Source organism: Perna viridis, chromosome 3 (genome assembly GCF_037379345.1).
Source record: "Perna viridis isolate PV_CMFRI_1.1 ecotype Kerala chromosome 3, ASM3737934v1, whole genome shotgun sequence".
Taxonomy (NCBI): Eukaryota; Metazoa; Mollusca; class Bivalvia; order Mytilida; family Mytilidae; genus Perna; species Perna viridis.
Window position 1 is genome coordinate 54,408,584 of NC_142447.1, and position 144,179 is coordinate 54,552,762.

Below are 144,179 nucleotides of genomic sequence, written 5' to 3' on the forward strand. Positions count from 1 at the left end.
CATATAAGTCAAGCATTTATAAACCTTTTACTTTCGATAATAAACTTCTGAACTTAAAGAAAAACTTCTACATTTTGTTCGGCATTTAGAACATTTACATTTTAGCTATACAACAATACGTTTACTGTTACAGGTACATCAAGTGCCACAGGAATACGATTTCATTTTGTAATAGAGTATACTTGGGACAAAAGAGCAAAAAATTGGGAAGTTAATTCAACATGACCACAGGTGCAATTAGGGGACTTTACAAGGTTACGCCTGAACAGATGTTCGTTGCGTGAAACACACATTCATTTGCAATCTGGCAGATGATATTTGCTCTAGTCGTGAACCCATAAAGTAAAGATTCGGGCATTTAATCAAATGTTCCTGAATCATATTTCTAAAAATGTTAGTGGAGCTAGAACTCCTGGTATTCTGAGGAAGTATGTTCCACAATTTAACCGTTGCTGGCAAAAAGTATTCAGGGTAGAAGTTACATATAAATATAGCATAAATTGTGGTAACTATAAAAATATGAATATGAATTATAACATGTTCACGCGAAGAGACACGATCATGCAACCATAATAGTTGTATGTATATACATGACTGTGTATCGCCTTTTGACCAATTTTCTGTCCATATTCCATTTCTCTCCATGCAGTCGTAATTCTTTTGTTTCTTTTTCACGGTCAAATATTTGTATTGACATTTTGATATTCTATTTCTTCTTTCTATTTTGAAGATAGAAAAGAAGTCCCGTCGCTGACTATGACGTAACGTCATCCAACATATACATGCAATCGGTACATCCTCGACCTATCCCGAGTTTGGCCTAGAAGTTGCGATTGATATATATGTACCATTTGGAAAAGGAAAGAGTAATCAAGGAAACCAAGGTTAAAGGGTAATCAAAAGAATGCAATCCAGGGACAAAGACCAGACATGGAAAACAGACATACACAACAAAGAACATAAAGTAACTAAAATCATATATACAAAGTAACAAAAGCAAATGAGCAACTCAGACTCCACTAAAAACTGGGAGCCTGGACCAGGTGCACCGGTAGGGTAAGCGTCCTCTGCTTTTCTAAAAACACCAACCAAATTGCTCATAAAAAAGTCAAGTCCGGGGTGGACAAACGAGAAAAGGAAAATTATGACTCGTTGAATAAATCAGTTTCATGGTGCAGATGGATACACCATAACGATCCACGAGTTCATGATGACGACCATAAAACTACTGTAGTGATGACTTCAATCTTGTAGCAACACAACCCTGTTCCAGAAGCCTATTTGTTAGAGTTCTAGCGCAACGTCCAATAACCAAATAAAATTATGCAGATGCTACACAGAGAGCGTGTTACATCTGAAATTAAATTATATGGATATAATTTAAAATCTCCATGTCGTTATTGTAACAATCCTGATTATTTAAGGGTCGATAACAAAACCAAGACATCTAGGGTTCGTAACTTTATTCAACAAAATATAAATGTCGATAACAAAGTCCTGTAAAAAAAATACATACATTGGTTGGAAAATACTGAGTATTTCTAAAAGTAAAATATATGATACCTAAGTAATCTACAGTGTAAGTAAATCCCTCTTATTAAAGTACAAATGACACGAACTCTTGTCGAGCCGTAATGTTGACCTGGCCTATTCATTTTTTTTCATTCAACTCAATTTCAGACATTACACCATCATTTATCGACATGAAATACACAAAATCATATATATGTTTCATACAAGAGCATTCCGCGAGGTGTTTTGCACAATAAATGACTAATTTCTGCTTGCAAATAACTTTCATTGGCTAAGCACTAAATTATTGAACGGATAATTTAAACGTATCTAATCATACTTACAGTAATGGCAAAAGAGTTAAATTCAAAATGTCCCTACATAAGTAACAATATGCACATCACTATTTTTACATATGATCCTAACTAAAGGGAGATAATCACAAGTAGAAACTGCAAAATAACTGAAATGTCTGTCACAGTTACTCAAGCTTATCGTAAATGATATCAATACAATCAACTCACCAATTTGTGGATTTGAGCCCATTTAAATATAAACATCACAACAGATACATTGTACTCAACAACTAGTAGTACAAGTCTTACAGAGACACTAGAGTAATAAGCACCGGCAAAACAATCGCACAATAAATACATGATTCAATAGATCATACAAACCTTTCAAAAACGTACAACATAAAGTGTTTCGATATACGTACTGGTTATCGGGTAAACGATAAAGCTAGTTTAATGAAAGTTCAATTTATGTAACGCTGATTCCGGAGTTGTGTCCGGTTTTCGACAAGCCTTTATAATGCTTACGTCAATAACCTGTTACGTCATTGTCAGCGTTCATGAATGGCGAACGGTTCCCAAAAAACTTCCTCCACCCCTTCAACATCCACAGATACTTTTCTGCTGTTGTTTCTTATATTTTTCAGCTATGAATTCAGATATTGCTGCACAGATTTAGTCGCCAGAGGGATTGATGTCTACGAGCATTATCCAATATGAAATTCGGCGGAATCTGGGAAGATTAGAGGGGACAGGATCCTGTAATTCTGCGTTGGACCATATTATTTTATACCTTTCTGTAGTACCATGGGAAGGTGGGTTTTGATAGGCTTTATCTGTTACCAGAGCGGCCGGTTCACGACTGGTACCAGTCGGAATTTCCCGTCCTCTGTAACCACGGTGACTTATTTACATGTGGCCTAACGTATGTAAGGATCGGACTCCCTGTTCACTCAGTAATGCACAGAGGAACTCCCGTTATCTCTGTTACCAGCGAAACGCCTACATTAGCCAAGTTACTTCTCGGCGGTTTGTACCGTCTTGCCAGATCTAGTCTTTCCGCTCTCTGTAGCCGTTTTGCCGACACAACATTTCAATTTATTGAATCTTTTATTAACGAAGTCAAAATAAGAATATATATCTTGAGTTCAATCCATTACTCTGTATGACCCAATACACAAGACAAAAAGATCAAAGGTCACTGTCGAATAATCGAACACTCGGGCAATACACGTTCACACTAGGCTCATACAACGGAAGCATACATCTCAGTCATATTCGGGACATAGGAAAACTTACTATACGACTGACGCTGTGAATAGTAATTCATACTTCAATCAGCTGTCAGGACAAAGAGGAATAGGACTTACCATGATTTCTGGTATATGTGTCTATAATTCTGCTCCTGCAACTACACTGAGCAATACGCTAAAGGTTCATGTAAATGTTGCATGTGAAACGAAAGTATTAAATAACTAGATAACTTTAAATCTGAAAATTACAAAATAATGACCAGCCATCATTACTAAATTTCCCTATAAAATTAACACCTGACTAGAATAACTAATTAAAAAGTAGAACACCAATACCAGGTAACTCTTGATAGACATCAGTCAGGTAAATATGTCATCTGCATATAGACTAGAGCAGAACATGTATGTTTGAATTAAATGAAAAATGTGAAATACAACAGGACACGCCTATAACCAGTGGAATTAGCCAACATCCTCCCCATGATTCCAAAAATGACATCCACGTAAACACTGCTACAATGCATACAACTATTCATAAAACAAGTGTGGAGGACACAGAGTAGTATTGCTCGGAGGGCGAGTATGGACGCAGACTGGTATTGCCCAAAGTGCAGATTTGAACATGCATACCTTTAGTCTTCAATAATTGAATCATACACATGCTGGTAAATATCCATTAACAAATGTTACTAAATATCTACTGATATCAATAAATGGGGAATAAACTCCACAAAGGTTTACCATAACCGTAAGACTTCGCTGTCAGCACAATACCAAAATACATGTACGATCGCAATTTTTACGGTGACACTATTATATTAAATATATACATATATATCGGCAGCAGATTCCGGGTTTGGACATGCTCCATTTCCAAATCCGTAAAAAGCCTGTCAATTACTCTTCCTTAGGACCAAATTAGTAGTGTGTGATTTGCTAAGAATTTACATCTATAAGGTCTTTGTTTTTACATTCGTCCTAGTTAAAACAGTTTTCTAGCAAAAGAGAATAAAACTGCATAATGGAAAAATTTCTCAGTTACAGTGATGTACTCAACAGAAAACATTAGAAATTCTTATAAAACAAAATTTCATTACCGGTATACGAAGGACTTTAAGGCTAAATCCATCGGTACTTACTCACAATAACACTTCAAAATCAATATTTCAACTAAACCTTGTATCAAACAATTTTATCTAATTCTAAATAGTCACATACATTTGTAGCCTGAAAAATATTTCCTTTGACGAAAAACTGCATACTACAGTACTTGTTTTGCAGCTGTATACAATATATCCAGAGGCACTGCCAGTATTATTTGGTTTCAGAACCAAAACAACCTGTATGTACATACAGCACTTCACAACACAGTCATTAACTTTTCTTTAGAAACTCTATTTCATTAAATCCTGTAAATCTTTTTCACAATTTAACAAAACTTAGTTATTTTTACGTGTACAATATTGAAGTATGAAGGAGACTAAATTACATTTTTATGTACATGTACAAACTTAACTTTATTGACACGAAATGTACTTACATGTACACCGTACTTTTACGTGTACATAACCTCTATGTGTACAATGTAAGGTTCCCGAAACTTCATGCTACAGTAATGGGTAGCTAATGGAACTACCCCAACTTAACAGATTCCTCAATGCCATGTGTTTGCAACAAAACATCAAAAAGTTCATATGCATGATATACGCGTACGTGCGTGGAATAAGAACTCATAAAAGATATGTAAAAGAAAGGTCCTATTTAACCTTTTTTCTCTAGAAAAATGTCAAAAATATAGACCATATTCAACTTAATAAAATGCAATTTTGAAGAAGAAAATAAAGCCAAAAACTTTATTTCTATCCTAATCCTAATCACGAAAGGGATTAGGCCATGGACTGAGTCTATTACATATCTAATCTTTGCAGATTTGTTTTCAATGTATTATAATTTGGTGCCACTATGACTTATTTCGTTTCAAAATTTAAATAAAAATGAAAATAAATCCCTTCCTTCCGACTCTACAAAATTTTAGAGTGTTGATCGGAAACATAACATTATTTTCTGCACTGATTTTATTCAAAATAGTATTTCGCTGGGTCTGAGATTCAGCAAATATTGTGCAGCGTGCAGATCACAAATTGGATCACTTGGTCAGGGATCAATATTAAACGTGTGATGCTTTTAATGAATTTAATGAATGAAAGTGGTCACATGACAACTAATTTCCCCGAATACACCATGACCCACATTCAATGGTGAAAAACCTGTTGTTTCCTGTTTAGTATAATTATATGCATGCACAATTGGACCAAGGTATTGCTTCCAGTTACTCTTTTTAGAGTTATCTAAAGTACCCAACATATTTAACAGAGTCTGTTGAATCTTTCACACTGTCCATCGGATGGTAAGGGGTAGTTCTGGACTTCGCAATACCAGTCAGTTAACAAAGTTCCTTCATCAGTCGACCCTCGAAATTTCCTCCTTGAATGAATTATCTGGGGAAGACCGTAGTGGATCACACAATTGTTGAAAAACGCTTCTGCTGTTGTTTTTGCTGACATGTTCTTAGTTGGTACAGCTTGAGCATAGCGTGTGAAATAATCCTCCCTTTGATGGCTCAAGCGTCAAGAAGTCCATGCATACAATCTCCTATGGTTGTGATGTGGTAATACTCTTCAATGGTAACCTGTTGTATTCATAGAATCAAACAAGTCCAACGGTGAAAGATATTCTTGTTTATGCTCCAATACTTCTATTTGGTGATAACCACTCTTCATGTCCAAAACTGTGAAGAATCTGTTGCCGTCAAGGGAGTCAAGAATCTCTTCTATACGTGGTAACGCATTGGAATCATTGATGATTCTCTGGTTTAACTGCCGGTAGTCTACACACATTCTAAGGCTTCCGTCCTTCTTGTTCACCAACACCACATTCAACGACCATAGTGAGTGGGATCGTCTTATGATTCCTGCAGAAAACAGCTGATGTAAGTGGTTCCTTACTTCTTCAATCATGGATGGTGGAATTCTCCGATGTTTTTGTTTGAATGGTCTCTCGTCGGTAAGGTCAATCAGGTGTTTCACTGCTGATGTATGGCCGATGTCGGTATCTCCGGTAGATAAAATGTCTATGTAGTTTTCAATAAGTTGTTTCCTGTCATCTACTTCATTATCTTCTAACAAATCTGTTGGTATCTTCACAAGTTGTGATGTTTCTTTCGGAGGTAAATCTTCTATGTTGACTGGTGCTGTTCACACAATACTTCCCTCGGAGAAATGGTTACTGTCCTAGTGGTAACATTGGAAACGCGTACAGCCAAACGCTCTTTTACGATCATGCTGGTAGGTAACAACTGTAGGTACTATGTCCAAGTCGGTTGGTAACGCTGAGTTTCTAGCTGACAGTATTAGGGCGCATACTGCTGGAAACTGTAACTGTTTGTATAAAAATTCTTTTATTTTAACTTCTTAGTTTGATGATATGGTAATTAGCCTTCTTTTCTGCTGATTTAACTATGGCAAGTCTGTTGCGTTGTTTCTGAAGATCCTTATTACGTAGATGTTAACACCTAAAAGCCGAATGCCATGGTACCTGCCATGGTGTAAAAAGGTTAGTTTCTTGCAAATACCTTGGCCCAACAGCAGATCTGGTGTCATTCATGATGATACTCAATACATTAGAGCCCAAAAGTAAAGGTACTATGGTGTTGTATTCACTATCAGGAACAACAAGGAACAATGCTGGATACGAAGCCTCTCATTGGGTCTTTATACCCATCAGTTGTAGTTCAGCTTCGATGTAACCAATGTATGGTAGTGGTTGTTTATCGGCACATTCAATCTTTAAGTTTGAGAGTTGTTGTAAAGGAATGGCTGAACAGTTCTTCTTGTAGCTTCACTGATGGTTGAAACAGTTGAACCGGTATCAAGCAATGCTCTGGTCTTGATTTCATTCAGGGAAGCAATTACTTCATTTGGTGACCCAGTACTGTACATCCTACAGCGATGTGACCTGGTTGATTACATCTCCAGCATACTGCTTGTCATTTGTCTTTTCTCCTTTGTCTTATGGTAGGTCGATGTATGATGGTCTCATCTGATATAAACTGTCTATTTCTGTTTCTTTGATGATGTTGAAATGATGCGTGTTGAAGTTGCTTAATCTCTGTAGTAAGTCTTTGTACCAAAGCTTTCAATTGTTCAACTTCATCATGTTGACTGGGATTAGGATTTAAAGTGGCTACACTGTTCTCTATGTCGTCCTGGTGTCGCTCTTCTTCTATCCCTCTAATGGACACGAACAATTTGGTGTAATCCTTTATTTTGGTCAAATCTATGACTGGAAACTCTCCGTAAATCTGGTTTAAGTCCAATCCAAAACTTACTTCGTAGCACGTCCTTGGTGTCATATTCATGAATCCTTCTATGATGGGAGGCTCTATTTAGTTTCTCCTCTAACCTGCAACCCCATGACGTTACATCCTCATCATTACCTTGGCATGCGGTGAAGAATTGTGCCAAAAGGGATTCTTTTGGATCTACTGAACCAACTACACTGTCCATCTTTTCTACTATATCATCCACTGTTGCATCTACACCATGTCTCATCACATCTCTGCTTGCTTGTCCTCTCAGTAACCGTCTCATAGCTTGAACGACGATCTCGTGCCTGTAGTTTTCATTTATCAAGCAGGCTATCTGGTATCTCCATAGGTCATATGGTATCTCATTCTTGGTGTCATCACCACCAAACTTTGGTAGTTTCGGAATAAAGGGTAAATATAAGACATCATCCATCTTCGGTGTTGAAAACTCTTTTATTCAGTTGTTAGAAGCATCTGTAGTATCTGCTTTTGGCTTTACTTTCAAGTTTTAAAGGTTCGGACTATGTTCTGAATATGTCCTGTTCTGTTAACTCCTCTGACAAAGTGGTACGGTATGTATAATGATATGCTGATGTGAACGGAATTGGTAATAATTCGAAGTAAACACAGATAAATTCAGAAAAAGTTACTTACCAAAATATCTGTAATGAGGTACTTATCAAATGTAAACACATTAATGAAATATCTAAGGAACTACTAACAGGAAAGTCTGAAAGTAAGTAGTATAAATCAATATCAAAGGCAGAACTACCAAATGGTATATCGACGAATGTGTAGAACTAGACTATGAAAAAAATGCAGAGTTCACTTACACCACCAGTGCATTAAAGGATTTCGCTCATCCTACAAAGCATCTGATAATATCACTACGTCCTTAGTACAGGTACGTGTTATACCAAATATCAATCTGAATGAAGAGTATAACATTAGATTATTTAATATTTTTTTCAACGAAAGGGAGTTTCTCATGCTTATCTCGTCGAGCGGTTTCCCGCGAGTTGAAAAATATTTAGTAATCTGTTTATCGCTTTCTTTTGCTGAATTGTAAGGTATTAGTCTTCTTTTTTTCAGTTTTCTTGACCTAAATATGTAAGTTTTATAAGCACTGCAAAATTTCCTTTCGGGACTATTTTTCAGCGACGTGCTGTGTGACGTCACGTATGTTATGCAGCTGTGATGCACATTTTTTTATATAAAAATGGTGAACTATGACGATCGCGTTTAAAATTTGTTAAATAATTTTGGGATTTACTCATTCTAATCAGGTAAGTTACAGTACTGTACTTAATCATTTTCCATTGTAGACTAGAAAACATTGCCACAAATTAGCCTTTGGTCTTGTTATACGATAATCTTCGATCTTACGCCAGTCGAGTGAGAATGAAAATTATCGCTAGTTTCTATGTCCTCGCGTGACAAACAAGCAACAGCGTAGAAATATTTGACGACCCAAATAACCGTATGTTTGTTTACTGCGTATGAAATAATGGCCGATTTGTGGCAATATTTTCTAGTCGGTCTATAATGGAAAATGATTAAATATAGTAACTTACCCGATTAGAATGAATAATTTCCAAAATTATTCCACAAATTTTAAATGCGACCGTCATAGTTAACCGATTTTTTTCAAATGATGTGAATCACAGCTGCACAACATACGTGACGTCACGTAGCACGTCGCCGAAAAATAGCACAGAAAGGAAATTTTGCAGCGCTTATTAAACTTACATATTGAGGTCAGGAAAACTGAAAATAAAAGAAAAACTATTACCTTACAAGTCAGTGACGTCACGTATGTTGTGCAGCTGTGATACACATTTTTTTTTAATCGGTTAACTAAGACTGAAATCAGGCCCTCAATTCTTCCCAGCTATGACTTATATTCGCTTTAAATTACGAAGACTTCGTCCTCCATTACTGATTAAGTAAAATGTTGCTTCTGGATCTGCATCTCTTAATACAATGTTCTAATAACTTGATTTTACTAAATAAAAGTCAATGAAACAACCCATTTCTACTCATGAAGAAAAAGAAGAAGAAGTATTAAGAAAAAGAAGAAAATAACTTTAAGTCCAAGCTTGCCTCTCTATCAAATTTGCGGTGCTAACTAGTATATGCTCCCGGTATCACGTATACAGCACGACATATTTGATAGTGGAGGCAAAACATTGTGGTTCAACAAAAGGAAAAAAAACGCAAATAAACTGTTTTGACTTTATTCCAAAATTACAAATCGCATGTTTAAGGTTGATCACACCCAAGAAAATCAATTCTTAAAGATGGCGCTGACCCTTTCCAGGCTTGTGGATAGACTCTTATTGACTTACTGACGATTGGTTTGGAAAAAAATACAGTCATTGGTTTATTCTTGTGAACTATGTCATCTGTCGAGTATACCTTGAAAGGAAATTAAAAGACTATAAAATGTGTTATATCGACCAAGAAAGAGTTTGTGTTCAATATGTCCCTTTTATGTTCACATCTGTGATAAAAATGATCTAGAATCATGTAAAGTGAATTTACCCATGCATATCAAGTCTACGCCTTTGATTGGATACAGTAGTTGTTCACATCAAGTCAAATAATTCACCGTTAAATAAGGTAACCCTAAATACATAGGAAGCTGACATTTTGTTGAAAAGAACATACACTTGCTTCAAATGGACGATGTGATATGAACTAGTGATATGAAAAATTCGCCTTTGCGATTGGTTGAATTGTGAGTGTGTATCTATGTTTTCTCTATGATATAGTCGTTTATATACTTCTTGGACGACTAGATATTTTACGATATCACATCATTGGACTGTGTGTTTGTGTATCATTTTCTAGAAAACCTGATTGGTCAATAGCGACGTTGTGATATTCCTTACATTAATTCAAGCCCATAACAGCGTCTGCCTTTTTAATTCAATCTGGACGCTACAACAAGCCCTCTCAGAAAATGCAAGAAACTTGCAAAGTCGGGAAAATTTGAATCATTTTACGTGACGTTATCCGAGTCAAACGACGTTTGACTTGAATAATATCAGAGAACTTCGGAAAGCCTGTCTGTTGCGGTTAGTAGAAAGGAAACGAACGGCTGACGCTGCGTGGAGCTTGATATTGATCACTCGATGCAGCTATTGATGTCCAGAGGAATTATAGACAAAAAGGTTTTATAACTCGTGAAATTTGAAAGTTGCAAAATATAAACTCGTGTATCATGTTAACTAGCCAAAGCTCGTTTGTTGTGATGCAGAAATTAAACAACTATAATTGATGTTTTGCGATATTCAACTTTCACTCGTCATGTAACCTATAACTATACAACTTAATTGGCCGAAAGCGACGTTGTGACGTTTCTAACGTTGTTCTTCCGACATCATTGGTAAGATCATAGACGTACTGCCGAATGTCAAACGGTCAAAATATTCAAGGTTATACGTTTCATATATAATGAGTGAAAGTTGAATATTGCAAACTATCAACTCGAGTTCTTTAATATAACACGAGTTGATATTTCAAATATTCAAATTTCACGAGTGGTGAATTTTTTCCCCTTTGATACCTCTGGAATATTTGGCCGCTTGACATTCAGCATCTGCCATCACGGCAGAAATTTTAGCGATCGTCTGTCTATAACGTCACCAGTTGTTAACAGTTGTTAAGGAACGTCACAACGTCGCTCTCGACCAATCAGGTTTTGTAGAAAATGATACAAAACCACATAACAACCAATTTTATATCATTCCGTTCCATAATGTGATATTACAAATTAAAATATCTATAAAGTATCTCGTCGTCCAATAGGTACATGAAGATAAAACGATCAAATCAAAATATTCACCCTGCCTCATTATGGCATCCATAATTATCATGTTATTGAAATAGCTCCCATTTCGCCTATACTATAAAAAGCATTGTTTTCTGTACGTTATCTACCCCCAGAGCAATAACGTTTCAGGGGGGTAAGCGACATATCAGCCCTCGTATGAGACACTGACGTCATTTCCGCACAACTAATAAAAATTGACGACGTCACAGTTGACATGACGTAAGTTTCATTCAGAATTGTCAACTTTCCTTTCATCTGTGGCAACATCCCTTCGGCTCCTGCGTATGGAGTGTTCATATCACAACTCATACGTTTTGCCAGAGCTTGCCGAAACTACGCAGACTTTTTGTATCGCGCTAGAACTCTAACAAATAGGCTTCTGGAACAGGGTTATGTTGCTACAAGATTAAAGTCATCACTACAGAAGTTTTATTGTCGTCATCATGAACTCGTGGATCGTTATGATGTATCCATCAGCACCATGAAAACTGATTTATTCAACGGGTCATAGTTTGCCTTTCTTCGTTTGTCTACCCCGGACTTGACTTTTTATGAGCAACTTGGCGGGTGTTTCTAGAAAAGCAGAGGACGCTTATCCTACCGGTGCACCATGTCCATGCTCCCAGTTTTTAGTGGAGTCCAAGTTGCTCATTCTCTTTTGTTACTTTGTATGTAGGATTTTAGTTGCTTTGTGTTCTCTTTGGTTGATTATAGTATTCAGCCGTTCATAAAATACTAATGTTGAATTCAGAGAGTTGCATTGCTTTCACTTTCGGTACCAAAATAAGGCGGGAATTCCAATGGGCCTATTAATACCTGACATAATCGCATCCCATTGGTTATTTGTGAATGAATTGGCCAATGACGTAATCTTTGGACATTTCCGTTTCGAATGATACCTAATTTTATAAAAATAGGCATTTGTTTTGACCCTAGTCCAGGACGCCATTACCGGCTGATTATGAGGCAGAGGAGATACTTGTGTAGTTAAGTTAAAAGAATTTTTCGTTTATAAAGTAAATTATTATGCTTTCTTTTAATTTGTTTCCATTATATCATATATTCCGAATGTGCGTAGACAAAATTTTGAAATTTGCCGGATTCATGGATTCACTCGTCACACAGGGCGACAGGTTTTCAGAGCTAAGTAAACTTGTACTGACATACAGATGATGGCCATGCATGTTGAAGTCATTTAAAATTAATAGTAAATGTTCCTTGTGTGTTAGCATATACATGTATAGGTCTGGGGGTACAAGGAAAGGCGTGCCAGACGTATGCTTCCCTCCAAAAATAATAAATTTCGGGACTTTTTTTTAATTTTTTGCATGAAATATTGCTTTTTCACAAAATGTACCCCCCAAAAATTTCTTCCCTCACTATGATGTAAGCACAATTATGATTTTCACACACACACTCATACAAACACACACAAAAATATCAATTAACTAGATTCGAATGGAAAATATCAGGCTGAAAGAAAAATGGGAAAACGGTTAGTCATCTACTGTCATATCGGAGAGTGGTACTGCTGAAAAGTCAAATACAACAAACATAAAGAACCAAAAGAATAAACCATACATTGTATCCACTAGTCGATAAATAATCTATTATAGAAAAAAATAACCGTGTTTCCGCTAATATAGTATTACTCTAAAAAAAAACTTAGGAAGGCAAAACTTTTTTTTGACAGTTTTGTGTTTAGAATTAGAGACACATAAAGACTTTTATAGCGCTTGTCAAAAAATGGCAAAAAATAGGGTAGGTAAGCGGAAACCCATGATTTATGTTTAGGCCTTACAGGTGAAAAAAATGTGAGGTTAATATATTTCCCCTATACCTGAAGTTCACGGGTCCGATATCAAGTTCTCGACCTGATAACAAAGGCAATAATAAAAGGCAATGAAATATGAGTTTAGGCTATGCCCTCTGGGAACGGGGCTGTTTTACTCAAATTACATTTAAAAAAAACACCTTATAATTGATAATGCGCCAATATGTTGTAATATTGCTGATGTCTCGGCCAACGGGAATACTACAAGTAGCATGGGAGACTTCCTACATAACAAAAGTGCGTCTGCGTTAAAAGTTCAAACAATCCTACCCTAACTTAATACAGAATAATTCTGTAAAGATTCAAATATAAGATAAAAGAATTACGATATTGCAATGTTCCAAACCGTCGATTTAAATAGTCGTTCAGCCTATTTCCTTTGTGATTCCCGAAGAGAAGTTATGAAACTACTGTACAGCAATAAACTTACAACTATTTCACCATCTTTGTCGTTTACAGAGTGAGGTTTGCCTTCTTCGTCATGGTATTGGAGAACAAACTTAGCGACTGTATTACCAATAGGACCTGGCTGGAACCTTACAGCTTTCACTCTTGTCAGTTTATCTTTAGAGTTGAGCTGCACAGATATGAAATAAGCAGTGTTCCTTTGCTGAAGATTACTGTCCATTTCACCATACTGAATCCTCTGTAGTTTTCCACCGGCGAGTAACGACTTAACACATGTAATTCCTATTAAAATACAAATACATTAGTATAATTTCGATTATAATTAACATTCTACGTTATTGCATACCAGAGATGAACGAAATTTGAGCTTATACATGTATGTCAAAAGGGCATTTCTATATGATAATGCCTACTTCAGATTCTTCAATGAAATAAATATTATACCATGGTCAGTCATTTTGTCATGACAATGACCTACACATGAACAACTATTGTATAATTAATAATTATTTATATCAATAAAGATTCTACAAAATTCTATAAAAAAAGTGATAAATAGCTTGATAAACTTCCCATGTATCTGAAGTCATCGAAAAAAATAAACGTTTGCGTCATTTGAAAAACCAAAAGCTGTAAAGAGCTTGTGGTGAATGGCTCACCTGGGCTTGATAAGAAACATTCTATTTTTGTAAAAGCGGCTATGGTTTTTCTTTGATAAAACTTCCGAACGCTCATATCTAAGGAACAATTGATAAAACTTCCGAACGCTCATATCTAAGGAACAATCAAATTAATTCTGTCCAGTAGAGTGGTATCTGAGGAGAAGTACTAACATGAAAAAAATGGCTTAAAGTAGATCAAACCTAATATTTCTAGCAAATTAATTTCCCTAGTTTTTCTCAAAGATGTCCTTGAATGAACATACTTTAGAATTTTAATGTAGTAGAAAATAAGTCACCGAACTCGTAAAAATTTGGCAAAACCTAATGGTTTTGCAGATATGTGCGAAAAACTTCTGTCTGACTCCTATGTTCTATTTTAGCAACAGTAAGCATGTGTTTCGACGGATCAAAAATCCCTACGTCAGTTCTATGCAGAAAACCCTGAAATACATTCATACTAAGTTTGGTTCTAATTGGTCATGTAGTATTAGAGGAGAAGAGTTTTTGAAAATGTTTTAACGACGACAAACAATGACGGACGATAAGTGATGGCAATAGCAATGATTACTTTTTCATGCACGGATAGCTACAACACTCAGAATTCCATTTGTACTACAATTAAATACACTATGTTAAGCCGAATGACTAGAAAGAATAAAAACTTCGTTGACATTTGTAGTTTCGATTAATTTTTCAAAGTTAAAACATCAAAACAAAAAAACAAAAAAATACAAAATAAAAATTCCAAAGAATAAAAATAAAGTATGCGTTCATCATTAAGAATATGCTCATTTACAATGTCTAATCAAACTACAAATTATCGTGACTGACAATTGTGTCCATCCATTGTTACATCAATGCAGCTTCATTTTCCATAAACATTAAAAAGTGCATTTTCAAGAAAACACGCATAATATTTGTTAAAACGTCCAACCACAATGTCATACATTTATTAGCAACGGGAAAGGGACTAAATATTCGTGTTAAGACCACGAACAGCACATTCAGAGCATTGCAAAAATATGAGTTTCACAAACAGTGGTTATTTTTCCCGAAGAAGAATAGCTAAATAACAAATCTTGCACGCATAACTTTCTTTCAGATAGATTTTATTACAAAGTTCAAAATTTGGTGCATTTTATTGATATTTTTCTTAAATATATATGTGATTAAGAGTTAAACGCTGAACATTCTAAAGAGTACGCAAAACGTCCAAAATATACAGTCATGCAGTCGTTCAATCGGAACTACTAAAGCTTAATTTCTGCTTACACAGAGGAAAACCCTCGAACCTTTAAATTCTTGAATTACAGTTGAAATTGTTGATTTTTTATTACGATAACTTTGTTTTTGACATGTAGTTCTCAGTTTGCAGTTTGTTTCTAGTAATTTAGAACAGGCTGCATTGGTCCGCAGATCAATGCATTTCGGTGAATTATTCAATGCTTTCTCGGCACCAATGTTATTTTAATGTAGCAGACTAACAACCATTCATTATATGTATGGCAAGCCGTTGTGGAATTTATTACCGATTTATTTATATTAACAAATCATTCATTGATATCAATAAATGAATTATAGATATCAAGGATAAATTATTGATATTGATAAATTGTCATTTATTGATATCACATATTTTTATGTAAATAAATAAATATTGATATCTATAAATGATTTATCAACACGTTAATAAATATTTATCAACATGTTAATAATCATTTATCAACATGTTAATAATCATTTATCAACATGTTAATGATTATTTATTGATATCAATAAATTAAACGATTTATTAACACGTTAATAAATAATTATTAATATGTTATTAATTTATTGATATCAATAAATAGATGAATTGTTAACGTGTTAATAAAGAGGGTGTCATTATATGTGTTTAATTGTGGTCAGAAAAGTGTTTCTAATTGCATATTTTATTGAATATTGCCCGGCATGCATAACCCGGAATAAGATTGAATAACACGTGAATTAATACTTATTAACATGTTAATAATTCGTTCAATTTATTGATATCGACAAAGGATTTATCAACATGTTAATAAATGTTTATTAATTTGTTACTGAATATTTATTATCATGTTATTAAATATTCATTAACATTAAAAAATATTTATTGACAAGTTGTTAAATATCTATTAATATCAATAAATGGGGAATAAAGTCCACAACGGCTTGCAATATATATGTAATGCATATATGTAACCCATTCATATATATGCACGGCATTTACCAGTATCTACATATCACTGAAGGATGCTGATCAGAACATATGACATTGTATCTAAAGACATCATTATCATGTCAGAGCTAATTGGACCACTTCCTGCTTATCAGTCAAGTGTCAATCTTTACTTACTTTTGATGATTTTAATGATGATTTAATTGATGTCAAATCAATAATCATGTGTAAATGTATAGCCTATTTGTAAATGTTAACATCAATCACATTCATTGCAACTAAAATGCCTACCCTTTTTATATATCAATAACCATAAAAAGTAGACCGATATGAGCCGCTCATATGTACCTACCCACGGAACTTAAATTATCACCTCCACCCGTGTTGTTGGACGTTATTTTTCATTAAATTTGTCGCAAAAATCTAAAGAATTCTTCGAAGTTTCATTGAATTCATTCACGACCTTAAACAGAATGTATTAGACGAGGAATGAACGTCCAAATAAACTTACCTTCTAAAGTGCATGTAAAGAAGTTGATACGTATAAATGGTTTACCAGACCATTTCTGTGGATATATGCGAATATCAGATGTTATAATTGGATCAGGAAGCGTAAATGTTTGCTCGATGCCACATGATGTTTTTGACTTCTTACCCATATCAAAAACCTAAAATACACAAAATACAAATTGTGATATGAAGCGTTTTTTTATTGCTTCTGGGGAAAAATCCATGGAAACCACTAAAGTACTGCGCTTACGGAAATCAATGGTCAGGATAAGATTCCCCATATACTGAGCACGTTTTCATTCATAGATGTATTGATTTCGTATCTTAAAAAAAACGCCGTTGCAGTGCAAAATTCGATTTTTAACTTTTGAGGAGAAAAAATCCACAAAACATGAATATAATAAAAACTAGAACTCATTGAGATGGAACCCATCTCTGTGGGCCCCGCCGTGGAAATTGAGTCATATAGACGAAATGGATTTAGGTGATCTACCCATATGCCAATTTGAAATATCAAAAGAGCATATTGCAAGACAAAATAATTACAACCTGGGCAAGAGCTTGTCACCAAATAAATAGGAATTTGACCTGGAGGTTAAAGTTCAAGCTCATAAGCCACTATCAATGGTACATAACACATAATCTTTAGGTGATCTACCCACATGCCATATACAAAGGTCCTCATCGACAGACAAAATTATTTCAGCCCGGACACGAGTTTGTCACCGAATAAATAGGAATTCGACCTGGAGGTCAAAGTTCAAGCTCATAGGCCACTATCCATGGTATGCAACACATCGTCTTTAATTGATCTATCAAATTGCCAAATATCAAAACCCCACATCGGGAGACAAAATAAGATTCAGCCTGGTTACGAGTTTGCCACCGAAAAACAGGAAATTGACCTTGAGGTCAAAGTTCAAGATCATAGGCCACTATCCATGTGATGTACCCACTTGTAAAACATCAAACGTCTACATTGAAAGACAAAAAAGTAACTGCACGAACATGAGTTTGTAACGGACAGATGGACGGACTGATAGACGGACAGACAAAACGATTATTATAGGGCGAAAACCACTTTTCGTGGCGGGGTCTTAATTAGCTTTGATTATAATACTCTTTCTGTCTAATAAAAAGCTTTTGTGTAAAAGGGCCTTAATGACTTTTTTCGTTTTTCCGAAGGATGGTACTTTACTAAAACATAAATTGTTTAATATGAATTCGACTTGGCAGTAGAATAGGTTCTATTCAAGCCCTCTCCGAAGAACAAAGTACTAATGAAGTCACTTTATCGTCGTATTTCACAGGCGTAAAGGATCGATGTACGGGGCGCCGAATGGGACTCTTGTGGTTTCGTACTCAAAATTCAATTTTGTACAGACAAAAGTGAGTTTTTTTCAACAAAAATGATTTCAGATTAACAAAATTTATAACATACTACGAATTTAAATTTTGTCATACAAATTAATTTTTCAGTGGACAAGTTATTTTTGTCATGACAAAATTCATTTTTGTATCACAGACGTAACTTTTGTTAGCTAACTTGAATATTTGGGCAACAAAAGTCAATTTTGTATGCAAATTAGTTTAATTTGGATTCTTTGAACTAATTTGCATACAAAGCTGAGAAATATTATGACAAAAATTAAAATTTGTCACAAAATACAATTTCGTGTTTACAAAATTGAACTCTGTTATAACAAAATCACTTTTGAATGTAATTTAACTCAAAATTCAATTTTATATGCAAACTAGTTTACTGAGTCCTTTGGATATGCAATTGAATTCTCTAATCACGATTTTGTAAGAAAGTCTCTCATTGGATATTGTAACCGCGGGTCTCGCAGACGCAGGTTTCCGATTACTTCGAGCTATTCTGCAAAAGTAATACCTAATAAAGTAGAACTTACTTTTGCAGAATAGTGTATCAACCATATGATATGCACTTGCTCGAAGTAATCGGAAACCTGAAAGATCCGCGGTTACTATATCCAATGAGAGGACTTCTTACAAAATCGTAATGAGAGAAATCATTTGCATATCCAAAGGATTCTGTAAACTAATTTGCATACAAAATTGGCTTTTGTCTCACTAAATTGAATTTTGTCTTACAAAATTTACTGTTGTTATTTAATTTCCATATCAGGTAACAAAAGTCAATTTTCTATGCAAATTAGTTAATATTTGCATACCTATTTGACAAAATTAAATTTCATTACAAAATAGAGGTGATCATAAAACAAGACTGTATAATATAGTTTTGTATGACAAAAATGATTGTGTTATGACAAAATTCAATTTTGTGTTCAAAAATTGATTTTGAGTACAAAAAGATCGAGTCCCATTCGGCGCCCCGTACGATGGTATAAACAGACAGTAGCATATTAGATAAAGAATGTTAGGAATTTGACAAATAAGACTGTTTCATATGAACAAAAATTTTTTTTTTTATAAACGCAAATTACGAATTTTTTTTTGGACAACTGTATCACATCTCAATATAAGCATATACCTGTATCATGACTCGCCGAAAACACACCGTTTCACACACTGTCTCGACGTGATACGCGAAGTTTGAATGGTATGTGTATTTACCTTGGCAGCACCATATTCATCTCTGTAGTATACCCAGTCCATATAACTTTCCATTTTATATAATATAGCAAATTTGGTGATGCAGCCCCAGTGTGGAGAAAGTCCTTTGCCACCAACTTTGATCTTGAAAACTTTGTTTAGTTTCTTAAATGATACTTGTAGAAAAATGTTTTTGATAGTTTTCTTGTGCTTATTTTTTGCGTTGAGATTAAATAGGAAAGGTTCCATTTGCAATCCTCCCATTGCGCGCCAAGCCTGATGCACATCGCCGACGGCAGAGAAAATGTCTTTTGGTGGTGTGTTGGTCCTTGAATACCTCCAATGTCGACTATCTTTGCATGCATGCTCTGAAATCAAATAATACCTTTTATCCTGCAATGAGGTTATTTGTTAAACGAATAAAGGTATACGGTTATTTTTTTGCTGTATCCGTACATTAGCAGGTTATCGACTTTCTGGCTCCTCCCACTCGCGTGATCGGCGGAACTGCTTTTTTCTGGTATGCGTAAATTGATCATGGCCGCCAACATAGAAACGATATAAACAAATTGCGATTGCGTATCCGGTTAATCTTTTTTTTTTACTGTTTTGTTTCGTTTTCACCTGAATGAAATAAAAGGTTTTATGTAAACCAAATAATGATTTTTTTTTTGTATTTTTTTAACCGTCATATATATGGGAAATCCCAAATCTCGTTCAGATTTGATTCATTATCAGTTTGCAGACGACTTCCCCTGTCATTTCAGTCATGTCGGACTCGGAGCCAGAGTGTCCGTCACAATTTAACATAAACTGGTCCCCACTTAAAGAAATTGAAACATTACAATATGATAAAACTCTTGAAGAGACAAATGACCAGGAAACTGTTATGGTCTTGGATTTATTACTGCCTAAACCCCAAGATAATCAGAGGAACACTACATTAGAGATCTGCCCATACAACTGCCTCCTCTTCTTCAAAAATCTCAAACAAATATTCCAAATCCAAAAGAAACTAGTGCACAAATTTCACCAATGAACTCTGCTGCCATATACCAAACAAAAACAAGTCAGCTTCCAGCATCCTCGCGAAATTCAAAACGATGTTCTTAAAATCGACTTTACAACATTCAAAATATTTGTATTTATTGTTCATTTTACTTATTTGTCTCTTGGAATTAAATAAGTTTTGATACATTGCTTATTTTCTTCGAACAGCTTTGACGGATTATATGGTGCGGATTGAATTTCAAAGTTTACTGAGTCATGCGCCATGCGTATTAATTTTTTTCTTCGGGTTTAACGATCGGGGCTCCTCAGGGGATATGCATTTTAAAATTTTATTTTAAAAATGTACACACACACAAAACTATTAATATAACAGGATAAAAACAATATAGGTACATTGTCGAAAATTATTGAAGATATGTGTATTCGGCTTGGAACGGGGAAAATAGCTCGGCGGAGCCTCGCATTCCCTACCCGTTCCGTCGCCTCATCACATATCTTCAATAATTTTCGACAATGTACCTATATTGTATATATATTTTTATTAGATCTGTTGGATGTAGTTCCTGTTTAAGTAAAAAAACCAGATAGATTCTTAATATGGTCAACACTGAGACACAATAACGTATCCCCGTACCAACTTTCCCGTGTACCCAAACAGTATATTGCCAAAATAATCATTACTTCAGAGTGATTTATGCAAAAGTCCGTTTCAATATATTCCAATCCATGAAAATTCAGGATATTTTTCTTATGTTGGTTGTTTAACCGATTTTCTGTTTTCAGAAGGTACAAAATGTGTCCGGAAAATATCGTACAGAACTAATAATTGACTGTATCTCAATTTTCCTATCCCAATTTTACGGTTTTTTTTGTCTAAAAACATCCACAGGTTCACCACTTTAATTTTTTTTGTTAAGTTATGACATATTTGAAGTTGTTTTACAGAAGTGTCGAAAGTTTTAATTCCGCACAGTACTTAGCGTCAATCCGCGTACCAAACACAAAATGATATTATGCAAACATGAAAATAACAAGAAAGTCCCATAAATAGAATCTTAGGCGTTTTTGATGTATCGTCTGTACATGTTTGATGATATTGTGGTGTTATAATGTAAAATACAAAATGTAGATATAGTACACAAGTAAATGCACATAATTAAAAAATATGGTACTTTGATTGTGGATAAGGGGTTTTGGATTACACGTTTTGTACCTTTCGAAAACAGAAATAAATTTCGAGAGATATTCGAACATCATTAGCTGGAAATGTCACGTAAAAATGAAGAAATCGGCAAAATAGTACTTGGGTATCAGAAAAAGTTGGTACGGGTTACACATTTTGTAATATTAATTTGGTGATCTATCGTACCAATTCAATCCCATTATGTTTGTACAAATGGAATGGAAAAATTATTATCATGTCCGAACGAACACATATTTGTTTCTGTATCGAAATTGAAAGACTCAGAATGAATGTTTAAAGTTCCCTAACAAATCGCTTAATTATTATTATTAAACAGATCAAAGATTTATTTCCAAGTTTCTAGTGCTTCCTATATGTAATTTATCTAATTCTTACCATTTCAATAAAGTACAAACCTACATTTATTTCTTAGAAAACCTGAATTGGTGATTTCAAACAGATGATTAAAAAAACGACAAAACAAAATTTGGCATATGCCACTACCCATTGTCTGGGCCTTCCATGAACACCTTGGTAATTTTTTCTTCGTTTTCATAAGTTCTTCTTTCTATTTATATTTAAAATCAAAGCTAATCCCACAATAAATTATATTTCCTTTAAAATATTCGTAAGCTTAAAATTTATATTTGACTGTTAACACTTTGTATCACAAATATTTCTATACACGTACGAATGTTTGTTTTCTGTTACTGGTTGTTGGCCGATGAAAAGGAAAAAAATCAGCATTTGCAAGTTTAAACATTCATATGTCATGGCTTCAACCAATGAATATAAGTCTTGAATAGTAGTTATCAAAGACTGGCAATAAAAGACATAATCATAGGAAATTTTGTGTACAAATACAGTTTTTGTTGATACCGACTGTACTGATAATTGATGTTCAGCAAAAATCAAGCTTAATTCAACACATTTTACCGAAAACTAGGCTAAATGATAAGCCATTTCCTAGATTTTCGTGAGAAGAAGGGAAACAGAATTTTATAAAGCGAGTAATCATATATAGTGTAATATTTTACATGCAAAATGTTTAAATTTTGCTTCACCCACGGATTTTACAGCTTGTTCGCGTATATGACGTCATTGGATTTTAATTTTAATTTATCCAGCAGTTTAACTATATTCTATAAAATCGAATAATAGATCATTTATTGAGAATTATGCGTTAATACGAAAATTTTTACAAGTTTTCTTCCTTCTTCAAGGTCATTGCATTAAATACAGTAACACGGTATTCATCGTGTAATAAACTCTTAGCAATCTTACTTTTAATCCCTTTTTCACAATTTATAAACCTTAAAAGGTGATATCATTTTCCAGGTTGCAAAAGCACCCTAATACAAATTCTAATTAATTACCTTTCTGTGTTAATTTTTTTTCGGTTGATCCAATTGTAACTATAGGAGCTAATGTTGTTGTTCTACTATTGACACTACCGGCTGGTTCGGGTTTAATTGCAGATTCGTTTTTTTCCTCGTTCTGTCGTTTCGTTGTCTTGTTCGATTCAAGGTATTTATGTTTCTCGTCAATTACTGCTTCGCGATGATTCTTTTTGTGGTCTCCATCTTTCAGGTCTATTGTTTTGTGATTCAACGCACCAAGTTTTTGCATCATCTTTGTGACAACTTCTCGATTGTACTTTTTATCGTTTACTACCTCACGATCATGTGTTTTATGGTCAACCTCCACATCTTCATGTTTTGCTGCCTCGCGGGCTTGTGTTTTATGGACCAACATTCTGTTTCCATGTTTTTCGTGTATTAATGTCTCACGATCATTCTTTTTGTGTCCAACAGTATCTAAATTTTGCGTTTTGTAGTTTATGTCTAGATTATTGTTTCCTTTATCGTTTTTTACTTCACGGTCATTCTTTTTGTGTTCCACGGCTTTTGAGTTTTGTGGTTTTTGATCTGTCGCTGAGCGATCGTGCTTTTCATCAACTTGAGGAGTTTGTTTTTGATTAGTTACTCGGTTGTTTAATTTTTGGTTCGCGGCACCGCGGTTTTGTTTTCCATGTATTACTGCTTCAAAATCATTTTTTGTAGTTTCTTTAACGGTGTTTTCTGTTGATTTACGTTCTTTTTTACCAATCTCACTTTCACGGTTATTCTGTCTGTGTTCTACTGCTTCACGATCTTGCTTACTGTGTTTAACATCTTTATTTGTATTTTTATCTGTATCCGCTATTTTATGGTTATCATCATTACTTTCTCGCTTAGAATTATTCACTTCGATGTTGTCGGATGATTTACGTTTCTTTTCTGTCTTCTTTTCTTCGTGGTCCGGTTTCCTACTTTCAGCTTTTTTAAGTTCTTTTTTAGCTTTTTTGCCTACTTGAAGAACTTCCTTCTTTAGTCTTTTTAAATCCTGATTGTTTTCTTGTTGATCTGTTGATTGACGTTCTTGTATATCGTGGTCTGTTGGTGTGGAGTTATCCGCCGTGTTCAGTTGACTGTCGTCAGATGGATTTGGTTCTGTCTGCTCTGATTTCTCTAGTTCGTTTGTTTGTTCTGAATCCAGGGATTCATCTGGTTGAGAGTTTGCTTTGTTATGTTTTTTATGATGGTAGTGTATCTTCTTATGATCATGATCGTGGTATTCCGAGGAAGATTTATGGTGGTAGTGATGCTTTTTTTCATCATCATTTCTGTCATCATGGGCATTGTGATGATGATGATTTTGTTTCTGATTAGTGGCCATAAATTCTGGGTAACACAGATTCAACGAAAGCGTATAGTATGGTATTCCATCCCACAACTGAGGATAAACACGCAAACTGCTGGTAGTTATTGGATTTGCAAGGTCAACTTTAGTGATAGCATCCGGTCTTGCTAGGTTTCCTAATGACTTAAATATCTGCAGAAAAAAAATTAAAAAGCATACATGTATACCTTAACAGTTCACTAAATTCACTAATTAACTTCAGTAACTTATAACGAAAATTGAATATAAAAACGTAGTTCAGGAATAACGAAGTATTTATAAGTTAGCATCACAAGAAGAAAACTCTAGTCACATATACTGTCCATGTAAATTATCGAGGCAAGGAAATTAAGATAAGTATCTGTTTGATTTCTATGATACAAAATTTCTTTCCTCTGCATCGTCTGATTTCACTGCATCGTCTGATTCCTCTGCATCGTCTGATTTCAATATTGAATCAAGTTCTAATGTAACTAATTATCCGTCGTCTAAGTCATCTAAAATACACTTTCCTTTCTTTTGACAGATAAATTCCGATGTGACAGACATTTTGGGACTCTTTTGAATCCACGGAAACTATTCACTATGCACTATGCAGTTACATATAGGCGCACTGTTTCGTACAGCAAACTAACCCGGTCTTGTTTTGTAACCTCAAAATTAGAAATGAAAATTTGGTAGATATAATGATCGAATGTAGTTAAACATTATGTAGACGATTGTGAATTAAACGGAGAAAGGTATCCAGCATTAAGTTTCAGTCCCTTGTCGTATTAGGTCTTTTCAAAGTACCCAATTTCGCATAAACTTTAAGGACTAAAATTGCAAGAAAGTGAATCGGAAAGGGTGTTATTATTTTTACTTATTTACCAACTCTTCCATACATGTTTTCCTCCTGTAAAAATTTCTACGCGCCTGATATTTCATAAAACATAGTAACTGGATGTTAGTTTTGGAAAGACACCCCTGATTTGTAATAAAACTCAATGATATTTATTCATTATGTTGCCATGGCTACTGGTTTTCATGACAAGGTTCACTAATACATTTATCAATTACTTGAACCTCTACACATCAAGGATTCAAATAATAAATACACTTTTACCTTTTTTATGAAAAAAAAACACTTGAAATTTATGTTTTGACTGCCTCAAAACAGCTTTATTTCAATCAAATCAAACCAGTTTAAACCTACAAAAAGGTATGTCCTCATCGTATGTAATATCAATCTCAATTCCTCCCATGCGGGGTTGAGGACCACGGTACATCAACAATACGGACAGGGTGTGCATAAAGTCACTGGATAGAATTCCAAATTACACAAAGTATGAACCTATGAAAGCATAGGTAAAAAAGATATTTTTAAAACATTCATTAATGTCCAAAAAAGAAGTTGTAAAAATTCAATATCTATACATGCTTTTGAATGAGAGATTACACGCAGTAAGTACCCCTAAGCTTGGGATAGACGGAATTGACCGGCTACCTTACCTGGCTCCAAGTGTTGCTTTTCGATTTATCTTTAAATATACTCCAGCCTGGTGCAAGTCAGATTATTTATTTTCATCATAACCTTGGATAGATTATTTATTTTCCATACTCATAAATGAGTAATTTTTTCTATGAAAATTTAAATGTGCATATCCCGGTTACCAACATACATGGTTTGGGTTCTATATCAGGGCATATGTTACTTTTTATGTTTGTTATTAACGACATTGTTAAATGAAGTTTATTCTCTATAATACAAGGCATAGTCTCTACGATATCCGACACGTGGCATTCCTGGACCTGAAATATGTCCCAAATTTAGCGGGAAATGTTGCCAGGGACTTCTTAGGAGACAGATTCGCATATTTAAGTATATGAATGAAATCCATTACTGCAATACTAAACTACACATTACCCCAGTAAGGTAATTTATGTACAGTGGATTCCTCTTAATCGCATACCAAATTTGTAAGAAAAAAAATATGCAATTTACAGGAATATGCTATTATCAGGGATGTTGAATTTGGTATGGTATAGCGGTCTTATTCTCCTATACATCTTCCTGTTCCTATACAAACAACTCTTGTGAATTGATTAAACCAACTCAATGTAATTACAAACAAAGAAATAGAGCTATATGGCTTTTTGACTAAGTTTACTATAAAATTATAATATCAAACAGTTGAATTAGCTACACCTTTAAATTGAGTAATTGTTAAAAATACAACGTTAAGGCCAGAAAGTGTCAATTTTTGTAAAAAAAAATTATGCAATAAAAAGGAATGTCTGTTTAGACCTATGCAATTAAGAGGAATTTTTAACATGGAAGAGATGGTAAATTTACAATATATAAAACTGGTATTTTTTTTTTGTGTTTAAAAAATATAGAAATAATAGAGTGGTATATATATATAGACACGTTTTTCAATTAAAGCGGCAGTTACACTACTGCAACTTTGCGTCTAATAGATCAAGCCCAAAAAGCTCTTTCTGCTCTCTATAGGAAACTAAGAAACATGCTACAGCCAATGGATTTATAGTTGAAGTTAATTGATACTTTAATACCACCAAAACTGTTATATTCCTCTGAGGTCTGGGGTTTTGAAAACACGCAAAACGTTGAAAAGGTGCATCTTAAGTTTGGTAAAAATATCCTTAAGCTGCGAAGCAGTACTCTGAATTTAATGGTTTATGGAGAGTTCCACTTGAAATATTTGTTAAAGTAAGAATGGTTAGCTTTAGGACAAGAACTATCAAGAACTATGCAAAAAGAATAAAAACTGTCAAATCTAATGCTTCGGCTTTTGATTAAATTGCATTACAATAATCCAACCAAATTTAGGTGGGTAAACTATGTTAAATCTATCTTATATGATACTGGTCTTATGGAAAGAACGCGTTAAAAAAATATTAACTAGCTCAAGGGCGCAGTCAAACAGACATTATGTGATAAATTCTGTCAATCTTGGTTTTCCCAAATGAACACCACATCTATTATATTCTACTTTTAAACATGAATTCAAAATTGAACCATATCTTTTCAGATTGTCTCCAGCAGAACGTATTCGTTTGAGTAAAATTAGATGTTTCAACTTAAAACTACCCACCAATATCATATGAAAGTGAATGTGTTAAAATATAAATGTGAATTTGTATGTATTCATATATCTTATATTTACTGTTCTGTGTATTTGTCTCATTTATGTACATGTTTGTGTTTTTGTTAGTCCTCTAGTACACCTACTGTGTCTAAGGCTATCAATAAAATCTTGAAATCCTGAATTGAAAAGGCTGTGCAATTAACAGAAATATACAATAATCAGGTATGTAATTAAGTGGAATTCTCTGTACTTATTATTGCCACTGGAGACTACTAGGATGTTGTATAAAACTTGTTGAGTATTTAAACCTGTATACTTTTCTAATTTTATTAAACTGGAGAGCGTAGCAAGCCAATTTTTTAAAAATGTTTTGCGGAGGTCAGAATATTTATTTACAATTTACTAGCCAAGATCGTAACATTAATTTTCATTTCACAAGCCAAGGTCAGAATATTTATTTTCATTTCACTAGCCAAGGTCAGAATATTTATTTTCAATTCACAAGCCAAGGTCAGAATATTTATTTTCATTTCACTAGCCAAGGTCAGAATATTTATTTTCAATTCACAAGCCAAGGTCAGAATATTTATTTTAATTTCACTAGCCAAGGTCAGAATATTTATTTTAATTTCACTAGCCAAGGTCAGAATATTTATTTTAATTTCACTAGCCAAGGTCAGAATATTTATTTTCTAGTAATTTTCAATCTCAGATTATTTAATTTCTATAATGATTAGGCTAGATTATTTATTTCCTACATAATCAGTGACAGATTATTTATTTACAAATTCTGCCAGTCCCCTTAAGAATCTAATGGTCGTCCCCTAATAGCATACACACACGCGCGCGCGCGCGCGCAATTTGAGAACATTTGGAACTATTTAGCAAACAACAGGAATTAAATGAAATTTCTCGTTTGAACTTTTAATGTAGCGGGAAAGGCCGAGTATTTTCCTTTGAATTTTAAAATATAACAATATAAATATGCGTTGTATTTCTTTGCGCCTTGGTTCATATAAAAGGTAGTGAATATACCAAAATATAAAAGTAATTGAAAGGAGGACAATTGAACTTACCTCTTTACCAGTACGTGAATTATTTATACAAGCCCAGTCTCCTGACCGTGTTAGGAATTTTATTTTGTATTCTGTAACAAGACCTCTTCTTTCTCTTCCAGTGGCATTCAACATACCACCTTTGCCGGAGATCTGCCAACCAAGTAACACCTGAGGTTTCTCGAACTTGACAAGTTTATAAACATACTCGTTCTGTTCCTTCAGGTCGACCTTGCCCTTCTCTAATACTTCTTCGTAAACATTCTCCTTTTGTTGATGAGGACTTAGGCATGTTTTGTCTCCCGATGAAGAAGTTAGGTTTTTGAAACTGTGTTTTTGTCCTACAATATACTTCGAAAATTGATGTTCTTCATTTGAATTAATTGCGAAAGTATTTCAAAGACCGTTTGGTATAATTAAAAAAAAACTGCACAATTAGTACCGTTTTTTCTAGTTTAGCACATTTAAAACGGTATCCAAGGTCTGAACTTTAATACATTTAGTTAAAGAATATCAGTAAAATAATTTGTGAATAATATTTCATGTGGCAGTATCAAAATTGACTTGCAATAATTGTTATACGACAAAGTAAGTTACCTTCACGAACTGAAGTTTTTCTTCAATTTAGGCAGATGTCAGTTTTACACAGGTGAAATAAATTGAACGGGTATAATCGGTATTTATAGATTGTCTGCTTTAAAAGGTTTTCGGTTCATTGATGGTTCGGATTAAACAAGTTTCACTGGAATCACTTACAAATTAAAAACTCATAAGCATTTAACTTGAAACCTAGGATTTTGCATGCACTAAAACGCTTTATAACAATGCTCATTTTGTGCAGTTCGTAACCATGATAAAGACGCAAGCCTCTCGTCACAAAATTGTGTTTACACTGAATCATTATGGGAAGAATCCTTTTGCGCCAATATACTTATTTTTGGAGATATCATTTAGGCCACGTGCATTTTTTTATTTTATTTTTTTACGCCAGAATGAGAAACTTATTTGCGCCAGTGTACCTAAACACATATTAATATAATACCTAGAATATATGCAACTACGTATAAGAAGTAGTATTAAGTAATAGTTGATTCACTTGGTGGATACATTTGCTCCTTACCAAAACGGTAATATTAGTCGTCGAGAATGCGTGTGACAGTCCTTAATCAATACGAACAATGCATGTGTTTCTCTATATTGTTTGATTGGAACTATGTTTTACACTTTTGATATTGTCCTTAAAAAAGATATTAGATCATATGAAAGAAATATATTCATCTGATTTTCTCTTTTAATATTCGAGCATGCGTCTGCACTCAGGTGCCAAAAGTTTGTCAACATTCACATGTACGCTAGTCCGGCCACGCTCCCTTTTAATTTTTCCGATACCGATAGTGACAATGTCAATGCATGTCAACTCTGTAATTGTTGGTTTAAAAATAGTAAAATAAGTAACATTCACGGTGACTGGGTCAAAAATGACGTCATTTTCTTTGTTACGTCATTATTCGCGTGTTTGTAAACATGGGGAAGAGAGGTAAAGATCTTGATGTTCAAACCAAAGAAACCATTCTATCTATGGTTAGGAGTGGACTTAAGTCGTCTAAAATGGCAGAAATCTTGGAGATACATAAGTCTACAGTTTCCAAAGTTTTGAAGAGGTATAGAGAACGTGGAAACAACGAAAACGCACCAAGGAAAGGACATCCCAAACTTTTGACAGTTCGCGGAGTAAACGCATTGACAAGGATTGTAAAGAAAGGCCGCCGGAAAACTTTGAACGACATAACAGCGGAACTTAATAGTGATACACCTGTGAAACTGTCTCGTAGAACAGTTCAACGTGAATTGAAGAGGCTTGGGTATAATAGGAGGACAGTAGCGAAAAAACTTGGAGTACGCGAGGTTAACAGGAAGAAACGCCTACAATTCTGTCGTGGAAAACTACATTAGACAGCTAACCGTAACTGGAAGAGAGTTATTTTCGGTGATGAGATGACTACTGTTAAAAAACCGGATGGTAAAGTGAAGGTATGGAGAAAACAAAACGAAAAATGGCGTGGTTATTGTCTTGGATATCTGAATCAGGGCCCGACTCGTAGTCTGAAGCTTATGGTTTGGGGTACTATTACTTACTTCGGACGAGGACTGCTTGCATTCGTTGACGGAAATATGAATTCGGAGAAATATATCAAGACTTTAGATGACTTTTTATGGCCTGTTATCATTAAACACTTTCCGAATAATGACTTTCAGTTTATGGATGATAACTGTCCCGTGCACAGGTCCCGAGAAACCGAAGCTTGGAAGCAGCGAAATGGAAATCAACAGTTTTTCTGGCCACCACAGAGCCCGGACTTAAATCCGATTGAGAATGTTTGGCTGGTCTTGAAAAATCACATAAAAAGAAACATTTTTCACATTAAAGACACGGTGGACCTAAAACGCGAACTTCGGAAGGCCTGGAATAAGATCGGTGTAACATACCTGCAGAGCCTATATGGAACATTGCCGAAACGTTGCCGACAAGTGTTAATGTCTAAAGGATTTATTACAAAATATTGAAGTTTTATGTCAAAAATAAAGGTATGATTTTTAATTTTTATTGTGACGTTTGTTGTTTACAATAACGCCATCTTGAAAAAAAGTTAACAAACTTTTGGCACCTGAGTGTAAATTTGCGTGGTCTTAACTTCCATAGAAAAAAAGATGGTTGCAAGCCCGGATGAAGGAAAAGGGAAGTCATATCAATCAGTTTTCCTCCATAAATATGTTTAAAAATAAAAGTTTACTATATTTCATTTCATTTTCACAAGTTTATCCTATTTGATTTTATTTTTAAACAGTCGAATACTCATTGCGCAAATGAGTTCATGTTTGTAAAAACGGAACACAGGCGCATAAAAAAACTTGCAGTCCTAAACAGCGCAAAAGGATATCTCCCATCATTATCCCACATCTGCTCATATACAACCATCCACAATATAAATCGCCCGTAACCTGGAAATAGCTTAATACGGATATATTTGCGTGTACATGTAGTTTTGCAAAAATTTTACATGAAAACCAAAATTATAGATTTAGGGAGCACATATTCCACTACATTTCACCTCGACCATTTTTGTTTATCGAATAATGAACAAAATAAATATCAAATAAGTAAAATAATAAAATGGCAAAATTATAATGCTAACGAGCAAAAGTACTTACCATGTTTGTGTGAAAAACTATGTTCTGTTAAGACTGTCAATCTGAATAAGAGGTAGACAAATACGTAGTTCTTGTTGGTAATGATAAATACCTTTTTATCACTCTTCCCCTTGTGAATCTTGTTTTGTTTACATGTTCCATACACCAATATACAGTATATCAACACGCGTGACCTGGTCAAAAGTCGCCAGGACATATCATTATTTTTTTCAATAATGAATGTGATAACCAATGTACAGGAATTAAAGCACTTGAGAGCGTGCTGAATGATCCAAAAGATGGGACGAGCCCCGTCTTATTTTCCCAAACAAAGAAAAAAAAAACCCCAAAAAAAACAATTAAAAAAAAACAAACAAAAAGACGGGAGGGCGTGCGCCCGGCGCGTGTTCGTCTTCGATTCCCGTGAAACATCATTTAAATCTCGTTGGCTTGAAGAAAAACAAACGTATTCTAAATACCTATGGACTCTCTTACCTTTGGATTTATCAGAACACGTCAGTGAACATAAAAGAAATATTTCAACGCAGGCTAGAGGTCCAATTTAAAGACTGTGCAAGCTAAATCACCCAAAACTCCATCTATACAAGAAATCACGTTTTTGAACATATTGAAAGATAAATATAGTGTCACACTAACAAAATAACAAGCGACCGCTGACAAGAAATACCCAGAGACCTAAGAATATGTCCCTCAAGCAATAGATATCATTTTATTTCTATCATGGAATGCAGAAAGGGGAACTTTCTTTGATAGAAAGTATTTGATATACTGCAATATAATCAAATTCTAAAGAAAAATAAATTCTAGTTGATAAAAATTGTAAAAGGCATGATTATTTTTTAAAATATCAATATATTTTACTTCGTCCTCTTACAAGTTACACCTGCCCTCATATTACTCCCGGACTGCTCAATTTACCTCAACAATTGTACAGTTTAATGTTTAATTATATGTTTTATTTCGGTATATCTTGATATCATAATCGGATATACCAGAAAGGTGATGACGACGCACCAATGAGTCAACATAAAAGAAGTTGGTCCAATATTGTAGCATGTTTGATTTACTTGGGCAGAATTTATCAGTGCTGGATTTGGCTTCCTATTTCGATATTACTTATTACTTCTTGTATCCACTTTATATTTGGATCTTGGAATCTTCAAAGTATTTATTTCTAATGCTGTTAAATAGAAGTTACTCCTTGAAAAACGTGTACTGCATACCAAAATTTGCAATATTTATATTTTTGTATTTTAATTGTTATTTAACACAGTGAAGAAAAATTGCGAAATTAATAGCGAGCACCGCGAGGCGGTGTGAACTCTACGGTTATTACGTGTACTTTCTAAATTTCCCTTAAGGTTCCCAAATATACTAACGAAAAAAAGTAACAAAAGGTTACTGTCCTTTCGGAAAAAAATTCATCATTTCCTTCAATCAAACAAATAAAAAAATATAGGTTAAGATTACGTTTCAGTTAAAATAAATTCATCATTTCTGATAGTTTTCAAGTCTTTCTCTATTTTTTTTACTTATTTAAAGAAGTGAATGTGATTTTTTTAAAAACTTCGGGAAACACGTGAATATACGTACGTGTATCACCGCTGTTCCACTATCGCTGTTGCCAAGAACCTAACCCGTCTTGAAAAAAAAACATAACTCCGATTATATTATCAAAATCGAAGCATAGCTTTTCTAAGATGGGAAAGGCAATCACTTTCTTGTTTGGAATTTGCAGCTGTCGTTTGTATTTTGTTTACGTCACATGATATGTGTAAAATATTCCCACCATCCGTGGAGAACTTTAATATTTCCGGTAGTACAGATAGATCTGACCGGCCATACCTGAAATGGATTTTGCTAGGGATGCCCTTAAGGGATACAAAAAATGTAAATTATTGCGAAGTGCTATAAAGTTATTGAGCATTTTGAGAGCAAGGGGAAAGGGGGTATGGGGTTGGAATATTTTTTGGGGAAAATTTCAACTTATTTTCATTTATTGAAAAAAAATTCCCCCATTAATTAACAAGACATATTTTCAATTAGAAATATTGATTTCGCTTGCTTCTTAAATAAAAATAAAAATATTGCACTTGCGAATTAAAAATTTTCATCCGGATCGACCCCCCTCTTTGTAATGTCCTTTATTATTTTTACTAGTCTCGCACAGACGGTACATGTATGGTAAAGCTCACGGTGTTCGCTGATTTAGGCATTGCCTATTCCATATTATATATGCGCTTCGTGATATGACCTGTTTCTGATTACTGTGCTTGGAAATTGTTACTTATGATCAGACCGCAAAAAGTCCGCTCCTTAATATGAAGAGCTTCGTCATTCTTTTGACGAGAACAGTACAATTGTGTTCTTAATTACCGTTATATAAAGCGGGATTTTATGATTTTTCACATAACATGACAAGAAACTAAAGGTGCAATGTTCTTGTTACTCTAGCTCTGGCCTTCATCTTTACCAAACGTCGATAGGACACTGGTCAATGTATGATGATAAAAGGATTGGAAAAATATATATGTTCTACTTACATAAAAAGTATAATTATACATGTGCACGACGTCTCCTTCATTTCGAATGTATTGCGCCACCCTTCGTTATTTCGTACCAAGACGTCCGGGTCGATTGTTTGTGACGTTTCATATTGCGCGAAAATGTAAAATCCACACTTGCGTTACTTGGAAAGGCATAAAAATATTTTCCGCCTATCCGAAATAACGACCGAATAGTAGAATTGAGTCTATGAGATGATAGACGAAAACAGTTATTAAATCAGAAGATACATTGCATTTGAAATGAAATTACCATAATACAACAGAAACAGGAAAGGTCTTTTAAGAATAAATATTGTGTGAACATCAGATTCTTATAATACCTGCATGTCTGAGGAAGGTGTAACTCATAAGAGGCGACGTCGAATCAATTGATACATTTTACATTAAAATAAATAAATGAATATGTTCGTTTTTTTTAGTTTTGCATTAATTAAAACATATTTTTCTTCATATTTTAACAAAACTTACTCAAATCCGTTTTTTATCAAAGTCTTTTTTTTTGTTGTTGTATGGAACCTTGTAAATAAAGATCTTCAGTCTAATTTCCTCTCAGGAGGACGAGAATGTTCCTCTTCCTGATTTTGAAGAAAAGACAAATATTAATATTAACAGAACTTGAAATAAATGAATCTGAAATCGTAGACATAATAAAAATATTAGATCCCCATAAAGCATCTGGCCCTGACATGACAAGTCATAGAATGGTGAAAATATGCCCCGAAAAAGTAGCAATTCCTTTAAGAATTATATTTAAGAAATCCCTAGAACAATGTAAGTTTCCCACCAGCTGGAAAATTGCAAATGTAATTGCGATCTTTAAAAAAGGAGACAATTCTCTTCCATCTAATTATAGGCCAATATCCCCGATAAGTTGTGTTGGAAAAGTGATGGAACGCATTGCTTATAAAAATGTGTTTAACCATTTACAAAGAAATAAGCTCATTTATGAATATCAGTCTGGTTTTCTTCCACAATGTTCAACAGTTCATCAACTAATAGAAATTTATAATTGTATTCTAAATTCTTTAGAAAATAAGGAGGTAAGTTGTTTTGTGTTTTGCGATTTTTCAGAAGCTTTTGATAAAGTATGGCATCATGGGTTATTACACAAAATGAAGTCATATGATATATGTGGAAATTTATTGAATTGGTTTCAAAGTTATTTAGACAATAGAAAACAAAGGGTAGTAATCAAACAATCGTCTTCAAAACCTTGCAACGTTACAGCTGGTGTGCCTCAATGCTCAGTTTTAGTCCCTCTGTTATTCATAATATATATCAATGATATTGCTGAAAATCTTTTGTCCTTATGTAGACTATTTGCAGATGACACGTCTCTGAGCTACTCTGATCGTGACTTATCACACAAAGAGAAAGTTATTGGTCATGACCTCAGAGAGCTAAGTGGTAGGTCCAAAAAATGGCTCATGTCTTTTAATCCTGACAAAACGGAAATTATGTTGTTTTCTAATATTGAAACTCCCGAAATAAACTTTGTATTTAATGATAAAAATATACCAGTTACAGATATGCATAAACATTTAGGTGTAACATTTAGTAACGATGCAAAATGGAATAATCGTGTTGAATGTATAATCAAAAATGTATCGAAACATTTAAATGTATTACGGAAACTTAAGTATAGTTTAGGAAGAAAGAATCTTGAATCACTATATCTTACTTTTATTCGACCGTTATTTGAATATGCATGTGAAGTTTGGGACAATATGGGCGTGGGTTATTGCAATAAACTTGAACAATTGCAGCTAGAAGCTGCTCGAATAGTAACTGGACTTCCCATCTTTACTAGTGCACGAATCATTTATAGTGAAATCGGATGGGAAACTCTAGCAGAAAGACGTGAAAGAAGAAAACTACAGTTGTTCTATGGCATTCAACATAATAATGCTTCAGAATATTTATACAATTTGATCCCACCAACAATTCAGAGTACAACAGTTTACCCCTTACGTAATGGAAATGACTTGATACATCCTTTTTGTCGACTGTCTTTGACACAAGACTCGTTTTTACCATCAACTATACGGTTATGGAATAAACTAAAATTGTCTACTCGTAACATTGAATCTATTGGTAAATTTAAAAATGAATTAAAGAGAAGTAAATCAAATCCAACAGAGTTCCTAAATATTTCGAGTTTGGAAATCGTAAATTAAACATTATTTTAACTTAAATACGATGTTCGGCCTCCTTTTTAAATTATCATCTCTCGAGAGTTAAAATTATAACTGATCCACCCTGCCGATGTGGTGCTAGCATTGAAGATTCAAATCATTTTTTCTTTGAATGTCCTCACTATTCTGATATTAGAAACAGACTCCTTATTAATCTAAATTGGTTACCGGAAAATTGTCGAGTAAATTTAAGTACCTTAACGTGTGGTCACCCGGCTCTTACCGATGAGCAAAATACAATAATTTTTAGTCATGTATATAATTATATAAAAGGATCTAAGAGGTTCCATATTGTATAATCAGTATCACTGATACTGTAAGTATATTTAAAACGACTATATACATCATCACATCATCACAATATTTGCTAGTTATATCATGTCAATATTATGTTAATATATTTATTGTATTGTTTTTGCATGCTTTCAATATGTATTGTTACACACTGTATATGGGAGAAGACTTAATAAGTTTGTCTAACTTGTGTCTAATCCCTTTTGCATAATTACGCAGATAAAATATGTTTAAACTAAAGATTCACAAATATATACTGGAGTTCAGTTGCGGGTCCAGGGTTACCGCCCCTTCTTTTTGGGAATTTTTGCGTTAATTTCGTGAAGGAATTGGGCAAAAATAAGCAAATACAAGTAAAGATCCCCACTTTTTCTGGACCCACCTCTTCAAAGTCTCTGAACCCGCCTTGAAGTTGCGAACCATGAAACAAATAACGACAATGTCTAAAATCATGCAGGCAATCATACGACCGTGGTTTTATGGAGAAAAAAAACACACACACACTGAACAAAACAGTAGTAAACACAAAAACTGAGTATAAAAAAGTGTTGCATTGTCGTCTTTTATATATTTTAAGGATCTGTTATAAGGCGGAATTGAAGTTATTTTTACTAATTTAAATTTCCTTGACTCAGTGCTACAGTACTTTGATATTAAAGTCGATCATACTTAGTATGCAAAATCGTGCAGAATTATGTTTTTTTTTTTTCAGTTAGTAAAGTGTGTTTAAAATCATGAAAAACTATATTTCAATTATTTAAAAAGATTTTTTCACATAAAACTATGTATGTTAAAATAACAAACCTTTTACAAAAGATCGGACCAATTGTGTTTTGTAAATACCGTATAATGGTGACAAGGGGACGTCACCATCTAAAAATGGATAACTGACAATAGGGAAGGAAAATCATCCCTTTTTACAGAGACCTATAATTAAATTACAGGTCTATGCTTTTTACCTTTTTATTGTAAATTTTAGTATTAAGTTTACCATTAATGATATGAATATTAAGATCTTTAAAGGGACATTCTTTATTACCAATATCAGATTTATTTAATGACAGTTCTACAGGATATTTATCTTTAGTATAAATATTGAAGTCATCGTTGTTTAGAGCCAAAATATAATTCAAATATCTTAAGGTGTTATTAATTTTTTCTACCAAAGTTGTTTGGAAGGGTTTTTTTTTATCCTGGCCATAAATTGGGATTTGTTACAGTAAAGAGTGATAGTGTGTGTTTCTAAATATCAAGTAATTGTGACAAGTAATTGCAAAGAAAATTGCCATAGATTAAAGTGTGATGGAGAGAGGGACAAACAGATAGACATACAGATAGTAAGTAGGACAAAATAGTGTAAAACAGTATACCCACATTTTTTAAAGCTAGGGTATAATTAAGAGTTTTAAATACAGGTATGAACAAGGAAAATCTAATGGCATGAAATTTGGGTAGGTAAGTGAACTTCTGGTGATTGTAGACAGTAATGAAGATAAAACAGTCACAATATAGAAACTTATGTCATATTAAAATGCCTGCTTCATATGTCTCATAGAACATGGTTTGAGATATTACAAAATATATATACACAAATTTATTTGAAATTCAAAAATAAAGCTGAACAAAACCAAACTTAAATGTTGATAGCACAAAATCACCAAAATCCTTTTAATAGAAACCTAAGGACTAGTATAACAATCTTTAATGTAGCAGGACTAAAGTGGTCGGAATGTAAAAGATATCACAGACAACATTAACAGGAATCCATTAAAAATAAAAGAAAGTAATTTTCTAATGCACACATTTACATACAGAATAAATAACATCAGTTTATTACACAGATTAGATTCAGTTTGTTATAATAAAGTTTTATTTATGTAAAAATAGAAGAAAAATAATTTTGGAAAAAAAAGAATAATTCATGATTTTAAGATATAGACACAAGTTTTAGACAGACCATTTTCCCATAAGTACTTAGGGAGCATAGCTCTGTCTGAAACAGGTGCCTATGTTTAAGATCATTCTGTGAGAAGCATATGATGCTTAGTATGAACACTCAAAACTTCTTCTTCATTTAATTACAAAATAAATAAGTAGTCAATCCGTATAAATCAATTATTTTTGTTCAAAAAGTAACAACCACCAACCCCTAAAAAACAGAAACTTTGAATACAAGTATTACAGTTTCAATAGAAAAAAAAAGGTTATGGGATTTAAAAAAAAAAAAAAAACATACAACCTAAAACAGTATTAAATGATAAATCTGTGAACCAAAATGACTATATCATGTTACTTTGTGTATTCATAAATGGAAAAATATATTCTATAAGGAAAATTTCTAGAGAATAAAACATTGCCTTGTTAAGAAAATAAATGCAGAAGAATGACTTAAAGCATTCTTCATTTATGAAATGAGGCATAACAATAATCTTAGTTCTCTAGTACAGGGTCAGTGGCTCAGACAAAAAAAGTAACATGGTTTATCACAGTTAATCAGCAATTGTACTAACATATAATCTAAGATACATCAAATATCAGAAAGTTGTGTCACTGCTTACTTCATGGTCCAAAAAAGTCAGCATATTTTTTCTTTATTAATTATAACAAAAATTGTTTTAAAAATATCACAGTAAAAACTGCAGACCAAACAATATTCAAGTCACTCTGTAACTATTGGAATTGGGTGTAGCTGAGCTTGTCTTACTTTGTATGGTCTCATCATAGCTTCATATTTAATAGCACTCTGTTTCCGTTCTTCTTGTAACCAATACAACATCTCTATCCTATCCCACTTCATTTTCTCTTCATAAGGTCTTCCCTGAATAAAGTCAAAAAACTATTAATTAAGCTATGTACACTGGTGTGCTAATTTTCTGAATTCTAAATTTAGACTTGAAATGCAAAATTACCAATTCATAAAAAAATTCACACAATGCAAAGTTGACTTAATCATTTCAGTGAAAAGTTGATAGGATCAGTAAATATCTTAATTAAAATTGGCATTAAACTGATGTACGTAACTGCAGTTACGTACTTCCCAAAATGATGGATGAAGGAAAAGGTAATCTAGATTATCAATGTCCCTGTCTTTTGAATAGTAAAATTAGACAGAATCGACCAACAAACAAATTCCATTATGAGTAAAATAACCAATTGTAGCCAAAGTTTTGATGAAAATATACATCAATAATGTCACTTTTTGACCTGGAAAAAAAATTAACTGATGTATGTAACTCACACACATGATGTACGTTATGTCATTCATAAATTATGCACATCACCAACGTTTTTACAGAGGAGTTTCATTCAGCAATCTTTTAAGAAATGAATGATTTTTATCACTTAATATCTTATTTAAAAAAATAATACCTGATTTTTCTTCCACCATCTTGGGAGGTATGTAACTGCAGTTATGTACATCAGTTTAATACCAGTGAATGGTAGATGTGATTCAAGATACAGAAAAACCCATTGAACATATGATGCTTTTTCATCTTATATACACCACATTTTTATGTAACTGTTTTGGAAAAAATTATTAACTCACTACCCCTTAAATCCACCAAATTGTGTATGATAACTCATGTACCAATCTCATGTACAATATTAATAATTTTTATCTCAAGTGAAAAAGTGAATGAGAAACTAAGACTGGATACGTGGTCTTTAACTGTCTCTGAATAAGAAATAAAAGGGAATCTAGTGGGTTTTTGACATGCCTCCTGTCTACCTAAGGCACGGAAGTCAAATCCAGAAGACCTAAATGATCAACACCTACACCGACAAAAAATACTAACATCTTTAATGTAATGATAAACAATACATGCACCTCAAAGTATTGATCTAAATTTGGCTCAAGGCCATGTCATATATTTATTGAAATAGGGACCAAAACATTGCTTAGCTTACCTGCTCCCAATCTAATGGAAACATGTAACGGGAAGTAGAAACATACCTTATATGTGACATGATCTAGGAAATGCTTCTTCATGAAGTCCACCTGTATTTTTATCTCTTTATCAAAATGGTCTATTCTCTGTCAAAATTAAACAGAAATATTCATTGATTGAAAACTTGATGAGTCAAAAATTCAACTGATGTGTTTCATCTTACCAGGTGGAATAAAAACACTTTAATCAAAGAGTTTGGGTTGCTCATTCTTTTTAGCAGTTGTTCTTTACTCTTGTTTATTATTTCTGTTCCAGATGTACCTTGTTTTGTTTTTATAATCTTTCATGTTTAAGATATAAAATTACTCAAATATTACCTTATAGTAGAAACTTCTTTGTTTCGCCTCTTGTAATCTTTTGACTGAACTCCCTTTTGTACCAGCTGACACTGTCAATATAAATTACATCCTTGAACAAACTATATCATACGGAGTATAAACACTTATTATATAGATAGCAGTGTTTTATCAAATGTTCCCAGTATAATAAATTTTGATAATTCACACTGTGAAATAAATTTGGTAATATCATTCTCGGAATTTTTCCCACCAAAACATCAGAATTTTGATATCAATCTGCCAATCACAGAATTTAAAATTTATGTTGAAAATATCTATAAATTATGAAGAAAATCTATATAATAAATAGGACAATCAATTGGTTATCATGAATAAATAAAAGAACACTTGAGGATTTTAACTTGTGCGAGGAACAAGTACTGCACACTCGTTAAATCTAGGCGTTTTTTGGCATTCGTGATCATAGTTTGGTTATTCACTCTTTCCAATTAATTATCCTATTATTATTAGGTTCAATCCTCATTGTATATTTTTACATCATTTTGCATACATTCTGTGTAATAAGGCAAACTAATGTAACCAATACAGTCATCTCTAGTAAAGTCATTTAGAAACCATATGATTTAAGTACCTTTCTGTGTAAGAATCGGGCAATGTGTGGCACATCACTTATCTTAATTTGCTCTTTTCTGCCTCAGATATATTCAATACATCTAGAAAATAACTGAGAAGCTATTTAAATTCATCCTGAAACATCTGTGACATTGACTGAGATTTCTTTTTTAGCATCCCTTTCGGATCTGCCTCGCACGGATGGACTGGTGTGACTTAGATATTTTTTTACAGGCTATATAGGTAAAAAGTGCTAAAACATTTTCTCTTAGTTTTTCAATAGTGCATTTCAACTGAATTTGAACTATCAATATCTTAAAAAGGCAAACTTTCCAAACACTTTGATGCTTATTTCTGGAGGTTATAAGGTTTAATTATGGACTTGGATAATGCAATAAAATCACTTCATGTGCCACACTTAATGCACATTCTGCCTGATTCTTAAACAAAGAAGTACTTAATTTCTGATAGTTTTTAAAAAATGTTTTTTTTTTCTAATTTTTTCCTGAAAAAAATTAGGTAACTCAAATTACCTTTTTCTACTTTGTACACTTTATGTCCTTTAGTACACAACTATAAAATATGATTCCTAAGTAAGGTATAGAGAAGCTTGTAATGACCAAACCCTTTCGGAACAGAATATTTTTACTTCAGCTGTGTTTTCTTATTAAAAAAGAATTTTCACACCATGATGAAGTAAGACCTGCATCCACATTATATTATATGAATTATGATAAGATTAACTATACATAACTCCATACAAAATATCTAATGTAAACACCTCAGTGATCTACTACCTTTTTCAAAGAATCTGTTAGGGTCTGATGCATTTCGTTCAAATTTTTCAAGCTTCCCCAATAACTCCTCTCGTTTCTGTATCAGCTCAGTAACTAACTCCCATCTTTCAATAGCCTACAAATCATCATCAATAAATTACAACTGCTCCATCTCAAGATTCAAAGTACCATAATACTAAGTATCCCTATATAGCACAGTAAGTTATTTAACTAATGTAACAGTAAAGCTTAAAGGAAAAATGAAAATAAATAAATTACAATACCTGCAAAAAATTGAATCCAGTGACCCTTGTACTAAAAACCAACAAACTACTGAGCTAAAGGAATACTCCACTAGTTCCTAGGGTTTACCTGATGACCATAACAGATGGTCATTTTAAGATGGCAGAGGAAAATTCTGGTAAAAATATTTTTCTTTCTCAAAGTTGTTCATTCAAGATATTGAAAAAAATAAATATGATAAATTCTTCCTGTCTTGAATGTATGATTAAATTTAAAGGTAAAAATACGAAAGAGATGACTGTAACAAAGAATGTGTGATAACTGTAACTGATCATGAGACTAACAAACTGAACGATAGGTTTTGAATGACATTTGATATGAAATACCGGTACCACTAATGTACTCATACTGTATTTAATATTATTTAAGCTGTACTTTAAGCTTTATGAACAACGAACACCAATTCCACAATCTGAAATCTGGATAGATAACATGCTTGTTTAAATTCAGTTTTGTGTACTAATATAAATCTGCAAAAAGACTGTTAACCTTCTGATGAAAATAATAAACTATTGTAAAGTTATATATATATTTACATGGTAAAAAAAACATTTATTTATACCTCTATTTCTAAAAATGTCTGGAAGACAAAGAAATTCAAAATGCTTCAAGTTTTTGCCTTTTTCTCTAAACATTTCATCTCTTTTTCACAATTTCTGCACTTCTGCAGAAATTCTAAATGCCCAATTTTACTGTTTTTTTTTCTCAATGCTTAACTCAAATTATTGCTTACTTAAGCATTTTGACTTTTTTATTTTTTAGACCAGTACATGTGCTACTCTTACACCACCTGAAAGCTAACATCATGAAATGTATAAGTAGCATGTACAGCACGCTATATACAATCTTGTTCATCCACAAAATATCACCATTAGAAGGATACAGTTTTAAATGGAATCAGTACTGTGATCTCAGTATAGATATTAATTTAACTATCCATTGATTGTGACATAAGTTCCACCTACACTTCATACAAACCCCCTGTGGAAGTCACTGATTACAGTACAAGGGGAATAAACAAAACTTGCTACCAGCATTTTTAATTGTTTTTCAAGGTAAATTATTTTCTTGTGAAAAAAAAAACCAAACAAACATGTTTCAATGTTATGTCTAAATACACTTGTATCAATACCAACCTCAAACATTTTTACATAGTATTCATTAGAACTATATTTGATTGCCATATCAAGTCTGAGGTTGTCTGGCATTTCTAGAGCATTCCACACTTTTTCCAACCTCTCCTGTGGACTAAGGGGGCCATCTTCTGTCATCTAAAATAGCAAATCTTGATATATATCTAATTACTTTCATCAATGAAAGTATTTCATGCATTTTGAACAAGAAAGAATAATCAAGGGAACAGAGATTTCAGCAGAAATCAAAAGAATATATTATAACGATACAGACAGGGAAAACAGACACACTCAATAAAGAACATGAAATAACCAAAATAACACATACAAAGAAACAAAAGTAAACGAGCAAACGGACTCCAATTCAAACTTGAACAAGAACATATTATCAACCTGCTTTTTCACTAGAGCTACATGCTGAGCCGAAGTATATTGTGCTACCTTAGTTCACAAATGTAACAGTGTCCAGAAAAGTATGTTATCTCACCTAAACACATTACTCACAGCCAACTAGTAATCATTTTATCTTGAATATGTTGCATATTTGATTAAGAAGCAGTCAGTACTATTTTTGTTCCACTTATCTGGGTCCACAGTTAAAAATAATTAGATGCAAACTTTGAAACAGTGATAGTGCTATCCAACTATGGCTGAGCAAATAACATAACATTAGAGGGATACAATCATTTATTGTGGAAGAACAATAATCAGAGATGACAGTAGCATACCTGTCCTGATCTATCTGTATCCATTTTACTGACAGTACCAGTCATAGATGTAACTTTTGATGCTCTTGATTGGGCAACATCTCTGACAATGACACAGCATGTATTAGAACAATTTGCTTTGTATAAGGAATTATTTGAATTTAAATAGTTGAAAATTCATTATTATCCACAAAAAAAAACCTGTATCATTATCTCTATGAGTAAAAGACTGATGTTTTTAGCAATTAATATTTTTTTCTGAATCAATAACTTAATATCTCGATTAAGAACTGTACAACTATCCATTCTACCTGACTGGCTTTTCTGTTAATAGTTTAGCTGAATGACGAGCTGCTACCCTCTCCTGTAATGTTTTTGCTGATCTTGATGTATCAGCAGATTTACCTCCCTTATCTGAACTGTCTTCCTCTTCTACAAACACAAATAGATCACTCACAGGTTAAAATGATTTTGGTCAAATTTTCATAATGACAGAGTCAAAGTCACAAGCATTGTAGCACATCACTTTTAATTTTCTGCAACTTTTACCACTTCAAAGCATATAACAAGAGGCTCCCAGGAGCCTGAATCACTCACTTGGTTAAAATTTTGCCTTTTAAGGGCAATGACTTTAACTCCATTTGATTCATTGGACACATTTGTAAGCCTTATAATAAAGATCATTTCAGCAATTAAAAGCTATTGGCTAAACCTAACAGATTTGGAGATGTATGCATATATCTGCTGTCTGACACCATTGTTCTATTTTTAGAAACAGCAGCCATATTTTTTCAGCGATCAAAAATCTGTCATTTCGTTAAGGATACCCTATAAAACAAAAATGTCAACTTTCATTGAATTATGTAAAGCAGTTTCTGAGGAGCAGATTTTTTAAAGTAATAATATCATAAACAGAAAAAAACGTCCAAAAAGGGCAATAACTCCAACATGGATCAACAAATTTTCACCAATGCTGAATAATTTTACCCCATGTCAGATTTTGGTTAAACCTAACCGTTCCGGAGATGTATGCAAAAATCTGCTGTCTGACCCCAATGTTCAATTTTTAGTAACAGTGGCAATGCTTTATAACAGATCAAAAATCCAAAAAGTCATTTTGTTAAGGATACCCTTTAAAACAAAAATACCAACTTTCATTGAATTCTGTAAAGTGGTTTCTGAGGAAAAGATTTTTTAAAATAATAACATTAAAAACAGCAAAAAACGTCCAAAAAGGGCAATAACTCCAACATGGGTCAACAAATTTTCACCAAAATTTGACCACAGATAGACCTCTTCATGCTGAACAATTTTACCCCCATGTCAGAATTGGGCTAAACCTAACGGTTTTGGAGATAAATGCAAAAAACTACTGTCTGATCCCTATGTTCTAATTTTAGTAACGGTGGCCATGTTTTTCAACGGATCAAAAATCCTCACTTCAGTTCTATGCACGATACCCCAAGAAACATTCATACTAAGTTTGGTTCCAATTGGTCAGGTGGTGTCAGAGGAGAAGACTTTTGAAAGAAATAACATTCAAAATAGCAAAAAAACGTTGAAAAAGGGCAATAACTCCAACATGGCTTAACATATCAAAATGAAAATTTGACCACAGATAGATCTCATCATGCTGAACACTTTTACCCAAAATTTGGCTAAACCTAGCAGTTTAGGAGATACATGCAAAAAAATACTGTCTGACCCCTATGTTTTATTTTTAGTAACGGCAGCCATGTTTTTCAACGGATCAAAAAATTCCCACATCATTTCTATGCAAGATACCCCAAGAAACATTCATACCAAGTTTGGTTTCAATTACTCAAGTAGTGTCAGAGGAGAAGATTTTTGAAAGAAATAACATTAAAAATGGTAAAAATCTTTGAAAAAGGGCAATAACTCCAACATGGCTACAACAATTCAAACCCAAATTTGATTGTAGATAGATCTCATCATGTTGAACACTTTTACCCAATGTCAGAATTTGGCTAAACCTAACGGCTTTGGAGATATATGCGAAAACTACTGTCTGACCTCTACGTTCTTTTTTTAGTAACGGTGGCCATGTTTTTCAATGGATCAAAAATCCTCACTTCAGTTCTATGGAGGATACCCCAAGGAACATTCATATCAAGTTTGGTTCATATTGGTCGAGTAGTTTCAGAGGAGAAGAATTTTGAAAAATTGTTAATGATGACGGACGATGACGACGGACGACAATGGATGACAAGTGATGGCAATAGCTCACATGGCTTTCGGCCAGGTGAGCTGAAAAAGGAAGTAACACATGTCAACAATGTCATTTTTGTCTCAAAGTTTCACATTTCTATTACCTTCTAATTGTGGATCTCTTCCAAGACCACCCATAAATACTGTATTCACATTCCACATGCCTTCCTCATATTTGGTCTTTTCTTTTTTCAACTCCTGTAGTTTCTTTTGCCTTTCACTTAAATATTCAATTTTTTTTTAATAATACATAGCATACTTGTAGATGTATAAATACTTTGAAAACAATAAACATGAAATAAAATCTTCACAAAAAAAAAATTGAGGGCCTTTATCACATTGTCACTAAGAGGTTGAACAAATTTCATCACAGGACAGGAAACAAGAACATAAGAAAGCTGTTAAATGTAAACCAAACTACTCAGTACCTCTAAAAATCTATTCACAAATAAGACTAAGGAGCATAGACGGGTAAATTCAAGTAAAAGGCATATTTGAGACCCGATATGAGCATTTCCTACATTAGTAACCTAATTGAAGGAGTGTTTTACAAGTTTACTATACATAAAAAAAAATTTACAATCAAATAGCAATTTACAAATCTTTTCTTATAGTCATACTGATCATATTCCAAGGCTTGCAGCTGTTGAGAGACAAGGTAATAATGAAAAGCCTCTGTCTAGTCAGACATCTCTAATTATACCAGACCAACATGATTTAGTCAAACTAATTGTGATTCCAGCATCAAATATTAGTACCACAGACCATTGGAAACTTGTGGAAACAACAGGTAGATCAAAAATAAGTTTAAATCATATTCATTTCTCAGTGATTTTTATCAAGTTAATATCAATGAAATACAATGAACAGACGTAGTAAGATCTCATGTTGGTGGGTAAACATAAAAAAAAAAATACTGACAGAGATGAACAATCAACACACATTTAAAAACCTGAATCATTTCAGCTCCAACTTAAAGTTAAATCATTTCTGTATGAAATTACATAACATCAGCACACAGAAAGTGGATACTGGCCAACAGTCTCACATAATCTATGTACAACTAATCACAATGATACTTCATACCAAATCTTAAATCATTTTGATGAATAGCTCCCAAATTTTAGCACACTAAAAAATGAACAGAATGTCAGACAATAGTAAAATTAAATGTTCTACAACCAATGGGAAGGGAAATAAAAAATATTTTTAACAGCAGTTTCATTGAATAAGATATATTTTAATAGAAAATATAAAAACAACCACCAATCTACTAGCAATCACACTATTCCCTAATATCATCCTATAATGGAACAGATCTGGCCTAAACCTTATTATTCATCATTATAAGTCCAATGTAAATTCTTCTGATTAGATTTAAATTATATCTGGTGTTATCACAAAGCAATTCTTAAAGCTATTCATCTATGTTAGGATGATTAGACAACACTCACAGACCAATGGCTTTAGTCATTATCCAATCAAACTTTAATTGGAAACAGAATAGTCAAAACATACATATTTCATGACAAAGGAAATATAACAAATAATCGTGTAATTTCTAAAGCATGCTGTTACAAATTTAATTACCACAACATTTTTGTCACAAGACTCATGCAAACAACAAAAACATAACATGGAAACTGATGATGCATGAAATGTCAAAGTATTTTGATGGGTCGATAGTGCTTTATAAAATGAAACAGAGAGTATAAATACTGGGTAACTATCATCAATCAGGAACTACCTGTACTTTATTACCATGGAATCAAAATAGATTAAACGGTATCATTAAAATAATGTTGTAGAAAAATGGATTATTTGATTGTAATTCAATATCTTGCTTTTAATTTCTATAAAAAACTACATCCGAATCACTGACCTTCACTGAACCCTAACAAGACAAATGGAGTAAAATTAAAACCAGATCAAATCAAAGTAAAGAGAATTAACTTGGAATTTTGGTTAACATTCAGATGGTGTAAGTGAACTACACACACTATATTACTGATATGATCCTGTATAGATCAGTCAGTAACAGGTGGACATTTTAACCAGATAAGATCCTGTATATGTCAGTTGACATATCTTTAGAATATGGTCCTGTATAAGTCAGTCAGTGACATTTGGTCATGTCTACCTGGTAAGATCTTGAACTGGTCAATTAATGACAGTTGGACATGTCTACCTGATAAGATCTTGTACTGAACAGTCAGTGACAGTTGGACATGTCTACCTGGTAAGATCTTGAACTGGTCAGTCAGTAACATTTGGACATGTCTACCTGGTAAGATCTTGTACTGGTCAATCAGTGACATTTGGACATTTCTATCCGATAAGGTAATGTATAGGTCAATCAGTGACATTAGGACATTTCAACCTAAATAGAATTTTTTGGCTTACAGAGGTTTACACCAATATAATAATAAGAGTCATATAAAGAGGAAAGAAACAAATATGTTTATATTGTATTAAGAACTGATGATACATTGAATGTAGAGAATATCTATTGACTTCTAGTAATATTCTATCTATAAGTATGTAGGAGCCTACTTCAAATGCATTCTTAGTAAAAGCGATGTCAGAGTGGAAAAACAAGTTAGATGATAATCTTAGATTACCTGTAACAAGCTATTTCAAATATCTTAATTATATTCTTTTAAAATACTACAGTCAAACAGAAGACATTTATAATGGTATATAGAACAGAGAGAAAGGGATTAGCCCTACTTATATGATACACATATTGAAGTTATACTACATCTGTTTAAAGTCCCATATTGTGTTTGGGGTCAAGAGAAGCAGCAGGCAAACATCAGGGAGTGTGTTACTTACGCTTCAACTCTCTGCTTTCTCCTGTAATATTTTTTAGAACATTAATCAACTTTATTTTCCAATCAAAGAATACCTACACTGTGATAATATTAATAGGATAATTAATTGAAAGGAGTGAATAACCAAAATATTATCGGGAGTGCTGAAGAACGCATAGATTTAACGAGTGTGCGGAACTTGTACCATGCACAAGTTAAATCTTACTGCGTTCTTGGCATGAGTGAACATATTTTTGTTATTCAAGATAACAAATTGATTATCCTATTTATTATATAGATTTCCTCCATTATTTGTTGCTATTTTCAACATAAATTTCAAATTTTGTGAACAGCGGATTCATTTCAAAGTTGCGATGTTTTGGCGGGAGAAAGTCCGAGAGTGACATTACCGAATTTATTTCACAGTGTGAATTATCGAAATTTATTTCACTTGGAACATTCGATAAAACACTGCTATCTATATAATAATTGATTATAATAGACAAACTTCTGAGATCTGAGTAGTGAAAATCAAGATCTACAAACAAATTTAACTTTAAAAAAACAATAATGAAAGGGGCTTAAATACCTAATGCACTTTACATGCCTACATTATAAAAGTCAACAAATTCAAGAGCAAATAAAAAAAAAGTTTAATACAAAATTAAGTATACAACATATGTATTCACACTTGTAAATGTGATTTAGAAAAATAGTATATCATACTGAACTCTCCTTGAAAGATTAATGGATCATAATGTAAAGTTATTTTCCTCACATCAAAAGGTTATTCAGACCGAAATGTGTGTGAATTTATGTATATGACAGAACCAGCAGTTCCCTAACCAGAAGTTTATGCTTTGCCATGCTTGGTATACCCTCATTAAAACAGAAAGTTGATATCTGAAAGCAACCATAATCACTTCTGACATTTAAAATCAATCGGTCCTGTGGCTACTGAGATTTTTGTGACAAAACCTTTCTCTATCATTCCATACAGAGAAAAATGATTAAGTTCCACGAACAGATATTGATATCAAACAGCAAACAAAATTGCTTTCATTGCATGCCTCATTTATTTAAAGCTATATACCAAATGTGAAATCAATATAGTATCAATTGGGAGTCAAAATAATTGCAATGAAATTCTGACAGATGGACAGACAGACTGATGGACTACATAATTCCAATATCAGGCTGTCCAGCACCTTTTGGCAAAAAGTAAGGGCTAATTTAGGGCAAAAATGAGGAAATTTACAACATAAAAGTAGCTAACACTGAGAAAATTTTCAAACTTTCTTTCATGTCTTTTGTGAATTCCAGACAGAAGAGCACCTGATTACCTGTGATATAGATAATTAAGGTGCACTGTGAATTCCAGACAGAAGAGCGATTACCTGAGATGAAGACAATTAAGATGCACTGAGAATTCCAGACAGAAGAACATCTGATTACCTACGATGAAGACAATTAAGATGCACCGTGAATTCCAGACAGAAAAGCACCTGATTACCTACGATGAAGACAATTAAGATGTACTGTAAGCACTGTAACAAAAAATGCCAGGATAAATTTGAGTTGTGTAATAAAAACCCTATATAACAAATACACTTCCAGTATCAACAGGACCTTTAATAGTTCATCAGTTACATTAAAGAGATAAACCAAATCACAGGTGACCTGAAGGCACTACCAGTTAGCCTACAATGATCAACATAATATCTGTTTACCTAACAGCACTACCAGATATCTTACAATGATAAACAGAATTACTGTTTACCTTGAAGCTCACTACCAGTTATTTTTACAGTGATAAACAGGATCACTGATTACCTGAGAGCTCACTACCAGTTACCTTACAATGATAAACAGAATCATTGGTTACCTGAAAGCACTACCAGTTACCTTACAACGATAACAGAATCATTGGTTACCTGAAAGTACTACCAGTTACCTTACAACAATAACTGAATCACTGGTTACCTGAAACCCCTACCAGTTACCTCACAATGATAAACAGAATCACTGGTTACCTGAAAGCACTACCAGTTACCTTACAATGATAAACAGAATCACTGGTTACCTGAAAGCACTACCAGTTACCTTACAACGATAACAGAATCATTGGTTACCTGAAAGTACTACCAGTTACCTTACAACAATAACTGAATCACTGGTTACCTGAAACCCCTACCAGTTACCTCACAATGATAAACAGAATCACTGGTTACCTGAAAGCACTACCAGTTACCTTACAATGATAAACAGAATCACTGGTTACCTGAAAGCACTACCAGTTACCTTACAACGATAACAGAATCATTGGTTACCTGAAAGTACTACCAGTTACCTTACAACAATAACTGAATCACTGGTTACCTGAAAGCACTACCAGTTACCTTACAATGATAAACAGAATCACTGGTTACCTGAAAGTACTACCAGTTACCTTACAACAATAACTGAATCACTGGTTACCTGAAACCCCTACCAGTTACCTCACAATGATAAACAGAATCACTGGTTACCTGAAAGCACTACCAGTTACCTTACAATGATAAACAGAATCACTGGTTACCTGAAAGCACTACCAGTTACCTTACAATGATAAACAGAATCACTGGTTACCTGAAAGCACTACCAGTTACCTTACAAAGATAAACAGAATCACTGGTTACCTGAAAGCACTACCAGTTACCTTACAACAATAACTGAATTGCTGGTTACCTGAAACCCCTACCAGTTACCTTACAACATATTAACTAAACAGGTCTGAGACCCACAACATAAAAAAATCCTTCAGTCTGAGAATATTCTTACCTTCCTGGGTGACTTCAGTCTGAGAATATTCTTACCTTCCTGGGTGACTTCAATCAAAATCTTTGGAAATTGATGACATCACAAACAGTAACAAATATTTTCCGACAAATAATTGTTCAAGTTTTGTGGCCCTGGGGTTGGAATAACTGGTTACTTGACAAAACAACCCATTAACTGGTAACTACACTGAAAAGATCTACTTGGTACCTGATAGAATCTGACAGAGCCATATATTACCTGAAGGAGTAATCAAGGGAACCAAGGCCATAGCGACAATCAAAAGAATGTAATCAAGGGACAGACATACACAACAAAGAACATAAAATCACCCTTTACCTTATATAACCACTAATTACCTGACATAAATTATTACCACTAATCACCTGATATAAATAACTATAGTTAACTAATGAAAGACATTGTTAACTATTTCAAGGGGAGTATAACCTGAAGGATTTGATTAAAAACATAAGATGATATACTCAATGGCCTACATGTATGCTAAAATATTACTTCAGTTAAGAAAATCTAAAAAAAAATCCTTCTGAACCAAATAAATAGTTACCTAAGAAACAACCTGTGTAATACAACAGACAGCATGTATATACAATGAAAGCTTGATGCTATAACCTGCATCGTCTTTCTCAACTCAATATCAAAAATAAATCAAACATAATTATATTTATTGGCTTCTTTTCATATAAAATATATCATTATTTTATTATTTGCTCAAACACAAGTTTCAAGATAAATATAGAAAACTCTGGAATACTATTATTTCATTGTAAGAGTTTGTCTAGAATCATGTTATACATGTATATATTTCAAAGATTTAAGTACTTCTCTGTCTAAGAATTGGGCAAAATGTATATAAGGTGTGGCACATGAAGGAAAAAAAAGATTTTATTGCATTAACCAATTAATTATACCTGATAACCACCAGAAATAACCATCAAAGTGTTAGTAAAATTTGCCTTTTTAAGATATTGATAGGTCAAATATAGTTGAAATGCACTATGGAAAAATGGCTGGAAAATTTTCTCGAACTCTTTCCCTATATAAGCAGTCAAAAAATATCTATCAGAAGCTTCAGGATAAACTTAAATAGCTTTTTGGTTGTTTTCTAGATGTATTGAATATATTTTGGGCAATAATTACTAAATTGGGGAAATGATGTGCCACCCATTGCCTGATTCTTACAAAGAATGGTACTTAAACAAAAAAACCAGTTTCCTTAAAGGTTTCAGTGGCAACATCAGTATCTGCCCATAGAGTCATCCAAGAGTGACATATTCATTTAGCATTTGATAGAAAACATTGCTGTCAACAATCCAATGAAGTTATTAGCTAGAATATTTCATACAGAGGTAACTTTGACAATTATCCTAATAAGAAGTAGCATATTAAATATCCTATTCAATTAGAAGTAATTTAATTGTGAGGTTAGTTCACTTTCCTTCCTGTCAATTTGATTATAATATATTTAGATAAAGAGGCCATAATATAGAGACAGTCATAGAAAAAAGGGATTATTTAGTGCTGCCCTAGTTCTGATTAACAATGCCACAAACAGTGATGAACCTCAATCCGTCATGTGGAGACAAATATATAACAATAGAACTAATATACACAGTTCTACATTGGCCTTCATTTTATTGCTTTAATTGAATTAACATTTGCACCATTTATATCTTTGACAGTTTATAGGTCAACAAATGTAAATTAATATCAGATAAATCTTTATAGGGTTTGATTTTTTATGATATTCTCTTAAATATATCTACATATCCTTTTCATCAGATTACTTAGTCAAAATGACCAATACAAACAGAATTCATAAAGCCAATAACTTTGATGCTCATCATGTTATTTAGCCTATACTATGCTGCTGATGTTCCTTCAAACCAAATTTAAGTACTTATACATTGGACTAACATACTACATCATCACGACATTATCAAGTGTCAATTTTAAAAATAAATGCATGAGTTGACCTTAAACAGAACACATGAAAGAGAAGTTTTTGGTGCAAGTGCATATTTGTCTTCTCAAAATGAGTCCAAATATCTGACATTGACAATCTGAGAAGATACAAATTTCTGAAGTTAAAATTAATATGGATAATAAGATAAACCATATTTTTTGCTATACACACAAATGAGAATCTGTCAAAGTAGAATTGTACCTGTTTTCGGCCTGTTTAGCTGAATGAGCTGTCCTTGCTATAAACTGTTTCTGTTGCTGTGTTAGATTTGATGACTGACCAAGATTACCAATAAATCCTGTAGGCAGGGGCATTACTTCATCATCTCCATCTTCCTCATCGGAGTCATAGAAATGGAAGGCCACACCCATGTAATCTGATTCCTAAAATATTACATGATTGTCAGTTTCAATTCAATTTTACAAAACATGCACATTTTAAAAAAATATATAACCTACTAGTTAAAAGTTCACTAATGAAAGACCCAGAATTTTCAAAATTCTTGTCTTTTTAACACATATTTTATATTGTAACAGAATTAACATGATGTAATAATAATACTATGAGTTCTTATAAGATTTATTGTTCATCTTTCATAAACTAATATTAATCATAGTATGTAGTAAATCTAGAAGACGAAGAAGTACAGTGTATTTTAATACAAATGGAAGGAAAATTAAATATGTGGTAAAAAAGGTACAAAAACTGTTTCTATCATAAACTGAAAAATTAATAATGGCAAATACAAACTTATAAGTTGAGAGAGCGAGAGAAACATTAGTAACTACATCAATCTTGCAATAAAATTCATAATTTAGAGTAATAATATGACCAGTATGGTGTATTGTATATTATAGGAAACATACAGAGAAAATATATTTAAACTTGATTACCTGAATGAGATTATCAAACATATAAAATAAATTCAGAGACAAGCTCATGAATAAAGTAGTACAAAATATAGCAGCTGCTAGGCAAAGAACCTTCATAAGAACTTTAGTCATCAAACCAGAGTATGAGAAAGTACAGAGCTATCCCCAAACCTTATCAAATAAGACACAAGCAAGAAAGGGTCATTAAAAGCTAAAAAAAAAAACAAAGTATATGAATTTCACAGACGTAATTTACTAATTATCAAATCACATGTTGATAATATACACATATTTTGGTTTCAGATCCTCTTAAGATTATTATAAAAAATTGAAAGGAAAATATAACAATTATATAATACATTACTTTATCATAAAATAAATATGTAATTATTATTGTAAGGTAATAAAATATGTATAACATATAATTATTATTGTAAGGTAATAAAACCAAAGAGTAAAATAGTATTAAAAGAAGCACTGGAAGAAGACCACAGTTTATTTAAGACAAATTAGTCGAAAGACCAAAAGCAGGGATACTTAAGTTTCACCATTCACTTGTATACCTACTTTTATCTGAAAACAAAAGATACACACGTTATATTTAGTACAAAACATGTGGCATGCATTAACTACAAATCATTAGACCGTGCAAGGTTACAGTGTCTGATTAACCACAAATCACTAGACCATGCAAAGTTACAGTGTCTGATTAACTACAAATTAGCATATCATGCAGGTATACAGTGTCTATTTAGGTACCAATATTACTTTCCATGCAATTCAAACGTAAGATGTTCTAAGCATTCTAATTTCAATAGTTGGGATTTAATCTTTTTTTTTTGTAAAAATAAGGAAAAAGATTTTGCTGTGCACAAAGACTTGAAATATAATTGATATATCAATTAGAATTCTTCAGAAATCATTTCATTATCTATAACAAGACAGAAAACATGTCTGGACCTGTGTCACCATCATTATCTATATCAAGATAGATAACATGTCTGGACCAGTGTCACCGTCATTATTTATAACAAGACAGAAAACATGTCTGGAACTGCATCACCGTCATAATCTATAACAAGACAGAAAACAAGTCTGGAACTGTGTCACTGTCATTATCTATATCAAGACAGAAAACATGTCTGGAACTGTGTCACCGTCATTATCTGTAGCAAGACAGAAAACATGTCTGGACCTGCAATACTGTCATTTATTTGTCAGCACACTAATATCTTCACATATGCATAAACATTAAGCAAGTTAAAAATGATCATGTGGGTAAGAAATTAATACAGTATGTATTGAGACAGATGTAACCTGTAAGAAGTTGTCTTTTATGCCTTTTACACTTTTACATCATTATTACATTCATAACAAAGCTTTAAGATAGATGTGAGCTATAAACAAATACATATTTTGTTTCTGTTAAGTATACGAAACTTGTAAAGATTCTTATTGGGTATTACAGGTTAACTTCTTATCAGACTAATATTGGGGTCTCAGTGTTTCTAAGGTCAAAGGTTAAACTTGCATTGATTCACATTATAAGGACTTTGCCCTCTATAAAACAAAATGTTATGTTATAAATACCCAAACTAGCCATTATCATTTTATCTATTTGTATCAATTAGTCCAAAAGTCATTAAACAATTTTCTACATGTATACCCAAAGAACATTTTCAATGTTATTTTTCTGTAATCTGAGACACTATGCATAGTTATTAATTGTGAAAAGTGAGATTGTTGTTTTAACTCCATTTTTGTGTTCTAAAAATTTGTCTTTAAACAGAAATGAATCTGCTTTAGGTTAGAAGTTATCATACACCACTATGATGTATGAGTGCTGGAACATATAAAAAAGTGCTACAATTTATTTAATGAGCTATCAAGCTGACTACATGTTAGTAAGGGCACACAACACACATGTACCATTGTAGAGAGATATTTCATGTAGTCATCACTTGTCACCGTACTCTTCCACCACTGAAGCCAAGAGGCATATGTACGTTGGTTTTTCTCGGCCATGACCCGAGGCAGATTATCAGTGACTAGAAGTTGAGACATCTTGGATGGATTATGAAGGTGGTCATGTATTCGTTCAGCACTAGGTGTCTGTAATATTATAGTTGTAGGAATGTTATAAAATTAAAACAGAAACTAAATGTCATGGTCAATTGAGCATTTTGGGTACTTTTTAATTGTATCTGTTCCATCTGATAGTTGGAAAAGAATTATATGTTTTTATCCTGAATCAGAATAAAATTTAAGTGAGTACAAACAACAAATATATTCATTGTATATTGTTTAATAAAAATCTCAAGTGAATTGAAATCATGATAAACATCACTTAAAAAGTATTAGATAATTAATCATTAAAGTAGTTTTGTTTTGATGTCAAATGAAATCAATATACATTGCAAATTTAATTTTTAATTATTTCCTTTTAAGTTGAAAATAGTAAAATGAAAATAGCTTTAGCACTATAAAAGTTATCTACTAGTACAAGTGATCTCAGCAGTAAGAAAATATTTGAACAGACATATGTCTGCACTTGTCTAAAAAAAATCAGGATTGTAAACACTGTCTCTGAAACGATTCTCAAACAATACATAGCATCAAATTCAAAGTCACAGCACAGACTACACAAACTTACTTCTCCAGATATAATGGCAGAATGATCCACAGTATGCTTGGAAGACAAAAGAATCCATTTACCAATTTTCATAATCATTCACATAAATTTATTGGCGCCAAATGTTTATAGGCACTTTTACATATGTATGAGAACAATGTGGGTGTGTTGGTGATGGTCATAAGAAAAATAATCACAACTTAATTTGTTTATGGCATTGATATAAGTAATTTATCTTCAATAACTCAATATGCAAATTAGAATCACTTTCCTTTACAGGAAAACACATAGGTAATATTAAAAAATCTGGTATTGTATTCGTCAAAAGCTATATAGTGACAACTAAGTGGATGTGACAGTGGATGCCACATAGTCTCAACAGACCATTATAACCAACACTGATTGTTACTGATCGGTAGTGAAGCATTAATGAAGGACAAATAGGTATAATTAGAACAGATCATTTTATAACATCCTCAAAACAAACACTTGTGGAGGACAAATTAAGCTTAATAAACAACAAAAACAGTATGGCTTTTCAAATGTTAACCACAATAAAATATGCCAGAAAAATCATTTCCTATTCACAGTATACTGATTATTTTTTTCAATTTCACTGTAAAAATAATAAACTTCTTAAAATTTAACTTTAAATGATTTTCAATTAAAAAATCAACTAGAAAGGCACGAACTAAAAAATTTGATAAAGGAAAGGAGGAAAAGTGTATCATACCATAGGTGCAAATATATCATCACCAAGAAAGTTCTTTGGAGGGTTGGCTGGCCTGCAAAATAATCAATTTATTATATCAGTAAAAATTATCAATACTTTACAAACATATGACTGGTATTTGTCCTGGGAATAAATGGATGGGCTAAATTACCATCTACAAACATCAGTGTTCAACTTTGAAAGACAGAAAATATGACAAGTTTCAATAAAAAGCTTCACCAAGCACAGTATGATACAACTGCAGTTAGTTGAACTTTGTTCACTTAAAGCAAGTGTGGACACAGTATCAGTTTTTGACAAACTAAACATACAGAACTTACAGTTCATTATGGACACAATATTGCACAATATTTTGAAATTCAATTGAAGTATAGAGGTCTGCTTCAGGGTACATTCATTGAACACTTTGTACCTCATTATCTCCAACTCAATAAATGACAGGATTAATATAGTAAGCATACTACTTATTTATAGCTCTTGTATTTAGGCTGGGATTTTCATATGGAATCCAGTAAAAAAAAATTTCAAAATCATCACCGAGGAGCAATCAGCTAATCAAGGTCAACAATGTTGACTGGCAATTAGAAAATGGATCTTGATTGGATATATCACCATTCAATGGACAGCCATTCAGTTTGCAAAAATGTCTGTTCACACATTGTCTGTGGTGATTTTCAATAGTTGGCAGGTATAAATAGTGTAGTGAAGTGGTCGTGTGTGAGCAATCGTTTGATCATTTGAATTTCAGTTCCATTTTGTAACTGTTAAAGGCGCAATGACAGATTATAATTGTTATAAATTTGTGCTTTCATGTATATAAATACCACATGAATTACTCTTTGAAATAAGTGACAATATTCTAGTAGGACTGTAACTGTATGATTTAGCCAGACATAAGTATACAACTACAAAGATATGGTCTTGGTTTTAGAGAACCAATAAAGATACCCTTTTTTATCATGTCAACAATACTCAGACATCAACATTACATAAACTTGGGATCGTCAAGTCTCTGGCTTTCGGTGACTGTTTTTTATAGTATACTTGAGAAAAGCATTAATTGAAAATATCACAAATTTATTGTACAAAAATAACATGAATTAATGATTTCAAAATTAACAATGTCTTAGGGTGGTGCACCGTGTTGGGAAAGATGCCACGTTCCTCGCATGTTAAAGAACCCTGCAGTGGTATTTGATAGGAGTAGGAACCTTTGCGCTCCGCCACAGGAGGCTAAATTGTCCGACCTTACCCATCCCCCCTTTTTCTAGTGGCAATCAAAATTTGTCGACCCTATTATCCTTGTGACCCATCCTTTTTTTAATCATTTCATGTTCATTGTCTGAATATAGCTGAAATATTGCTGCTCGGACGTTAAACCCCAACAAACAAACAAACAATGTCTTAAAGATATCTGTTCCTAGTCTCTTTCCACTTTCTTAATAGATATGTTGTCTTGAAGATATACTTCATATGATCCTAATATAATCTGTTTCTTTATCATCTCTTAAGTTTTGTACAAGTGCATGTCTATCTTATACCAAATTATTATTATGTGTTCTAATGTAAAAATCTAAACTCATATGGAGTCTTATATCCCATTTGCTTGTGTAATTTTCTGTTCTAAAATACCCTAGTATCCCTTGCAAATTCCTGTTTTGTAATTTGCTTTCATAATAGATTATGCAACTTCTAGAGATTCTCAACTTCTCACTTATCGCCTAAATAAACTACCCTCGATTTCTATTGATAGCTATTTTTTGGTTTGGTACCCTTTCCCCTATCCACACTATCTTAACTTAAGCTTATATACCACCAGCTTCGTGTGCCGGCATTGTGATGTTCCAATTGGGTAACCTCACAGTCAAAACAATGTAAGTATGCAAAAACTTTTGTTTCTGGTTTTCATACTTCTTTTAATATTGAACCTCGTAATTAGTATGTATTATATTAACTACTTTTACTTTATTGCTCAGGAATCAAAACATATCTTTATTTCATTTTGAAACCTTCTTACTCTCAACATGTTCTATGAATAGATCTTAATATAGACCTAGAAATCCCCACTATTATTTTAACCAGACTTCTGAGAAATGAAACTTGCTATTTATCTGCAACAATGTTGTTTTTTTCTGTGTATTTTGTAAACAAACGCTTTTGTTTTGTTTAGGTTCTGTACTATAGGGGTTTATAATAGAATACACAATGAATTGTGCATTCTATTATTCAGTAAAATGATTTACTTGTTACACCAAAAAAAATTTTCATAAAATAAACTTAAGTTTTCAAATCAAATCTCCAATGGAAAAATGACAAATCTCCAGTTTTGAAGGAATCACTTTGTCACAAGTAAGACATCTGAAATTTGAGCAAGAAGTTTAATAAGGAATCTAATTAATATTTTAAAAAAAAATCCAACCAGAAATAAGCAAAGAAATCAGAAAAAAAAAATACTTGTTTCTGGCCCCTTGGCACAACCCCAAAAGCACCTTGTAATACAGTTTCAAAAAGATTCAATCACTAATAGTCAAGTTATTGTCTGGTCATCAGGAAAATGCATGTTTCTGGCCCAGTCAATGACCAACAAATTTTGCAAATGACCAACGACCATTTTCCAATATCAGACATAAAAAATTGTCAACCCTTAAAAATTACAGTCTGCATGGTTTTATTAGTGTATAAACATTCTGTCTACCTGTCTTCTACTTGTTTATTGGCAATTAATTGACAGGTGTGTGTCAATTTTAGCCGATGTGCAGCTACCTCTGACTGTGATTTACCTGTAACTGATTAGTTAATTGTATAATTGAATTAATGGTACACGTGCAGCTCCACTGTGTATACAAATTAATTGAAGTAACTTGGAGAATTTTCATACATTTATTAGTTGATTTATTAAGAAAAAGATTGATAAATCCATCATTTTCCCACTGATCTTTCAGAAGTAACAAAAGCACATGGTCCTAGAACTACGAATCAGTTGTAGTTTGTAATTATTAAATCATCGATTGAATCTTGTTAATACAGAAGTCAACAGACCATTTGAATCAATATACAATTCACAATTTTCTTTTATAAATAATCAACTTTTTTTTTTATCACTCGGAAGTTTTTAGCTGTATGCCTAAGTGATGAAAAAGTCCAAGAGATACGATGTTTTGTTTACATATTAGAACGTCCACGTGTGGTCGAAACCAAACTCGTTCACTCATTCTGATATTTTGTAAAAGACAGAGTATGTGATGAAATAACACAATTTCCAATATTTATCTTAAAATAACAACATAAAAAAGTTTTTTTGAAGTTTAGTTTCAATCTGAGCATGTAAAAGACTGACACAAACATCTGCTGAAGTTTGATAAAATGAGAGCATGGGCTGTCAAAATTTCCAGACCCTTAATATCAACCTCCCTTTTCTGGTTTGGAACCTTGTTATAAAATTTTATAAAAATCAACCAACTCATATTCAAATTATAGCACGAAAACCATCTGACTATGGACGAGGACATGGATGACAATGTTGTCAGTGCCATACAAATATACAACTGCAATTTTTTTGGGGTCGTATAAAAAAATCAGTTAACATTTTTTTTAAAACCATCAAAGCATATCAATACACTGTTTATCTTGTGGGAATACTTACGTTCTGACCCATTCTTTGGGATCAATTTCACCCCATGGTGGTTTCTTCTCTTTTCTGAGGTTAGGGTTAATAACTCGGTCTGCTCTGCGTTTAGACAGAGTTGATGATGCCATTGTCCCTGTAAGCTTTACATTATCAGCTGCTGGCATTATCAGTTCATCCTAAATTTAGAAGATTCATAGGGGTATTGTAACTTTGACACATGATATTATCAAAGATAACCACAGAAGGTAAACATTTCCAGAATGTCAAATGAATTTTTTGTCATTGGCAAAAATCTACTTAAATGATATTTAAAAACAGCATTGATATTTCGAAAAATATATCCATACAGAAAATTTGTGTTCTTATAATTACTGTAATATATTGTTTTTTTTTTCAATTTTGAATTTTATAAACAAAGTAATATCTATTGTTAGCCCCAGGTACTTAAGTACTTTAAATTCATAACAAACATATCATCCAAGGTCAGACATATACATTTTAGAATGTAAGACCCCTTGACAGATGTCACCTAACTTGTTAGACAATAGTGTGGCTTAATATTGAGTAATAATGAAAAGTCCCAATAGGGTAAGTACTGTGTATGAAGCTTTCCATTAATATATTGGAAACCATCAATAAATACTAATGAATCAATTGTCTTTTTAGTTTTTGTCTATTAAACATGTATTACAACCTACATCATCAAGTTTAAGATGATCTTTGTTGATAGTTTTCATGATCTCCTTGTAAACTTCCTTAATTTCATCACTGAGGAACAAGTTCTTGTCCAAGTTCTTCACTGTTGATGGTGAAATCTGAACATAGAAATATCTTACACTGTAAGATTGACTTTCTAAATTAAAATAATTTTACCCAAAACAAATATGAGAGATTTTACAGTTTAAAATGAAGTTTTTGGAGTAATTGATATGTAAAGTTCTTCCACCGTATCTCAGTTAAGAATTGAATTAATTTGTTATAGCCACAAAAATTAGCTTTTACAGTTTAAAAATTAAATTTGAGTCACAAGTATATAACATTGATTTCATAACAGATACACATATTTTTTGCCTTTTTCTGAGGAAGTGAATTAAACGGAAGATGAAATGCAAATCTTTTCAAAACATTAAATTTTACAGATTTAGAGTGTTAACATATGTTATATTCATCATTGAGAGTCATAATCCAACAGAGCCTCATCTTCCTTGTAAAAATAAAACATACCTCATCTCCTAGATCATTATAGACTGTAGAGTATTTATCTATAGTTATAGATGACATACAGACACGTTCTGATACCCTGATGTCAGATGTTCTCACATCCAGCTGAAAATTATAACAACAAATAAAAACAATAGAAATTGTATTTCAATTATTTCATCCATACATGTATCTTTTGTCTGTCTTTAATACACTATAAGAACATTTTCTATAGCTAATAAAATTTGATGCTGCAACTGGCCATGATCATCCTTAATAACAAAAACTGATTATTGCAATGAAAAGGAAAAATAAGTTAAAGGCTAATGAAAATGGATACTTGTATGAAATGATATTGAGCCATTATTAAAATAAGAAAATAAATCCATGCCATTCATATAATATATAAACTTACACCAGGAAGTTTAGCACTGATGGTATCTGGTTGTGGATGTTTAGGTTTCTTTAATGGTTTACTGTAAAACAAAATATATCAGTATTAAGTGCATCATTTATAAATCTAGTGTGATGTATAAACAGTTGATCTAAATGACAGAAAAGAAATCAAAATTACATTACAACACAGAAGTTAATACAGTCCTACTTTTCTTTTTCCTTTTCCTTCCTCTGTTCTTCCTCTAATTCTTTCATCTGTTTCTCCAGTCGCTCTGCCATTCCATCATACTTAGCATGTCTGGTTATAGCCTGAATATAAAACAAATAAAGATAATCAAATCACAGACCATATCTCAATATCTTGCTTGAATTGCAGTTGTAGAAAAAGTATGATGAAAAATGTTGCCATTTACCATGAAAGGCTGAAGAAAAAAAACCCACCAAGTCCTAAAATTTGATGCTTGGTATGAGACCCCTCATTTAAGTTGCATATCATGTGACTTAACAATCAAATGGCTGTCCATTGAACTTTAAAAGGATAAGGAAATATTTTGGCCCTTACAAAAATTGTTCAAAACAAAACAAAAAAAACAAAAAACAAAACAAAACATGAATTTGATGTGCCACAGATCTGAAATTAGTGTGTACAGTACAGGACCCCTAATTGAAGTTGAATACAAAGTCTTCAAAGTGTTTCAAACAATATTTGTTTTGGATGTAAAGACAGATAAACTGATTCAAACAGGAAAGTTAATCTAATTTGAGTGGCCAGAGATTTAGTACAATCATGAAATGCAATGCAGATTTTTCCTCCAGTCATTGTTTTTTAGTTGTAAGTGGATTATTTCTTCATTTTCTTTCACTCTGTCTGTTGTAATTTTTATCTTGGTGTCTTGTTTGAAAGACTTTTATAGATTTTAGGTGCTTTTAAGTGTTTGTCTTCCAAGTAAAAAAAACTACTTAAACCCAGTATATTTCCCTCCCTATAGAGATAGTACCATGTCGATATAGGCATATATAGGGAACAATATCTTAGTAAAGAAAACAAAACCTGGAGTAAGGGAGGTAAATCTTCCTCAACTTTGATATCCTCTTGGTCTCCCCTATCTATCAGTTTTCTCAGGTCTTCAGCTGCATATTCTCTGGTACCAGGTTGGGGACCTTTGGGTTTTACCTCTGTCACCTTAGATTTATCCTACAAATATCATTCCATGCAGTCAAAGACAGTGCAATACTTGTTGCAAAATGTAAGAATTATGTCTCTCTGACCAATTCTTAGTGTTAAAACTTGTCTATATTATAAAGAATAAGTCAAGATATTATCCTGATCAGATTGAACTGTCAACTGTTTGATTGATCTAGTAACATTTCATTAAATAAGGTACAAAAGGGATTAAACAGTCTGTACAGATTTAGCAGGTACTAGCTAGAACATGATAAGTATTTTGTCAATAGAGCTTATAGTATAAGACCAACAACATATTACCACATTATTGTAATAAGTAAGAAGCACTCATTCTTCCTAGATTAAATCTAGTTATTAATTGGAAACAAATAGAAATAAATATCTTTCTAAGATTTCTTAAATGAATGTTTTAATGTATCTTTAACCATGTTAACCAATAGATAAAACATCAGAGCTCATTGTAATCCAACCTGTTTTAGTTTTTTAGCCTGTCGCTTCAGCATCTGAATTTCTATATCTTCCAGCTTATCCATCTTGACAGAAGGATCAATGCCCAACTCTTCAAATAGGGTCTCTCCAACTTTTAGATGGGGTAAAGAATCTGATCTCTGTAAAAATTAATTAAACTAACTTTGTTTATAAAAGCAGTGGTACTTTTTACTTTGAATATAAATATGTACAAGCTTTTTCTCAAGAAAACATTATTGCCTAAGAAAAATGTAAGCAGGAATAACCTTTTCTGGATCTATGTGTTGTTAGCACACAGGAACAACAGCCAGCAGGTAGGCATGCCATCCAAAACACATTATTCTGACTCCAAGCTCACCGGTCAACACATTATTCTTTAAATTACTTGTGCTTTGCTAAAAAGTTTGCTTAAAATCCACTTTCTGCCATTTTTTTACATAATATCTAATACATTTTCTTATGATGTAACAAATGCTGTGTACATCTTCTAAGACAGGGGTAAAAAGGGAGATAACTCTATTTACAGAGTGAAAATTTTATGTTCCTGGATGATATCAAAAATTAACTTTTGTTTACTAAAGACAATGTTGGGTTCCTGTTACTACTCTTTGAAATACTTATACTGTAAAACCAACGAAAATACACAATTTTTTTAGGGTTTCAACAATCAATCTACATTTTAGCATTCTTAAATTTAAGTTTGTTTATCTAATTATATTAGAATGTTCTACAGAGAAGCTAATCATGACAATTTACAGATCCTACTCTGAAAATAGTGAGAAAAAAAAACTGCTGCAAAGATTTTAAAGTTTACATTATACTATTAACATCAACTGAAAAAAAATATGATCAAATACATGTATGTGCATTACAAAATTAATCTAACCTTCAGTATAACTTTTTGTCTTGATGCATCTTCTTTGGACACACTATGAAATAAAAAGAGTAATACTGGTAATACATTTTGAAAGTTGAAATAACAAAATGTGAATTAAAACAACACAGAATATATAACTATCTAAAAGAGAAATGTATCAGATTCAAAAAACATTTTTTTGTTTATTTCTATCAACTTATTGGTGAAAAAAGGTTTCATAAGCTATAATATAACTTTTATCTCAATGTCTTACTTCAGCAATTTATATAACAGTTACTCTACACTCATAATTTCTTTAAACTGGTGCCATATTTATCTTAAAATCAAAACTTATCAATAACAAGAGGCACTCAAAGAGCATGAATGGCTCACCTGGTAAACCATGCCTTATTAACCCAGTAAGTATCATGCTTTGTTACCTTGTTTGACCAAAAAATTGCAGAAAAAGAACATATTTTGATGAATGCTAGAAGTTCAACCGAGTACCTAAGGCACTGTAAAATGTTGGAAATTTTAGAATCTCTGGACAAAAAAATTAGACAGAGGTCCTCCTATGCCCTGTTATCCCATTGCATTAGGTTGGGGCATTAGACCACTATGCATTTGCTGCAAATGAACATAAAATGAAGTTAAATCATGGCTATACAACATTTTCATCATCACCTTTCAACTCAGGAGACCATACTAATTATATAAATAAAATATCATTGAAATCAAAGCAAGTATTAAAATTAGCAGGACAATGACAGCAAAATGGTCATCCAGATGAAATTTTCATCATTACCATTCAACTGAGAATGGCATGTTTTCTACAAATAAAAAGTTATTTGAATCTGAGCAACTGGTGTGAATGGCCACCTAAAAAAAATTTCAATACTGCCAGTCAACACAGAATATCATGTTTATCTTTTGAGTAGCTTTCATCTCTATTATTCTTCTATAGTTGAGGAAAGATAACAAAAAACCATTTTGACCAATATGTTCTATTTAGTAACAACAGCAATGTTTTTTAATCAATGAAACATTTTAAATGATCAACTTCTGTTGGATACCCTAAGGAATAATTATGCCAAAGTTCATTAGATTTTGTCACATAGTTTCAAAAAGAAGATTTTCAAAGTTGTACATGTGAAAAACAATAAAAAAAAATCTGTTTCAAGGGCCATAACTCATACTCCTACATCAGGTGACAAATCCTTTTGAAAATTTTGGCATAGGTCCGTCTTTTAATACCAACAGCCTTGTTTTTCAAACGATGAAAAATTTTAAATGATCAGTTTGTGCAGGATACCCTAATGAACAATTATGCCAACTTTCATTCAAATTGGTCCAGCAGTTTCTGAGGAGAACATGTTTGAAAAAACCTAACGACTAAAGAATACAATGGATGACGGACTCAAAGTGATGAAAATAGCTCACACCGCCATTAGGCCAGGTGAGCTAAAAACATCATCACTTAAAAGAAAAGTTATGGATATCAATAAGAAGCATTCTCAACAGGAAAAACAATTTTTTTTAAAATAACAACTTGAACACTTTTGCAATTCATTACTTCAGAAAACTTACCTGTGATATACCGGCATTTTCTCACTTATTAGTAAAAAATAAATGTTAAAAGCATAAATCTAAAATCTTAAATCCTTACATGACCAGGGCCCAGTTTAATAAAAAATCTCAAAACCAATATTTTCCTCAAATCCTTGAGTTTTCCAAAAATCACTGGGTGAAAGTGGAGTTGAGCAAAATCTAAATTTGAGATGTTTTATTAAACTGGCCCCTGTTCTTTTCAATATAAACTAGAAATACAGTGAGCAGGTTCACAAAGAGAATAACCCCACTTCTAATGAAGTTACATTTATAACCCAAAAGTTCAATTATCTACCTTTACGGTCCTCCTACAGTGACTATATTCCTTCATACACATCTACATGTGATGGCCAGCTTTCCTATAAAATTTCATTAAATTCCCTTGAGCCATTTAGGAGGAGTTGCACTTACAAGGTTTTAACACATAAAACCTGTAAGTTAGGTTATCTCCTATGGAGTCCTCTGACAGAAATGTTACTAAATTCATTCATGCAAGACCTTCTTATACAATTTCTTCAAAATTCCCTTGAGTGGTATAAGAGGGGTGCACTGACAAGGTTTAAAAAAAACCCTCAAGTCAGAATATCGCCCTTGGGAATAGCATGACAGTAATTACATCTACATTTGATGCCTAACCTTCCTATCAAATTTCATTGAAATCCTTAGAGCAGTTTAGGAGAAGATGCACTGACAAGAAATGTTGACAGATGAATGGATGGACAGACAGACAGACAGGATGATTCATATATGTTTGGGGGGAGGGAATAATGAGAAACTTAGCTAATTATTATAAGCATAATACTTGACATCTCATGGGAGAAGACTAAGTTCAATTTTTAGTTGACAAAAAAAAATGAATCATAGCTAATCAACAGGATAATTAGACAGTAAGACAGTAATGTGTAGTACTATCTTACCCAGAAGCTCTAGATTCTCCTTCAGCAGATCTGTGGGTTGATGTTGTTGATGCTGGAAAGGTAAAGACAAATACATGTACAGAGGTGATTAGAAAACCTTCGATAATCGTAACATTGGATAATGTACGCATAATGGACCATTCTGTTCAGAAAGAACATAATGACACTATTCTACCTTATAACCTATTCAAATGAAAAATGATCACAAAACCATATATATATTTCTGGCTTGTTTTACATAGGAATCATATTAACTAGCAAATAGTTAAAGATGCAATCTCCAAAAATTCAGTAGCATAAATGTTAAAAGAAGTAATTAGATATCTACATCTTAACACTGCTTCCATTTCTAGTTTAGCATCTTTACCTCTTTGATAGGAGAGTTATAATGTCCTTATGATATCTAAACTGAATGATTCATACACATACTAGAAAGATGTTACAAGGAGAGAATTTCAGGAATCACATCAAGTTAAAAAGTACAAATACATAGATCTGAAATATTTCTTATTTCCTTCAATTTAAAGGGTGCTGATATTTTACCTTGTGATGGTGTTTGTAATTCTCTGTCTGGTAATTCTGATATGACATTCATCAGTTTGGATGTATCTAAATCTGGCATGGCTTGTAAAATCTAAATTATAAACAACAGTCTTTGTTAGCTAGTTGTGCCACATATGATAATCATATGATATTGAACATGATTATCATATGTATACAGAAACATATGATTATCATATGGTGCTCGATTTATATGGTAATCATATGATGCAAACCATATGATTCTCATTTGTGGCACATTTGCCTGTGTAACCATATACATTCTACTCACATACTGTGTATTGCTAAAGAATTATCTTTAAATCCTGAATTCAATTTAAAAAATATGAATTTTGAACTAATAGTCATTTAGATGAGTTCATATGAAGACTAAAACATTATACTTACAAAAAAAATTACTACATCTAAATTATCAGATTTTACCCTTTTTAAAAAATAATTCATCAATCAACTACTGAGATAAGAAAATTCAATGATCCACTTGTTATAATGCAGGACATGATTTCTCTTAGTTTCAAAATGCTTTATTTCAGCATCAAGTTATTGTGGATGATTTCTGACTGTCATAATAAAGTTTTACCAATTACTATATGATAACATCATTAGAATTGAGACATTGAAAAGACTAGATTACTCACCTCTTTTGCTTCATCATTTGGTGTTCTATGATAAAATACAGTCTTGGACTTGGGTCTACTCTCTTCAAACTGGAAAACAAATAAGTTACATCAATCAGTTAAGTCAGAACAGTAATTAAACCTCAGATATAAGTTCACTTTATAAAACTAAGAATTTATAAACTTTATTTGATTCTAAAAACAGTGAAACTTTTGTACACCAAACCTCATTGGGACTGTTAGATTTGTTTGTTTAGTTTAGAGATGTGCTCAGTTTATCTAGGTTCAATATACATTTAAACAGATATGAAAAAAATGATTGGTAAAAAATGTCTTGCTAAGACTGGCTACTTGTTTATCTGGGGTAGAAAATGTCTTGCTAAGACTGGCTATTTGTTTATTCTGGGTATGATTAAGACAGGTATAATTGTATTTAACAAATTGTTTATAATTATAATGCACTACTTCCCCTGTAGCATCAATTTCATAATGTCAATGATAAAAAAAAAAAAAACATTTTATAGAAATTTTTAATCTCTGCTATACAAAAATTGCATGAATATTTGGAAATACTATCCCTGATGGTACAATTTGGGACAATATTCCCTAACATTAATTATAGTACTAACATTTACAATGCATATTTACAAAGAATTTTCATTTAAGTGTATTAATGGTTGATTAAAACTGTTTACACAAAATGTGAAGTAATTTTAACATCTTTAACAAATTTTATCATTGTGAAAGATGAAACTTTCCCCCCATTTTTTAATACGTTACAAAATAATTATATAATTAACAAAGAAGTCACCGCAAACTACACCCGTAAAGGCAGTTATATTTTGTAGTGTTTTAACTTACCATTTTCTTGAAGCTGAGTTTCTGAAATGCAGCAGTTGATGGTTTGGTTTTGTATAGAACATCATCTCCATCTGAGTGGGTTTTACCTCGAATATCTTCAACAATGTAACGTCTAATTGTCAAAATATTCAAACTGAAATAAATACACACAGGTTAAATAGAATTTTAAATCCATTTCTTTTAATAAATCATAAAACAAAACAACAACATTAACTATTACTGAAGTAGTACAGTTGTCTTCCAATATATGGATTACTTCCAATAATAGCTAAGGCATATGATATTGCCACTCTCCCTTTTTTCAGTGTTTAACGTCTGATCATTCTCAAAACAAATCATCAACCATAAACATGTGTTTCAGTTCTTGTGTGATTTGTGTACAGCAGTATACTATAATATGTTCATCAAAAAATGGGTGTGAAAAATCTTTATAATATACTTACAATTTATCTGCATCAAGTGATAGCTGAGCCTTTAATCGACTCATATTTGCAGGTCCACTAAATATTCCTCTTTCATTAAGCACTGAAAAATAGAATTTAAAAAAATGTACATGACCTACGTCTGCATGCAATACAACTATGAAATTTAACAGTACACATCTCCATGGAAATGTCATATTTATATTGTATTTTAATTTACCTGACAGATTTGTACCAATACTTATATCCATATATGTAGGAATTATCAGGTTGATGTATTGTTTCCTTACCTTGTGCCTTCTGTATATAATGATGAAATAACTTCTCACAAACAGTCACAATATGTACAGCTATTCTCCTGTTCAATTCACAGTTCTCTTCTTCAGACTATACAGAGTAATATAAAACATAACACAAAGTGTCACAACATGAATATCAATTTGCCATACAAACTTTTTTTAAAATTTATATTAAAAATAGGAACGAATAATGGAGGATATCTATATAATAAATAGGATAATCAATTGGTTATCTTGAATTACCAAAGTATGATCACTTGTGCTAAAAACACATTAAGATTTCACTCTTGCGTGAAGCAAGTTCTGCACACTCGTTAAATCTAGGCGTTCTTGGGCACTCATGATCATATTTTGGTTATTCACACTTTCCAATTAATTATCCTATTTTTATCAACCAACAGTAACTTTTTGTTTACATAAAATTTTTCTTTCCCTTTACCTTAGTAACAGTGTCATAATAAATATATTTTTTCAATGAGTATGATTAAAACGTCCAAGTGAGCACAATTTTTTAATTCACATTTCTTATACAGAAAGCAAGTATAGGTCAAAAATATTATTTTTATAAATATTAACCATACAGTCAATTGTCAATTTGAGACTCATTTTAAGTCTTGTGTAAAAACTGATTACATGGCTGGTCCTGTATCACAATCATGCATTTGTCAGGGCAAAAGAAAATTATCAAATACAATGTATGCCACATAAAAAAAGATGCACATCTTTAATTTATAAAAAAAAAAAAAACACAATGTAAATTTTGAAAAAAATTTCGTCAATACAGTCAAAAGTCAAAGTATATGTACATGTACTTGAACCTGTACTTTTCATAGCATATAAATAATGGTGTAGTTCAACTTTCAAAAATTCTTAGTATAACCAAAATAGTCAAATATGCTTCAATAGTCAGTGTACCTCTTCAATTTTCATATACATGTAAATAATATGCAGAATTGGAATAGAATTAGGGCTATAGTATAAGATTACATATAAACAAAACAAAACAAAAGTATTTAACCATAAGCATGACAGACTGAGTATATGAAGCTGTGAAAAGACATGTTTTCTCCATGTTATGCATTTATTCAATTTTATAATTTGGCAACAATTCAAATTCTAAAATGTTTTACAGTACAAATTTCATCAAGAATGATAGCAAGGATTAAATCACATTCTGTGCAGAAATAAAACGAGAATGGATATGGAGAATATGTCAAAAAGAACTCCACTGAAATTAAAAATATCGGCTCAAGGCCACCCATGGGTCTTTAATGAATGATGAGGAAACTCTAACACCACAAGGCAGGCTACAGCTGGTCCCACATCAAAATTATACACAGGTGCAGTGAAACAGTTGCCCCCACATACTCTAGCAACATAGGAGTAAACTGAAAGTGAAAACAAAACAATACATACAGAGGCCAGAAATACCTGACTTGGGACTGGCACAAATATATGGTGGGATAAAAGCACTTAGAAGTGATCACAACACTTACCCATTTAAATCTGGCAACAGTGGAAAAATTATTACACAAATAAAGACACCTAAACATAAACTAGTTCAAAAAGGTCTTAAGTATATATTTTATCAATCCTATTATTCATTTCTTTAAAATTCAAATCACAAACATAGCAACATGTACCAGAAAAGGGTCATCTATCTGTGTTTTAATCTCTGGCCAAAGCATGTTGACTTCTCCTATCAGAATACCAGCCTAAAAAAAATTTTAAATAATGTGTACTAAAAATATAAAATGATGGAAATAAAAAAAAATAATACAAATAAACCAAAAACAGGTAAACAACAAAAGATATGCAAATTGACTTCAGTTCCTTTCACAAAATAGAGAAATTATGTTCAGACAGATTTCCAAAAAAAACTTCAATAAAGAGCTGCGCTTAAGTGCATGATACCCCCGTTGCCCTTTTAACTTGTCCTTATGCTTTTAATGAATTTATATGATCAACTAGAAATACTGTGAGCCCTGTCAAATACTCCCCCCACCCCCACCCCACCCCCACCCAAAAAAGTAAATAAAAAATGCACAATAAATTTGGCACTATCAAGGCTACCTCAAATTTAACTAAGTTTGTTGTCTTGATTTTTCACCCATACATTTCTATCTTGTTTAAAACACACTTTTCTGACATGGTTACCAAGGTTACCAAGTACCTTTTATATTTATTAGTTGATCATCATAACAAATGATCTGTTTTAAACGATTATTCAACAAATAAAATTTCTTTGGCCGTTTCCGGCTTTTTTTAAAGAGTAAAACTTCATAACGCAGAAACGTATAATTTGACATTTACACAAATTGGAAGGGAGCTTACTTTAATAGATATGAACAATTCACCAAAGTTTCATAAAAGTGTTTTTGAGTAATTGTGCAAAAAATTGAAAATCTCCCTGTTTTTAAGTATAAAAATTCATAACACAGAAATGAAAAATCTGAAATTTATAAAAATTGAAAGGGAGAATTCATCAATAGATATGAACAATTCACCAAAGTTTCATAAAAGTTGAGGAAAGAGTTTTTTATTTATTTCCTGAAAATTGAAAATCTCCCTTGTTTTAAGTATTAAAATTAATAACACTGAAACAAAAAACCTGACATTTATAAAAATTGAAAGGGAGCTTATATCAATAGATATGAACAATTCACCAAAGTTTCATCAAAGTTGGTGAAAGCGTTTTTGAGTTGTTGTACGAAGTGTGGACGACGGACGGACGGACAACAGTATATCATAATATGTTCCGTCTTAGATGGGCATATCAAAATTGTAAGAAATAAATATCATGTCTTGTTTTATCACCTAAGAATGAATGTGATCCAGATTGTTTGATACACTTCAGTCATACAATGATACAGTAACCTATCAACTAACCAAGTTCCTTTGATCCTCCAATGAGAGGTATGGTACATCAGTTTTAGCAGCTATTCTCCGTCGTACATATTTGGCAAGAAGGTCAAGGGATTTAGGTTGCTGATTTATTTCCTCCTGAATAATTATAAGAAAAAGGACTATAATTATAGTAAGACTCAAGCAAAATGTATGTTTTATAGTACTTGTACATTTACTCAACCTAAAAATAAATGCTTTAGTACATTAGTAAGTTAAAATAGGATAAATACCTAATTAACAAGATATCATTAAATACTATCTACAACTTACATCAATTGGTGTTACTGGTCTTTCAAGTTCCATTTTCTGTTTTCCTTCTGGAACTTAAAATAGTAAAAACTCACCAATACATTACAAACTACACTTTACAAATATATAAACAAATGGCATTGAATTTTCCCTTGAAGACAGTTTAAGATTTACTTTAAGGACAAATACTGACTCTATCTACTTCTTAGTTTAATCTAGAAATTTTTTAAAGTGGATTGGTAAGGTCAAATATTTTGTCATTCTGTACAAACATGTATACATTTTAATAAATACAACATGCACCTAAATATTGATGTATAGAACTCTATACCTAACTTTTCATGTATCTTTCACTTACTAAAAAGTCAATTACTTAAAAAGTTACAAATGTAAAATTCATCCTAATTCATGACATCACAATTCTATTTTCTATTGTGATGTTATTACTTATAAGCAAGATCAACTTTACAACAAAGATGCTTGTGAAATTGACCCCAGATCCTATGATAGGGAAGCATACCCGAAAAAAACACATCTAGTAAGCATATTTAAAGGTTGGACAAGTTAGGGGGAGTAACTGGTCGTTAATGTGTGTCTGAGCAGATTTTATGAGTTTATGATAAATCTTACTTCACAGCTTTAAATAGCTTTAACATGCATCATTTTGGTGAATAAAACTCATTGATTGATGAAAATAGAAAAACATTTTTAAAGATATTTAAATTACCTCCCCTTTCTTCCTTGGATGGTGTAAACAAAGACAGAGGTTCAAGGATACTTGTAATCTTCTTCGTGACATCATTCTAGAAATCCAAATCACATTAATAAGGCAAATATTAATAGTTTGTAACAGAAGTGAATGAAGAAACATAGAGTTATGTTAAAAAACAAACCAATAAATTTTATGAAGGTTTCATGAATATTATCAAATGTTGTATACAAACCATTAAAGTATGGCATGTTTTAATGTAAAGACTAGATAACATGATGAACTTACATGAGAATAGGGTGGCCACTTAACAGTATACATTTGATCATCTTTCTCAGGTTTCTCCACTTTCCGATGCCTGTAAGTTGGAAGTCTCCATTTAGAGACATCCACAGAACTGGAATCAGAAGGCATCTTGATCTGCAATACGAAACTTATTTGTCAAGCATGTTCTACTATTAGAAACCATAAAAATTATAACACTGTGGACTGTTCTAGCTACAACATTTTCTCAGGGCATCTTGCCACTGCCCTTGCCCTTTTCTGGACCTGCTCTGCTTTGTTCTTGATGTATGCCCTTAAATTTGACCATGCCTTTGACTTTTTCTAGTTGATGTTGTCGTTATTATAATACTATAATGTTACTATTTACAAAATGTAGTATACATGTACTAAGACTACATGGTAGATGTTCATTTGTGTACATACCGTACATTATAGAGGACTAAGTCCTAGTAATGGTATTCAAAGTGGATGAAGATAGTGGTCACATGACTTTAATTCACTAAAACACAATAGGAAAAGCAAGAAATGTACATTTATAATAATGTTCCTAGAATTGTTGTTTTGATGTTTTTAAATTAACAAATAGTCTATGGATTCAAAAGTATTGCATTTTTTTCAAATGACATGTATCATTATAAAGGGAGATAATTTGGCTAAAAACCACAATTTTTTATTGAATTTTAGCTCTTTACTTATATACTGTTCAAAATCTATTCAGAAATCCCTTATTTTCTTACTTCCAGTTAGTGAAATATTATGTAGCTGTCTTTGTAAGAATCATGCAAAATCTGAAAAATGTGATAAACCCCAAATAACACTACCTATTTTTATTTTTGTAATTAAATTGTTTTATGGGTCTATATTATGAAATGTGTAATTATTCATTCAAATCTGCCTGCTCTTAGGAGACAACTAACATTGAAAATCCAATAGATTCTATTGTATTTCAGTGTCATTTACAGAGTTATCTCCCTTAATTTTGAATTCTACAGTGCATTCTATACACTTTTTTTATCTCCTATGAGCATGGGTTATACAAAAAAAAACAAATATTAATTTCTGTTTACTAAAGCATTTTAAACAAAATATCAAAAATAAAAATATGTAGGCTTTCCAACCATGTATCACATTTTGCATGATTCTTAGCTGGAGTGCTACTTTGATATTCATCAAATAAGAAAATTTGATTGACATTTTTTAAGTGAATTTTTTTGGGTGTTTACAAAGTACCTTCCTTAGCAATCCATTATACATATAAAATGGAAATAATAACATCAAAACATTTTTAGGGTCAGAAAGTCACATGTTTGAATATGGTTAATTGAAGAGTATTGTATAATTGACCAATCTACCAAATCTGAAAAAAATATTATTGACAAAAAAATTTGCATATAAATCCTGTTCCTCCTTAATAAAAAACAAAATCATAGCTTGGAAGCACTGAGAACCTAATTTCAGTCTGACAGGAAGTCAGTTTTCCGGAGCTTCCCATACAAAGTTTGGTATTTGCGGATCTTCTTCACTAAATTTAAATTAAAACTTGTTTTTACTTTTTCTTGAGATGGTCATGGAAGACATAAAAACAACATAGGAGAGTTATTGATGATGTCATCACTTACATGTACCTGTAATTTGGTTTTGATTGGCAAAAAAATCATTAAGTGGCATGGGGCATCAACTTTAAATATTCATAACATTTTTATTTTTAAAGATAATTGAAAAATTCTATTGCCTACCTAAACTGCAAATAAAATGCTTTTCATCAGTGAAAATTTCAGATAAATACTCAGTGATAAGGATATATAAAAACAAAATTTAAATAAAAAAGATAGAGGAAAACTGTGGATTATATATAAACATTGCTTCAAATTCATTTTTCAAGCAACAGAATAATTTGCAGACACAATATACAATTATGGCCCTCTGAGGAGATGAATATCCAAAATTGTCAACCCGAACTAGGGTTATTTCCCCCGAGGGCTTTATGGTTTGAATTATGAATTATTTCATCTACATAAAACATTTTACAGAACCAAAATTGGACATACACACGTAAAATAGTTATTTTAAGTTTTGAAAATAGAGATTCTTATCCTAAAATTTTAATTGTTTATTTATCTTTGAATGTATTTGAATGAAACATACATGTATTCAACTTATTGAGTTCAAAATCAAAGGTAAACAATCACAAAAGGTAAGGTGCATGTACATTTTGTGTTCCTTGATTAAATATTTAATTTGATGACATAATTAATTTATTTACTCAATGAGAGACTCTTACAGTGATTACAATGGTATTTAAGTACAGTTTGCATTCAACTTCATATCAGTGCAATAAAATATTCTAGCAGCAAATTATGGTTTCTCTCCATTCCAGACTCTAAAACTTCTCCCATTCACTGAATCCTAGATTATGCCCTGCTAGACTGCTTGGTGGCAAGCCAGCAACAAACGCAAAGTCAATAGGGTATGTAAGTCTTGTCATGCGACTCAGTAATTTCATGAGAATGGGTCCTCGTCAACCATTCAAATGCATGGAGATTCGTCATTAACACATCAATGGGTTCAATACTAAATGCAAAATATCTTTTTGTGTAATAATACTGATAAAATCATGACAAATATCTACCTCTCCAGGATAAAAATGTTAAGAAAAGCATAAAATAGAATATTTTGCATTGTGATACAGCGTTTCGATTTCCCGGAAGTAAACAATAAATTGCAGATAGGTCTTCAGATTTCAATACATTCTACATTGGAAATTCTGGAAGGAAACTGAAACTAGAATGAGACTTACAAGCCTACTTAATAGTATCAACTAGCTATTTAAATCTCACTATCTACATGTAGCCTTGTAGGCTACAATGCTGGAAGGCCGTCCTGCCACATAAAATTTTTTTTGCCAAATATGAAATATCCTTTTCCAGTCGTGTAGTCTTTAGACCAGACAGGGTGAAATCATATCAGTGGTATATGATTAAACCAATTTGTGCATGAGGGGATAGCTTTTTGACACATGTGCTTGTCTTAAACCCATTTATATACAAGTAGAAAGACTTTCCGCCATGTTGTTTACTCTCGCAACAGTTTAGAGTCAATTATATACTTTTCAAATCAACTAGAGTTTAATCAGCACTTTGTGAGAAAGGAAATTAAGTTTTTCATTTCTAACCTACCCAAAGGGAATTGTTTTCACTTCTTTTCTACATTTTTTACGATTTTGCAAGCACTGCCAAGTTTAAAGTGTTGCTATGCGTCTAAATGATCAAGATTAATAAAAAACCTTCATTCGATCCTCTTTTTTGTCGTCCCATATTTAGCTCAAAATTTAATATTTAAGTAAAATCTTAATGGATATATAAGAAGGGGGGGGGGTCGCTATACAAGAAGGGGGTCGCTCACTCATGTTGTCTCATCCACTGTCGTCCATTAAGATTTAATTTAATATACTATAACCTATCCTTATTTGCAAACGTTAGGATTTTTACTGTATTTTGTTCTACATTTAAGAACGAGTAATCCATATATAAATATAACAAGGAGAGTTCGCCGATCTCATCAGTGATGTCATATTCACTAATTTGCATACCATTAAGTGTCAAATTGTTTGGCAAATAAGCAACTAAATAAACAATTAACAATTTCATGATTAAAATCCCAATTTTCAAAACTTCATAGATTTGTTATTTTGTATCCAATTTTGGTTCTGTAAAATGTTTCATTTAGATAAAAGAATTCATATTTTATATGTGAATTTATAACTCTTTTAGTTGAAAAATAAATTTGAAATGAAATTTATAGGTAAACTTCTATTTCCGTAAAAAATCATTTTTAAATTTCATGCTCATGTAGTCTAATTACTGAATAGTTAAAAATTCCGTATAAAAAGAGTTTTATTGGCAATGTAGGGAACCAAAAGAACTTAATTTTCAATTATCTTAAAAATTGAAAAAAATATGATGATTTAATGTTGATGCCCCATGCCACTCAATGGATTTTTTGCCAACCAAAAAACCAAATCACAGGTAATTGATGACTTCACGAAGACCTCTACTATAGGTATGGCGTATATGTCAAAGAGACAACAACTACCATCGGGATGAAAATGTCACCTCAAGGCCACCCTTTGGTCTTCGATGAGTGCTGTTGAGACGGGAAGGTATAACCGACCCTTTGTATTTCCAGTGGACAAAAGATTTTGCAAATAGATATATAGTAAAAAAAAAATGATTGAAAGCGAAATTCATTTCGTTTTACACTGCACTGGGTAATCAGCTATTAGGGATAGGTGTACAAAGCTTTTGGGTAATAAAAATAAATTACCTACATAACACCTACACGAAGTCACAGTTAACTGTTTTACGTTTTCAACGCCGGATTCACGGTATTCTAACACAGATGCACGTGTAAACTTGTTAAGTTACGGTCGTTTCCTGAGAAAAAAGTGGGTATACAGCAGTACAAAACTTATAAACGTGACTGTCGGCCACATACTTTGTTATATGAGATTAATCATAATTCAAGGCAAGTCCTTATAATCTTAGATAATTACATAACATGAATTAAAACGAAAACTGCGGTTTTTTTTCAGATACAAAATTAAAAAAGTTATAAATCAAATGAAATCCTGAATGATCACGAAACCACATTTCTAACCAGTGTTGCCTATAAGACTTCTATATTTTATGTATTATATCAACTGCTACCGTTGCAACAGCAAAAGCGTCAATTATAAACCCGGCGTTAAATTAAAAATCCGTGATTTTGCAAATATGAGAGTATTGATGAACAATTTGAAAATGATGACTAAAGAAGTGTCTGGTATGCATCTTAAGAAGTTCCTGACAGACCGTTTTTTGGGGTGAAAGAGCTAACATTGAGACAAAAGTCACTTTGACTACAACTACACAAGCGGACGATCGCTACAGAACGTTTTCATTACAGATGCCGAATGTCAAGCGGCCAAATCATACAGATAAAGATTTCATAATCCGTTTAAGTTGCATGTAAATTAAATAACGTGAGTTGATATTTTGCGGTATTATTCAACTTTAACTCATTATAAAACTTATAATGATGGTTAATTAAATAAACTGTCATTCATATCAGAATAACTTACTTCCGCTAACCACATTTTTTTCTCAGGAAATAACCGTAAATTAACAAACACCGGCGTTAGAAATGTCGTGAATACAGTGTTGAAACCGTAGACAAGGAGAATATTTAAAATAAGTTTTCAAAACGGGACATTTTCTCCTAAGATTCTGAATACATTAAATATAAATTCGTACGGATTTCGTTGATAACGATTACCTCTTTATGTTTCTCTTTCACTGAATACGTATATTTATTATGCTCCTTATTTGGATTTCACAACAATGTTTATTTGCTATTGTCCAATAAAACTATATAATTTGATTTTATTTGATTGAGAAATTTTCTTAATTCCGTGCGTAGATGGGGTAAAAATCGATAATAATAGCCTGGAATGACATGCAGTATATATATAAGTAGAAGCCGGGGTTTAAATCTTTATTTGAAAATCAACTATTTTTAGGAAAAGGGGGATAGTTACGGAATCACAACTTCTTCCTATCCATGAGTGTGTGCTTTTGAACTTTTTGGGGCTAAAATTTGGGATATTAAAAAAAAAACACACCAACATCCGTCGCTAATAAAAATGGTTTGTACCTATAGTAAACAGTAACATACTGACGAAGTGGTGCATTAATGTATATACATGTTACATGTAAATTTCAATAACTAAACAAACCCATATTAAAGTCTGACAATTTATATACTAATATTCCGTGGTTAGTGTAACATATGAAAAACATGTGAAAGCATCTACAAATAACTGAGAACTAACTTAAATGTGGGAAGTCCCTAACTTTATATTTACTGATAGAATTACAATAACAAAAATATTTGCTGATTCTGCAGAATACATAGTTCTATCAGAACAGGGTTTGGTCTTCTATAATCAAAAGTTCAGTTTAAACATAATTCATAATTAGATCTGTCACTGTATCACCACTGGAGATCACAGTTCATCAACAGGCATATACTTCACTCTGTTTTCACAATTATCATCACTGATAAGAACGTATGTTATGACTATGAGAAAGTCCAGTTATCAATCTGTATATAAATCTAATGTCTGTTAATTAATAGGTCACTTCACTGTTCTGCAGTTCAACAAGCCCTCATCATTATTGAAAACAAAATAAACACTAGAGAATTAGTATTGTAAAATTTTCAGTCCTAACAATACACTATCAGTCGATAGGTTTGGTTGGTTGTATAAACTATCAGTTGATGTGTGTCTGGCTGTGTACACTATCAGTTGATAGATTTGGTTGGTTGTATAAACTATCAGTTGATTATGTCTGGTCGGTTGTATAAACCATCAGTTGATAGGTTTGGTTGGTTGTATAAACTATTAGTTGATATGTGTCTGGCTGTGTACACTATCAGTTGATAGGTTTGGTTGGTTGCATAAACTATCAGTTGATTATGTCTGGTCGGTTGTATATACTATCAGTTGATTATGTCTGGTCGGTTTTATAAACCATCAGTTGATGGGTTTGGTTGGTTGTATAAACTATCAGTTGATGGGTTTGGTTGGTTGTATAAACTATCAGTTGATAGGTATGGCTGTGTACACTATCAGTTGATAGGTTTGGTTGTGTACAAAATCATTTGTTAGGTTTGATTGCATTGTATCATGCAAAGAAATACCCCCAAAATTTCTGGTCTGCCCCCCTACAGGCATTAATTATCTTTGGTAACGCAATAGTACAGATGTGGTCATTAATGTATCTATTATCTCAGCAAGGTCTAAAGTTGCATTCTGGAGCGGTTTGTCTTGGCATGACAACGTCAGTTCATAAGTTAAAATTGGTTTTATACACTATCAGCATAGACCTATAATTATACACTATCAGTTGATAGGTTTGGTTGACTCCTTGTATAACAATGCAGTGCAAAATTGTATGGTTAATGGGAAGACTATATGATTCTGAGAGGGGGGCAAATTTTTCCAAGTCAAAAAAATTATTTCCACCCTGAAAAGTTATTAGGCATTTATTTTCAAGTTACCAGCAAGGGTACGAATATTTATTTTAAAGCATCTGTCAAAGTAAGAATATCATTTATTTCCTAGTATGATAAGGCCAGATTTTTTTTGTTCGAGAATAAAGAATGTATTTTCAAAATCTGCCAGCCCCAGCCCGTCGTACCCAAACGACTTGATCTACATTTGAACGCGTGTATAGATTCTACAGTCTAAAATAATACACTGAAAAAAAAATGATCATCTTGAATGTCCATCATTCAATGCTAGCGTATCATTGCAGGTCCTTTAAAATAATGAGCTGAGCGTCAGCCCGACAGGTTAAAAGAGATGACACAACATAAGGGACGAAATGGACACATCTTCATGATCTGCCAAGTGTTTGCATTGATCAATAATATCCCAAAACTGTAAGAGGACAGAAATTAAATATATAGGTATTCTTAAAAATGATAATGCCTTTGACAGTTTTACATCAACTATTATTTATTTGTCTTCATAATTTAGGAAAATTTTAACAGTTTAAGACACAAGCTTTTTTCATTTATTGTCATTACAATACATACCTGTTAACCTTTTGAATGCTCAAACTCAAAAAGGAAAATTATCTCCTTCTTTACAGCTTTTTAGCGTCACAACCTTTTTACAGGAAAAAAGGATAATTTTGCTAGAAATCCAAGTACAAAGATAAGACAAAGATATAAAATCTATGATAATCATGTTAATCTTCAATGTTTCTCAAATCAAAATTTGAGTAATTGTGTGTAGTATAAATAAAAGGATTAATTATTGGCAGTAGCTGCTCGTCCATGCATTCGTGGACGGGGAGCCTCCACAGGCTAATTGTTTCCCACATCCGTTTGAGTCAATAACACATGGAATCATGCTGGAAATGGTTCATTTACATTAGTAATGTGAAAATTGTGAGAAATTCTTTTTAACAAATATATACAAAATGATACAAATACAATTTAAATCATAACTAATGTAACAAATAACGGTTAAAATTTATTCAGAATGAATACAAAATACACATTTAACAAACTTGAGAGACTATTTTAAACAAAGTTTGCACATCGAGAAGGATTGTTTTGGCACATGATTCAGCCCGGCACATTTTCAGTCATATTGCTGCCATTCCAGACGGCGAATGTGAAACATATCCATTCAAACTGGTCCTTCTTTCTTCCGTGCATTTTTTAACACATGTGATATTTATATTTTAGGCCAAGATTTTATTAATTTTTTTAAACATATGCTAAGACATGGGAGACCTTCCCAAAAGGGAGATTGATCCAAATAGAGGGAGGCTTAACAGGTACATGTATATCATTTAAGATACATGTACAAAAAAAAGATCCTTGCAGGTATTACAAGATTTAACTCCCTGTCACACTGAAAACAGGCTCTCAGTTGTGAGATCAAAGGTTAAATTCAATTTTTGTATTTAATCCTCGAAGCTAGCGGATGTTTTCAAAGACTGGTGTAGTTCTCAAAAGTATTACAAAGAATACAAGAATGAAGCTCCCATGATGCTATAGTTAGCACTCATGATTTCATGATTTTACTGTACATGCACTCAACCAGATATTACTGTTTTTTTTTTTCTGGATATAAGTACAGTGTATACAGGACCCAGTTGATAATACAACCATATAACTTGTGGGGCTTCATTAGAGATATTAAAATCTTAATCAGAAATTTCTCTTCCTTGTACTCTAAGTTGTTTTAGATTATCTAGTATCTTAATGGAAAACCACAAAATTTTAGAAAGTGATTTCATTATCATGAACTCATATAGAACCTCCTGCAGGTTTTGGGGAGTGTGTTACAAATCCCAATTTTTAGGGTAATCTGTAGATTTGGGAGAGTTCTGATTATGGTTTGCATAGAGAAACAATTTGTTTTTTTTTGTGGTATATTCAGGATGAAAAACACATGAAAGTGGCAAGGCCTATTATTTTTAACATACACATGTACTGTTGTTTGTATTTCAACTGTTGATGGCACAATGCTTTATGAGTTTGCACAATATTTATTTAATTGAAATGAAAATCACCTTTTTTTTTATTTCAGCATGGCTACCAGTACATGTATTCCTATGAATCCTATAGGGTATATGAAATCTGTTTTTTCATACAAAAATGGAACTCCAAGACAGCCTTCTTTGTGTCCGTTTGCAAGAGGTACACTGACTTTGGACAAAAGTTTGTTTACAAACCCTGAACATTCACTGGAAGACTTGGAAGAATTTTCTCATGTGTGGTATGTCATTATAGTACATATACGAAAATATACAAATGTATTCAGTTAAATTACTGTGTGTTGATCTCACTGTTATAAATTAACTGTTTTTCTTCATTTTGAAAGTACATTTAAATTTTTTTCAATGAAAATGCTTGAAAAGAGGAGCATTAAACAGTTTTTGTTAAGAAATAAGTATGCAAGCTGATAAACATATATTCAAAAGACAATCAGTGTGGGTGTAATGACTTTCAAATACATAGATTCTCCTACAGTATTTAATGGTTAAATTATTTCTCCACCTGAGAAGGTAAAATTAAGATTCTCAACATGTGAGCTTTAGTGAGAATGTTAAATTCTTAATTCTACAAAGTCATTAGAGAGTGGGAAAATAGTTTAAATCAAGAATAGACTGTTGGAGAATGGTTTTTCTAAGAAAATCTGTAGAAAACTTCAGAAAAGGCTTTATACACTCTATTGGTCTACTGAAGAAAAAATATGGAAAGTATTTGTATGAGGCATGTTTTTTTCACAATGACCTAGTGTTATGAGTCCAATTGCAAAAATACATGTACATAGAAGAAGACAACATTTAATTGCGAAACAATCTGATTCACTAACTAAAATGTTTGATATAATCAGTTTCACTCTTTTCCTGAACCAATACACATATTTCTTTTAACCTGCCTGTACCTTTCATGTTCCATGGTGCGTTTATTCTGCTGATAATTTTGGATGTTGTAAGCAGTTAATTCCTCAGTTTCAGTCTTGCTGGATACATTCTTATTCAAAAAGAACAAAGTGAATTGAAAAAAAAAAGATTCAATATACTATTAGCTTTATTACAAGGACAGCTTATTTTATTTTGAAGGTACATATATTTATAAGAATTTCTTTCTTGTTTATACTTCGGCAGAGCTTAAATGTGATACTCATCTTCTATACAAATAATAGTACATATAATTTTGAAATATTCAACACCCTGTATTTGTATATAAAGTAGCCTATTTGCAGAATAAATTGAAAAAAATTTGATGAAGAATTTTTTTTATTTTCATTTAACAGGGTGATATTTGTATTCCACAAAAACAACAATAAGTTTACAAAAGCTAAAGTTAAACCTCCCAGACTGAATGGTAGACGTGTTGGTGTGTTTTCTACCAGATCTCCTTACAGACCTAACCCTATAGGACTAACACTGGCCAAACTGGACAAAATACATGGTACTCCTCCTCTTTTTACATGTATACTACCACAAAAAATTACGGAGCCATACCCTAAAAAATTGTCTTTTATTTTGGGTTCAAATCTTAAAATTATTTTTTTTATTGGATTCCATTATATAAATCTCATCTGCTTTAAGAATTATGCTTACCGAATTAACCCTATCATTTACTGTTTTTGAGATAATGAGGTACAAAGTGATCAATGAACACAACCTGATGCAGAAACTTTATACTTAAATTGAATTTCAAAATATTGTGCCATGTTTTGTCCAAAGGAGTTGTTGGATCCATAATGAACTGTAAGTCTGTATGTTTAGTGTGTCAAAAACTAATATTGTGTCGACACTTGCCTCAAGTAAACAGAGATTAATTGGCTGCTGTCGTATCATTCTGTGCTTGGCAATGATTTTTGTTACTGTTCATCAAACAATGTAAGAAAGAAAAGAATGAAGAAGTTAAATCTGATATACAAAAAACTTGAGTGAAATGAAATAAAATAATGCCATTAAATAATTAAATTGGATTAACTTAAAAGTGTTTAATGGAGAAAATTGACAAATTTTTGCTGGTGATACATGCTGAATTATGGGAAAATATATGTTATCAATTGTTCTGAAATTCATACAATGAAAATATTGATATAATGCTTAATATGAAAGAATGACTGTGGCTTGTATGTATTTTGTTTCAGATTCAACTGTTTACTTAAGTGGAATAGACTTGCTAGATGGTACACCAGTTATAGACATAAAGCCATATATTCCATCTTATGATGTTCCAAATAATAACCCCAAGCTAAGTGTTTGTGACAGTGACTTAAGTGACTGCTGTGAAACAAAGAAAGTGATAGATGAAAACCAGTCTGATAGATCCACAACTATTAATGATGAAGTAATTAAAACTGATTCCAGTCAGTATGAAGAAGATGCTAGAGTTAAAAATGACACAAATTTTGATAAAAGCTCTTCATCTAATGCTAATGAAAAGATAATAAAAGGCAATCAAACTGTTACTAAAGAAAGTTATTTTATGAAGGAAGTTAGTGAAGAGAAAATTTTAGTCAATAATGAACCAGAGTACAGCCAACCTGATTTACCCTCAGCAGTAACGACTAAAACTGCAGACTGGCTAATGTCACCTCCTGTTAATACATTAAATGTTCGATTTACACATTTTGCCATGGAACAGTTAAAACAGTATTCAAAATCATCTAATAGTGACAAATTTCACTTAAGATATCTGAAATCATGTGATGAAGTTTTGAAAGCTATAAGTGACATATTGTGTCAAGATCCACGATCAGTTTATCGTAGAAAACATTGTGTAGATAGTTTGTATTACTTTGTTGTAGATACTGTACATGTAACTGCTTGGTTTGACAGTCATGTTGCTGAAGTGGTCAGAATTCAACCTGTGTCTGATGTAGAATATTTACAAATTCACCAGTAATTAGTAAAATACTCTGAATTATCATGTTTTGAATGACTTTTTCCCTTACAAGTGAGCGTACCTTCATTCATGTTAGTTTGAAATACATACAGAACTTGTCACTTCTCAGATTTGGTCTCCACTTTCCAGAAGAAAGACTTAGGATTTATTAGTCCAAATTTCCTCTGACCCTGCAACCCTCCTTTTTTTCATTTGGATATCAATATCCAAATGAAAAAAAGGAGGAAATTCTGACTAAGGATTTGTGTAAGTGAATAGGGAATTGTCTTCCTTTGCATTTTTCTGGTATTAATATTGATTCAGGTAAATTGTACCTACATGTACTTATGTCTGTCACTAGATATTCCTAATTTTTCTAAAAGATGAAATTAAGGGAACAAACTTGAATATTAAAAAGAACATGCATGTAGGTCAACAAAATTTGATTTGGAGAAAATTGAGCCTTAATGGTGACATTTTTTTATACAACTTTGTATAGGTTATGTTGGAAATTATCTTTATTTCCCATGCTATTAAAATGCCTGTCTATGGAATTACTTAAAAATTTGTATGAACTATACTTATCCAACATTCTTTCATATTTCAAAAAGAAAATTAGTGGTCACCAAGGATTTTTTTGTAAGAATAAAAAAGAACTAAAATTCCTATTTAATTTTCCTGCCAAATAGTAATATGTCATAAATTTTTACACCATTTCAAACATTATTTACTCATTGAAAATATATGATTTTCTTTACAATTTTGCTAGATGAAAAGATATATCTTAAAGGGATATTATTAAAATCAACTGCAATTTGTAATTAGCATTTTGAATTGCTACAAATAAAAAAAATGTAACCAGAGGCTCCAAGGAGGCTTATTAGCTCACCTGTGCATTGAAATTCTAAACATTCTCTAAATGTAACAAGATAGGGAAAATGTTTGGTAAACTGTAATTTTCTATGAGAAGAAAGTCACTAGGCACTAATGAGAGTTCAAAAGTCAGACTGACCCTTGAAAAAACTCCTCAACTTTCTTTACATGTAATTCTCATTATTGTAGCTTATATGGCAATTGAAAATCTGATGTAATTTTCAGACTTGAAACTAAGAAGACCAATAAAAATCTTATTTCTGTAAAATAAATCTATTGCATAAATCCTTCCTACCTTAGTTAATAAGTACATTTTTGCCTCCCTTGGTAACACGGCATGTGGACATAGAGATGCTGGGTATCTGAGTTTTCAGATTTCTGCTTGTCTGTCTGTGACATGTCAGACAATATAAGTACTTTTACCCAGTTGTATTTTAAGGATTTTGATTAACCAGAAATGGATGATATTTTTGGATGTTGGCATTTAGACCAAGTGCTAATTTGTGTGCTTAACTGTCATTTTGGGCAAAGTTATAACCTTACATTAATGAGTGGCTAAGGACTTAGTGAACCTACACCAAATTTACATATGACAACTTAGGAACTTCTTGGCCATCAATCTTTTATAGCTCTCCAACACAAAATAAAACATAACCTTTTCAAAATTCTTTTTACACATCCCCTGCAAGTGGGAGGTATATAGATTAGTGATCAATATGTCCATCCATTTGCCCATCCTCAGTTCTAATCCACAACTCATTTGAAACTCCTGAATGGAATTTGATGAAAATTTCACAAATCCTTTATTACATGATGCCATTGTGACCTCCTTTTTTGTTTTTCCATCTGAATGACTTGAGGGTTTTCCTGATGCAAGCAATAGACTTTGTCATTTGTGGACCAAAAGGGGGTGGTGGGTTGCATCTTCTAATGTGGATGTCCTCATGTCCGCTGAAACTGCTAAGTAAAAAATTTAATGAAACTTTCACAGAATCTTTTCCACATGATGCCATGGTTCGAATCCTATGTTGTGTTTACGTCTGAATGCCTTAAATACCTATTTCTTGGTAGAGGAGTGGGGTTATCACTGAGTTTTGCTTACAGTTTTTTTTCTAGTTTTAAAGATATTGTTATAATTACATATGTACGACTGAACAAATTTCCTTGATAGTCAAGGAAAACTCCTACCCCTCAGACAACCCCCCTCCCATTCTTAAGTTATTTATAAATTAACACCACTACCAAAACGTTCTTACATGTATTTACTTCCTCTATTTATGGATGTACTATAATTGAAATGTTCAAAAATTTCAATGTACATATTAATTTAATACCTCAAATTTATTAATCGCACCCATTTGATACTGAAGTGTCATACATGTACTTTCTCCTGCACGTCGTCAATGATTGAAAAGAAGAGAAATTTCTTTTAGAGATAAATTGAATAGAGGAAATTGAAAGATATTGAAAGCTTCAGTTTGGTATTTAAAATATTAGTGTGGAGGTCGAAGTTCAGCGTGGATTCGCACGGTCTTCTTTTTAATATTTCATTTTGCGTTGTCTTACAGTTTATTACTTCAGTTCTATGTTAGTGATATAAAACAATTACGATTTCCAATTGCAAAAAAAGTGCAACTTAATATTTAATATAAAAAGATGATATTTTGTATGCAAAGAAAAAATATAGATGTACGCCATATTACAGATAAGTCTTTTAATTGCATTCTTATAGTGTTACTCTAGCATTTTAAGCTATTCGATTAGATTTGTCCCTGAATTAGTATCGCTGGGAGATATTTGAATGGTGCCATTCTAAGATGTTCTGAAATTGTGTAATCAGACTAGAAAATTAATCTGGTTATTGCTACATGTCTCACCTTGGTGTTAAATTAGGAAAATTCTATTAGATTCTCGTTCATTTTTGTTACAGATGCAGATTAAGTTAATGCCGTGAGGGATTTTTTTTTCTGATTGATGTGCTTGTATCTGATAGGATTGGAATTATTCTTCAGAATTGGTCAAGTATGGCAGAACTAAGAGCTGTTAATTATTACATATTTTTTAGTGTAGTCGTGTTGCTACATTTGTCAAGTTGTTCACAACTTCTTGTCGTCTATGGTAAAATGAAACAAATACCTGTATGTTTCCACGTATTGGGTTGATCAAAATCTTTTGACGCACACATCCGGGTATTTCTGTAAGTTATTCTTCTTCCTCGCAAAAATATAATGACCTTAAATAAACTATAATCCAGAGTATACTGGTATGTTGGTGTGTATACCGATGTATTGCACCTTACGGTTGTCTTGACCATATATACGTTTACAATTTTACACACCACACTCTTCCACATGAAAAGTTTAATATCTTATTCACAAATAAATAACAAATATTTCTGTAAAAAAAAAAACGGGAGTAGAAGATATGCATGTTTATATACTACTAGAAATGAGAATATTCATTTTGTTAAATATAACACAGCTTCAACAAGGAGTACTCGTTAAAATTTTGGAATTTGCGGTCATTTAAAACTGACATATCATTTAAACACTAACGGGAACAAAGTGCGCTACTCCAGGCCGATCTGTTTCTATATTGTATCCATAAAATTAAGTAAGAGTCTAGTTCGGGGTTGTCAATCCGATATGACGTAAAATCTTGGTGTCTTAAAAGCATATGTGAAATATCATCACTCTGTCAAGAAGGGTCGGTAAACAAATTTCATTCACCACAGTAACGATTTAAATTTGAAATTTGACTGTTTATCTATGTAGTGGTGCAAGTCATTTGTGGATTCTTACTACTTAATGGTCTTTTATGTTTTTTTCAAGAATAGCTATCCTCACAAATTTGTCATTTTAGGTAAACAAATTATAAAAAAGCTGCATGCTATACAGAGCAACAGGTGACCATTATGCTAGAATTTCTCATTGACAACATATTTGTCCTTTTGAAGGTTTATTTTTCAGAAAATTATCAGCATTCCAGTAAGCACTTACTGTGCTCCTCACTAAGCCTATCTGTTTCTTTAATTCATTCATATGAATTGGAGTGTCTTCAAAATCTTGTAAAATACAAGAAGTTTAAAAAAGCTAGATCCTTTTCACATATAGATATATTGACGATGCGCATTTCATCATCAATATACAATCCTAAATTTGGAGAATGGCCTTTTCCACCAGAACTAGAAATTAAGGAGACCACCGATACAGCTTCCTCCGTGCCAATTTTAGACCTTTACCTAATCTCGACGACAGTAGTAATCTCAGAACTAAAAGAAAAACAAACGAGACGATTTTGATTTTGAAATTATAAATTTCTTTTTCATGTGCAGTAACATACCAGCTTCCTAAGCATATGGTGATTGTTTTTTTCAATTGTTAAGGTATGTAGCCAATATTCTGAATTCTTCATGCGCCTTGCTGTATGAGAGGCAGGATTTTGGATCAAGGTTATGAAATAACTTCTCATATGGTGCCTGAAACAGTTTTATTTCTGATATTATGTTTCTGACAAGACAAAAAGATTATAGATGATGGATTTTCATAATTTCATCAATATTTTTGCACCGTTTGACTACTGGTTCTACCAACTTTGCATTTTTGCCACTATGAAAGGAAAGTTTACAATCGTAAAATCAAAATCATCACGTTTGTCATAAAGTGTAGATTTTAATATCGGTTAATAAGTTTGACATGTGAAAGTGTGATGTACAAGATTCCAAAATCAAAAGCGTCTACTACCTTTACCAGAAGAGTGTCATTGCCGTAGGTCTTTTTTTTTAAGAATCCACATTTGATTTACGTCACTTGTAGAGAAGGCTTTATCACAGTCACTCTAAATTCATCTTTCATTCCTTTGAATAAAGCAGTGAGGGGTTTGAAACTGGTACAGAAATTATTGTCCTTGAAGAACAATCATTTATAATTTTTCTTTGTACGGGGATTTAATTTTATTTTGAAAACCATGAAAGGAAGAAAGCCAGAAATTATTATGAATCATGAATGATTCTTATGACTAGACCATGACATATATTTCCAATAGGCATGTCCTTTCATTTGTGATTTTCTAGGAAAAAAATGGTTTGTTCTCTTTTTTTAAAACAGTAAAATAAAGAAACTTGTCTTGATAAAATACTTTACTTTAGACAAACGTATATCTTTACTTGACCTATCAAATAATAAAATTGATACAAATCGTCTTTGCTGTACTAGACAATTTCATTTACGATTGGTACACATTTAAGGTTATTAGAAAATATGAAACTACAATAAATGACTCTATTCTATTCGCAAGATGAAGAATTATATAACACAAGCCTAGGTCTGACTCTTAAAAATGAATCAAGCAGTCATTATAATTTATTTGTCTAGCGACCTTTTTTTTTATTTGATCATCATTCCACTTGGATTCAATTATTTTCTGTGTATACTTGACGGGACTGTTAATTTACTTGTGCTTCAGCATTGATCATTACACATTAATGTTTAGTAATATATGAGATATTTTATGAATAATTCGAATCACAATTTTATCTTGTAACAATCTGATAGTTAAATGTTTGACATGAATGGGTTCTAACTTTGATATGAAAGCGTTCTTACTTTTAATGCACGTTTGGAAACATAAAGAAGGGATTGGAGATGACATGGATTGCAATCATCCCTTCTCTCCAAAGTTTTATTACTGTATATATTACTCATGCGCCGAATCTCAAAAGGGATTAAGCTGTGGACTAAGTCTACTACATGTTTAGTCTTTGCATATTTGGTTTTCATTGTATCTTTATGACGTTTCATTTCAAAAATATCAAGTGAAAATAAAAATCCCTACCTACCGACCCTACAAAAATAGTGCTCGGAAACATAACATTATTTTTTTTCAGCCTTGGAAATTTCTGAACAATTAACTGGCATGCACTGAAAAGTATTGATTTTATCCCAAAAAGTATTGTGCTTGGTCAAAGACTAAGCAAATGCTGCTGTAGGCTATACAACGATGTATATAGCGTGCATATTACAAATTGAATCACTAGGTAACCAATCAACATTAAATCACGTGATAATGCATTAATTTTAATGAATTTAATGAATGAACGTGGTCACATGACGACTAATTTCCCCGAATACACAATGACCCACATTCACGGGTTTATCTGCTCGGCTTTGATTCTTTACACCGTCCGTGAGAGACCCCAAACGACAGCCAAAGACGTTCAGAAACACCTCAGTCCGTCATGATATTACACATATGAGTGCAAACCGGGTCTATCAGTATTAAGTATACATGTTGGCACGAAAACGAAAATTAAACCTAGTAGAGGAACAGTCAGCTTATTGTCGGTGTCACTCATATCGTGCAAATGATTTTAGTGGTTTGTATTCACAAAGACAGTCGAATTATGACGTCCTAGCTTTATAATGCACGAAATGAAGGATGTAACGAATATACGGAAAGTGCTTTCATTTTCAACTTTATTGTTACAGTGTTACTTAACAATAAGATTTGTGTATTATTTATTACTGAAAATAATTTTTATTGTACAATTCCATGTAATTTTGATTATTGAATTGTCTTACTTTCCTAATACAACAGTTTTCCTAAAGGTTTGAAAAGAAACGTCAGTGAAAGAAAACATTAAAGCACTTAAAACTGCAACCTACCTTATATTGAATAGTATCAGTCCATGATCTGAGTTGTGGTGCCGGTTTATGACATGTTGATGACGAAAACACTGTTCATAATAACAAGAATCAAATATTATTCAGAAAACATTTATAATTATCAACACTCATTACTACTCTATCCTTTATCACGAATCGGGTAGTTACACCAGTGTCCATGGAAAATCAGAATAAAATTCAACTGAACAGGAATGTATAAATATTATCTAATGCAGTTAGCAACCGGTCTTGGGATTTGTTCACTTGGGGCAAACCGGCAGTAGGACAACCGGAAGTGCAGGTTATTTTGTATCTGGGTAATATCCTCCTGCTATCTGGTTTGATACTATGAGGTCAATTATTTGAATCGTGGTCTTGGGACTACGCAAGTGATGTAAATTACCTGGTTTTAGACAGTTTACAAATTTTTATAAACTGCTTCGCGGTTAAAACGACATCTAACCTTGGTATTTCCTATGACTTGTTAAAACAGGAACATTCCTGCAGAATGTAATAGAAGGCTACTTGTATAAGATTGATACATGTACTTATAAATGTATATACACTAATCAATGTATGATGATATAAACAGAAAATATATATTTTTTACTCGGAAGGCATATGACCTTCGAGTCTTATAACCATTTGATAGCGATCAAAAGGACACCCGTTTGATAACTGCCTTACAAGTACTTTACCGCAAAAGAGATCTGGCGGATAGATAATAAAATATATCAAATTGATTGATTCATATAGAAACACTGCCCGTTTTGACAGTTTACTTTATTTTCCATAATTGATTGTCAAAGGAGTATTCAAATACATATAAAAGTTTGAACTTTATCAATGTCTTTAATATCTATATATGGATTCCACGTGATTAACTAAGTTTAAACCTAAAAATAGGTGGTCAAGATTACACAACCCCATCGAATAAAAGCCAGATTTGGTTTCGTCGACGTATACTTACAGATACAAAGAGAAACAAAATTAAAACGCAATGAAACGGAAACAAAAAACAAAAAAACAAAAAAACAAAAAATTAAATTAAGGGAATTTAAATGAAATTTTGAATAATTACGTATTGTGTGGATGTGTGGTTTTAGTTGTGGTGAAAGAGCTGATTCCGTAGTAACTGTTAATAATTAATCTTTTAAATTGGAAATACTGAAAGAACAAATTGCCATAAACATATTATGATAAGAGTTTTTAAAGTTATAAAAATAGTTACATATATCACAAGACGTCATAGGCACTTTGATTTTTTCATTTTATTGTTCTAAAAACACTGTTTGCATCCAAAGAATAATAGTAGCACCCAGCAAAGAATTGCGCATACATCCTGTATAATATGAAATAGAAAAAATGACAATTGGAATAAATCGTTCATCACGGAAATCCTGAAATCTCAAATATCATGCTGGAAAGACTGAAAAAAAAACCCAAAACAAAACAAAACAAAACAAAACCAAACCAAACAAACAAACAAACAGAAACGGCAGACAATGTCGTTTATTTTTAACACAACGATGACCATATCAGCAAAATTAATAGGAGTGGTACTTCTTCACTGTTTTTATGTGATTTCTAGACAAAGCACCGAATTTATACTTGTTTTGTATTATACTGATATAAAAAAATTCAACAAACAGCCTAAAATAGTTCAAAACAGTTTTATCTATTCCTCAGAACAATGCTCTTGCCGTTCGGAAAATAAAAGACCTTGTCAAAACAAGATAGAAGTCGTTTACAGTACATAACATATTTTGTCACAATATAATCCATAAATGGCATCTGACCAAGAGTATACATATATTAAACAGGATTCTTCAAGTGCAATGTTAACTATTTAAAATCAATCATTTTGTCTATAATCGGATGAAATCTCATCGGAGTATATTCACTTCAGAATTTGCAACCGAGTTGATGAATCTCTATAATTTAATCACATATTCATTATCTCAGCGTCTGGACGACCAGAGTTGACTTCAATTAAAAAGATAATTTTACGTTTATGAATTTTTAACATAAAGGTGACCATATCAGTAAAGCAATATTAATAGGAGTGCTACTCGACAAATTCGAAAGATCTTCTGGAGATCATCAGTTCAAGACCATTATCAGAATATAATAGCAGTAAAATCTATGATTTTTCAACACTGTATACTTCTATTCCCCACACTCAATTTAAATCCCGACTTGAAACATTATACATCGTTGTTTTTCCAAAAAGATGGTACACCTAGATACAAATGTATAGTCCTTGGTAGAGATTCCTCATACTTTGTAAGAAATAGTTCCAAATCATCTTCCAAATACACAGAAGATGATATTTACAAAATGCTGGAATCTTTAATCGACAACATATTTGTTAAAAAAATGTGCTCCTGTATTTGCTGACTTATCCCTTCACTCTTATGACGATGACTTGACAACTGATCTGATCCGAAAGAAAGTATATCGTTTAGCTAGATCCTTAAATCTCAGTTTCCGCTATATAGATGACGTGTTATCTTTAAACAATTCTAATTTTAGGAATTTGATACATTGCATCTACCCCAAAGACCTCGAGATAAAGGATACTACAGACACTATGAAGTCAGGCTCATATCTTGACCTACACTTAGAAATCGATGGTAATGGAAAACTATAGACCAAACTTTACGACAAACGAGATGACTTTTCATTCAGAATTGTCAACTTTCCTTTCATCTGTGGCAACATCCCTTCAGCACCTGTGTATGGAGTGTTCATATCACAACTCCTACGTTATGCCAGAGCTTGCCGAAACTACACAGACTTTTTATATCGCACCAGGCTTTTAACAAGTAGGCTTCTGGAACAGGGTTATGTTGCTACAAGATCATCTGATGTAGATGTTGCTACATCTGCGCCATGAAAACTGATTTGTTCAACGTGTCATAGTTTTCTTTTTCTCTTTCGTCTACCCACGACTTAACTTTTTATGAGCAAGTTGGCGGGTGTTTCTAGAAAAAGTAAAGGACGCTCACCCTACCGGTGCACCTAGTCCATGCTCCCAGTTTTTAGTGGAGTCCGTGTTGCTCTTTTGCATTTGTTGCTTTGAATGTATTCTTTTAGTTACTTTCGGTATATATGCCATATGTATTATTTCTTTAATTATTTCAGTATGTCATTTGTATTATTCATCCTTTTTTTCCATATTGGATTACATAACAATAAAAATAAGAAGATAAATCGTTATCTAATCCTGACGATGGATTCCACCAGAAAACATATCGTATTTTGGAGATATAAAAAGTGTAAGATGCACAGTAACCCTTTTTTCACAAACTACGTATAAAGATGTGATAAATTGTAGTATGGATTACAGCTTTATTGTACATTTATATGTCTTTTGATATGCCGGACTATGATTTATTTATTTTTGTTGGATTTTCAATTTAGTACACCTGACAAAAGACAAAAAAAAATCAATCTGTCATTCGGAGGAAATCGACGGGATGTGCTCTTTTTATCACAAACGTATTTTACCGGAAATAAGGAACCCGGTTTGGGACGGGATTCCTTATCCATGCACTTACTTCCAAATTTTGGTGTAAGCCTGGTTAATCCTGTAACTTTAGACACCTTTGTGTTTTCTACATGTGTGTATAATGTTGTTTTGTCTTTTCTTGTTTCGTCTCCATCCTTAGAATTACCATTCTTTGTATCGTTTTACACATCGCTCCTCGTGTTTTTTTGTGTGTGTATTTTAAAGAAAAAAACATGGAATAAGTGTTAAAAAAAAAAAGAATAAAATAGCCATTGGTTAGCTTATATAAGTCGTTGATTTCCCTTCTAGAGTTATTCACACTTTCACGCTGAAATAATAAACAGTTTGCATGTGTCGTGCTGTTTATGCGGAGAATATCCTTTGATGTCCAGTTTTTTTTATTTAATGTTGCGGGCAAAGGAAGATTTGGCATTTGTTCTCCTGTACGTTTTGTAGTAATAGACTACAGTGAGTAATCTTTTTTCTATTTGAAGAGTTTTGATCAAACAAACTTCCGTCTAAGTTATGGTTTTCATAAAAACTGAGAAACTTTCATCTTTAGGATGAAGGATATTAAAGCACGGTGTTGCGTTAAACTTTTTATTGCGATTCTATTGTGCAATCAAAAGATAACAAGTGCATTTTGAACTGAGACTAAGATTATTGTAAAGTTGATACCATTCTTAATCTTCCTCATATCTAAACAACAAATGTAAACTTTATATAAGAACTTTACCTCTAGAAAAAACGAATGATAATATTTTCCAATTTCCTGTAAACCCTGAGTAACAGTTATTAAGAAAACTAGGATTATCAATATACATAAGTAGCAATACTATAGGTACAGATGAGAGAAATATTTAGAGAGAATAATACCGAAAGAAAAAAAAATATTCAAAGGACAAAAATATAAAAGGAAAAAACAGAAAAAAACATGGATGGACTCAGGTGTTATGTAGGAGGAAGCGAAGTTTCTTCAAGTAGTATTTTGGGACACTTCCATTCTGCTGTGAAAGAATATCCATGACAGATGGAGGTCGATTTTCTGATTGAAATCGGAAAGCCAATTTTATTCAAACGACAGTCAAACTTTGGAGTGACGGTATTTCCTTGCCCAAATATCTTTTGCTGGAACCCTATGAAGAATGCTGGTAAAGGTGGGGTCCCAACTTTTAGCAAAGCGTATTGGTTGAAAAACAAGACCTGCGTACTCTGAAGCAGCTTGAATACTTCTACGTAAAAAAAGGTTAGTTGACTAAATATGTATGTAGGAAAAATAAAAGTCATTGTATATGTGGGAGAGTTAATATCACGTTGAAAGCTTTCCCCTTTGTCTTCGGTATATGTAGGAGAGTTAATATCCCCTTTGTATTAATTGATAAGATAGGAGGCACACTAGTGTGTCGGTAGTACGTGTCCTTAACTATTAAGCTATTGTATACTTTTCCGTGAAAAATACGACTCAAATTAAGACTGTTTTTGTATTTCGAATGGGAATCATTTTAAAATTAATATTCTGAGAGTTGTACACATGAAATTGTAATATTTTTTAAAGCCTTGCAAATGTATGTTTTTCTTTTCTCTTTGTACGTTGAATTCAAGTGAATATGGTAACACAATACATGCAGATCACGCGTTTTACAAATGTAATGGTTGATAAACCAGTGTGTTGTGTATCGATCTGAAACATGTATCACACAAACTGCTGATGTTCTTTACTGCTTATTGAGTCTTTTTCTTGAAACAAAAAGATGGATTATGTACTCATATAAATATAGATAGATGTAATCTATCAATTCCCAAGTTATCATTATAATTTTTAAATCGAATAAATTAAATAGTAATGACATGGATTTAAACGATTGTCCAAGCAATTATTATAAAGCTCGAAATAAACAAATTTACCATACTTCCGTTTAATGACATTGGATTTTAATAAAAAAAAAAGTCTGTACTTAATAGAATTTTGAAACAAACCATATTACGGTAATAATTTATTTTTAATGTTTTAAAAAAATCACTACAACGAGAAAAAGTATTGTCATGTAAGTTGAGGTTTAATAAACGGTTTTGATGGGTAAGTGTTCAGATATTCAAATTTATTTCATGCTTTTTGCGTTAAAACGTTTTAAAACATACTGTCAAAAGGTGCACAATAAAGCTACCAACCTATTGGCTATCTGGTTTTATAAACCATCATTAGGTTTACAATAAATCAACCAATCGGTTGGACATCTGGTTTTATAAGCCATCTCCATGTGCACAATAACGCCACCAATTCATTGGACATCTGATTCGATAAACCACCTCCAGGTGCGCAATAAAGCCACCAACCTATTGGCTATCTAGTTCTATAAACCATTACCAGGTGCACAACGAATCCACCAACCCCTTGGCCATCTGGTTCGATAAACCACCACCAGGTGCAAAATAAATCCACCAACCTATTGGCAATCTAGTTCTATAAACCATTACCTGGTCCACAATGAGGTCATCACCAATCCATTGGACATCTGGTTCAATAAACCACCATCAGGCTGGTGCACGATTAAGCCATCAATCTATTGGACATCTGGTTCTAAAAACTAATATCAGGTACATAGTAAAGCCACGATCTATTGGATGTTTCGTTCTATAAACCATCATCTGTTTCACAACAAGGGCACCAATCGATTGGCAATCTAGTTATATAAACCATCACCAGGTCACAATAAAGTTACCAATCTTTTGGATATCTGGTAATATAAACCATCATCAGGTTCAAAATAAAGCCAACAATGTTTATTGGCTATCTGGATGTATAAACTATCATAAGTTTCACAATAAGGCCACCAATCAATTTGAAATCAGGTTCTATAAATAATCATAGGATTCACAATAAGGCCACCAATCCAATCAATTGATTACCTGGCTCTATAAACCATTACAAGGTGTACAATAAGGGCACTAATATATATTGGATATCTGGTTCTATATACCATCAACAGTTGCACAATAAAGCCACCAGACAATTGGATATCAGGTTCTATAAACATCATTAGGTTCACAGTAAAGCCAACAACCTATTTGATATCAGGATATATAAATCTAAATTGAACTACTTGTGCACGTCGGCCTTGACATTAACAATAATGGTTCAACAGTGATTGGGTAAATGCATGTTACTTTACAAACACAGTGTATGGAGCAACTTCAACATGGAACTTTTAATTGTGACCACTTATGCTCCATCTTTGGAACTATAAACAAATATATACAAAACCCTGCTTAAAAATCTTTTCAAGTCTAAAGGAAGTTAGTTAAAGTGACCTAGAATACAATGCTTTACAAAGTTTGAGTATACAATCCAATAAGTAACAGTCAGAAGTTTGCCTGGTTATATATTACGTGAAACACAAGTTACTTTACTACTATTTACTAAAAAATATATGAATAAATAAAAAAAAAATAAATAAATAAAAGAAAATAAAATGAAATAAAAAAGATAAGCGAGACCGTAATATTTAAGTTATATTAATCCGATAAGAAGTAGATATATTTTATGGTATTGAACAAAACTAGGAGACTACTTTTTAATACTCTGAACAAGTTATCGCCACCAAAGCGTAATACAATCTCTTTATGTCTCATTGGAATACTTGCTCCAAGTTTTGCAACCTAATTTATAAAATTTCATAATTTGATAGATCATTCATTACTCGAATGTCTAGACGGGCATAGTCGACTGGCAGCTGGGAGAACACTGGCCAAATTACGTTCCAAGATAGTAAAAGATTTACTGATTGGTACTTTTTAAGATAAAATGTGGGTGAGATACACATAAGAGTTTTACATTTTATGTTTTTTTTGTTTAGTTAAGGTGATATCTTTCACAGCTTTATTTTCCATTCATTTACTGTAAAACTATCGCACAAAGCTACTGTAGGTTTGGTCTGCACTTATTTCAATTTAGGAGACTTCCAGACGAATGTCTACGCGCATATTCTTGTAATCAGAAAAGGTTAATCTGTAAAAAACTATTAGGGATATTTCATATCATTTGTACTACTTTTACCAAGAAGTACACTAGAACATCGCTATTCTCAGCGGGCCAGTAAAAGGCTAATCAAATTACTGTTTTCAGCAAGTTTTCTTTATCAAATGTTGTAAGGCACCAAAAACTTTTACTCATGCACACAACAATATAACAATTTTATATTCTAGCAATAGAGACATTTGATTGGTCAATAAAGTGTCACGTTCATGGGATTCCATATTATCTCCCCACGAGTTGCATCGAACTCCCCACGAGCATCCTGGTGTCCCTTCCCGCATTCACAGTCTTAAACATTTCAATCAAAATAGAATAAGATTTGAATTTTGTGTTTTCAACGATATATCCGAGTTTCTATGTTCGTACTTTCTTTGAAACTATACAAAATTGTTTCGATCTACCGGATACCACCGAACTTATTCCTGCACAAACCAGAGAGTTGAGATAAGGATAAAAACGTACGAGATCCATTGATCAAAGTTCAGAAATTAGGCGAGACACAGACATTGATCTGGACAATGCACTCAAAAGATTTTAGTGTAGAAAATGCTAAATGTACATAAGGAAAAGGAAATGGCTCATTTTAAATATATAATTTAATTCGAGTTAAAGACAGTAATTACTCTTTCCCTTGATTACTCCTTCATTTGATTATTAAAACATAATGGATAAAGAGTCGTGGTCATCACCATTAGCTAGATCCTTTAATCTCAGTTTCCGCTATATATAGGTGACGTATTATCGTTAAACAATTCTAGTTTCGGGGATTTCATACATCGCATCTAGATTATCCCCAAAGAACTTGAGACAAAGGATACCACAGACACTGTGAAGGCATCCTCATATCTTGACCTTACACTTAGGGATCGATGATAAAAGAAAACTATTAACTATACGGCAATCGCGATGACTTTTCATTTCTTTTTGTCAACTTTCCGTTCATCTGTGGCAACATCATGTCACGAATAAATCGGTAAACATGGCGCAGATGGATACATCGTAACCATCCACGAGTTTATAATGACGACCATAAAACTTCTGTAGTGATGACTTCAATCTTGTAGAAACATAACCCTTTTCCAGAAGCCTATTTGTTAGAATTCTAGCGCGATACAAAAAGCCTGCGTAGTTTCGGCAAGCTCTGGCATAACATATGAGTTGTGATATGAACAATCCATACTCAGGTGCTGAAGGGATGTTACCACAGATGAAAGGAAATTTGACAAATCTGAATGAAAAGTCATCTCGTTTGTCGTAAAGTTTGGTCAATACTTTTCCTTTACCATCGATTTCTAAGTGTAGGTCAAAATATGAAGCTGACTTCACAGTGTCTGTGGTATCCTTAATCTCAAGTTCTTTTGGGTAGATGCGATGTATCAAATTCCCAAAATTAGGATTGTTTAAAGATAATACGTCATCTATATAGAGGAAACTGAGATTAAAGGATCTAGCTAGACGACATTCTTTCTTTCGGATCAGATCAGCTATAAAGTCAGCCTCATAAGAGTGAAGAAATAGGTCTGGAAATAGAGAAGCACAATTTGTTCCCATTAGAATGCCGACGTTTTGTTGAAAAACGCGTCCACCACTCTGGACAAATATGTTGTCAATTAAAAATACCACCATTTTGTAAACATCTTCTGTATATTTGGAAGATAATTTGGAAGTATTTCTTACAAACTTTGAGGAATCTACCAAGAACTATATATTTGTATTTAGGTGTACCATCTTTTTTGGGAAAAAAATCACCGATGTATAATGTTTTGATGGACAAATCTCCCGTAACGACGTGACCGGAAGGACCATATTTGAATGGAGAGTTTTTGCAAGAACAGTCAGGTGGTTTAGCCTTAAAGTCCTCAATCTCGAGGTTCTGCAATAGCCTTCCATAATTGAAAATTTTGGATACAATGGGTGACATATAAGAATATGGAATAATTGGTATGGATTTGTCTTTGAAATATGGTGGAATTTTGTTGGTAACTTTTTTGTGATGGAGGATGTTGGCCAAATTAATTGCATCAATACCTTTGTTGACAAAGTGGAAGAAATAATCGCTTTTCTTCATCTTGACTTTTCACACAAACTGGTTTAAAGAGTCTGTGGAAACCAATGTCCAAAACGATGGCAACAAGTCTGTATAATGATGAGGGTAGGATCAGAAAAAGGAGTGTCAAGACTTGTTTTGTAAAGGTAGTGTAATAGAGTGAGAGATTTAGAATAGTGTTTGGTTCTAATGTGCTGATGTCCAAGAGGTTTTTTATGAAAGGAAGGAGACCATCTATGGAGACATCATGTAACTTGGGTGACGTATAGTGGCGATGGCCATGACTCCTTTCTCGTCTTGATTTGTTGTCAAATTCATCACATTTATGCTATTGTTATATTCGCTTGAAAGGTTTCCTATACGTTTGATGTCATTGCATTCGTAAAGTAATGCAGTACCTAGTCTGCTCATCGAGTACTCCTCTCTTTCCCTACGATAGTTTTTCCTTAGAACGGGACTGTTCGTAGGATGGTAAATTTATATTCTAAAATACAAACTTTCATAGAAAGGATTGAATGATCTTGTTGATTTAAATGTTGATAAACTGTCGGGAATTTGGTGGTATTTATTCCCGAACGATGACGGCACATTCTTTTGTTTAATCATTCTTGTGTTTCACCGACATATATTAGACCGCATGAGTTGCATTATAATCCTTATATTTAGCTTGTTGACTTGCAACTCTAGTCATTGTGACTTCTTTTATGGAAGGTTTTGTTTGTAAGGGAACTAGAGAAGTAAGATCCGGTTATAAGAATAAATTAGGACATTTCTATTTAAAGACTAATATTCAAATATTATTGATTATTTTGTTAATTTAATTTTAAAATAATTTTGTACACATTTGATCACAACGTATTAAATCCATAGCCTCAGGTTGATACACATTTTAATTATATAAAGCAAACGTCAACAATATAAGTTCATTAAGGAACTTGTTTGTTGACATACTTAATCTGTTTTAAACTTCTTTCTTAATAACTAACATGAAAAACCTAACTTAGAGGACTATAGAAATGACAATTTTGTTTCGTGCTTTTGTCACCATATACTATTTAATGACAATTAGTCTTGTTCTTTTGTCACCATATACCTATTAAAAGCATAAACGATTCATTGTAGACAACGACAACTGACTGCTTCAATGAAACAATGGAACTGTAGTGTCAATTAGTGAGTATAATTATATTTATGTTCTCAGTTTATTGTGTTTATTTGTTTGAAATTAGACATGTGTCTACGAAAATAGCAAAATGCAAAATACTTAAATCCCCCAGGAACAGTTAAATAATGGTGAGCTGATGCTTAGAACATTGACTGTCATCATCAAAGTAGGTTTACGTGTTCTCAAGCCACGGTAGATGACTCTGAAGCTTAATTTATACCTCAATCGCTGAAGGTATCAAAAGATACTACATACATAATGTGAATATAATGTAATTTTTCTACAGTGACTAATGTGCTTACACTTTTCTCGTAGTATTGTCTAGACGGCTGTAGAAGACAGACAACTATACAACCAATTAACACTCTAATATTTTGGTATAAAACCAAGAACTGGAAGAATTTGACCCCCAAAAAGTGTTGTCAAATACAGCCATAAAAAAAAACAAATGGTGGAACAAGAAAACGACATTTGCAAAATGTCCAAAAGTAAAATAGAAAGAGTAATCAAGGGAACCAAGGTTATAGCGGTAATTAAAAGAATGTAATCCAGGGACAAAGACCAGACATTGAAAACAGACATACACAACAAAAAACATAAAGTAACTGAAATCATACATACAAAGTAACAAAAGTAAATGAGCAACTCGGACTCCACTAAAAACTGGGAGCATGGACCAGGTGCACCTGAAAAGAATTATATAAGTCGTCAAATAAAAATTACTTACTGTTAATATTTAAAATTAGAAAAGAATTTAATGACACATATGAGTAGTTTACTTATTCGTAAAATAATCTTAAAAGATGCATAGTTTGTTATTTTTTTTTAAGAAATATGTATTTACCGTTGGATTTATTGCAGGTGGTGTTGCAAAAGATGACAGAGCGACCAAATTTGCAGCTTTGCATAGATTCCATATTTTTTATATAGCTGTGACTTAAATATATACATATGTATCAACATCCTTCTATCATTATTTTACGTTAGTCCAAGCCGTGTATGCTATATAGCAATGCACTATCAAGTAAGATAGTAGAGTTCGCACATCCCATTAGACTTCTTATATGTAAATACTACTCTATTACCCGATACCATCAGAAGTTTTCTTACGAAAGCTTTATTCAGTTACACCATGTGCTGATGTTCACGTTCTAGAGAGCAACATACGAGGAAGTATCACTCGGTTAATAAAAGCTGCACTGTTATATAAGTCCACAGGATTGTACATCCATACCGAAGAAAAAAGAAAAAAAAAATAGAAACTGTACAAATCATGGTAGAACCTAATCCTTTTTATTTATTTTGTGTGGATGTAAAGCATGAAGTTCCTTTATCCAAAATTCTCCCCTTTCACTCTCTGTGTATTGCTCTAGATCATGTTCTGTTTCACAATTGGGGTTGGTTTGGCAATCTGAAATGTTGACTTATAGGGAATAAATGATTCTTTGTGTGGGCAAACATTTGTTGTCTCATGGTAGCGTGGACGCCTTGAGTGCAGGAGGTCATAGGTTCTACACCCGGGCGAGTCATACCAGACTGACATTGATAGTCAACGCTTTTCACGCAAGCAAGCAACGTTAAAGGGGATAGAGTGACGACCGTCTATCTGAAAAAGAACGATAAACACTGTGATTTCATGCCGAGTAATTAAAATTTGATCAGTATTTTGTATCGATGGTATTGACATGAAAAAAGAAATACATTCAATATTTTTCTTTTACAAATCGCACTGAAAGAGAAATATTTTGTCAATCTTAACCTTGTCAAAAAAAAAAATAAATTCAAAGAATCAGGAACTCTTTTAGGAGGTGCTTACTCTTTCCAAAATAGAATCAACCTTGATTAATAAGGGTAAGCGTAGCCAAAATATATGTAGCCAACAAAACAATTACATAATACATGTAATATAAAAACCTAAAACCCTGTTAAGCCTGAACGGAGTAATTTGCATAATATTCATCAATATGTTAAAATCGAACATTGTACTAGTTAAACCAAAAGGGTTTTATCGTTTATTTTGCTATATGAGTTAGCTGTCAACTTGAGATTTTTCGATGTCTAATAATAAATCTAACATAAGACTGTATATAACCGTGGAAAGCGTTATGCATTGTGCATGCTCAATTTGTAGGTCCCGTTATGGCATTATGTGTTAAAACATTTTCTGCTCTAATTATTACCGACGTTTTAATGGCAGCCACAACAATTTATTCCTTGTTTCTCGTCTCATCACCCATTTCGTTAATTTGTAACTCATTTCTCATTTTTGTCAAACTATGTTTTACCATAAAAATTGTACACGGCAAAATACGCGACAATTAATAATCAGTCGATCATATAATAACAACTCGTCCTATTTATTGTTTCTTCGACCTAGATCTTTGTAAGCATTCATCGGCAAATATTTTGTAGTTTAAATAGTCAAAAAAGATAAACGAATTCATAAGACATGATCCGAGATCTTCATTGAAACTTCAAATTCATATTGCAATCGCAGGATAATAGTCAGAATAAAATTTTTATTGATAGAGAAGCTGTTTCTAAAATAAAACATTACTAGTTACCGGACACAAAAACCCAAACATAAAGTTGCACTTGACTTACTTTTAAGGTGTCATCGTAAGTACTTGTTCGCATTATTTCGACATAACCAAGTTAAGAATATTGGCAATTTCCGACGAAGACCAAGAAAAAAATGTTGTCAGACTAACTAAGTTTTATAAAAGGATATAATTGGGGAACCAATGTTTAATCAAATCAAATCAGATAAAATGTTAACTCGAGGGCAAAACAAACTTAACAGGACTAAACAAAACAATCACACCTCAATAGGCCAAAGTATTCTTTTCATTCATTTCATAGGGATTTATACGACTGGAACACTTAGCATTTGAATACTGAAGGTTGTTATATCACAACCAAATCCATAAATAATTAAAAAAGATTATGTTAAAGGTTCAAAAATACTGTAATGATCGTTCATATACAGATTTTTACCATATATCAAGTAAGATATTTAAATCTTTTATGTGTTTAGATTGAGTCTATGGTATAAGTGTAAATAATTATATCACAAGAACTACAAAGATACCTTCCCTGCCGTCATCGAAAAGCTGACGACGTTTCTGAAGTGCTGAATTTTTCAGTTGAAAGTAATCCTGAATAATTCTCAAAAGAAAACCATCAACGCGAGTAAAGATTTTGTGCAATATATTTGCTTGCCACGTTTCTGCTGGTTTAAAATTAAAAATTAATGCAGAAGAGCTCTTAAGTTAAAATAAGTCCTGATCTTAGGCTGGCATTTCTCAGATATACTGGTAGCTGTTTATAAACACAAGCCAGACATTGTTAGAGAGAGGGTAATCAAAGGAACAAAAATTCTAGCGGAAACCAAAAGAATATAATCCAGGGACAAAAACCAGACATGGAAAACAGACAAACACAACAAAGAAAATAAAGTAACTAAAATAATACATACAAAGTAACAAAACTAAAAGAGCAACTCGGACTCCAGTAAAAACTGGGAGCATGGACCAGATGTACCGGTAGTGTAAACGTCCTTAGAAATACCGTTTATAAAGAGTAGATAAAGATAACAAGAGTATGAACAAAGAAATAGTCGTCCCGCTCGTCTCTAAAACACCAATCGCCTTTACAAGCAATACCAATTGATGTTATTTTCATGAAGTAGTCATTCTGGGGGCACAGAAAAGGAAGAACTTTGTGGACGTAGCAACACCGGGACATCGAAAATAACGAATTTGTACAACACAGAAATTTTAATGCTATACACATAATACGAACAGCACAAACTCAACTAATACTGGCTGAATTCGGGTGCTTCAAAAAGGAGAATTCCAGGCTTTTACCAGACATCCTGTATGCTGTTCATAGAAGGTTAGGTCCGAAAGAGCAAAAATAGCTATGATAGAATTAGATCAATGGTCTTTTGGAAACGGACACTCCATATCACTTAATCCTGATAACTACCAAAGATCTTTTGTAATGACGACTTTAATGTTTCCTTGTACCAGTTGTAATGTGCACATCGATATGAATTATGTTGTGGTTAATAATGATTAAAACTATTTCTCAAGGAAAAACATTAACGATTTACGCTTATAAGGTAAGATACATGTAGTACAAACAAAAAGTCGAAATGGAAATAAGGTAACCAAAAGATACAATCATGCGAACCAAAACTATAAAATGGCATTTTGTTTTTGATAGTAACTTTATCATGGTTCATAATCAAGTAAGCCCGCTAGGGCAATTTCTGATTTTAACCATGATGAAGTAACTTTTTTGAAACAAAATGTCATTAATTCCATTTTTATTGGTAATTTGCTATTTATGAAAGAATATTATAATATGTAAAATTTTTTCCCAAAAAGCATTACTTAAATGGGGACTATACTATTGGATGACCACTGATCGTCATACGGTTCGGTTGATGGAACTACGTAACAGAGGAAAGTTGGCACATACCAAGATAAGTTTGTTACCAAATGTTGTGCATTATCATTTTAAGGATTATTTTATTTCTACAAAGGTGAGTTACAATATTCCAGTTCTCTTGAAAATGAAGTCACTCCTGTACATTGTACATAAGATCTAAGTCCAAAAGATGATGAACAAAGTCAGTTACCTGGTTACTATCCATGTGCTATGCTTCATTTTAAAATAGTTCCTTATAGTTACTATTTAACAAGACAAGATTAACACCAGCTACATAACTCGTAAGATCTTCATGGTTTTCCAACTTAACTTTTTCAGCGGGAAAGCAGACAATATACAGTATACAATATGTACCTTATTGATTTATTTGATCATTTCATGATATATTGTAAGTGTTTAAGAGCATTGTGATATTACTGCATGTACATGTACCGCATTTCTTTTGCATTTGTTTACAAAATATTGTTTACAGTAAAGGTCGCAAGTACGAACTTGTTGGTCGTTACAACGTCATAGTATATGCCGATGATTTCTTATTTCATGTCAGTTTGCCGTTCCAAGCATTTTCAGCAAGTACACATCAAAGTAATGTTGCTCAAATTACCGATAACATTTGATATCGCCTGTAATCGACCTAACTTCTTTATTATTATCAACATGATACTATTGGAATGGTATGTAAATATAGTGACCATTTCAATAGATAATTATCGATTTAACAGGGTTAAGAATCAATTAGAAATAGAAAAAGTAATTACGGGAAACAGGATTCTAGAGGAAATCGAAAGAATGTAGTCCAGGGACAACAATCAGACACGGAAAACAGACACACACAACAAATAAAGAAATAAATAACCAAAATAATACGAAAAAGCATCAAAAGTAAATGAGCAGCTCGACTCCACTAAAAACTGGAAGCATGAACCAGGTGCACCGGTAGGGCAAGCGTCCTCAGTTTTTTTAGAAACATCCGCCGAGCTGCTCATAAAAAAATCAATTCCTGGGTACGTGGAAAAGAAAAGGAAAACTTAAAAAATTGCTTAAAATGGTGCAGATGGATACACCGTAACGACCCACGAGTTCATGATGACGACCATACAATTTCTGTAGTGATGACATCAATTTTCAGCAGCATAACCTCGTTCCAGAAGCCTAATTGTAGGAAGGCTAGCGCGATACAAAAAAATCTGCGTAGAGAGCAGCTATGCGAGTGATGAGACAAAGAATTTCTTTCGTGAGAGGATGAAATACCAGCGCAAATTATGGACAATAAAAAATATTTTTTAAGCAAATGTAACTCAATTTATATACAATCATATTATGATCGGTTTAGACATCGCCATCATTATTCACAACTAACATTGAAATGTTACATTGTCAACGAAAAGCTTCAGTGACATCATCCATGTTTTTTTATATTTTGCCTTTCACATCTCTTTTTCAAAGAAAGTATGATGTTCACTACTCAAAGCGAAACAAATGACGTAATATGAATATATTAAGTCATTTCTACGTAACAAATTGCATCCGATTGATTATTTTTTTTAATTCATGGCATTGAAGGGTCAGGAGAATTAAGCAACATTATTAAGGTAATAAATATAACTAACTCAGATATTGTACACCTCCATACAATAAGCAATAATTCGTTTTACAATACAATTAAAAGTTTTAATTAAAAAAGAGAGAGGGACAAGGAACCCGTCTTAAAAGACATCATCAGATACATAGCGACCATTTATATATAATTCAAAGAAAACAAATGAAAGACTTATAAGTATGATAAAACAAAATTAAATGTACATTCACACAAATTATGATTCATTGAAATTAAGATTTTAAGAAAAAATATGAGTGTATTTCGATGAAGCTACAACCTTGACGTTTCCATATCAAAAGTAATCGGTCTCTTTACTTCGACTCTTAGCCATGAAATTTTAATTTACATCAATCAAACTGAAGTTAAGGAACCAAAAGGAAAGAACAGGCATTGAGTTCTACGATTTTAATCAAACGTAGTTGATATAAATATGAACTGTATCAGAAATGTTAAGATTAAAAAGGAGATATGTTCTTAATTGTTGTAGTCTTTGTAATAATATGCAAATGTTGTAATATGTAATATGTGATACACCCCAAATGGCTACAAAACATTTTTATTTTTGTTATTAAGTTGCTTTATAGGTCTATATGATGAAATGTATAATTATTCATTCCAACCTGTCTGCTCTGATGAGATAATCCACATTGAGAATCGAACAGTTTCTATTGTATTTTGGTGACATTTACAGTATTATCTCCTTTAATTTTGAATGCTACAATACATTCTATATATTTTTTTAACTTCTTAGAACAGGGGTTATATGAAAAGCCACATGCTAATTTTTATTTGCTATAACATTTTAAACAAAAAATTAAAAAAATGTAAGCTTTCCAACCATAAACAACATTTTGCATGATTCTTATCTTGAGTGCTACTTAAGAAAATAGTAAGAAAAAGTTTGTATTATAATGTATAATTCTCAAATAAAAATGTAAGGAAACTGTATACATATGATTAAGTGCTCTTGGGAAAGTAAGGTCACAATTTATCAATTTATAATATCATATAGAAGTATTAAAGTTTTATGAATTTACCATGTCACTTCAAAACGAAAACATTGTAACAAGAAATAAAGCATGCATGACACTTATCTCAAGTGAACACTGTCTAGAAGCGTTTACCAAAAACATTAAACATTATAGGGCCTCTCGTGCACGCTAAAGTATTTCTGTTTGCTACAGTTGGTTATCCATTTGCCTAACTGTGATGACGAAATAAGTTTTGCATTCGTAAAACTTTCGGAAGCAAAATGTCAACAGCCATGATTAAATGATAAATTATTGAATTTTAAATTATGCAATTTGAGAAAGAGTTATCTCCCGTTGCGAAAGTTTGGAGGTCTAAATTCATTACCTCAATATGTAAGAAACAAACAAAAACAACTATGAACAATAAATGACAATACGTAATTAGAACACATGTTAATGAGGGAAAAATTTGGAAAGTTGTTCGTAATTTTGGATTTTTTTTTCTGTGTCTTTCCACGCTTGCCCCAACCAAAAAAAATTATACTCACAAATGCGAAAATATATATATATAACGCATATTTCATACACAAATATTTTCATAGAAGCAAGCTTGGGAAGACATTTGACTTTGACGCTGAATGTACAGAGTTGTACCCAATTTCCAGTAGGCTGAACGTTAAAGGAGACCAGACACAATTGTCCAATTTCTAATATTGAAACATTGATAATATATCACATTTTATGTATTTTTAAAACAAGATTAGTTGCTTGGTAAATAATGAAAAAATAACTATTTTTTTAACATTTTAATCTTACGAATTTATTTAGGCCCCTAAAACCCTTGATTAGAAATCGTCCTTTGACGCCTATTACACATCAATTAAAATGATCTGCCGTGTAAGGTTGGTGATCGTGCATCATTTAAACTGACCCTTCGTTCCTAGATTCGACACAAGACTACACGTAGTTGAGCATAACACAACTTTGTTTAGTGCTCCGATCAGATATATACGATACTACCTGAAATGTTATTGTAGAGATATTAAATAAGCACATGGAGGACCTTTTTTAAAACGTTCTAACTGTGTATCCTGGGTTGCATGGGAAGTACAAACTTTCTGGTGTATTAAGATTTACAGTAAAATTGTTTGGTGCACTTTTTATGTCTACGGTTTAAATACTGCACTACTCCGTTTTATAGTTGCAACTCACTGCTAATATAATTTTCTTCCAACCAACAAGATCTGCTATTATCATAGTTCTATTGAAAGGCTTAGGAGTTGAACAAGTACTTCTATTCACGTCAATAGCATACATGTGTAACGGAGAGGCTATAGATAAGAACTGAATGTTGTCATCTTTATCAAGTAGTATTCTCTGTAGATTTCTATATAAAACACATTTAATGAACATGTCAAGAACTAATCAGCTACAAATTAGTTCCCAATGGTTACTTATTATATATTTTAGTTGTTGCATTATTACCTCCGAGTAAGTACTGAGAAGGAAGTTTCTAATTATTTAAGAAAATTGTACCAATTTATACTCATAACATATTGTTGTTATGATTTTTACATACAAAGTATTTTAGAAAATAGAGCTTTAATAATTGTATCATTCTAAAACATTTAAATGAAAAAAAAATATATTGTTTTATTCAATTTCTGACGAATTACTAGCATTTGATTCAATTCATCGTTAAGGCTTGACTAATCATCTTTGTTTTACGAAAAAAAAACATTATTTATCTGTTGCAATCGATCATTTCCGAAATTTCATTAATTTCTCTACCAAATCACTACTAAGCGTTTATGTGACAAAGGGGTAACAATACGTTTTCAAAATATAAAATTGTAATATTTTAGCTAATTCATCCTCAGTTAAAAAAATACAGACTGCTAAACTGACACCAATTGACAGGTATATTAACTTTGATGTTTAATTGACATGAGAGATGAGACTCTGTGTATAACTTTTCTAAAAATGGGTTATTGAATTTGATTTACGAAGTAATTTGGTTAAAAGGCAATGATATTACAAAATATTGATAATATTTCATTCAAATTTGACAAATTAAGGACAATTTTAAAATGACATTTGAATTTCTAGTCGCATTTAAATTGATCGTAAACCTTGCAGTAATGAAAGTTTTTCAACAGTGTCGATATTTTGCACATCATTTCATTCCACTAAAAGTCTAATATCATCATAATCATATTATATTGAAATATAATAAAGCATTAACATGTAAAGATAACAAATGTGATTTGTCGAAGTTTTCAGCATCAATAATGAATATTGCTAATAATTTTATGCATGATTGGCGCGTTTTAAGAAATATTTTGTTGCATCAAGTGCAGTTATCTGATCAAGATGTCTGACATCTTTACTTAAATACAAAAAAAATATATTTTATCTTTAATGTGTACTCAACGCTTTAAAACAGAAGATTTAACCTTTTCTCAATTGATTGTCAAAGCATGTCTCACCAACATGATACTGAAATGTTCGCTTTATAGGCTTTATGCTTTTCGTCTATTTTTACGTGTTAGATTAGATTATTGTCTTCGACTTTAAAAAAAAAAGTTATATACACATTAGATATTAATCCAGACAATCCTCCTTGCATATTTTATAACTTTTACTTATTTCTGTTTATGTTCTAGGAAATACACTTGATTCTATACAAACTGCAGTTTTTCTCTAATTAATTTAAAATGTGTTGTGCAATCTATATCTTGGGTTTATGACTAAGTGAGGGTGATTCATGGTAAAGATTCAAAAGCTTCCGAGTTAGAGAGTATAAATTATCTTTGAGCATTAGTACGACAGTGTTTCTTGGCTAACAATCGTTCGTTTGCAGACAAAGCGGACAATTGCTGTTTTTATTTTCAGTTGTCGATCCTTTTTATACTTTTTTTTATTCGCCCACCCTCATATTATTCTGTATTATTATTATTCCTGATTTAAATCAATCCTCTAGCATGCAATATAATGTGTGAGCACGAAACTGTTGACGAGGCGGTTTTCCGGGTTTTGCTGTTGAACTGATATGGGTACTAATAAAAATGAGGATTACAGTAGACAAAACATTACACATCTAATAAATGTTAAATGAGATAACAGTTTGGAATATACTTGTATCGACATGGTTTTGTATCTCAAATTAGTGATATCCGGCAGTTCGCATTGTATGCAATGTTTGAAATCTCTGGGAAAGGGACGAATATTGTAAAAACAGTATTTTTACTCTCAGTTTTAAAAGTTGCAATTCTAAATCTGTGAATAAAACTTTATTCATGACTATATTGATATATTTTGCATCAATTCACGATATTTTTCAATTTTGTTTAAGTTTGAATTACAAGAAAAAGTTTGTGTGTGGCTTTTCTTGCAAGCATACATAAAAAAAAATATCGATAAACGCAAATTCGTAGGATTCTGTGACGACAAGTCTGATTACTTAGTTTCATTTGAATTAAAACATTCTCTTTTCCTGTATAGTTTATGGGTACATTGAACTCGACAACTAAAAGTCTTTCGAGATTCGTCGCTCGCCTTTTACAATTCTTTAATTAAAACTATATCGTAAAATTTCACTACAACTAAATTAACAATGAACACATTACACACATCAAAAAGAACCATTGTAGCGGCCAAAAAATATCATCTTTGTTGTAATAACAAATTGTTCATAACATTACAAAATATATGAATAAATTGAAAATAATGTTTTGTGGCATGAGTTCATTTAACAAAGACGGCTGAAAAAGTAATTGATGAGACCAAGATACTAGCGGAAATGAAAAGAATGCAATCCAGGGACAAAGACCAGACATAGAAAACAGACAAATAGAAAAAGAACATAAAATAACCAAAATGATATATACAAAGCAATAAAAGTAAATGAGTAACTGGGACTCATTTATAAAAGCTATAAATTATTACTTTGTTTATCTCTCTGACATATTTACTTTCAGAAAACTATATCTGCACCCAAGAAACAATTTAATATTTTCACTCACATATGGTAAAGTATGCAATAAAAATGTATTTTCTTAATATGAAGTTGTGGACAAAATTAAGAGCATATCTGAATGTAAGTCAACTTTGAGCAATTCTTTTATCCTTTTAATGCAATTATTAAGAAATAAATCTTGGAGACTCAATTTTGTCATTGTTTTATCACGGGCTGACCATTAATGCTGCATTATTTCGCCGTAAAATATTTGCACAGATGGTCAACCCATGGTAAAACAATGATAAACTGGAATTTCCGTGATTTATTTCGATTGTAGTAGTACAATTACGGTAATTTTTTACATCTTCATGACCTATTACGGTAACCTTAGACCCGCCACATTTGTCCATATTTGGCAGTACACTTTATACTGTGTCAGTTGAAATGGTCGGTAGTGAAACAAAGTGCTTTGTATTATTATTTATAATGAAAGAAAGGGCGAATTAAGTAGAATGACGTTAGATATGGCACTAGTTGTTCGTGTTATAAGGTTACACATTGACAGGTACAACGCCCGGACTTAAACGTTTCATTCATTGACTACTGTTATTGTTTGTTTTCATACATGATGGCGTAAGTAGCGAACGGTACCATGTACGTGTGTAAGTGATTTCTACGGAATATAATATAAGTTTTCCAAAACATAACGTTGTAGTAGTATCGATCTGGGACGGAGTATAATTCCAGGGAAGAAAAAAGTCGATGGCGACTTTTATTACGAGACTATATGCGAGGATCTCAGTGAGGATCTTAGAAAACACAACATTTTCATATATATATATATACACTAACCTATTATGTAAAACAATATTACATCACAACATAGTATATATGTGAATGTCCAGTTTACACGAATTGTGGTATGATTAATTGACCCATTCAATTCAAAAGTATTTGACATTCATTTGGCCTTCGGGTATAAATACATTTCATTTGACTTGTTTATTACTGTTTTTTCACCAAGATATTTTTGTAAACATGTGTATTTGACTGGGTATTCCTGTTGTTGTATAGACAATTGATTTTCAATAATATGTTCTTTTGATTCCCTTTTTGGTTGGTTTCATACCCTTAAGTAAATATAATTTAATTAGTAATTAACATGAGCAATCATAATAGCTCTGAAGTCATATAGTGTCCTAGCACATTCCTCCCTTTCTCAAAACTAACAATTTTATTCAATAATGTCTAACCATTGTCCTATCACATTTCCTCCTTTCCTTAAAGAATTATCGCAGAAAGGCCGCTAACCGTACTTTTGCGTTGTGGTAGTACTCGCTAATTGTGTACAGTTAATTTATGTCGAACAAAATCTGTTACCAGAAACTAGGTACACATCAAATGAGAAAAAGTTTGATGATTAAGAATATGAGTGAATTCCTCATAAATTGCAGAAACGACCAATATTGGTACACTACCCGATATCGTTCATCGCTATCCAATTGATCGCCAATCACTACAATTGTAAACATGCATTGTCCGCCACCGCATGAAGATCCTAAATGAAGTTCCTCTCTCCGACCGTTCGTCGTACTGGAACAACAAGAGTTAATTAAGTAAGTTCAATAGTATGATAACATATTTATGATTTTATTAACAAATCATCCGCGCTCCAGCTCTCCATTGCTCCATAATTATAATATAAATGTTTGATTATACAGTTCCTTTAATCTCTGTTTCCGCTACGTATTATCTTTAAACAAATTAATTTTGGGGATTTGATACATCACATCTACCCCAAAGAACTTGAGATAAAGGATACTACAGACACTGTAGAGTCAACCTCATATCTTGACCTACATTTAGAAATCGATGGTAGAGGGAAACTATTGACCAAACTTTACGACAAACGTGATGACTTTTCATTCAAAATTGTCAACTTTCCTTTCATATCAAAACTCATACGTTATGGCAGAGCTTGCAGAGACTACGCAAACTTTTTGTATCGCGACAGAATTCTAACAAATAGGCTTCTGAAGCAGGGTTATGTTGCTACAAGACAACATCTGTCGACACCGTTGGCACCAGTTTATACCCATTTTCAGCTGCTTTATGTGCGTCAGATTTGTTTCTGTTTTTTTTCTGGCCAACCATGAGTATCTGCAAAAACTAGCTTGTCGACAATAGCAAAATATCCCAACCTCAATTAACATGGCAATTCACAATGAGATACCTGCATACCCACACTTTGGAATTTGAAAACTAGTATCAATTGTTCGTAAATCTTTTAACTGATTGATTAGATTCTCATCGGTATGGTTTCCGCATGTTGCAATGTGTTGGGAAGCTCATCAATAGTAAAATTAGGCAAAACTAAATGAAACGGTTTCCATATTGTTAATTCTGATTTACTGCAAATTTCAATTAATCTTTGTAATGGTTATGAACTCTGAAAACGGTCTTCGCCCTTGTAATATAGTAAATGTGTTAAAAATCACTATTAGAAGAACAAGAAGTTTGTAACTTTACTAATCCAATAGGTTTGATTTATTCTTGTGGTAGATAATTGGGAAAGATGACGACAAACTACAGAGAGCCTAAATCTTTTTGTGTGGCTATTACCCAGAGACCTTCCCGTATGTGATGTGCCATAGGGAGAATCGAGTTAGGATAAATGAGTGTTTTACAACGTTTATTTAAGATATTTTTGTTTTTCGTAAAAAGAGTAATAATACACGTCTTACTTAAGTTTACTGGGTAGAGTGGACTTTTAATGCATGCTGCAAAACCTTACTAACAGATTGGAACTCTGTTTTAATTCGTCATTAAAACACATTGCGTTCTACCCTTATTAACTGCCAAAGCATTACTTTCCAATTTATACTAAAAAAATATGGATAGCTTGCCACAACGTGTGGACATCATAGGAATAGGTAAATTGTGTGAAAAATTTCCAATTCTCCTTGATAATCAAGCAAAGGTAAAGAAAAAAATAAATTAAATTTTACCATTTTAAATTTAAGTTGAACAGAAGTTAAATTTCCTTAAATAACCCCCGCAAGTAAAAATTAAGTACCATGAAATATTTAACACTTACAATATGTTTCTCTTAAATTTTAGTATTGTTTTGAAGATACAATAAACAAGACCAATGACCAATCAAATTATACAACAAAATAACTAAAATGAAACAACAACTAAATATGCATATGAGATACGAAAACTTACAACTGACAAACTAGTGCAAAACCACAATAACGAAAGTCACAGCCGTGAAAGCAAATGTATGCACTAAAACATAAATAGTTTATTAACATAAGCGCAATTAAACACACAAATAAAGGGGAAACCTACGATATTTATTATGTAAATGTTATATTTATCCTGCAAGGGTAATGTCTGAAATAGCGTTCCAAGAACTGATAATTCCTGCGCCGGCTTTGGAAAAACGACTCTTCTGTAAGCAATAGTGAGCGATCATAAATATACCAGAAGTGTTAACATGGCTGGTTCATTTTCATGTTCTTTAAAGTAAGGTGCCATCTACATAAGAGATATACTAACCCAATGTTATAACAACAGATAACTTCTAAAAATTTAGCAAAGTGCCAACGAGTTCAACAACTGACTACAATTTCAAAATGAGTAGAAGTCATTGACAATGAATAATATGACTACAATTAAAATTTTGTGAACAACGGAATTGTACATAGACCATCAAATAAAAACTTGAACTGTGTACCATCAAATTGACCACAGTATCCCGAGATCAATATAACAATCAACGTAAACGCACTGCTTAACAATCTTTTGCAAGACATCTAAAGCCATATTGAACTTCTCATTTCCTTTGGAGGATTTAGAATTAAGACGTTTCTTATGTGATGGAAGTATACGTTATGGAGTAAATGTATCAACTGACATATCGTCTCCACTACTTGATGACCTGGTTGACCCCGTTGAGCCGACCTTCGACGAAGAGGATTCTGAAATGTACTTATCAGATTGTCACGAAGAAAAAGGAGAAGAATTTTCACCCGAGGAAGTTGTAGTATTTATTTCCGTGTCAGTATCTATATCAGTTTCGGAAAGAGGTTCCTGCTTAATTTTGATACCTTTTACCAAATGGAGTGGAAAAAGTCACGGGGTGTCGTCATCAAACGATGAAGTGGGTTCTTCTGTAATTACCCGTTTGTGCCTTTTTGGTTTAATCAACTGAGCCAAGGGAATATTATCATCTGAAGATATCGCGTCGTCATTGGGTGTATCTGAACTTACTAAGTCTGACTCACCTTGACTGTCCAATTCTGACGTCTCTGGAGGTACCACATACCTAGTTTTGCGTAATTTTCTACCTGTGACTTTTGGTATTTTCCATTCCAACGGTGCTACTCCTAAAATGTTCAGCATGAGCTTTAGTAGGACTCTTATCTAACTGATTCTGATTAACCTTAACCCCTTGTAGAAAATTACGACGTAAATTCTGTAGGATAATTTTATGAAACTCTTCACCCTCATATTTTCGAAAAGGTTTTAACAAATTATCTTAGGAAGAACACAATCACTATTAAATAAAGCAAAAAAAATGGAGATTACCATAAAGACTCATTGACATTAAAACGAATGGCTGCTAAAGCATGGTTTAGATGTAAATCCCAAGAGTGCACATCGTCTGCAATTAATTTAGATAGAATATCATGTAATGTTCTATGAAAACGCTCTATTTTGGCATTACTTTGAGATGGTAAAAACTTGCTTTAACATGTTCTATTTGCATTCCTTTAAGAGTCTCTTCCATCATACGATTACAATTTTCAAGACTATTATCTGTAGTTATTTGCAGAGAACAACCATACCTGTTGCTAATATGCTTAACCAGCAGCTCAATGACATTGTCCGCATTCTTAGATTTTACTGCAAACGCTTCAGAGTAACCACTGCATTAATCAATAACAGATAAAAGCAATGACGCACCTGTTTCCGGTAAGAGTAGTCGGATAAGGTCCACTGAGGTCTAGACCAATACAAGCAAATGGATTAGGTGGTATGCCAGTCTGCTGTACTGGTGGTTTGATTTTCTTCAAATTTCTGGTCTGATAAGATACACAAGTAAAAATATAGTTAAACAAATGTTTGTACATATAAAGCTAATCATATTTACTTTTCAGTGCATCAAACATTCTGTCCGAACCTGGATGACCCATGTTACCGTGAACCGCCTTCAAAACTATTTCATGCATGTGTGAAGGGACATACAATCGCATTGTCGGGGATGTGTCGCTATTAGACAAAAATATAAACGGCCATATTTAGCTACAATAAACTTATTCTGAATGTTTTTCGTTGCTTTGCCAATTAACAGATCGTCTCTCAATTTAACAATGGTGTTATCTTTCTCTTGCTCACCTTTGAAATCCATTGTATCGAACTCGTCAGAACGATTTTAATCATGACTAAATCTAGATTTTGCTTATTACATGTGGCAAACTGTTTTGGCTCAAAATGATTAGAATTTAAAGTATTGTCTTGAAAAAGCATTATCACTTATATCGAGTTCCTGATAGTTTGCATTACTATCAACAGCGGCGCTATCTGCGGGCAATCGTGAACGAAAATCCGCCACTAAGTTGTTTTTGCCTGCAGTATATTCAATTGAACAATTGTAACTAGAAATAAAAGTAGCCCATAGCTAAATGCGCTTGTTTTGAATAGGTGAGTCAAAAATGTAATACAACAGCTGATGGTCTGTTCGAATAACAAATGTTGCGCCATGCAAATAATGATCCAATTTCTGTAACGCATAAAATATACTGAAAGTTTCTATTTCAATAGCTCTGTATCTAACCTAGGATTCATTTAATTTGTGTGATAAAAAATATGTGGGTTTCTCAAGCATTTATCCATCAGGCATCTCGACTAATTAAGATAAAACTGCCCCTACACAATATTTACTTGCGTCAGTTGTGAGTATAAAATCTTTTTGACAAATCTGGGTGATTTAACAATGGACCTGCACACAATTCGGACTTTAATAAATCAAAAGCTTTTTGTTGTTCTTCAGACTATACAAACTTTACGTTTTTGTCGGTTAGTTCAACAAGAAGAATAGCAATGTCAGAAAAACCACTGATAAAACGCCTATACCAATTGAAAAGTCCAAGAGCAGCTCGAACCTCTTTTACCGCTTTGGAAGATGGAAGATATCTGATTGCTGTGACCTTTTGTAAATCGGGTTTAATACCGGTCTCTGTAATAACAAATCCTAAATAAGTATTTCTTTTTGCAAAAATGAACACTTCTTTAATTTCAACTGTAAATGACGCATGTGTTCTTTAATTGACCTAGAAAATACTAGAACATCATCAAGATAAGCGATTGCAAACTTTTGACCACCCTTTAACATAAAAGACTTTAACTTCTGAAAAACAGAAGGATCATTACAAAGCCCAAACGGCATGACTTTAAAAGAAAATACACCCTGCGGGCATGTGAAAGATGCTTTCTGCTTAGTCTCTTCATCTAATTCAACTGCCCAATACGCAGATCTGGCTTCAAGAGAAGACATATACAATGCATTTCCTAACAGAAGAATATCATCTATTAAAGGCGACGGTCAACTCCTGGTAATTTTCTTCAATTTCCAAAAATCACAACAAATTCTCAAAGTTCCATCTTTTTTTTCTTACCAACAACCAAAGGAAAAGCCCATGGTGAATCAGATTCTTTGATCACATTTCGTCAAGCATTTTATCAATACACTCATATACCTCATGACGATAGTGCAATGGCACCCTGTACGGACGGAGCCGAATCGAATCGGTGGGTGATCCCCAGTATCAATGGACATTTTCAAAGTCTCAGTCCTACCTAAATCCCTATCAGTTTGTGCGAACACATCCTCATTAGCCATAATCAACTCATTTATTTGATCCCTAAATTTGTCTGATACCTGGACATGATTCTCCGATTCATACTTGCTAACCGCATTGATTTCTATATGTGTACCCGGCTCGCACCGTCGTACAAAATTTGAAATGTCCGTTTCCGATATAGTTTCATAAGAGATTGGGTGAGCGTGATCCAAAAAAACACCCAAGCCTAAGATGTACCGTTTGATTTGTATTGTTCGCGGTCATAAGTGCAAAACATCTACTTTGACGCATTTAAACTAAACTATTCCCTAGCATAATACCCGGATGAGAAGAAAGAAAACCCGCATTTGCGGCTTCAATTTGAATGAACTGACATTTTTTAAAACTCGGATTATACTTTAAGCTAGCTTGACAAACATAAACTCGTTGGGGTTTTAAAAATGTGCTGACCGACAATCGCACCATGGAAGTTATACGCGTGTCGACCTCTAAAGGTACATATGATCTTTTAATTCTAAAGAATACAAATCCTAATACAGCCTGACCCCATATTTTGTAAGCCAATGCCTGCCTAAAATTATATTCTTATTGATATTTTTAACTACATAAAATTGATGTGTCAAAACTTCCTTTCCAATTTTAAACTGAAGCTCACAAACTCCTTGAACATGTAATGCAGACCCGTCAACCCCTTGGACATGAATCCTAACAAATTTTGAATTTAGTTTGTTTCTCAAGGAATTAAAAATTCTAGAATGCAGCAGGGAAATCTGAGCTTCTGTATCGATAAGAGTACGATTTTGAATTCGAATTAAACATGAACTTGGTGTACCCTCTAAATTAATTTTAAAATTTTGACCCTTCAATTTTTTAAATTTCTTGACACAAATTTTCTTCTCCTTATCGCTTCCAGAATAAAGAGAATGTTTCAATGTAACTGAGTTCTATGAGGTGGTGAAGTGGAAGTGGACAATTGGTTGAAATATGACCAGGTTTCTGACATCAATAACATTTTAACAAAGTCCGATTTTGGAATCTTTGAGTAGGGACATTTGGATTCTTTAAAGGAACATGTGGACCAATCTGTGGTCTTGAAAATTCGGATTATGTAAAGGTATATGTATTGCCTGTGCAAACTTCTGTCGTTTATAGCCATTTCTAAAATTTTGAGGTTGTTCTAACGGTAAATTGGATGGTCTACAAAATTCCATGTTATGTCCCAACTTATTACACCTTTGAAATCTATAAACTTCCATTGGTTCGTGCAAGGATTCTTCATGATCATCATTGTGATTACAGGGACACCTAACCTGCCTGTCAAAGCGTTGCTTAGCATTAGGGTCACGAGACTGAGGACAACGATGAACTCATCTGTTCTAAATGAAAATCGTTGCCTTAAATGTGTTTTTGAGTGGCACTCTTAATAGCTGTTGCAAAATCAGTAGGATTTTCCCTCATTAATTTCAATCTAAGTGAATCTTCTATTAAAGCATCAATAAAAATTCCCAAAATTTCACGTCATGAGCATCAATTCCCCCCAGCAGATCTCCATATGCTTTCTCAGCCAGATTTAATGACCTTTCAGAAAACAACTGAACATTTTCATCATGTTTTTGCCTATTTTGTCTAAGCATTGAGTATCAAAAACAGTACCAAAACGAGCATTCAATTCTTTCTTTAACCCTTTCTAAGTTTCTTCTGGAAAATTTGTAAGCCTACGTTGAATTGTGTCGCTTACATAACCATAAGAATTCAAGAAAGCTAATTGTTTAATTTCAATAGCAGGTATCTTACTGACAAAAACATGTCTTTTTAGAGCCTTAATCCAACCTTTACAATCTTTTGAATCCCGGAATGGATTACCTTTTAAAGAAGAACAAAATCGACTGCAACTTTTATTACAAGAGTATGAGCGGGGATCACAGTGAGGATCTGAGAAATACACAAAATTTTCACATATATACTAACCTATTATGTAAAACAACATTACATCACAACATAGTATATATGTGAATGTCCAGTTTACCCGCATTGTGTCATGATTAATTGACCCATTCAATGCACAAATATTTGACATTCATTTGGCCTTTGGGTATAAATACATATCCTTTTACTTGTTTATTACTTGTTTTTCTCCAGGGTTTATTTTTGTATACATGTGCATTTGACTGGGTATATCTGTTGTTGTATAGATAATTGATTTTTAATAATATGCTCTTTTGATTCCCTTTTTGGTTGTTTTCATACCCTTAAGTACAAATAATTTAATTAGTAATTAACATGAGCAATCATAATAACTCTGAAGTCATGTAGTGTCCTAACACATTCCTCCCTTTCTCAAAACTAACAATTTTAATCAATAATGTCTAACCACTGTCCAATCACAACGTCTAATATATTTTATTAAATATGACTTTAATGTTCATTCATACTAATGAAATGAATGAGAATAGCTAATACACATCGGAATGTTAAGTGTGTTTGTTTACATGATTTAAGGAGGGCAGTTATTTACACACACCAATAAGCACCAATAAATCGCGAGATTTAAGAACGTCATATTAGATATATCGGAAGTCTTTATGTTTCCTCATTTGTTTTCGATCCAAGCCTCTATTCTCATTTAAAACTATCAATAATTTATGACAAGTTTTCATATCTTGACCTACACGTAGAGATCGATGGAAAAAGGAAAACTATTGACCAAACTTTCCGACAAACGTGACGACTTTTCATTCCGTATTGTTAACTTTCCTTTCCTCTGTGGCATCATTCGTTCAGTACCTGCTTACAAGGTTTGCATATCACAACACAAACGTTACGCCAGAGCTTGTCGTAACTACGCAGACTTTTTGTACCGCGCTAGACTTCTTACAATTAGGCTTCACTACAGAAATTTATGGTCCTCATTATGAACTCGTGGATCGTTATAGTGTATTCATTTGCACCATGAAAACTGATTTGTTCCTCTTTCGTTAAACCCTAGACTTGACTTTCTATGAGCGACTTGGCAGGTGTTTCTAGAAAAGGAGAGGACGCTTACCCTACTGGTGCATCTGGTCCATGCTCCCAGTTTTTAGTGGAGTCCGAGTTGCTCATTTACTTTTGTTACTTTGTTTGTATTTTTTTTTGTTATTTTATGTTCTTTGTTGAGTGTGTCTGTTTTGCATGTCTGGTCTTCGTCCCTGGATTACATTTTTTTAAATTTTCGCTAGAATCGTGGTTCCCTTGATTACTCTTTCAGTTGTATTTTAGGCTAATGAGAGCCTTATTTATCCTTTCTTATTAGAAGTATATTTTATATTCATAGCCAAAATAAATCAACCCAGTCAAGAACAATTACTCTTGAAAAAGTGTCAATTTCATGCACAATATATATAATTATTACCTGAAAAGTGCAACAGCTTAATGACAAACTAAAACTGCTTATTTTCTCAATATGTAATAAAAGTGGATTTGGTGGATTTCAACAATAATTTATCACCCCTCTCATTTTTATAGTGGCTGGTACTCAATTATACTGTTATGAGTGACTGACACTAGGTTGTTGAAAACAATTACTAGTTAATTAATAGATATTATCAAATACCACATTTCTTTAGCTAGTTGGTGAATGCGTGTGCAGATGTAGAAATCAAACAGTTTATGGAAATCACATGACATAGCCATGATCTGTTTAAAAAGTGTGTTCTTTTATAAACTTTTATAAAATGTTTTACTTCTGATACCACTTGATAACTTACATTGGGATAAATCAACATTTCAATAAACTGTATCGGTAACAGATTCTGATTAATATAGACTTCCTTCAAATCAAGCAACGGCCAAATCGGCCAATATACCAATAAATTTCACAAGTAACAAAAACAATTTTCTTTGAATGAAACACCGATAAACAACATTTTTTTTTTAATTTAAAAATTGATAAAGAAAGTGAATTGGCAATCCTTTACCATCTATGACGTAAGTATCTTGCTGATACTACCTTTTATCTTTGTAAAATCTACGACACATGTGTACATGTAAATTGTTTATTACTGACAGTCGGTAATTTTCTCTGTTGTTCAAGTCATTTTGTATTGAGTATTTAATGAATTCGACCAGACAGATGATTAAAAGTTTAGAAATACAGTTCAACCAGCTTTTACTCTTATACCCCGTATATTACAATACCACTTATATTGCTAAATATATTGTGTCCCTATTGGTCGTCATTTGTCTATATTCTCACGAGGCAAGACATATAACCTACCATAGTGAATATGTATGCTGTATTATGCAATAAATATTTCATGTATACCACTGAAACATCACGAATATAAAGTTTATTATGATTGCCATTCTCTTTTTTAGTTCTTTTGATGTAGCTTGCTCTTACCATTTTTGTTAATATTGAAAATTTAAAATAGATATAGATTTTATCTGTTTCTTGTCATTAAATGAGCTTGCCAAAGTCAAAAGGAGTGTTTACTTCACTAAATGTTTCCATTTTCTGCACGGAAATTCAAGTTATAGTTTTAAAGGATCAATGGAATTGATTATATTAACTAATATTGTCTAATAAAAGAAAAACGTAACTCTAGGCATACGATTTTCTAGACTGGCGGATATTGAAATGTGGAGGCGATAAGTTATGCATGAATTGTAGTACAAGTAGTTTCCCGCTATTCCACTGTCAGCAAATTCCGCGTCATCATAATGGTGATTGAATTATGAACACTATGAAATTAAACTAGACTTTTCAACTGTAAATCTTAAAGTTTTAATTAGATACTCTAGTCAGAGCGCAAATATGGAAAATAAAGAGTTCGTGCACCGATAACCCACGGAATCATTGCGTTCGGTTGTGCTAGTGATTATATCAACGGTATTATTTTTTTCTGATGTTATTGTATGAACGTTTAGATGAAAGAGTTCAGGGGAATAAGGTCATAAAATGCTCGAAATATATATTCTCGAAAAAATAATTTTTTCGTTAATTGCTGCAAGTATTTTGTCATTTAGTGTTTTCTCGATAAGTTTGTCTCTTCGTACGTGTTTATTTCGCTTACTTCATGTTCTTTGTTAAGTATGATATCGCACTTGAATTATATTCTTTTGATTTCTGCTCGAATCTTGGTTCCCTGGATTACTCTTTGTAAAAGGAACATTACTATAATTATAAAAATGAATCTTATTACGGCTTTTTCATTTGAATATCTGGTACTTTAATGTTGATATACCAGTTACATTCAGATCACAACTTGAGGTTGCCTGGTAAGGTCAGTCATAACAATATTACTTATAAAAAGGTAATAACAAAAATAATTACCGAAAAGTAATTATCATAAACCGGGGGAAATATTATTATATAACACAGTTTTATGATTTAAAATACATTATATAAGTTAGTAAATATTGTATGTTATAATTGTACCAAGACAGGGTAATCATTACATTGAATTATATAGTATGCTAACTCTACCGGTAAATCTGGTCCAGGCTACCAGTTTTTAGTGAAGTCTGATTTGCTCATTTACTTTTGTTGACTCGTACTTATTTATTTGGTTATTTCATGTTCGTTGTTGTGTGTGTCTGTTTTCCATGTCTGGTCTTTGTCCCTTGATTAAATTCTCTTGACTTCCACTAAATTTTGGTTCCCTTGGTTATTTTTTAACTTATTGAAGTTCATCAACTGATAGTACTTCACTGTTATGTGCTTTTATAGTCTATACTAAAATATTGTTACTAAAAAGGCATTCTTGTTTAGGTATTTCAAAAATGTTAAAGGTATAGTGATCATATTTTGTGTTCTAGTTGTCAACAATCATATACGATTTCTATTTGAAATATATCACATCAAATTTTTAGATAACACCATTGTTTTTTTTTCAGAAAAGCAGAGGACACTTACACCACCAGTGCACATTGTCGATGCTCCCAGGTTTTGGTGGAGTCCAGGTTGTTCATTGACTTTTGTTACTTTCTATGTACCTTTTTTGTACTTTCATATTCTTTGTTGTGTGTGTCTGTTTTCCCTGTTTAATCTTTATGTTTAGAATATATTCATTTGATTTCTGCTCGAATCTGGTGTCCTTGATTACTCTATTCCCTATAAGAGCATTATTCAAAACGTCTGTTTAAAGTAATGAGACACTTGGCTTGATAGTGAATTATTTCATTCAAAATTTAACCAAATTAAAATGCAATGAATAATCTAAAAAAAAAAAAAAATAAAAAAAATAAAAAAAAAAAAGAATCGGTTTAATTGCAGGCTAAAGGTATAATATATATATATTATACGTTTAGCCTGCAATTAAATCGATTCTTTTTTTTTTTTTTTTTTTTTTAGATATAGAAGGTTCTGAAAAATTCCCAACGATGTTAGAACTGTCAAATTTGCGAAGCAAATTTTTGTCGTTCCCTCCGCGGGACTCGAACTCGTACCGATGTGATATCTATGGCAACACCGCCTGCACTAAGTCCAGCGCCCTAGACCACTCGGCCAGCTAGGTTATATATAAATATAGCTTTCGCTGGCCGGGTGATTCCACCTCGTAGGATTAATCTTGGGCTGTAACTTAGTACACGATGTATGGTAGTACGGGACAGATTCGTCACATTCTGAGACGTTGTATATATATAAGTCTAAAGGAATTTGCCAACCAGCAAACCTAATGGGTATCGGATCGTCCAGTCATGACGATGCAGCACAAACAAAAACTAATTATATAAGTCTATAGGATTGTACAACGATACCGATAAAGATGTTAACACACTATAATAAAATATATAATGGGCAAAATTTTCAGTCAACAAATGACCTTCTTCAGTGCCTTAAATAAACTGAGTGTGTATGAAAGTAAATGATCTGTGAACACAACTCACTACCTTATCAGGTGAATACCAGTGACGTATACAATTTTACCGACAGTAACAAAGATCTTGAACATTGTGCTATAGACACACGTTGTGTGTTGATCTTGAATACTGAACTATAAAACTAAAAATATTTACAAACACTGTTATAAGAAACTATACGAAATAGTAAGAACTTAATGTTTTTTGTTAATTCCGTGTGGGTGTAAAACACGGAGTTCTTTTATCCAAAATCCCTCCCGCTTCACTCTCTGTAGATCGCTCCAGATCGTGTTTTGTTCCACGATGAAGATGTTTATTTTGTTGAAATCATCGAGGCAATGGTTAGGTAATCTGAAGTGTTGACTCACTGGGAGTAAAGGCTTTTTTGTTAGGTCGCTCCTGTGTCCGTTCAAGCGCTTGTGAAAAGGCTGTTTAGATTCACCAACATATTGAAGGCCACAGATGGGACAGTGGAGCAAATATATTACATTAGCACTCTTGCAGTGCACGTCGCAAAATAATTTGTAGCGTTTCCCCGTGACTGTGCTGGTGAATGATAAAGAGTGGTGCATTTGGTTGCAACATTTATACCTTTTGTCACCACAGGAGCCTGGAGTCAAGTTGGGCGTAGATATTTCAGCCCTCACAAGTAGACTACGCAATCTGTCTGGCTGTCTGAAAGCAATCATAGGTGGTTCGGGAAAGACTTTGGATAATGTTGAGTTTCTCTCGACAGAGGCCCAGTGCTCACGAATGGTGTTGTGGCTGTTTTTAAGGCAGGGGTGGTATGTTAGAACACAAGGGGTTCTTTTACATTTTTTCTTTGCCTTGTATTGTAACAGACTACTTCTTGGGATATTGTGAATTTTTTGGAACCCTTCATTGATGGTCTTGTATCTATATCCCCTTCTTCTTAAATTGTTCTTCAGTTGACCTAGACGTTTCTTCAAGGATTCGTCATTTGAACAAATGCATCTTAGCCTAAGAGCTTGACTGAATGGTAAACTCTTAGTCAGGTGAGATGAATGACAGCTCTTAGGCATTAGATATTGATGTGTGTCGGTTGGTTTTGAGTATAGGTCCGTGGAGACCTTTCCCCCCGATAAGGTGCTGGAGGTATCGAGGAACGAGATGCTAGTAGCAGATGTTTCGTGAGATGTTATATATATTTCAGATCAGCTTTACAGAGACATACATTGTGCAACTGTCAAGTGCCTGGATAATCTTGTATACGTTTTAAAATTTGTACAGAAATAAAAATAAAATTGACTAATTAATTTAGGAATCAAACCAAATACCAATCACAAGGAATGTTCGGAAATATATTGTCTCAATAATAGTATCAATTTAGCTTTCCAGTAAGTTTAAATCTTGTTTTCTATTTCATTAAATTTTCAACATTATAATTGATTTTGTGCGAGCTCAGATTTACGATGATCTGGGGTTTAAACAACTTCTGATATCTAAAGATTACTTTACTGAAAACGCTTTTCTCTTCAAATGGATATTTTATTGATTACTGTCATTATTTTGTTTTATAAAACGCAAACGCTTCAGATTTCAAATTGAAGACTGCATGGAATCATTTGAAGGCATTTTGCAGTTCGGATTATAATCAGATTGAATCTCGCTAAAGGTACAGACGTATTCCGGTCGACAACCTTTAGATTACACTGTTTAAATTTTCAAACTTTTCATATTATCCTTTAACCTGTGTTCTCCAGACTTTATGTTAAATCGGCTGTTTCAATTTCAAGGAATAAGCAACCATCTGTCCAAACTGATAAATGCATTAAATCGGAAATTCAATTCGATAAGGATAGCTTTCATTATGCTGTGTACATTAAACGATGTGCTACCACTTGATATTCTGAAGATGTTTCTATTGCATAAATTGGTGGATTTTTTTAAATGTTTTTGTCATGAGATATAAATTTGCAATCAAAGTGCAATCAAAATACAAACACAGATAGAACACCATTCAAGAATAAAATGATAAAAGCTAATACAATGCAAGGAGTAGGTAGACAACGAAGCAACTCGTAGCAAAACAAACATTTATCAAACAACAATTTTAAAACTAAAAAAATATAACACTTAACAATTAAATAAAATGAAACTGATTAAACAAAAATAATCTTGAAAATTCGAAATCGATAAACATGCAGGTCCCTTGTCCAAAAGACGTACCAAGAAACAATATATATATAAATATATAGACTTAGTGCAGGCGGTGTTGCCGTAGATGTCACAGCGGTACGCAAATTTCACAGTTCTAACATCGTTGAGAATTTTTCAGACCCTTCTATAAGTTTACGTTATCTTCCCTGTATCAATTTGATCCGATGGAGCAGTGTAGTGAATAGAGTCGTCACATTCTGAGACGTTATATATATATATATATATATATAGAGAGAGAGAGAGAGAGAGAGAGAGAGAGAGAGAGAGAGAGAGAGAGAGAGAAAAGGATCTGAAAATATTCCAACGATGTTAGAACTGTCAAATTTGCAAATTTTTGGTCGTTCCCTCCGCGGGACTCGAACTCTTACCGCTGTGACATCTATGGCAACAAAGCCTGCACTAAGTCCATATATATATATATTTATATAGATATTGTTTCTTGGTACGTCAGTTTGGACAAGGGACCTGCATGTTTATCGATGTCCAGCGCCCTAGACCACTTGGCCAGCTAGGCTATATGAAAATATAGCTTTCGCTGGCCGGGTCATTCCTCCTCGTAGGATTAATCTATAGTTGTAACTTAGATGAAATGAAACACATAAGCAGTTCTTCTAAAGAATAGTATTGAAAGCGGTTCAAATTGGGAATCAGATCTTAAATAGTTTTGGTTACGCAAAAACGATTCTGAAAGTTCTTTGACCTTATTTCTGCGTGTCAGATTTTTAAAATGTAGTTAAAACCTTCAGGCTTTTCATAGCCATCGTAACAACTCTTTTTAATACATTCAATACACTAAATATGTATCTTTAAAAGATAATATATGAATGTTTATGCATAAATATTAATGATGAAATATGTGGTATGTTGCGTTTCTTGTCATCGGAAACTACTTTATGAATTAACTGAACTGATCAAGAAGACGAAATAGAACCAATTTTATTTCACATTTTGGATAACGCACATTATATACAGTTATACAAATCAGAAACAAGTAAACTGAATCAAGTGTAAAACGTTTTTTTTACTAGACACTTAGCCGCAATTATAAATAAAACCCATACACGACATTAAAATACATATGGTGGTGTAAATGTGTTCATGTTGAACAGGAAAAAAGCTATTCTTTATATTCAATAAATTTCTTCAATGTCGTATTATTAAAGTACAATATGTTATGCAACTAACAACAGGTTTTAATGATCATAGCTCTTAAGGAGATGACAGATGATTTTATCAAACAGTTCATTTCTCTGAATAACATAAGCGTTAACTTCGTTTCAAGTTTTAAGTGCTTCTTAAGAAATAATTTCTCTCAATATCTGTTAATTTGTTTGCTACGACCTGTACAAGACATGCAAAATTACAGATTCAGATGATAATATATTGAGAAGAAATGGTTAAAGCGATAATGATTCATCAAAACGTAAACAAATCTCTATGGTAAGTGTCCTCTGCTTCACCAGAAACATTGACAAAATGTACTTAAAACATAGACTTTTGAATGTGTGTAAATATATTTTATCATTCAGAATAGTAACAGCATATATCTTAAACCTCAATTTGATCCAAATTGATGGAAACATTTATTGGAGGCTACAAGTGCCCCTATACTTGTTGATCGGTATTGTGCGTCTAGAATAGTTGTCAATTGTCCATGTCTTCCATTTCTGGTTCTATATTTTCTAAATATGCTATATGGATTCTGGCCTTGTTTCAAGTGAATACAATTTATCATGCATATCATTCCAATTTGTTCTATAAGTATTTCAATTTTGATTCAAGTCGGAAGTGAATCTATCCTAAATATATAGAAAGCTACTAACAACATAGTATTTGTCTGTAAAAGGCAGTATTTTGACTTATTATTTAAGACATTTGTATTGACAGTTCACCCGGCAACCCAGCACATATTCACCAATATTCATGAATTAACCTTTTTATCATATAATTACAAATTTTCAAGCGTTCCAGAAATATTATTTGTAGGTGTGGTGGTATTTTTACACTTTCATATCCACCTTTCAAACATAGAAAAATAATGTATAGAAAAGGATGAGTTCCGATACTTAACTTATTAAAAAATACATATAAAAAGAGTATGTGTAATTGGTTTGGGAAATTTACTGTAAATGTAGCAGCTGACATTTCTTAAATTGTTTTATCTCTGCCTTATGTCAGTTTTTTTTTCGAAATTATTTTAAATTACCTCGAGTCAAACTGTTCCTATATCCTGATATTTTATAGGAAAATACTTAGTTAGAAAGATTTATAATGTTAATTTTGAGAAAAGCAACTTTAGAGAACAAATGGTAACCGCCTCATGCAGGCGACAAAAACATAAAAGGAGAATGCAATAAAAACCATTCTAGTATTTCAAAGTCGAAATGTGTTATGTCATTGCTGTATTGCCTTGGCACTACCAAACCAGTATTCAGTTAGGTGATATCGAAATTTTGTATGAGTGTCTTTAGGGATTTAAGATGCATGGCTGTGTCAGTTCTATTATTTGACGTCAATAAAAGAATTGTGCTAAGAATATATCAGATATAGAATTTACATTTTATCCCTAAGCAAGCGAGGACAAGCAAATAATCATTCTCAATTTCTTACCTTTATCAGCTTTATACAAAGGAGTGTACACTTCAGTGATATTATACCTTTACCATATTAACACTAATCAAGATTTGGAGTACAATTGAGTAATCAAATATAATTGTCAACGCTAGCGGTGCAGTCATAATTAATTATAATAACAGCAGTTATAAGTGCATTGTGAAATTAATGAAATTAAACTTTGATATATAAAAAAATATGAAAATATTACATATTGTAACTTTTTGTCGAATGTCTAATGAAGCATAAACGCCTATAGCATTAGTTTTCGAACATGTTTTAGCGTTGAAAATCTTAATGCACCATTCTTCATTCTTACTTATTTCATTACGATCATTTTCTAGCACATTATTGTCGTAATTCTACAGTTTGAATATTTATGACAGAATCATCTAATAAAATATATTACATTACTAAAAGTTTTGTAAAGGATAACATGCAAAGCTTTGCTGCCATATTTCCGATTTTATGAACCAAAATATTGGAAACTATGTCATATCATGTATACTGCTTGACAGACTGCATCATAATCATATCATGAAAACTTAGCAGCAAAATGCGTAAAAAAGTCGAATTGATACGAAGCCATAAAAACAAGACTTAAAATCAATGGATTATAAAATAATTTTATCAAAAATTAAGAATTGAATGGCATATATTTGACAGAGAATTGAAAGACGAAATTTTCCTGTTCTGCAGAACAAAAAAGAATTACAATCATGTTTAGTGTATTTTATTTTATCAGGGAAAGGGATCAACTATTATATTGGATCACATTTCTTAGTTAGGTTTTCTATATATATAGCTATTTTACTCCTCAAAAGAAGACCCGAAAAATGATTCATTTTAAACACGTTTTTGTTTATTTCAGACCTCAAAATACATCAGCAAATCGTACTTGATGCCTTAAAACATAAAGGTTTGAAAGATTCATTGTGGAATACAGAAGGCAGAACTCGATACTCACTAAGCATTTCCTGTATTAATGCAATAGTGTAACTCGATAACAATCCAATTTAAAGATAGACACAAAAAATTGTCTTAGTAGATATTTAGATATAGATACATTCTAAATTTGAATTATTTGTTTTTCTTCCATGTTACTTCACCGCCAATAATGACCGTTACATAGGATGAATTATTGCAGACTTCAAACACATTTATGTTTCAAAAGATCATGTCGGCTTACTTGAAAGAATTCATTATTTTGATTAATGTTTTTTTCACCTGGATGTATCTGTTAAAACCGTGTTGTCATATAGTCTTACATTAAATGTCTCCTTTATTCTTACTACTAGATGAGCGTTCTCAAACAAAGAATTTTATCATGGTGTAATGATGTATGCGTAACATTCCTTATCGATGTTTTGACAAGCTGTGTCTTTTCATTTAAGGTTTACTGAAAGTAGAAAAGAAAAAGAAATCTCAGATCGTTTGATATACAAGATTCTCGTCTCCTTCAAGCAATTTTAAATCGAACCAATACAGTATATTTATGTAATATTCCCTACACGATGCTTATGGGTTCTGACACGCTACAATCTTCGTTGATTAATGGACCGATACAGGAAACTCATTAATTTGTTCTTTTATGAGATATAACCCCTATATTCATGTGTTATTCCAATTATATATAGCATGCAAATAATGCCCATTTTCACTGCCGATTGATGAATTTAGATTAAAGTACTCATTAAGTTGTTGATTCCGAACTGAGATTACGTAATAAGACAATATCCGATCATTTGTTGAATTAAACTAATTTATTGTAATTTTGATGACTGTGCTTTCATTATATATATTTCTATACTCTATTAAATAAATAAAACGTTAACTATTCATGAGTATTTATTATTCTGAAGCATTGATCAAAAATGCCCATTTCTTTATGCGTATCGATACTCAACAAAAATAACTTTCTTCAACCATTTACACATTTTTTCTTACCAACACTAAAAAATTATACACGATTAACATCGGCATTTCTGTTTTATGAAAAACAGATAGCAAAATGTTTTACATTAAAGATGTGCATTTTTTTCATTTTTCTTAAGTACCTGTCAGGACTTAAAAAACTTACGGGCTATAAATTTTCATGTTGAATGCCCCAAGCTTATTTAACATTTGTATTCTATATTGCAAATGGATAGCTAAGAATATGGAGTACTTGATGTCAAATACATAATGACGTTTTGTAATTTATGCATGATACATTGTTGAAAGGTCAATAGAAATGTCTGTGATATATGCCATTGAACAACTGCAGGAGAATTATACATCCTTCAACTTGAAGACTAGTGCACACTTAAAAAGACAAATTCTTCGAAAATAACAAATACATGTTTAAGCTTTCTAAAAAGCTAGGACTTCGCTGTATCATGTAACTAGCTGGTACTACAGTTGTTTTGTGTGCAGGAAGTATTGTATACAGGTAGTATATTTATGTTGTTTATTTTTCTTTTTTTGGATTATTTTATTTAAGATAGTGTTTCTATCTGTCTAACTTTAAATCCTTGTGTCATATGGCTTACTTCAACTTTTACTAGACTTTGTAATTATTGAAAGTTGAAGTGAGTTTTGATGGAATGACTTGAGGTGTAAAATATATGTCAAAGATACACACCAAATTGCAGGCAGTCTGTCATATACTACCTAAGTCCAACCTACAAAGTGTTCTCGTATCGTACTCGTGGACCACGCTCTTTATTAACTGACCAAGTTTAAGTATAGTGCTATTTTTTCGACGTAGTCGTATAAGCTCGGTTTTGACCTTAAAGTAAAGAGACGCCTTTTCCATGAAAACAGTTCACATGTAATAAATTCAAGCCTTGTGATTGGATAACACAGAGAAAAAGGTTGTCATTCGGAAATCCTTCTTTATTTTATGCGAATGTTTTTTTTTTTTATATTTTATATTAGTGTTCTCACAACCCGCTTTAAAAAGCGATTTATTTTGACAATTACATGTGCAAACGTCTTTTAAGATACTTTATGAAACGAAATGAAGAAATTAAACAATTGTAAAAAGATAAGAAATACAAAAAAAAAAAAAAAAAACCAAAAAAAAAAAAAAAAAATTACAAAGCAAAACAACATAATAAACCTATTCTCGTTCTACAAGATACATTTATATTATAAAACTTAAGATAAAATCATCACAATAAGAAGTTGACAAATAATATAGCACTTCCCTTAAACCCGTTACTCATTGACACCTTTGTCTTTTTCAATGCAAATTTCTTTGAAAAATGTTGTGTTACATGACTCAAAGCACTGAACTGATCTCCTGTTTACCTTTTTAATGAAAAATGATATATTTACCCAATTCGTACAACAGTCAATCAAATAAAGACTTGTTTTTTAAAAAAGGAATACAAAAAACAGAAGAAAAAAAAGAAGAAAAAAACCAACAATACAACTTCCTTTGTATTCCTTTTGTTTGTAAAAGAAGTGGAACAGTAAAATCAATAGTACAATAAAGCGCATAAACAGAATCCTCGATAACAACAAATAGTGATTTAATACGTAGTTATTATAATGTATTCATATACAATGATATACAGTTGACTATATCCACCTGACATGGTAACACAATAGTATGTAGGTTTGTATATCAATTATTCTTTATACCAGCCTAATTGCCATTCATACTCCGTATCGTCTAGACAAGCATAAAACAACTCGCAGTTCAAAGGACTCACATTTCGCTAACAAACCCACTTACAAGTAAATTGCTTTACAAATTGGATTTGATGACCTTGGTCTAAAAAAGTTTTTAATCCGTAACAAAACAGGTATATATATTGCCAAATCCCAAAGGTGTAGTAATGTCCATTGTACAGGTGCTGCTGGCGGACCAGAACATACTTACCCTATCGGAGCACCTGACAGCACTCTTGGTGTTTTGAGGGAGTTCTCTTTGTTAATGCTTTATTTTTTCTGTAACAACTTGTTTTTCTTATCTTAAGTTTTTGCGTGTAATCAATTTTATGCGGTTCGTTACATCGTGTATGCAGATTGGCTATGTTTGTGTGTCAAATGTTTGGGTTTTGAAGTATTTATATCACCCCTCTGCTGACGCTAAATTAATTGTTTGCTGATATTTAAATTGACTGATATTCATGTGATGTGAAAATGCTTGTATTAAAACAAACATACACACATAAATGCACTTGAGGTGTTATCTCTGTTTTGTATTGAAATGCAAATATCGACTTTAAAAATGCATTTGCGTCACAAACAACAAAAGATAAAAGTACGCCAAATTATTACATCCCCCCCCAAAAAAAAAAAAAAAACGAAAAAAAACGAAAAAAAAAAAAAAAAGAAATAGACGGAAAAGGCAAAATAAATCAATAAACCAAATTATATATCATAATTATGATAAAGCCTTACCATATAGCATATCACTCAATATGCTTACAACCGATCGTCGCACTTATAAATTTTTCTTACGCTTCTAAAATCATTATGAAACAAGGGACGATAGTTGAAAGGGGTGAGATAGGATAGGGTAACGGTTGTCTATGTTTTAAAAATAATAATTCAGCGTACCGGACCTAGATACTATAAATAATTTTTATTTTTTCTTTGTTTTTGAATTGCATATTTTGATTTTTAAACCAATTTAAATGCTACTTTTACTTTGAATTCACTTCCTGACCCATTTCTGTGGGCCGGTCTGATACCTATTCCAGTTTGACTGAACGTCTATCGATAGACACGCATGCGATTCTCGGTATAACACATTAATGCAAACTCATAGCTAGTCATTTGATTTCGATTTTAATTTCGTACCAAATCAATTAGTAAATCAACGAATGTTAAGGGCTATCCAACAATCATCCAATGATTAAATTAGTAATGACTGCCATGAACAATTTCGATCTCGATGCGACTGAAAAAAAACAGAAAATTGGTAACAAGTCATATTTCTTGAAATATTCAAATGTTTGGAACAAAATATGCTCTAAAGACAAATATTTAAATCATCAGTATTCAAAACAAAATCAGTAAAATCTTAAAGAGTAATGAAGGCAATGAAGTGCATGGTTTTGCCTGATTGTGTCAGAGGTCAACTCTAAATTTTTGAACATGCGTAAAATGCAATTCTCTTCAATTTGGTCGTTTTGTTCACTTCTGGTACGGCTAAAAATTCTGCGATACCACACCATGGGACGATGATACAATTGATATCACAAATTCGACGTTGCGATTGCTTGTTTAGTGATAGTCTATATAATTTGATTGATCGAAAATACAATGTGACGAGGTTCGTGTGTAATGATGTTGAATCAAATAAATTAAGTTTAAATTTGCGATATTCAACTTTTTCTCCTCATAAAACCATCTGGAAATAGCTAATTGAAAATTCGAAACGATATGCGTGTTCCGTAAAATATTGTTACGGTGACCCAACTCTACCAAATAACATATCTTTTGAGTTATGTCCAATGAAACCTTTTACACAGGATAGTTTATTTAGTGGAGCGGGTATTATTCTGAATTGGGGATGAGTGAAAGCTACGGTCTGTACTTCATCGTTTAATGACAATAAATACAATACTAAAGCATTGAAGAATAGTGTTTTATTGATGTTATATTTGTATTATGTCATACGCTGTAGTCAACAACTTCCATGTTGTACTTTTACCTATTCTTCTTCTTTTCACCTTTTTTCCCTATTGGTGTATTGCCACTTATTTATCTGATTCTCAAACTTAGTTATTATTTTTCGAATTCTTGACAATTTTTTCATAGAACAAAGACCAGACATGGCAAACATACAAACATAATAAAAAAAAGTAACTAAAGTAATACATACAAAGTATCAAAAGTAAATGAGCCACTCGGATCCAAAAAAACTGGGAACATGGACCAGGTGCATCTGTAGAAAAATGTCCGCTGTTTTTTAGAAAAACCAACCGAGTTGCTCAAGTAAAAAGTAAATATGGTATGCTCGCTTATTATTATTTTTTTCTTTCCATCTGCACATTTATGTTTGTTCTCAGTTACATTGAAAATGTCTTATATTTCCTTTTTAAACAGATGGTCCCCTATACAAGTATCGAATAATTAGCTATACGAACCATGCCAGGGAACACTTGTAATTTACACTTCTAATATACAAGTAAGAACTTGTATTATGTTATCTATTTTTTTGTATATTTAATTGATCCGATAAGTTTTTAATTCCTTTTATTTTAACAGTACTATTACTTGGCTGTTGTTTATTATCTGAACACCAAGTTACCATTTTTGATTTTCATTCACGTTCTGATGAAGATAATGGTTTAGTCTCAAGTGTTATACATGATATTGTAACACTTCTTTATATAATTACTAAAGATTTGATTCTCTTATGGAGAAGTTATTCATTCTTGCCATGCACTGTATACACTTATTATACGTTACATTAGTTGCATATCCTGTAATAATATAACATCATAATGTGTCAACTTAAATACCTTATTTAAATATACTGGCGATTGTACTATTATATAACAAAGCAGGTGTGTGCATAAAATTTTCAATATTTCATTCTGGTATAAGGTTATAACTAACGTATCGCTTTGTAGTCAAGTTACAAGCCCACTATAAAATAAAATGTCATATGTAAATACTTTTTGACATCAATTTTAAACAGAAGAATACGTGTTTGAAATGAACTTTGGAACAACAAATTGAGTATTTCCTGGGTGTAGACAATTAATAGATGTATCAGTAAAATACCCTTTAAAAATAGTGTATACATTTTATATAATGCATGTATGAATATATGTAGAAGAGGTTTTTAATTGTATGTAATAATTACCTGTTTTAGCCGTATATCAAAATAAATAAAATTAATGTAAAATGTAAAAAAGAAAGAAACGTTCAACAAATAAATGTATGAATTGTGTCATTAATTTTTAACAAGCATCGCACACAAAGAAATCCTGCAACATTAAGTATGAGTCGTAGAAAATGAATGACTTCCGTGGAGACATTTTGACGTGTTGAATTTCAATGGTGCTGAAACCATAATTGATATTAGTAGTTTGTGTCGTGTTATATATTTGGCAAGTATCTGCAATTATCAGAGAAAGCATAACAATTTCTATCTCTTGCATTTCTCGAAAGTGTCATGGTCTTTTTTTTTCTGTAAAAAAAATTAATGAATCATTAAGTGGAATGTTTGTAAGAAAGACATTTACACTTGAGACATCCTTGATTTATCTGTCTTAACGTAGCGCCAAATTGATGTTTCACATCGAGGTATTGGAGCCACAACATTTTGTTTTCTCATTAAAGTCGGTATTCGAAGTATTTATAAGCTGTTAATAGCTCATCACCAAAGTGGTTATATCAATAAATATTGTACGAACGATAAGTTTTTTCTCTGCTACTGTCAATTTTGATTCTAAGTAAATTGTATGTAGATCCGCCAAAATGGACAACAAACTTGTTAGGTACTTTATGAAACATCTGAGGTACGTCATGATTCCATGACGTATGCTCAGTATTGAGAACTATGAACACGAGAAGCAGTCGAATAATATAGATTATTTGTTAAAATCGTAAAAGCATACAAATACGGAAAATTTATGTTGCGTTAAAATCTAAGAAAAACTGATAAATTATATTATCGCTATTTTGTTTAAAATCCCTTTAATCTTGCCATACGATAATTTTCAATCTCACGCCAGTCGAGTGAGAAAGAAAATTATCGCTAGTTTCTATGCCCTCGCGTGACTTACAAGCAACAGCGTCGGAATATTTGACGACACAAATAACCATCTGTTTGTTTACTGCGTATGCAATAATGTGTATTAATAATTTGTGGCAATATTTTCTAGTATACAATGGAAAATAATTATATCCAGTGACTTACCGGATTAGAATGAATAAATCCAAAAATTATTTAACAAATTTTAAATATGATCGTCATATGTAACCGATTTTAAAAAAAAAAACAATGTGTATCACAGCTGCACAACATACGTGAAATCACGTAGCACGTCGTTGAAAAATAGTTCCGAAAGGAAATTTTGCAGTGCTTATAAAACTTACATATTTAGGTCAAGAAAACTGAAAATAAAAGAAAATTAACACCTTACAATTCAGCAAAACAGCAATAAACAGATTATTAAATTTTTTTTTCAACTCTCGGGAGTTTCTCATGCTCATCTCGTCTCACGGGAAGGCGCTCGACGAGATAAACATGAGAAACTCCCTCTCGTTTTAAAAACAATATTAAATAATCTTATGTTGAAGGAAAATATGACAAAAAATTTTAATTAACCTACATGAGTGTTGTTGCAGTTTATACATATATGATGTAACAATTTAATGGCATTTCAACAATTTCAATATTACCCGAATATTATATTTTCTTTTTAGAATAAAGTGGTTGTTCAAGAATTTATTGAGTGTTTGGATGAATGTGTCACTGATTAAAGGTGTTTAATGTTGCTACCGTATCAGGGTAATATTGATGGTCAAATTTTTAATGACAACGTGATAATCTGTTCGGTATCAATCAATGGCCACGTGCTCACTTGGTCAGTATCTATCAATAACCACGTGACGGCCTGTTCGATATCTATAAAAGACCACATAACAACTTGCTCGGCATCTATCAATGACCTTAAGATAACCTGTTCGGTATTCATCAACAACCATCCACATGCTCCTCTTTTATTTCTATCTTGGTAAAAAGTTATAAAAAGATTATAATTTTTTGAAAGCTTTTCTAAGATTTCGAATTTCTTCGATTTATCGATCTAAAAATTTACGATCTTCATGCATTTTGACTTAAAAAAAAGGACAAAAAGGAGTCTTAAACGTTTTTTTTTTTTCCATTCTGATCGGACTAGGTCTTACCATTTTTTTGTATTTACAATTTACTTCATATCTCTTAATTATTATTTTAAGTACATCGTCCAGATGTTCCTACCATTACAATAAGAGAAAAACACGATTCTATTCAATTTTCTTTTATACCGTGTAATTTTCTTTTGTTTTATCTTATGAAATTCAATAAGAATATTTGAAGGATTTTATGGCTTTGTCTAAAAAATTATATCCCATTGTTCTTGTGTAATCATATACGATACGTGATTTTTTCTTCATTCTAAACAATGGTAAAATAAAACTTGTTAAAGTTGCATAAATTCTAACTTAAATCGTGTGTATTATTTTTATATACACTTATACGTTTATTTGTTATAATATGTTTTTGTTGTTTGGAAATCCAAAGAAGAAAATTAAATATCAGAACGTACAGTGTCTCAGGTGTTCTTATAAGTTTTATAATGAGATACTAAGCTCTAAATCACTAAGCCTTACTTGCTGTGTTAAGATATTGAAGTACAATTTTGAAATTGTTTTGCTGAATATCAATTAATATACAAATAGCTTACTCGACCAATAAACTAATTACGATTTAAGCGTTTCGTTAAAAAAGACCCAAGAATTTCTGAACCAATTATACCAATAGAAACTAACTAAATACCATAGCTGCAATTTCCAAAGCAAAACTTCAGCATTCAGTTAAATTAAATGGTTAGCGAAAAGGTTTGAGTATATATTACTTTTTCACCTTAGTACCATACCTCGATTCT

General features: G+C 32.5%; 3 protein-coding genes and 1 long non-coding RNA gene across 17 annotated transcripts; 1 reads left to right on the plus strand and 3 right to left on the minus strand.

Annotated features, from left to right (window-relative positions):
- Positions 1-9,645: 9,645 nt before the first annotated feature.
- Positions 9,646-34,359, minus strand: LOC148622935 (uncharacterized). The gene is made up of 8 exons (XM_088573286.1): positions 34,266-34,359; positions 31,723-31,763; positions 28,534-28,853; positions 23,021-24,518; positions 19,472-19,818; positions 16,875-17,031; positions 13,527-13,786; positions 9,646-9,842 (listed from the first exon to the last, which is right to left on the minus strand). Exons 1-8 carry the CDS (start codon positions 34,304-34,306, stop codon positions 9,687-9,689), a joined length of 2,820 nt encoding a protein of 939 aa, XP_088429412.1. The 5' UTR covers positions 34,307-34,359; the 3' UTR covers positions 9,646-9,686.
- Positions 34,360-38,359: 4,000 nt separating this feature from the next.
- LOC148622936 (coiled-coil domain-containing protein 87-like) lies at positions 38,360-79,083 on the minus strand. 12 transcript variants are annotated; one of them, XM_088573290.1, is made up of 34 exons: positions 78,987-79,083; positions 75,814-75,945; positions 75,544-75,619; positions 74,838-74,884; positions 74,550-74,663; positions 73,304-73,375; positions 71,652-71,748; positions 71,383-71,464; positions 70,940-71,072; positions 70,100-70,168; positions 69,444-69,534; positions 68,901-68,952; positions 67,963-67,986; positions 66,406-66,448; positions 65,522-65,659; positions 64,917-65,060; positions 64,074-64,174; positions 63,885-63,945; positions 63,494-63,595; positions 62,968-63,084; positions 62,285-62,445; positions 58,642-58,693; positions 57,930-57,965; positions 57,200-57,388; positions 54,606-54,787; positions 49,623-49,643; positions 46,892-47,007; positions 44,870-44,990; positions 44,580-44,661; positions 43,855-43,989; positions 42,437-42,551; positions 41,046-41,116; positions 40,734-40,814; positions 38,360-39,596 (listed from the first exon to the last, which is right to left on the minus strand). In XM_088573290.1, the coding sequence occupies exons 2-34, from the start codon at positions 75,937-75,939 to the stop codon at positions 39,438-39,440; spliced, it is 3,210 nt and encodes a 1,069-aa protein (XP_088429416.1). In that variant the 5' UTR covers positions 75,940-75,945; positions 78,987-79,083; the 3' UTR covers positions 38,360-39,437. The 12 variants fall into 12 exon arrangements, with proteins under 12 accessions (XP_088429416.1, XP_088429415.1, XP_088429413.1 ...); XM_088573289.1 differs by having other exon boundaries at positions 57,206-57,388; positions 74,838-74,890; XM_088573287.1 differs by having other exon boundaries at positions 74,838-74,890.
- Positions 79,084-83,233: 4,150 nt separating this feature from the next.
- Positions 83,234-88,941, plus strand: LOC148622937 (tRNA (adenine(37)-N6)-methyltransferase-like). Of its 3 annotated transcripts, XM_088573300.1 has the most exons (5): positions 83,307-83,322; positions 84,112-84,203; positions 84,962-85,150; positions 86,195-86,352; positions 87,047-88,941. In XM_088573300.1, the coding sequence occupies exons 2-5, from the start codon at positions 84,151-84,153 to the stop codon at positions 87,802-87,804; spliced, it is 1,158 nt and encodes a 385-aa protein (XP_088429426.1). In that variant the 5' UTR covers positions 83,307-83,322; positions 84,112-84,150; the 3' UTR covers positions 87,805-88,941. The 3 variants fall into 3 exon arrangements, with proteins under 3 accessions (XP_088429427.1, XP_088429426.1, XP_088429428.1); XM_088573301.1 differs by lacking the exon at positions 84,112-84,203 and having other exon boundaries at positions 83,234-83,322; XM_088573302.1 differs by lacking the exon at positions 83,307-83,322 and having other exon boundaries at positions 84,127-84,252.
- Positions 88,942-116,328: 27,387 nt separating this feature from the next.
- Positions 116,329-121,155, minus strand: LOC148622938 (uncharacterized). Its single transcript, XR_015920894.1, has 3 exons — positions 121,043-121,155; positions 120,361-120,462; positions 116,329-117,661 (listed from the first exon to the last, which is right to left on the minus strand). It is a non-coding gene; the product is annotated as an uncharacterized LOC148622938 (long non-coding RNA).
- Positions 121,156-144,179: the final 23,024 nt, after the last annotated feature.

Coding starts and splice junctions, on each gene's coding strand:
- LOC148622936 (XM_088573287.1), bottom strand. CDS start 75,939: ATGCCTTCTGATTCCAGTTCTGTGGATGTCTCTAAATGGAGACTTCCA. Junction 68,953..69,443: donor ATTACAAACACCATCACAAG/GTAAAATATCAG, acceptor TTACCTTTCCAG/CATCAACAACATCAACCCAC. Junction 64,175..64,916: donor ATTTACCTCCCTTACTCCAG/GTTTTGTTTTCT, acceptor TTTTATATTCAG/GCTATAACCAGACATGCTAA.
- LOC148622935 (XM_088573286.1), bottom strand. CDS start 34,306: ATGAAGGAGACGTCGTGCACATGTATAATTATACTTTTTAT. Junction 24,519..28,533: donor ATTCACGTACTGGTAAAGAG/GTAAGTTCAATT, acceptor TTTTTTCTGCAG/ATATTTAAGTCATTAGGAAA. Junction 17,032..19,471: donor ATGAATATGGTGCTGCCAAG/GTAAATACACAT, acceptor TGTGTATTTTAG/GTTTTTGATATGGGTAAGAA.
- LOC148622937 (XM_088573300.1), top strand. CDS start 84,151: ATGGGAGACCTTCCCAAAAGGGAGATTGATCCAAATAGAGGGAGGCTT. Junction 84,204..84,961: donor AATAGAGGGAGGCTTAACAG/GTACATGTATAT, acceptor TTTTTATTTCAG/CATGGCTACCAGTACATGTA. Junction 86,353..87,046: donor CAAACTGGACAAAATACATG/GTACTCCTCCTC, acceptor ATTTTGTTTCAG/ATTCAACTGTTTACTTAAGT.